This window comes from Canis aureus, chromosome 5, assembly GCF_053574225.1.
Source record: "Canis aureus isolate CA01 chromosome 5, VMU_Caureus_v.1.0, whole genome shotgun sequence".
In the NCBI taxonomy this organism is placed as follows: domain Eukaryota; kingdom Metazoa; phylum Chordata; class Mammalia; order Carnivora; family Canidae; genus Canis; species Canis aureus.
This window is the reverse complement of record NC_135615.1, coordinates 66,037,111-66,154,102: the sequence shown is the minus strand read 5'-3', so window position 1 is coordinate 66,154,102 and position 116,992 is coordinate 66,037,111. Positions and strand designations below refer to the sequence as shown.

Sequence of the window (116,992 nt, the reverse complement as noted above, 5' to 3'; positions counted from 1 at the left end):
ATTGTGTGAGCTGATGGATGTGTCAACTAACCTTACTATGGTAAACATTTATGGTATAACCATAAATGGTAACACAGTATATAAATGTATCAAATCATCATGTTATACACCTTAAACTTACAGTGTTATATATCAATTATATCTCAGTAAAGCTGGGGAAAAAGAAAAGATGATCTACATCATACATCACCAGGGGAATGCAAATTAAAACAATGAGATACCACTACACATTTACAAGAATAAAGGAGAACTATGGTGCAAGGGGAACTCTCGTTCACTGTTGGTGGGAATGCAAAATGGTGTGGCCACTCTGCAAAGCAGTCCGGCAGTTTCTTAGAAAACTAAACACACTCTTTCCATAAAATCCAGTAATCATGCTACTTGGTATCTACCTAAAGGAGTTGAAAACTCTCGTCCACACAGAAACCCACACACAGATGTTCATAGCAACTTTATTCAGAATTATCAAAACTTAGAAGCAACCAAGATGTTCTTTAGAAGGTGAATGGATAAATCAATATCCAGACAGTGGAATATCACTCAACTCCACAAAGAAATGAGCTATCAAGCCATGAAAAGACATGGAGGAAACAATACATATTACCAAGTGAAATAGGCTAATCTGAAAAGCTATACAGAGTATGATCCAACTATATGACGTTCTGGAAAATGGCAAAGTTATGGAGAGAGTAAAAAGATCAGCAGTGGTTAGGCATTGGGGGATTGGATAGGCAGGCAGAGCACAGGTGATATTTAGGGCAGTGAAACTATTCTGCACGATACTATAATGGTGGATACATGCTGTTATATATTTGTCAAAACCCTTAGAATGTACGACATCAAGAGTGAACCCTAAGGTAAGCTATGGACTTCGGGTGTTAGGTGCCAACCTAGGCTCATCAATTATAACAAATGTACCACTCCGGTCCAGGATTGTCCAGGATTTTGACAGTGGGGGAGGCTGAATATGTGTGGGGACAGTGATATGGGAAATGTACCGTACCTTCTGCTCAAATTTGCTATGAACCTAACACTGCTCTAAAAGATAAAGTCTATGAAAAAAAGCAACAGGAAGCATTTGTGTTATCTAGTCCTGCACTCAACTGGGCTTAGGTAGTTATCGCTCAGGGTCGCGTGCATGGTCGGGGTCAGGTGGCAGTGGGCTGGAGTCATCCCCAGGGCCTCCTCACACTTGACACCTTAGGTTAGCTGGCCCTCAGCAGGGGCTGTCGGGTCACACCTCTACATGTGGGCTCTCCACAGGCCCAGGGCTTCCTTGAAGCATGGTAGCCCAGTTTCAAGAGTGAGCAACCTCAGACAGGGAGGGAGGGAGGAAGGGGGATCAGAGGGGAGCTGGCAAAAGCTTCATGACTTACCACCGGAAGGCACGCAGAGTGGCTAGGTCGGATTACGAGAGCACACATGGGATGGGAGACTGTCATGGCTCTTTAGAAATTACAATCTGCCACACTGGGATCCCTGGGTGACTCAGTCGGTTAAGCGTCCGACTCTTGATTTCAGCTCAGTCCTGATCTCAGCATTATGGGATCAAGCCCTCCCCACAGGGCTCTGTGCTCAGCATACAGTCTGCCTATCCCTCCCCCTCTGCCCCTCCCCCACTGACATGCTCTCACTCTTTCTCTCTCAAAGAAATAGATAAAATATTTAAAACCAACAACAAAAACATCTGCCACACTGACCTACCTTCTGGCATGAGGAAGGCCAAGCGCAGCTGGGAGTTGTTCACCGATGTGCTTCCCGCTTGGTCTTGAGAACTGTGCCATGTACAGTCTACCTTCTTCTGCCCAGGAGCTTCAGCTCATCAGCCCTGATCCCATGGTACTCCCTAAAGAGTAGCTTGTCTCTTCCAGATAGGGACATGACGAGCTTCCAGGGCCTCAGAGTTCAGGGCTGCAGGCCGCTTTCATTAGGATCACTGGCCCCTGAGCATGAGGCCCCTCCCTTTAACTGCTGGGCCTCTGCCTCACCTGTTGTGAGCTGGAGCAGGAGCCTCCCTGGGGCCACCTCTCTTGGCCCTTGTGCCCTCTTCAGCCTTGCTTAGGCTCGCCTACATCCCACCCCATGGTGTCCCAGCACAACACCCCCGCCAAGGTGCTTGTTTTCCATCTAGGGTCTGGTAGCCACAGCCCCTGACTCAGAGCCCAGGAGCCAGCACCCTGGCGTATTGCCCAGCACCCCCTCTCCTGCCAAGTGTGATCCCGGCTCTGCTCTACTCACGTGCAGAGGCCCCACCGTCCCGCCCTCCACAAGAGCTGCTGGGTCCTCACCATGTGCTGGCGTCCTCTCCAATGTTCTTCTGCCAATGACTACGTATCAGCCAGGCCCGCAATACATGGTAAGGCAGCGGTAAACCATCTGTGTGCATGCATGTCCTCGGGCAGGACTGTGAGCTTCAGGGGGTCAAGGACATGCTTTGCTACCTGCCACATCTCCTGGCACCTACAGGCACTCGTCTGCTGAATCAATGAGTGACTGGATGAATGAACAACTGAACGGACAAGGTCTTAAGAGTTGAGCCTCGGTCTGCCTGTTCGGGGAACTAAGAGTTACCCCCAACTCCAACCACACCTCCCACAGGTCGCTTCCGACTGGGCCAAAACCTGCTTGCAGCTTCCTTCAAGGTTTAGAACGGTGGACTTGGCAGAGCTGCCTCCCTCCTCTTTCCCCCTTGCCGCCCCCACCCCTGTCTCCACACCCCCCCACTGGCATCCCCACCTGGCCACAGCACAGCCACGTGCTGGTCAAGCATAAGTCATTTTGCAGCTCAGATTTTAAAAGTTAATGTCTGCTTTTTAGGTATGCATATAATGGACACTTTAAAATTTAAAAGGAAGGAAGGAAGGAAGGAAGGAAGGAAGGAAGGAAGGAAGGAAGGAAAAGATTACAGAATGAAATTCACCCATATCGCCCTGACATGATTATAATGAACATTTCTGTATATTTCCTTTCAGCATTTTTCAAAGCATAAATGTTTTGCGAAGTTGAAACCATACTGCATATGTATATTGTAACCTGTTTTTTTCCAAAGCATTCTAGCATAAATATGATCATTAAATTATCTCCATGAATTTAATTCTAACTTATGTTTTAATGGCTGCCTAATATTCCATCTTATGAATAAGCCACAATTTAAGCCATTCTTTTAGAGCTGGTCATTTGTTTGGCGTCTCATGTTTTCACGTTTGGCTGTATGCAAGACATGGGCTTTGCAGTCTGCCTGCCCAACATGCATTCTTTTGGCAAGCAAACACACAGCACCCAGAAAGCAAAAAACAAACAAAAAAACCACCAAAATCCCAGGGAGCCCCTCCCCTCCTAGCGTGGTACAGCTCCAGGAGAGGACTCATGACTGAGGGCTGATCAGCTTCTTCCATCCTCTTGGCCACAGCGACTGGGTTCCTCATGAGCACATGGCCCAGAGCCTGAGCTCAAATCCCGACCACTGTCTGATCTTACGGAGACCTCCTCCTTTACTGCTGTTCATGGTAGGTGAAGGTGAAAGTGAAAGCTGCCCGCGTGCACCTTGCCACCAAAAGACCAAGGAGCAGCACGTGAGCCCCTAGATTCAATGTGCCTAATGTGGTACTTTCTTTTTTTTTTTTTTTTTCATTTAAATCACATGAGCCAGTAAATTCCCATTTGGTTGGTTTGAGTTGGGTTCCTGACCTTAAGTCCTATTGGGGATTTGTCAGACACTTTGTCCACGGTGCCAATCCTTCATTTCCTTAAGAGATGGACCCTAAAGTGGTAACTGTGGATCAAAGCGGCGTGTTTGTGAAGCTCCTAATGTATACTGACAGATTGTTTTCTAGGCCGTCTGACGATTGATCCTCCCTTCCCGAGTAGGGAGAGATGCCGCACTGTGCTCCCAGCGTGCCCTCTGCATGTTTGGAAACAACCACGCTGGAATGCTGTTGCCGCAAGAGGCCTGGGCCAAACAGCCTCGGACTGCCCAGCATGCAGGGCATGCAGTGTGGAGCAGACATGTGGGGCTGGGTGTGGATGACCTGGCAGCCCTGGAGGTGCTTCCAGGTGGACCCTGCTGCAATGGTTGGGTCACAGTATACAGAGGCACGAAGGTTGGCAAGCAGGGTCTGTACTAGGAGGTGACAGCTCCCAGAAACCATTCAGCAAGTCACTCTGGGCTAACAGACACCAAGAGTGGCCCCCACCACCCTAAAGATGGTTATTTCTCTCCCTTTACTAACCCCTCTTGCTTGGTGCAGTGTTTGGAGTGGCCCAGAATCCTTTTCTCCCTACAATTGAGAGCCTAAGACAAATTCTCAATGAGCAAGGACATTTATTTCTAGGGAAATTCTAGAGGCAGTAGTCATTCAGCCAAATGCATCATGAAGGAAAGGATACTGGGAAATGCTGAATGTGATTCAGAAACAGCAGAACTACCTGCATGAATCAGAGGACTGAGCCTGCTTGCTTCGCTGCCTGTTTTGAAAAGAAAAGCCTGGGACGTGGGGTGCCTGTTGCTCCCTCGGTCCTGTGGCAGGCGGCAGGAGGGTTCTTACTGCTCTAGCCCCATTCAGCAGGTGCCTGTCCATTGTAACTACACTCCTCCCTCAAAGGACACACTGCAAGTCCAGCAAAATCCCTGAGCTGGTTATTCTCTGCTTGCCTCCTACACACACCAGCCTTCTCTGTGTCCTGGGAGTGAAGGCAACTGCACCGCCGCCCCAGATGTTCCACTGCCCAGCCGCCATTCCTAGGTGTGCAGGGTAGAACAGACATGTGAGGCTGGGCGGGCTGGCCAGGGGCCATTTCTGGGTTCTGGCAGCAGCTGCCTCTCTCCCAAAGGCCACAGCTCCCAGCCATTTCTCTCCCCCTGCTCCAGCTTTGGCTGAGCTCCATTAACTGCAATGCCTCTCCTGGAACCTCCAGGCCATGCGGCGGTAATGGCTTTGTGTGTAACTAGTCACAGAGCCCACGCTACGCTTTACCAGATCCCCATTCTCAGTAACCAGTCCCCTCATTAGCCGCTTCTCAGTTAAAACTGTTTCAATATGCCATATATGTGTCTCCTGACATCAAAATAAGCTCAAACACCCCAGAATTCCACCATGCAGAGCTGTGAAAACCTTAGCGATATTATCTTTTCTCACTGTTCAAATGAGAAAACTGCAGACCAGAGAAAGGACTGGCCCCTGGAAAGGTAGTAGTCTAATTTATAGGCAAAGCCAAAGAGAGAAGTGACCCCACCCCCTCACAAAGTCTCCCTGCTCATGACATAGGAGTGACACAGTGGGTTTGTAGTTCTATTTAGCTGAGTGACACTGCCCAAGTGACCTAACCTGAGAGGTTCCCACTTCAGAAAGTGTGGGAATTAAGTGAAATGATACCCCTGGGCACTTTTTTTTTTTTTTTTAAGATTTTTTTATTCACTCATGATGAGACACAGAGAGAGGACACTGGCAGAGGAAGAGGGAGAAGCAGGCTCCCTGCAGGGATGCCTGATGTGGGACTCAATCCCGGGTTCCCAGGATCACGCCCTGGGCTGAAGGCAGGTGGTATACCGCTGAGCCACCCGGGCTGCCCACCCTGGGCACTTAAGGCAGTTTATACACCTAACTAGTAGTTGTCATTGGCTCTCAAGAGTTTGGTATTGAGGTCTGACAGTTCCAGGGTGAGAATGACCACATCCAGACACCTCCTCTGGCATTAAAATGGGCCACTTAACAATGAAGATACATAAACTAGCCAGCTTGTTGCTGTGGAGGAACAGAACAGTCTCTGAGAAGGGATCCTTTCCTGGAACTGTCTGTGACTGTGAACTCCATGAGGTTAGGGACCACTATCCCAGAGAAGCCCAGGTGTTCTTGCTGAAGGACTCTCACATAGGATGGAGATGACACAGAGAAGCATGGAGTGTTGGAGCTAGAAGGGGACGTGTATTCATCAGCCCTGTGCATTCCGATACAGTGGGACTGAGGCAAGGCGTTGACCTTGTAAAGCTCGCCTGAGATCCTAGAACATGATTCTGCATTTTAACAATGAGGAAACGGGCCCAGAATGGGCACTGCCTCCCTTCAGTGACCCACAGCTAGTCAGTCAAGCTGTTGCTCTTGAAATGCCATGTCTCACCATGTTGTGCTTCAGTATGGTCTGCATTCAGTGGTGGGCAGGAGGTGGAGGTAACTGGTTAAAATAAAAAGGTAACTTTTTTTTTTTTTTTTAACAGATTGAGTGTGCATGCGGTGGGGAGGGGCAGGAGAGCGAGAAAGAGAATCCTTTTTCTTTTTTTTAAAGATTTTATTTATTTATTCATGACAGACACAGAAAGAGAGAGGCAGAGACACAGAAAGAGAGAGGCAGAGACACAGGCAGAGGGAGAAAGAGGCTCCATGCAGGGAGCCTGACATGGGACTCGATCCTGGGAGTCCAGGATCACACCCCAGGCCGAAGGTGGCGCTAAACCGCTGGGCCACCAGGGCTCCCCCCCACTTTTTTTTTTTAAAGGATTTATTTCTTTTAGAAAGAGAGGGAGAGAAGGAGCAGGAGGGACGGAGGAAGAAGGAGAGGAAGGGACGGAGGAAGAAGGAGAGGGAGAGAGAATAACAAGGAGACATTCCATTGAGCTGAAATCAAGAATCGGATGCTCAACGGACTGAGTCACACAGGCACCCCTATTTCAATTACCCTTTGGAGGACTTTGTTAGAGAGGTTTGGAAGCTGGTCAGAAAATAATTCCCCCCTAAACATTAGAAGCATCCTGTCCAATCCTATTGTCACCTGCTCTTTCACCACTGAAGGGTATGAATGCCAGATACCCTTCAGACAGGTGAAGACAAATGAAAAATTTTAGGCTGTTATGTGAAAAAAAAAAAACCAAAGCACAAAACAGTACTTTAGGATACTCTCATTCTTGCAAAAACAGTAAGGACACATCTATGTTTGCACAGCAGTAGAACATTTCTAGAAGAACACACACACAAAACTGTTAACGTCGGCTGCCTCTGGGAGAAGCCTAGGGTCTGAGGGACAAGAGAGATGTACTTTTCATTCCGAACTGTTTTTCACCAGGTGCAAATTTTTCCATGAATCACATTTCCAGTGAAAACATAGGGAAAATGAGGACAGAAACAAGCAAAAAGCAATAAACAGAACAACTCTGTCTCTGAATTTGACTATAGGAGAGAGGCCAAGGGGGTGACAGTGGCAAGGCTGTTTTTGGAATCCCTGGCTGTTGACATGCATCTTGGCCTCTGACAGGGCAGCTCTTCATAACAGCTGTGCTGGTCTCAGCCCTTCAAGTATAACAACAAAGTCTGTGGTCTCCATTGTTCACCCAATTCTGTTTATGCCCAGGCCACAGAAGTTGTACAGCAAAGCACAACATTCTCTTAGACACGTTTCCAGTCAACGCTCCCTTCACTGCCAGGTGGGCCTGCCGGCTACTCTTTCTGAAGATACAATTTGGAAATATGTACATGCATATCTAAAAGCCTTTAAAAGTGAAGCCTTCATGGTACCTGGGTGGCTCAGTGGTTGAGCATCTGCCTTCGGCTCAGGTCATAATCCCGGAGTCTTGGGATCAAGTCCCACATTGGGCTCCCTACAGGGAGCCTGATTCTCCCTCTGCCTATGTCTCTGCCTCTTTCTCTGTGTCTCTCATGAATAAAGAATAAATTTTTTTTAAATGATAAAAAATAAATAAAAGTGAGCCCCCATCAATCCCAGCTCTGTGAATTTATCACAAGGAGATAACTAGCAGGGCGCTTGGCTGGCTCAGTCAGTGAAGCATGCAATCCTTGGTCCCTGGGCTGTGGGTTCAAGCCCCACATTGGGTATAGAGATTACTCAAAATCTTTAAAAAAACAAACAAAGAAAAAACAAACAAACAAAAAAAGCCGATAACTAGCAAGAATGCAAGACCAGTTAAGCACACAGGCATATTCTTATCATGGAATACTGTATAGCCACCAAAAAGAATAGCAGGATTTATATTCACTGATACACAGAGTGACTTGTTTGGTTAAAAAACTAGATTTAAGTAAAATGGCAACTTTTTAAAAAAAGATTTTATTTATTTACTCATGAGAGACACAGAGAGAGGCAGAGACACAGGCAGAGGGAGAAGCAGGCTCCATGCAGGGAGCCCGACATGGGACTCAGTCCCGGGTCTCCAGAATCACGCTCTGGACTGAAGGCAACACTAAACCACCGAGCAACCCGGGCTGCCCCCAAAATGGCAAATATTTATTTGGCACTTGCTGTGTACCAGGACTACTCTAAGCACTTTACATACAGTACTTCATATTTATTACGACTTTGAGATGGGTACTTTTATTGTCCTCATCTTCTAAATAAAGAAGCCAAGGTAACGAGCTAAAGTGATTTGCCAAGGTCACATAACTGGTAAGTGGGTGGAAGAGGGATCAGGACCTAGGCCATGTGGCCCCAGTTTTTTTTTTTCCCAAAGTTTGTTTTTTATTTTAAAGATTTTATTTATTTGAAAGACAGTGAGGAAGAGAGACTAGGTGTGCACACAAGTGGGGAGGGGAAGGAGGGAGGGAGAGAATCTCAAGCTGACTCTGCACAGAGCCTGACATGGGGCTGAGATCCTGACTTGAGCCGAAACCAAGAGTCAGACACTTAATTGACTTAACCCAGGCACACCCCTACCCAAGTTTGTGTTCTCACCCATGACTTCCCACCTCAAGCAACATACCATCCATAGCAAAGGAGAAAGGAATTTTAAAGAGTCGTCCTGCTAGTGATTGTGCAATTGTGGATTAATAGTTTATTTTCTAAATGAATAATATTTATTAAGTCAATCTATTCTTTTTTTTTTTTTTTTTTTTTAGGATTTTATTTATTTATTCATGAGAGACATAGAGGGAGAGGCAGAGGGAGAAGCAGTCTTCCTAGAAGGGAGCCTGATGCGGAACTTGATCCCAAGACCCCAGGATCACAACCTGGGCTGAAGGCAGTTGCTCAACCACTGAACCACCCAGGTGCCTCTATTCTTTCTTTCTTTTTTTTTTAAAGATTTTACTTTTAAGTAATCTACCCACCCAATGTGGGGCTCAAACCCATGACCCTGAGATCAAGAATTGCACCCTCCAACTGAGCCAGCCAGGCACTCCAAGTCAATCTGTTTTTATTTTAGTGTTAAAAAATGTATATTACCTTTGATTCAAAAATTCTATTTCTCAGAATTTATCCTCATACTGGATAAAAGAAATGCCAGCTAAGACACATGAGTAAAGATGCGTATCACAATATAACTATAATAACAGAAAATTAGAACCAAACCAAATGTCCAACAAGGGACTGGTGAAGTAAAATGTGCTCTCTACATATGGTAAGAGAATAAATATTGACATAGTGAGATGTTTACGCTTAACTGAGTGCAGGAAAAAGTAAGCTATGTTTGTGAGATTCAGCCATAAATGTACTAAAGGAATGTGTGGGAGGAAACGTAGGGCAAAAGTGCCAGCAGCCACCTCAGGGTGTTGAAACTGCTTTTTTATTTGTGGTATTTCTGAATCTTCCAACTTTCCTGCCTTGAGTGTATATTACCCCTATAATAGTAAAAAAATGTTATTTTATTTATAAAAATAAAATGGCTGTCACTATTACCCTGCTCAAGTGTCAGATCTGAGACAACAGAATCCCTAGGGATTAGAGTGCCTTCACGGTGACTCTCGGGAGAGATGACGCAGGGTTCTACTTGTGAAAAAAATAATAATAAATTAAATTAATTTCTCCCTAAACAGCCAGCTTCTGCCGAGATCTTGACTATCAGGAAATAAGATGCAGATGATGCTACAGTGCCTTCCTGAGAACCTTCAACGTCTCCCCCGGCATCAAGCCAGGCAGCGGCTCTTCTCTGGTTCAACAGCTGGAGTGCAAAAGGTCGATCAAATAAGGATGCGCAATTCAAATATTTACTTTTCAAACATCTTCGGAAAGTTTATCATACACAAACAAGCACAAGAGAGAGAAGGGTTCAAGTTCAAGCCAATTCATTTGCCCAGTGGCCCCAGGGAACATGAGCAGCATATAGTGAGTCGACCATGAAAGGCCATAGGGGTAGTTCCTCCTGGCAGCCAAAGAACTTGGCCGGCAGGAAAACTCAGCAGATTTGGTGGTTGGCTATGAAGTATATGGTAGAGTAAGTATAACCAGAGTCATCACCAAAAAGAGTAAGTAAGATGCCAAGTGAGCATGAGAGTCTGTACTGGGAAAATAATTCAACAAAAACTTAAATGTGTCCAGGATAGTCTATAAGCAGCTCATGCAATGTATTTTAACACTCTGATGTATAGCCAAGTGAGGCAGATTTTAAGGAAAACTTCAAAATAAAATGCAAGCAATGCTTCTTTGGAATCTTATTTGACATATCCGCTTTCTTTTTTTCCTTTTGCAAACCATTTGCTCATAGGAGAAGAAAATTAACCTCAATCCATCTTGAACAGAGAAATCACAGAATGTTAATTAAGCATCTACTATATATACATGGCAGGATGCTAGACAACAGCATAACTTCCAGCTCCTTAGGTAGGGCACATGATCCAAGACTAACCTGGGAAGCAAGATGAAAGGATATCTGGTGTGACCACAAGCTCCTGGGCATAGAAAAAAAAATCACGTGACAGAGTATATTATGCACCAGGTTAGGTTCCAGGCATAGAAAGGCAGAGGGTTCAGGGCACTTGGGTGGCTCAGTCGGTAAGCATCTGCCTTTGGTTCAGGTCATGGTCCCAGGGTCCTGGGATCAAGCCCCACGTTGATCCCTCTTCCTCTCCCTCTGCCTCTCCCCTTCCTTGTGCTCTTCCTCTCCCTCTGCCCCTTCTCTTCCCTGTGCGCTCACTCTCTCTGTCAAATAATTTTTTTTTTTTTTAAAGAAAAGCAGAGGGCTCAGGCCTGTCTCCTGGGGGTTCAGTCTGCTGCTGAGACAGACAGACCTTTGATGGCATCAATGAGATAAATGGTGTCGTCAAAGGCATTCCTGGAACAATAGAAACTAGGAAGGTGTCACCTCTGAGATGTCTGAGGAGGCTTCCAAGAGGATGGAACATTGTGTTGAGTCTTAAAGATGGAAAGGAATTGAGTGGGTATACTAAAGACTAAGGGTGGGGTAGTAAGGGTGGAAGTTCTACCACAGGATTCATGGGGCCAGAGACTGGGGAGGTGAATATGAGCCTACACATGGCGGTCTCTATAAGCTGGGTGTAGGAATCTGCCTTTAGCTCATGACCTAGGGCTTCTCAAACCTCACACAAAGACATACACACACAGACACACACAAACACACACATACACACACACTCTGAGGAAAACACTGCATGAACAGTTAAACCCCTATAACTCTGGATGTTCTCTTGGCAACAAAGCCAACCAAACAGAAATGCAGGCACTTAAATCGCACAACAGGATCAGTTATAAAGTAGTGATCCAGATAATCTAGTGTAAGTTTATATTAAAAATGTCTTGAAGATTATCATGAAAACTGAAACACAAAATCAAAATATCCTCATAGAACTCACAGTCATCTTGGTACAATTTTAAAGACCCCCAGGAGTCTGTGCCCCTAATTTGAAAAACACTCCTATGGGCAATGAAAGGTTTTAAGTATATAATTGGGGTGGGGCAACGTACAAGCGGAACTGGATTAGATTTCCACCATTTCTCTAACACTGACTTGGTGTTATAGAACACTGCAGCTGACAGCAGCCTGGAGGGCTGGAGTGAAGGCACTGGTGTGGGGGTGCCTGTAGCCTCAGAGGCAGTGAGAATAGGAAAGGAGAATACAATTTCTAGACATCTTCTATGTTCAAGGTCAGGAGCTACCAAGGATCTAATAAATCATTAAACAAAAAAGTCCATCAACAGACAAATAGACAAAGAAAATGTGGTATATATGGGCAGCCCGGGTGGCTCACCATTTTAGTGCTGCCTTCAGCCCAGGGCCTGATCCTGGAGACCCGGGATCGAGTCCCACGTCAGATTCCTGCATGGAGCCTGTTTCTGTCTCTGCCTCTCTCTCTCTCTCTCTCATAAATAAATAAATAAATAAATAAATAAATAAATAAAATCTTAAAAAAAAAACAACAAAGAAAATGTGGTATATACACATATATATATATATTTTTCCTTAAAAAAGGAAACGCTGGGGCGCCTGGGTTGCTTAGTCCATTGAACATCCGACTCTTGATTTCAGCTCAGGTCATGATCTCAGAGTCGTGAGATCAAGCCCTGTGTCCGGCTCTGGGCTCAATAGGGAGTTTGCTTCTCTGCTTCTCCCCCTCTCCCTCCCAAATAAATAATCTTAACAAAACAAAACAAAACGGAGATCCTGCCATTTGCCACAATAGGGATGAACTTGGATGACATTATACTAAGGGAAATAAGCTAGTGCAGAAGAGCAATTACTACATGATCTTCCTTATATGACAAGTTTAAAGCAGGAGCTGGGGGAGGGGGAGTTGGGGAGATGTTGGTTGAGGACACAAAGTTTCACCTAGGCAAGAAGAATAAATCTTGGAGATTTACTATACAGCATAGAGCCTGTAGTGAAGAACACTGTATTGAATACTTACAAATTTGTTAAGAGGGTTGATCTTATGTTAAATGTTCATTTCCAAAACACTAAAAAAGAGGGAAGGAGTAAACTTCTAGAGGTAATATGTAAGTTCAGGGCATTGTATATGGTGACAATTTCATGGGCCCTTATTTATCTTCAGGCCCATTAAGACATGCACATAAATATGTACAGCTTTTTTTTTTTTTAAGATTTTATTTTTATGTGTTCATAGACACAGAGAGATAGAGGCAGAAACACAGGCAGAGGGAGAAGCAGGCTCCACACAGGGAGCCTGATGTGGGACTTGATCCCGGGTCTCCAGGATCATACCCCAAGCTGTAGACGGCACCAAACCGCTGTGCCACCGGGGCTGCCCTATGCACAGCTTTCTTGTATGTCAATCATACCTCAGTATAAATGCATATATACACATATACATGCAAAAACAAAACCAAAAAGTAAAATGCCCATTAGAAAAAGCGGCGGGATTTGGGGCGCCTAGGTGACTTGGTAAAGTGTCCTGACTCTTCTATCTCAGCTCAGGTCGTTTTTTTTTTTCTTTTTTTTTTTTTTTAAGATTTTATTTATTTATTCATGAGAGGCCCAGAGAGAGAGAGAGGCAGAGACACAGGCAGAGGGAGAAGCAGGCTCCACGCAGGCAGGAAGCCAGATGTGGGACTCGATCCCAGGTCCCCAGGATCACACCCCAGGCTGCAGGCGGTGCTAAACCACTGCGCCACCAGGGCTGCCCTCAGCTCAGGTCTTAATCTCAAGGTCATGAGTTCAAAGCCTGCAACACCCAGCATGAAGCCTACTAAAAATAAACAAAAACTAGAAAAAGTAGGATTCTATGAAGGGCAGACTGTCCTTCAGAAAACAAGTCCACTCTACACAGGAAAGACTTCAAGGTGAGTGAGAACTTAAGACTTTAAAGCCTGGAAAATTGGGACACCCATGGAAACACCATGCATGGAACGTGTTGGCAATCAAAGGAACAGGTCCTGCTTGCAGAGGCCAGCCTCTCTACCTGTCCTCCCAGAGTGCTCACAGAGCTGCACAGTGCATGTTCCCGGGCACCGAGACAGACTCAAGGAAATCTCAGTGCATCTAGGTTTGTTGTCACCCTCCCCCGGGGTCTGGTTTCTAATCCCAGAGAAGTTGCACCTCCTCTGAATGCAGAAATCAGGATGGTTTGGTATCGTGAGACCTGATGATGGTTCTAGCATGCAGACTTTTTCTCCACTCAGAAAAGCAAACTTGGGCAGCCCCGGTGGCCTGGTGGTTTAGCGCCGCCTTCAGTCGAGGGTGTGATCCTGGAGACTCGGGATGGAGTCCGACATCGGGCTCCCTGCAAGGAGCCTGCTTCTCCCTCTGCCTGTGTCTCTGTCTCTCTCTCTGTGTCTCTCATGAATAAATAAATCTTTAAAAAAAAAAAAAAAAAAAAAGAAAAGAAAAGCAAACTCTTCGATTGCTTTTAAAGGTTGATTATTTTCCTCTGACTGGATGCTGAAAATAAATATTTCCCTTATGAAACCACCCTCAACTTTTAGTCTATAGATGTCTGCTTTCTCTCTTGCTAGAGACAGGTGGCTTTTTCCACTTGTACCTTCTTATCTGCAACTGAACATCACCGCCCAGCATCCTTCCCTAAGGGCATCCTAACCACGCTCCATAGCTTCCCTTTGGCAGCCCTGGTTGGATTTGAGCCCCAAGCACAAGTTCAGAGGTTGTTCGTACAGACTGGCAGAAAGGGCTCTCCCCACACCAGCCCCCAGAGCTGGATTCCTTAAGACCTATGAAAGGGGCAGAGTTAAGTTTAAAGAATTCCAGAGGGTATGTGCGGGCATGTGCAGATGGCAGTGAAGGGAAACAAGTATCCAGCATTGTGATTCTTCCTGCTGTATAGACTTTGTATCGAGGACTCCCTCCTGCTGCTGGACATGTCTTGAGAACCATTAGCAGCCCAGATAGTTGACTTGTAAGGAAAGAACATGAGGTTTTAGGGTTGAAGGAGAGAAACAGAGAAGACTCTAACAGGAGAGATCCCTTCTGAAAAGCCAATGCTTTTGAATAAAATGGATGCAATCAAGGTGGAGATGAGAATCGCTCACCTGTCCACTGGGGTTTAGGGACAGTCTCACATAAAAAGGCAAAGCTTAATTATTGCCCAATTACTAATTCTTTGTGTAGAAAAAAAGGTGTAACAATTCTAGCTTACTTTCCCTATGACTGCAGCACTCACAACCATCCCCTGGGGTAGGCAGAAACCTAAGATGACCCCCAAGATTCCTGCCCCGCAGTGTACATGCCTAGCATAATCCCCTCTCTTCGAGTGTAGGCCAGACCAATTAATATTATGGGAGATCACTCTGAGTTCACCAAACAGATTATCTTAGGATCTTAGGTGGGTCAGCCTGACCTAATCAGGCAAGACTTTAAAAGGAAGCCTCCAGGGGCACCTGGGTGGCTCAGTCGGTTAAGCATCTGCCTTCAGCTTGGGTCAGGATCTCTGGGTTCAGAGATGGAGCCCAACGTTGGGGATCCCAGCTCAGTGGGGAATCTGCTTCTCCTTCTGGCCCTCCCCCAACTATAAGCCTGCTCTCTCTCAAATACATAAAATTTCAAAAAAAAAAAAAAAATCAAGAAGTAAAAGGAAGCCTCCATCAGTCACTCAGTTTTTGTGGATGTGCCCCATGTATACAGGAGGCATACATGTTATTAAACTTACCTGCTTTTCTCATCAAAAAAAAAAAAAAAAGGTGAGGCAGGCTTCTCCTTTCTCCTTTGCTGTGCTGCCTGATGCTCCTTTGCAGTTTATTCAGTAAAATTCTATCTCCTCAGTCCTTCCTGGGATAAATTCTTTCACCACCCCCCACTGCGAACCTCCACCCAATTGGCTTGCCCCACATTTGGATCCCACTCAGGGAGACTTTGCCAGCCCTGGGGCTCTCCCTGGATTCTCTGGGTTACCTGGGCTTTCCCTCAGTGGACCAGCTCTAGCACTCCTTGGGGGAAGTGATGACCTCTGGCCAAGATTACCCTTCAGTGAGGATCCCAAGCCCCAGGGGGAACCCATTGGACCACCCTTGCTGGAAAGGGTGAGGGATTTCCACTACTGCCCTTCAGAGGGGCCTTCTCTCCCTTTCCTTTCTCTTTTCAGGCCTTGGGCAGTCTAACCCTAGTACTCCTCAGACAACTGGAGGTCTCTGGCTAGGGCAGCTCCCTGGTGTGGTCTGAAGGTCTGGGGACAAAGAGTTTGGACTGTTCTTTCCTATAAGGGCGAAGGACACCTTCCCTTCCACTCCTACTCCCTCTGCAGCTCCTCGAGGGCAAATCCACACACCTGATGGACTCAGCTAGGACCCTTCCTGATGCTGGCCGACTCTCAACCACCTCACTTCTTTGGGCCTCCTCCCCTGTTACTCCTTTGTTCCTGTGGGTCCAGCTGCCACCTTGATCTACAGGCAAAATACGTTCTTATGCGTCTGAGTGAATCCAACAACTCCACATATGAATGATGATTCAAAAAGGAATCCAACCTGGTCCATCACCCAGCCCAAACTCCATGGACCTGTCCACCAAGGAGTTTCACTCAAATTGCTCTCAGCACATTAATCTACTACCATGCTCTGGTCTCTACCTGCACAGAATCCCTGTTGGACTGACAAGTTTAGGTAGGGAGAGCATGGGCCCCCGACCAGCATGAAGCAATTACTGAAGACTTCACCCAAATTCCAAAGATTTGTCATTGTCTATCTGTCAATGGGGTTGTACAGACTGCTGGCTTGAGCAATGGAAACAGAAGCCTTAATAAGGCAAAAGGGCCCACACTGACCCCTGGGCTGAAAGCAAACAGGCCTATCAGGGTACACACCTCAAAAAACCCATAAGTCCTAGCTGACCAAAGGCCTACGTACAACTGAGCACAAGTACCAAAAGAGTGAAAATTCTAAATATTTCTATATTTCCTTATCTCCCCCGCGTAAGTACAACCCCCCACCAGTGCCTCCTGGCACGGTCTCTCCTTTGCTGTCCTGCCTGCTGTTCCCTTGCATTTTATTCAATAAATTTCTATCTCCATTAAAAAAAATAAAAAAAAGGTGAACTCTCAAAGGCCTCAGAGGCTTTCCTGGTGACCTGAAGAAAGCAAAAAGCCATGTTATCTGAGGAGAGGCCACATGGTAAGGGACTCCTGAGAATCCCCAGGAGCTAAGAAGTGTCTCCAGCTAGCTGCCAACCAGTAAGAAAATGAGGCCCTCAGTCATACAGTCACACGTTAATTAATTGTCCACAACCAGTGAGCTTGAGGGGTGAATGGATGGCTCAGTGGGTTAAGCATCCAACTTTTAATTTCAGCTCAGGTCATGATCTCAGGGTCATGGGATCAAGCCCCACATCAGGTTCCTTGCTCAGTAGGGAGCCTGCTTGAGATTCTCCCTTTTCCTCTGTGTCTACCCCTCCACAATCTCAAATAAGTAAATCTTAAAAAACAAACAAACAACCAGTAAGCTTGGAAGAGGACCCTGGGCCTCAGATGAGACCCACCTTTGCCCATCCATTGCTTTTCAGTCTAGTGAACAGAGGACCCAACTAACCTATACCCAGACTTATCCCTGTGGACACTACAAGACAAGAAAACGTGAATTGTTTCAAGCTGCTAAGTTGGTGATAATTTGTTACACTGCAAGAGGAAACTAATATACCCACATATCAAAAGACCATGAAAAATCTGGTCAAAGCCTTTAGCCAGGTTCTGTTTTGGCTCACACAATAGCTCAGATGGACCTGCTTTGTTTCCAAGGCATTTGAAACAAAAACCATCATCCCCCCCCCGCCCAAAAAAAAAGAAAAGAAAAAGAAAAAGAAACAAAAATCACAGACCAAAGTGGAAAATAAAAATATATTCAACGGGTTGCAGAAAAATTAGTATTACCAGTTTCAATTTCATAAACTTTTAATCCAAAATCCATGTGGGATAAATTAGGGTCTATCATTATACCCAAAATTTCCTACTGTAAGGCCAGAAAGTATACATCATTAGACCTCCTTTCCAAATATTATCTTACCCTACTAATTTATTTATTTATTTTTAAAGATTTTATTTATTTATTCATGACAGGCAGAGACACAGGAAGAGGGAGAAGCAGGTTCCATGCAGAGGCTGATGTGGGACTCGATCCTGGGTCCCCAGGATCAGGCCCTGGGCCAAAGGCAAACGCTCAACCACTGAGCCACCCAGGTGTCCATATCCTACTAATTTAAAGCCTGAAGATAAGCGTAAATGTTTAGCCACAGTGATACACCTTTATTTGTAAAATTCACAACCTTAGTTTTCTTTATACTCCTAATAGCAAAAACCCACTTACATATTTCCTATTGAGTAAGAATTAGGAATATTTGAAACTGGCTCTAAAACTTGTTGCTTAAGCAGCACAGGATTAGAAATGACCTAAACTGTCCATCAGAAAGATCTGATGAAATAAATTAAGGCAAATCTATACTCCAGGATGATGTAATCATTAAAAAGAGGCAGTGATACATCTGGTTTTATAATTATTTTCAAGATACAATGGAAAATCTAAAGAGGTATGATAGTGTTGACAGGATGCTAGCATTTGTGTGTAAGTCTGTATAAGCTTGCTTCCACGTGGATAAATATCTATATAAATATCTGTGAGAAACTGTTACTAAGTTAAGAAACAGAAGTGAGAGAACTATTTCTTACTGTTTCCTTTTCATTTCTCTTGAATTTTGTATTGTGTATGTATCCTCTATTTTTTAAAATACTAATTTTTAAAAAAGAATAAGCCAACTTCAGAAAAATCTGTGCTTTTAAGAAATACACAAACTGTCTTCAAAACCTGAACACAAGTTACTGTTCTAATCTTGTTCTACTAAATTATTTATGTCACTATAAGAAAATAAAGTCTCCTCTGTAGATCCTAGTGATTCATCTAACAACTCTGATCATCTCCAGAAAGTTTATATATATTTATTATGCAAGGGAGGGCTCAGGTGCCCCTAAGGGAGTCTCTTAAAAGTGGGATGAGAACTTGATGATGAACACCAGCAGGCACATGAAAGCAGACTCACAGGACACAACACAAGGGCTCCACATGGATGAATTTCTCAACCTCCTGTCCCTCTACAATTTGGTATGTGGCCACTGGCTAGGGCTCCTACCTTGCCCTGTGTTACCCACTTGGTGGGGCAGGACCCTAATGTCAAAAAGCAAGCCAAAACACTCCCAGACAGATGTAAGCCTTCACACTCTGTAGGAAAAGACATGAATTCATGTCATCTAGGGAGATTGATGCCTTGAGACAAAGGGAAAAAAGGTTTCTTTTCAATGCTGTGGAAGGAAAAACCATGCACTGGGGACAGATAACATGGAGATACATGAGGAATGACCACCACATGACAATAGAGGGAGATATGGGAGCAATTCTTCTACAAACCAAGGAACACCAAAGATTCCTGGCAAATGTCAGGAGCTAGAAGAATCAAGAAAGGATTCTCCCTAACAGGTTTCATGGGGGGAAATGGCTCAGCTTGATTTCAGACTTCTAGCCTCCAGAACTGTGGGACAATTTCTATTATTTTAAGTCACCCAGTTTGTGGCACTTTGTTACTAAGGCAGCCCTCAGAAACAAATACACTGGGGCACCTGGGTGGTTTAGTTGGGTGAAGCATCTGCCTTCGGCTCAGGTCATGAACTTAAGAGTCCTGGGATCAAGCCCCACGTCTGGCTCCCTGTTCAGCGGAGAGTCTGCTTCTCCCTCTCCCTCTACCATTCCCCCTGCCTGTGCTCTCTGGCTCTATCTCTCTGTCAAATAAATAAAATCTTAAAAAAACAAAAAAAAAGAAAGAAAGAAAAGAAAAGAAAAGAAAGAAACAAATATACTCACAAAAAAGCCTCTGTAAGTCTTTAGTAGCCCATCCCTAAACAGATACTGAAAAAGAAAAAGGTGTTTAACATCATTAGTCATCAAAGAACTGCAAACTAAAATAATGACAAACATTTTATGTTCCTCAAAAAAACTGACAACCAGAGTTCTCAGCCACTGCTGGTGGCCACATAAAATGGTAGCAGCACTCTAACAATTCTTACTAAATTAAATATACATCTACACTATGGCCCAGCAATTCCACTCCTAAGTATTTACCCAAGTGAAACAAAAATATATGTCTACCAAAGGACCTGTATAAGCAAGGTCTATTTATAATAGTCAAATATTGAAAACCACCCAAAGTCTATCATCAGGGGGAATGGACAGCTTGTGGCAAATCCATACAATGACCTCCTGCTCAGCAGCAAAAGGGAACAATCTATGGGCTCATGCGATAGTAAGGGTGAACTTCTAGAACATTCTATTAAGCAAAGGAAGCTAGTCTTAATAAAATGCATACTGCTGAATTCTGCTTTTTATTTTTTTTATTTTTATTTTTTTTTGAATTCTGCTTTTTAAATAAAAAACATGTGTTAAAGATTTTACTTAAATCACTATTAAAGAAGAAATCAGTAAGGTGTTGCAAACAGCTGAAAGAATAATCCAAAGTCACATAGTTATTTATCTATTAAAGATTTTATCTCCCAGGACCCCGGGACCATGACCTGAGACCACAATTTGAGCTGAAGGCAGATGCTTAACCAACTGAGCCACCCAGGCACCCCTATTTATTTATTTTTAAAGATTTTGATTAATTAATTAATTTAAAAAAGATTTTATTGATTTATTCATGAGAGACACACAGAGAGAGAGGCAGAGACACAGGCAGAGGGAGAAGCAGGCTCCATGAAGGGAGCCTCATGTGGGACTTGATTCCGGGACTCCAAGATCACATCCTGGGCCAAAGGCAGGCGCTAAACCACTGAGCCACCCAGAAATCCCCAATTAATTCATTTTTTAAAGATTTTATTTATTTATTTGAGAGAGAGAGAGGCTGTGCATGCATGCACACATACGCAAGTGCTGACAGGCACAGAGGCAGAGAGAGGGAGAATGTCAAGCAGACCATATCTGAGCTGAGCACAGAGCCCATGACAGTGAGATCAAGTCCTGAGCTGAAACCAAGAGTCGGACATTTAACTGACTGGGCCATCCTGGTGTCCTTTAAGATTTTATTTTTTAAGTAATCTCTCACCCAATGTGGGGCTCAAACTCACCACACCTGGAGATCAAGAGTCACACACCCACCTACTGAGCCAGCCAGGTGTCCCTACAGTCACATTTTTACATCAGAAGTATTGAAATGAGTGCACAAACCAAAGCAAAACTGGATCCTTCTACACTGGAGAAGGGAAGTCGATAAAACTTCCACTGGAAATAGTTTACTTGAATATCCATAAAAAATATTTCTATTTATTTTTTGTTGTTGAGGTATAATTGATATATTTGTTTCAGTTGTACAATACAATTCAGTATTTGTATACCGATGACTGTGAAATGATCACCACAGTTAACTACATGATTCCACTTACATAAACTAAAAGAACAGACAAAACTAAGATGACAGAAAGTCAGAAAGGGCTGAAGTGATGGGAATGTTTATACTTTGTTTTGGGTGCTGGTTACCTAGGTCTATACAATTTTTAAAACTCAGTAAACATAACATTTAAGATGTTATACTTCATTTAAGAGGGAGGGTCCAATATAATTACTAAATCAGGCAAGAATCATCAAAGGATACTAAAACAATTAGTTAAAGTTTTTGAAGAACGGGATATTTGCTTGATGCCAAAGCATCATGCCGCAAGGGAAAAATGTACCTGCTTCATGGCAGTCACTACCTCCCCTCAAGGAACCAGGATTCACAACATTCCCAGGACAACGGTTATGTGCCTTCTATTACAATGCAATAGGAATTAACACCACATATGAAACATCCTTTCCAAAATGTAGGACTTGAATGTAATCAAGCCTCTAGACCAAACTCCAGGATACAAAAAATACAAGGAACAGAAGAATAGTTAAGTGATACCATGAAGAAAATCAGACTAATCCAGAATGTAGGATATTCTACAAAACAAGTGGCTTAGACTCAAAGTCAGTATCCATGGGGGGTGAAGAGGCAGGGTGTGAGAAGACTGTTATAGATTAAAAGAAACTAGGCACACATAAAAACCAAATGTGGTGCCTGGCTGGCTCAAGAGGTAGAGCATGTGACTGTTGATCTTGGGATCATGAGTTTAAGCCCCACGTTTGGTGTAGAGCTTGCTTAATAAAAAAAAAAAAAAAAAGGAGGGGAAAGGTAAATTATTTAAAAACAAAACAAAAACAAAAAATGTAATGCACAAACTATATATCATAACTATATAGGAAAATGTTCTCATTTTTAGGAGATGCATGCTACAGGCTTAATTAAGTATTTAAAGGTGGGATATCACGAACTCTGCAACTTACTTTCATGATTAAGAACAAGTTTTTATTTACACAGACATATGTACTACTTAAGAAATGGCAGATACGGAATATCAGTTGTTGATACAGAATATATGGATGTTCACTGTCCACATCAAATTTTCTGTATATTTAAAATGTTTCATAATAAAAACACTGGAACATAATAAAGTTAAAGGAGTCTAAATGCAATGCAATATCTTCCTGAAACAGAAAGAAGACATTAACAGAAAAGTTGGTAAAATACGAGTCAAGTCTATAATATAGTTAGTGTTTCTGTACTAATGCAAATTTCCCAGTAAGATGCCATGGCTTTGTAAGACACCAGCATCAGGGGAAGCTGGATCGAGGGAACTACCTAGACTATCTGTGGGAATTTCCTGTAAATCTAAAATCATTCCAAAATAACAACTCCTTGAAAAGTGGCAACCAATATGTAAAAGCTAAAAGTTTTATTGTATTTTAACATGTATATAATCAAACAACTTCAAGATCCAATTTCTACTACAATGACCTTCCATATATCTCTAGTTTGGCACAGAGACTCTGAACAGGAAACAGGTTTCCATGGGACCACATACCAAACAGAAGGGAAGCACATTCGTACCCACTGCCCAGGCACCAGGGCTGCAGGTCCAACTGGGGCCTCGGTCCTTGAAGGAGGGTGAAGCTGCCATCTGGGCAGCAGCCACCTTGTTCTCCTGGCTCCAGGGAGCTTTCCTTAGTTGAGCAGAGACATGGGCTGCACCGCCTGCTTGTGTAGCACCGACAGAAGAACTACAAAGAGGAGGAACAAGCAGCATCAGTGTACGTGCCGTGCCGACTCCACAGAGCCCTCCAGCCGCACCTGCACTGACCTAGCTGCAGCCTCCACAGACGGACATCTGTGCCATGCTTGGGGCATGTTAAAAGCTGTTCGTGCACATTATTTCATTTAATCCTGGTGCCTGGTACCAAGCCTCGTCTGACAAAGGACTATGGGACACCTTCTTCATGGAGTATAAGCATTCACCCAGAGGTCCCTCTCTATCCACAGGAGTCTCAGTGCCTTTTCTCTCCAGACACCTTAACACCTGACTTCCTCCAAGGCTAGCTCTTGGCTTTATGGCAGCCCTGCTAAACTATAACCACTCCTTCCTGCAAAATTTCTGCAGTGCTTACACAGTGAAGGGAATGATATACTTGAAATCCAAGCAAAAATTTGGACTGTGTGTTGGGTAAGAGCACGGAGCATGGAGTCCCATGGTTGGTGTGCAGTCTCTGCCCCACCAGGTACCACTGTGTGGCCCTGGCAGGCTACTCACTGTGAGCCTTAGGTGACTCATGTGGAAAAGGAAGATCATCTCACTACGTAGCTCACAGGGTTGCTTGAAGACTAAGTGAAATTCCCTCAATGTCTGCCACATGATGATAACTCAATGCATAGTAACTATTATGGTTACACTTCACATAGGCATGCTTCATGTTTTCACTTTTTAAAAAAATATTTTCTCTATCAGTCCTGGAATTTGAGGCTTAGAGGCTCCTCAGACGTCATAAATGGCCATCTTAGGGGTAAGGAAAATTCTCAAAATTTCCCTAAAATGTGGTCTGTCAGATGAGGATCTTTCAGAATGATGCAGACTGTCTAGGTTTCCAGGAGGGTCAGAGTCATTGACCTATGTCTGTTCCATGTCTTGCCACCATTTTCTAAACATACATCCTTCATACCACAACCACAGCAATGTGTATCTTACAGAATTATGTTTGCCTAAAACATAGAGGACTGAAACTTCACTCAATTTTTTTTTTTTTTTTAAATTTATGATAGTCACACAGAGAGAGAGAGGCAGAGACACAGGCAGAGGGAGAAGCAGGCTCCATGCACCGGGAGCCCGACGTGGGACTCGATCTCAGGTCACCAGGATCGTGCCCTGGGCCAAAGGCAGGCGCTAAACCGCTGCGCCACCCAGGGATCCCTCACTCACTTTTTTAAAAGTAAATTCTGTCTCTAATGTGGGGCTTGAACCCATGACCCTGAGGTCAACCAACTGAACCAGCCAGGTGTGCTCAGGAGTGAAACTTTAAAATGGCAGTAAGTATCCTAATATCTCTTGCATGAAGAACAGAGAGGGACAAAAGGTCACCTTCCTAAGAGCGGGGGCTTTGGCACCAAATCTCGGAAGAGAACTCATATGTAACAGTGAAGTAAGAGAAACTGGGCAGTGCCTTTACTTAGGTTCAGTAAGCCTGAGTGACTAAAAATGAAGTCAGCAAAAATGCCTGCTTGGCTGCCTTCCACCCAAGCCAGAGTGCATCTCAGCTCTTACCACCACCTTTGTACCTTAGTGGGGTTGAGGGCAGATTGGGGGCCTCTGGCCTCATCTCTCCCAGACATACAGGAGGAAAGGCAGCATCAGAGAAGAGCTGGCCAAGTCTGCACTGGGAAGGTAGAGGAAAAGCCTCTCTTCCTGTGCTGCCTTGGAGCTAGGGCTGTGTTATCAATCAGTCAGTACCTTAAGTATGACAGGTCAGGTCCTGGGGAGGCTGTGCATCTCCCTGAGTCAAAAAGAAACAAAGCGCACACCACCAAATGCCATCAGGGATACACAGGCACACAATTATAAGACATTCAACCTCATAAGATACTCCCTGTGCCAATTTCTTCCAATACTCCTGAAGAGTCACAGTCAAGGAGGGAGTTTCTAGTAGCGCTGGTGTCCTATTACCACCTCCTTGACCCTTAGTAATCTCTTCTCTTAACCAGAGGGAAAGCAAGCCTTAAGCTCAGAGACTGATACAGGCAATAGCTTCTAGCAGGAATATTCTTTCTGTTCTCTTTATTAGGGTTACCTTCTTTTTTACAGCAACTGACAATAATATCCATTCGTGTTAGAGATATGTTTCCCTTTTTAAGTACATCTGCAGCTTTAAAAAAGGGAGAGAAAAAAACTAGGAAAGAATAGATTTCTACATGATAAAAACACACTTACCTGCATATTGCTATAGCCTCTTGTCACCTCCAGTAGCCTAGAACTATGCTGACCATTACAGTAGCCACTAGCCACATGTGACTATGTGATCACTATGTGATCATATTCATTTAAATTAATTAAAATCAAACAATTAAAAATTCAGTTGTTCAGTCTTACCAGCCATGTTCCAATAGCCACATGTAGCCCAATAGCTACCATACTAGACCATATAGCTGTAGAATATTTCCTCCATTGCAGAAAGTTCCATTAGACAGCATGAGTCTAGAATACCATTCCCCACTCACCTGGCTACTCACCTGTTGGTGGTACTAGAAGGCCTGGTTTCTCCCCAAGTAGGGGACGCTTGACACACTTGGGTTGGGGGCACCCCATAGGAGCAGGTCTCTTGGAGATGGCTGCTGGAAGCAGGGGAGCGGCAAACAGACCTTTGGGATTGACCAAGCCTGCAGAGAAAAAAAACCAGAACATAAACAGGAGATATGTGAACCTGGTTCCAGCTGCTCTCCGCAAAGGGACCTTCCCTTAATCTTCAGAAAGGGGCTGAGTGGGGAGCACCTGCCACACACACAAACCCCAGCTCCTCCAAGCTCTACCAAGTCCTCTCTGGGCCCAGACTGGGCCTCAGTGCTTGTCTAGGGGCTGGCAAACTACGGTCTGGGGGCCAAATCCAGCTAACTATCTGTTTTGGTAGGACCTATGAGCAGAGATAGTTTTCTCTCTCTTTTTTTTGCGCGAGTAGGGGTGAGGGTTCTCATTTTTAAATGTTTACTTTTTAAATGGTTATATAAGTATGTACATAATATCCTTAATTTTGCTTCTTGGTCTATAAGCCCTAAAAATAACATATTGACTATCTGTCTTTTAAGAAGTTTGCAAACCCTTTGTCTAGTCAGTGCGGGCATGCATGCATGTCTTGATTATCCCGGTTCTCCACCCTCACTTTTTCATAAGTGAGTTTTGTTCCCAGTGTTGTATTTGACACTTGGAATATATTTTCTCGAACATCCAAATCAGTGAGGTTCCCAGACAGGTCATAAAGGCAGATCCAGAACATACCTGAAGCATTCTGTTCCTGAGAATTTAACATCTGTCTGCCCAGAACCTTGGCCTGGACATAGTCACAGGGGTCTCACACAGCCTAGCACGCTGTCACTCCCTCTTGGGCAGTCAGTCTGCCCTACCCCATTCTTAGGCTGTTGAACAGGGGCTTTTTTTTTTTTTTCACAGCTCATGCCAAGGGCCTGAAGCAAGCACCTAGCCCTTTCCGAGGGTCTGAAAGAATTTTGTTTTTAAACTTTCAGCAAGGATGAGAAGCAATTCAGAGCAAAGAGATCTCCTCCTGGGCCCTTCTCTTTTTAATTCATTTACTTCTCACAGGAACCAGGTGGTAAGAATGTGTAAGGATGGATCAAGGGGCTGGGCTGAGGCACAGGGGAACATGGTGAGTGCAGAAGGAAAGGAAGGAACAAACACAGGGTACAAGAAAACCCCAACTATGTATGACGGGAATCCCTGGGTGGCTCAGCGGTTTAGCGCCTGCCTTTGGCCCAGCGCGCAATCCTGGAGTCCAGGGATCGAGTCCCACATCGGGCTCCCGGCATGGAGCCTGCCTCTCCCTCCTCCTGTGTCTCTGCCTTTCTCTCTCTCGCTCTATCATAAATAAATAAATCTTTTTTAAAAAAATTGAAACTATATTCTCTCTCTCTCTCTCTTTTTTTTTTGAAACTATATTCTCAATCATCCCCAAAGTCACCAGGTCTGAAAGGGACAGGGGCATAGATATGTTTGTCCTGTGGGCTGTGGATCTTCAACACAGACTGACTTTGCCAATAAAAGACATCCACATGTACAGCGACCAAAGCAAAAGAACACATTCCCTTTATTTTGATCCCCAATAATAGTCAAGGTAGAAATACTACTTGTAAGAAAGTAGTGCTTGTAAGAAAGATGATTGTGTAAAATAATCCGTGTTCATATAAAAGACCAAAGTAATATCTGACTCTTATGCACAAATGCATCCCAGGTCCATATGTTCTTTAAGGCCCACGAGAAAAGCCACCTTTCCACAAAGACTTCACTGCCAACTTTGTATTTAACATGGCAGACTGAAAACATGCTTTATCCAGTTTCTTCTCTGCTCCCACTGTTAATACACAAGGAGAACAGGAGAGGAGACAAGCATGTATGAACAATATTGGAAAGATGAGGAACACAGAAAATAGGGACTGAGTAGAAGAAGCTGCATTAGCTGCATTCTAGGTGCCTACAGAGTTCAAAATCTTTACCCTTGGGGCACCTGAGTGGTTCAGTTGGTTAAGCATGTTACTCTTTTTTTTTTTTTTTTTTTTTTTTTTAGCATGTTACTCTTGATTTCAGCTCAGGTATGATCTCAGGGTCATGGGGTCAAGCCCTGTGTCAGGGTCTGCACTCAGCAGGGAGTCTGTTTCTCTCCTCTCTCTACCCCCTCTCCTTGCTCCAATGCATGCACGTGCACTCTCTCTCAAATAAATAAATAACAAATCTTAAAACAAAATAAAACAAATAAATATAAAAACCTCTTTACCCTCAAGAGGCAGGCGAGGCTGTGATATTACACACCCAGGAACCAGAGGCATATGTAGGGTCCAGAACTGGACACTGGGCTTGACTGGAACTCTGTAAGTGGTTAGTCCAAGTTTTGTCCCAGAGGGAAGCTATGGATGTCTGATGAACATCAGAATTGAGCAGGAGGATCCAGTTTGGCTGGAAGTTAGTCAACTCTGGGGATTTTCAGCTATGTAAGCCAGTCAAGTCTCCTTGTTTTAAGCTAACTGAGTTAGGTCGCTGTCACTTACAATGGAAGGGGTCCACAGTAATACAACCTCATTTTAGGCAGATGTCAGACACTATTTAGTGCCAACTACTCAGAAAAGCCTCAAAAACACTATGGAATTCAGAGTGCATATTAAAGGAACTCCATTTAAGCCATTCTAAACGTGGCCACCAACCTTGATAGAAGAGCTCCTCTGTATTTCCCCCTCCCCATATTAAAACTTAAGCCACTCATTCAAGAGGAACAGCACCCACTGAACCCCCAAGTGTCTCTCTTGGTCTCCTAAAATCTTAACATTCAATAAACTGCCCTGCTCTCTCAGAGCAGAGCTTGTAGAGGCAGCAGAGCTACGGCTGTCTCTTATTACTAGAAGGAAGCACTGACCTGGTGGTGGAAGGAGAGCCCCTCCTGGTCTGTCCCCTAACAACGGGGACTTGGCAGGAAGGGGGAGATGAGAGCCCGGGAAGGACTGCTTTCCAGGGGTTGGAAGAAGTGGAGGCAGCTTGCCCACAACAGGGGTGTTCCTGCCTTGAAATGAGGAATGATTGCTAGCCAAAGACTCGGGAGTTTCAAAGCCTGGAAAAATGAAGAAAACGAATGGTCACCAGAAGTCTGCTGCAGAGGTTGGTGAGCTGTACAAAGGACCCAGGGAATTCAAGGAAGACTAGCATTTTTCTGACTTAGAGGTTTCTATGACCAAAGAGACAGGATATTAATTAGATTGTTGCAGTCATCATTAGATATATATACAAATATCAAATCATTACGCTGCAAACCTGAAAGTAATATAATCTGTCCATCATACTTCAATCAATCAATTAATCAGTTAATAAACTACATAAGCACTCAAGAAAAAAAAAAAAACCCTATTGTGTTTTAATTTTAAAACCTTGACAAAGTACAACAAAAAATGTACAAAAAATAAAATATATTCCATATTTAATAAGATGAATGATTTCTTGAAAGCTCTGACATGGCCCTGGAACTTCAGCTATGTTTTCCCACAGGGACAACTGGTTATTATTTTCTTCTCACCTACTTTAACTCAAAACAAGTAAAGTGAAGTCACCATTTTAAGGAGTTTGGCTCGTATCTGGAATGCTCATTACATCCTTCAAGATTAGGAACTTCTTTATGTTTACCCCACACTTAAAAAAAATCTACAGGGATCCCTGGGTGGCGCAGCGGTTTGGCGCCTGCCTTTGGCCCAGGGCGCGATCCTGGAGACTCGGGATCGAGTCCCACATCGGGCTCCCTGCATGGAGCCTGCTTCTCCCTCTGCCTATGTCTCTGCCTCTCTCTCTCTCTGTGTGTGTGACTATCATGAATAAATAAATAAATAAAATCTTAAAGAAAAAAAATTAAAAAAAAAAAAATCTACAAATGTATCAATTAACAAGCTGAAACTGCAAATCACAAAACTAACCTGATAGGGGAATAGAAACTATATAGAGAAGTCATTCCATTTATATATTAAAAATTGGATTGAAAACAAAGTTTAGTTGCGCCTGGGTGGCTCAGTTGGTTAAGCTTCTGCCTTCTGCTGAGGTAATAATCCCAACATCTTGGGATCGAGCCTTGCTCAGCCGAGAGTCTTCTCCCCCCGCAACCTACTCTTGCATGCTCATGGTCTTTTTCTCTCTCTCTCAAGAAAATAAAATCTTTAAAAAAAAAAAAAAAAAAAAAAAAAAGGAAATTTAGCTTCAAAAGAAGCATTTTAGTCTATAAAGGTTATACATTAAAATAGTCTAGTTCCTACGTGGAATATGTTTCTATCAGATACCTTTATATTACAGAAGAATAGTCTCTCAATTAAATAAAAAGTTCTTATTTTTCTTTCACATACAGATTTTCAGGAAAGGATTTCCTGTGGTTTAAAATGGGGAAGGAGAAGGAACAGTGCCAAATACCTTCCAGCTGCCCTTTCCTGGTTGTCAGGTAGTCAATAAGCAGGTTCAACTCATTCCCATACAGATGCTTTCCCTCAGTCAATAGGAAGAGAAGGTGCTGAATGTCTGAAGGGACAGAGTAGCTGGTAAGGCGCTCCCGAGCCAAGAAGTCATCCACCAGATCTCCAGCCCGCAGAGCAACTCTAGTACGTTCCTGCTGCTCCCGTTTAGAGAAAAACCTCCTGTATTCTTTAGCCACCAGCACCAGGGCATCTTCCAGGGGCATATGGCGATGAACTAGGGATGAGAAAGAGCCTGCTTTATATCAAATGGGTGCCCTGATTCCTTTTAAAATCAGAAAATAACATAGTTAATCAACTACATGTTGTTTAAGCTGTGTCAGCTTTTGGTACAGATTTGACCATCTACTGATCCAACTGGACTGGGACCCTCCAAAGCAGGTGCCCTGTCGATTTCAAAATCAAACATAACATTGTTTCAAAATTATAAAATGTGCAGCTTAGTTTATAGTTTTCATACAGACCCACAAATGAGACAGAAAGGCGGTGGGGGGGGAGGGGGAGGGGGAAACAGGTGCCACGTGTACCAATGCGAATTCTTAATGCTAATTATATCTAGCTTAAAAAAAGACAGGATGCAACCTCAACCATCACTGGCTACTAGAAAAGTTTAAGGGGAGAAAAATCCTAAAAGTGAAGGTATTTTAGTTCCAGCAAACTGGGTGGACAACTTGAGATAAGACAGATTCACAGAAGAAAGTGGAAGAACAGAACCTTTAGAGAGGTGAGCAGGTGAAAAATGAGGCTGCTGGTTTTCATTACACACATTGTAGTGTTCATCTCTTCACTCTGTATATGTAATACTTTGATAATAGGCAGACAGACAGAGAGACAGAATGTGGTGCAGACTTCAAGGCTATGTCACTGTAGGCTAAGGAGTAACCCACAATCCTCTACCTGGCTCTGCAGTCTTTAGCTCAGGCATATGGGATCTTAAATCGTGTTAAAAGCCTTTCCAGATAGGGTCAGTAGTGCTCTGGGCCCTAAATATTACATATAAAATAAATTCTAGACTCCAGGAATGACTTTTACGTAACTTAATGGCTATAGTCAATGCACAGGTGTCTTCTAATCTCTCCTAGGTATACCTACTGAGAATAAGACTTCATAAAAGTTTAATTTTAGATGGGAGGCCCCTACCCTGTCTTGCCATTTTTAACTGACTTCTGAACAAATTTAGGACCCAAAGGACACTATGAAGTTTTAGCAGAGATTATGGTATTTGGTTAAATCTTAAACTGTTTATTAAGGTTACATTTAGGAAGAAATATGAATGTATATTTGCCTACAGGTGTTAAGGTTTCATTGTTTGACTGTCTTAAATGTTTGTCTTAGCATAGAAGCAGCTCCATGGGCTTCTTAATAATGGCTGCACGCAAGGTATAAAACAAACTGTCAGCAATAAAACAATGTGAAAGAGAAGCCAGCAAAGACTAATTTTGCTAAAATTATTAGCTTATAAGAGAAAACAGAGTGTCCTTTTTACGTATCATCTGAGTTCAATAATTAAATTCATGGATGAGAAATGAAATATGAACCTATTAATACTATTCTAGACATGAAAAACCCTTCTCTGAATTTGAAACATGGTAAAAATAGATCACATGCTTTTTTGAACTAGTGCTGGTTTTTACAAGTGTTTTAGTATTTAACAAATTATTCAACCTATCTACTTTTGTAGTAATTTCCTAAATGGTGTTGCACGAATGTAAACATATGTGATTAGTCTTCTGCACAACCTGTTAACTTAAATCATTCCCCATCCCCACCCCCACCAGGTTGGGATTTGTAATTTTGAAAGTATGCCTTTTCTTTCACATTTTCAGAACTTACATGTTACATAAATGTGATTTAGTCTTATTATTTGTTGAAAACACATTAGACATTTTCTAGTTTAGAAAAACCATAGTTTCACACTCTTGGGAACAGTACTGAACAAGAGCTGGCTAGGTGGGTATAGGTGGCTACAAAGAAGCAAAACAAATGGAATGGCAGGAAAAGATGTCCTGGCATCCCCCCAATTGTGGGGAGCCAACTGTTTCTCACTATTGTTTTTTCAAACCCAACATTATAGCTGAATTATAGGATATCCATCTGACACTGACTTCTCTGAAGGCTCCAGAAGCCACAGGCAACTACTAGTGCTCCACTAGGTCTCTGCCCAGGGGAATGGTCTCCTGACTTAGCAGTGAGAATCTTACATTGCTATGGAGACTCAAGCTGAGATGGGCCTGTTGGAAAAGCCTGCCTGGCTGCTGCCTACCCAGAGAGGAAGGAAGCAGGGTTGGCTTGCATCTTGTACAGCCTGGCACACATGAGGAACTTAGTAAGTGTGGACTGCACAGAGCAGCATCAAGACCTTCTATAAAGACAAGAGGACTACAGAACTCATGCTCATCTGGGTCTGACTCTAAGGAAGCTACTGAGAGACCCTCCATAAGGCAGACCCTCCTCTCTAAAAGCAACAGATTTGACCAGCAGAGGAAAGATGAGTGTGATCTAGGATGTGTGCATCTGCCTAAGTCTATGTATTTTAGGGAAGAAAAAGGAGTCCATTTTTGTGCATTCTCATGAGCCTAAGAATAATGAAATGTTTGAGAGATCACAGGAAAGGCAAAGTCAGCAAGAAAGATAGTCTAAGAAAATGCACGAACATAACCTCTTTTAGACTTCGATTGAGGGCAGAAAAGATGGTGGTGAGATTTGGTCAAAAGTTCTGCATAAGAGAACTGACTTGTTACATAATATTTTGGACAAAATATTCTAGATTCTTAAATAAGAAGCAATAAAGATGATTTAAGCTTTAATTACACTAATACACAAGAGAGTACTTTGTGATACCTATTCAAGTCACTTTATTCTCAACTAGATCCAGTTTAGTTACTGACAAATGTGAACCTTCAAAGTATACCAGCATACAAAGAAAAACTATTACATTTTTAAAAGCAGAATCCATTTTAAGTGATAGTTCTAGATTGAGCTAAACTTACTTTTGATAGACTCATGAAGCATAATTACGGTGCAAGAGGAAAGTTTTACATTAGACTGTTCAACAAGAATGCAAAACGGGGACCCGTCATCCTTAACTTCCTGGAGCGCTCGCATAAGGCTCGACTCAGAGGAGAGGTGAATCATTTCCACCACAAGGTCATGATCCTGCAACCGATGACCTATGCCTGTCGCATATTCCCTTAAAAACAAAACATACACCACACACAACACACACGTAAAAGGTAGGTTATTTTCAATTAAACAAAAGAAGAAAAAAAAAAAAAGCCAATGTCACCAAGCAGCTGTGGAATAGATATTTTTTTTTTGTTTTGTTTTGTTTTTTTTTGTTTTTTTTTTTGGAATAGATATTTTGATGACAAATTTAAGTGACATGTAAGATACTATATTTTTGCTGTACTTGGATAAGTGAAGTAGAAGATATTGTATTTTTTTTTTTTAATTGTGCATACCCTGCAACTTGTTTTCATTCTTAGACACACTGAAAACATTAACAATAATACATTATCTCGGGCAGCCCAGGTGGCTCAGCGGTTTAACGCCTGCCTTCAGCCCAGGGCATGTTCCTGGAGACCCAGGATCGAGTCCCACGTCGGGCTTCCTGCATGGAGCCTGCTGCTCTCTCTGCCTGCTTCTCCCTCTGCCTGCGTCTCTGCCTCTCTCTCTCTCTCTCTGTGTCTCTCATGAATAAATAAATAAAATCTTTAAAAATAATAATAATAATACATTATCTGTTTGATGGAACAGGTTAAGAGAACTGGAGGCAACTCTAACCAAAGGAAACTTACTTTTTAAAAAAATGTGGTGTTCTCATATGGTTGATTATGTACAGAATTTTACAAAGAAAGCAGAGTACGTCAAAGCCATGTTTTTGTGTGGCATAATACAATGGATAAGCACCACAAACGTGGCCCATGTTTTTCAAGATGGAATCATTCAAGTGTTATTCGATTTATTTCAATTTAAACACCATGAAAGAAATATAAGATTGAAAGAACAGATAAGATTATCTTCAGAATAATAAGAATGCTCATCTACAACTAGTTCCTAGGACAGACCGATGTTGTTGAGATCACTACCACTGTGATAATTCCTTGCTAACAAGTAAATGGATGAGGGGTGCTTGGCTGGCTCAAACAGTAGAGCATGCAACTCTTGATTTGGGGTTGTTGAGTTCAAGCCTCAAGATGAGGGTACATAAATAAATAAACAAATAATTAAGTAAATGTATAGACAATGAATAAATGGATGATACTGGAGTTAACCATCTATCTCTACCATTATCAACCATCCCTTAACCAACCTTGGATCAAACCCCAGAGTCGTCTCACTCCCAATTTCTCAGCCTTGGTCTTCAACTCCCAAAGAATCTATCCCAGACCTCTCCTTTGGGTTAATGCTTCCCTCCTTGCCCAATACTTGCTTAGAAACCTGCACAGAAACTTAGAAGCCTCAAATGACATAATTCCCTGAAACATTGATTCACCTCCTTGGAGCCTACAATGGTAGTCTGTTCTTCCTCTTATGTATCCTCTGCTTAAAGCAGAAACAACTCTTAGCATATCCCTTCTTCCACTTGTTATTTTTGGATGTGTTTTACCTTACTAGGCTGAATGTGGTACAAAAGAGGAACTGTCAATTATCTGCATGTTCCTCACAGTGCTTAGCACAGAGTTTTACATATGACAGGTACACATTAAATGCATGTTCTGTGAATTAAAAATTAAAATCAGGGCCAGAAAAATGCTTTCCAGGCAATTTAGGAGTATGGGTGATTTCAGAAAACAAATTCAAGAGGTAAACAAGAAAAACAATACCATGGTTCATATTTACACAATGACAGCCCAGGAGTCAAAACTATCACAATAGGGCAGCCCAGGTGGCTCAGTGGTTTAGCGCTGCCTTCAGCCCAAGGCCTGATCCTGGAGACCCGGATCGAGTCCTGGGTCAGGCTCCCTGCGTGGAGTCTGCTTCTCCCTCTCCCTGTGTCTCTGCCTCTCTCTCTGTGTCTCTCATGAATAAATAAATAAAAAATATATATATATAAAAAAACTATCACAATAGGGGTGACTGGGTGGCTCAGTTGGCTGAGCATCTGTCTTCTGCTCAGGTCATGATTTCAGGGTCCTAGGATTAAGTCCTATATCTGGCTCTCTGCTCAATGGGGAGCCTGCTTCTTCCACTCTCTTTGCCCCTCCACCTGCTTGTGCTCTATCTCAAATAAATAAATTAAAATCTTAAAAAAAAAAAACCATCAACAGTAATAATTCATGTTGGAGGACACGATTTGAAAATTAATTATTGTTTTGAAGTGTAAAGGAATGAATTAGCCAACCAGTGTATCACAAATCTTTTCAATATCAAAGACAACAGAGCAGGCAGCAATGCCTAGTTCTTTGACTCTCTGGCAAATGCATGTGGCAGAGGAATCCCTAAGCTACACCCACTGAGGGTCCTAATCCATGGCTAAATGCCAGAACTGTGAATGCCAGGCAGAGAAGCAGTTTCTGAATACCACCCCAGATGGAAGGGGAGAAGAAAAGCAATCTTGAGGATTCCTCTCCACCACACAACACTGCACTCCAGTCAACATCAGCCAGCCTGACTCTAGAGTTGGGAGACTGGCAAGGGCATGAGGGTGCAGGAGTCAAACAGCCACTGGAGCCCATCACAATTCTAAAAGAGCTATGAGGTACCACAGGTCTGATGTGATGCTACAAGTTCCAAGAAAGCTGATTTAGTCAAAGATTAAAATGTAGTTTCCCTGGCTGATGCAAACTACTATAGCAAAGTTGCTAAATGTTGAGGGAAAACCAAGCCACTATGCATGCTGAGTCTTTACTGCCTCTGGTTCAAAATTGGTTTATATTACCACATGATGAAATTAATCCAGGGCATGTCTGGTTGTCTTTCAATTATTAAAGGGAAATCCCATAATTTTCTAATGTAAAAGGAATTGGCCTCTCCCACCCTCCCCATGCTGTGACTGACCTCATTTCTTCTAGTATTCTGTCTCCCAAGATCCAACCCAAATACCCTCCAAATGAAATGAAGCTATAATTTTGCTTTCACAAACCTTACTGTAAAGATGCTATCTACACATAAGTTAGATGTCTGTAAAGCAAATATCACAGAATAAGAATTCGGAGTCATTTTAAGATTGCCGATTTTCAAATAAAGTGAGAATACCAATGTTGGCTTCATGCTGAGTTATATTTTGTGAGTGCTTGGTCTCTTGTTCAGGAATGATTAGTTATCATGGCTGAGTCTGCAGTATCATGCACTCAGCACCTAGCCTGGAGTAAGTGTGCATGCCTCCAACCAACCATTTGTCTACACATTCTTTGCCAAGCACTATGAAACCTGACAACCCAGAGACACAATTATCGTCACACATCACCCCTGTCTGCCTTCAAGTGCCAGCCAACAGTGCTCAAGATCAGGGCATTACACAGACCTAAAGGATGAGCTGGAGACAGCCATGAGGGCAGGAGACCAGGTTATAACTGTGCTTTAGTGGCCTGCATGAATTACAGGTATTAAGTGGCCTATACAAGTTACACGTTAGTTGGCCTGCACAAGTTACAGATGGAGAAGAAGGTCTGAGCATCCCCCACTGAAGGAAAAACAGCAAGGACAAAGGATGAAAGGAATTCAACAAGTAGTTAAGAAATGAGAAAAACCCATCTCTGAAATTATCAGTGAGGCCAACTTGTGGTATCCCACACTAGACTGTCAATGCCCCAAGGCAAAGGTTGGTATGTTATTTTCATTAAAGTATCCCCAGATAGTCCCTGGCATATGGAACCAGGGCTATTTTCAGGTTGGGTTTTTTTCCCCTGATTATGAAATTGATAGATATTCATTGTAGAAAACTTGAGCAATTCAGAAAACTGAGTAAGGTAGTAATCATCAGAAACCTCCCCAGCCACCAGTTTGGTAAACCCAACAGCAGAGTCTTGTAATTCTTAGAGCAATGTTCTAACAGCATTTCAAGAGTCTTTCAACCCTGAGTGACTTTTATGTATGTAAGGCTGAATACTTATTATTCCATTTGTACACATTTTCATTTGGCAAGCTAAAAAAAAATAAATGTACCTCTGTTCGTTGTTGATATAAACAATAACGCAATCTGAAGGCCTTTCTCTATCACGTTCTTTCTGAACCACTTGATAAAAGTGCTGGAAAAGCCCCTCTTTCCGAGTGTCCCTAATGCTGGCATCATCTGAAAAATATTGACATGTTCATGCTCTTGCAAGGGCAAAAACAATCACTGAAGGTTTTCAGAATTTTTACAAAAGTGTAAATGAAAGGCAACACCTCTATAAAGAATAGATGAGGAAAACAGAAGGAGAATCGCAGCAAGACTCTTACCTAACTGAGTGGTCTGGGGTCGCTCATGGTTCTCTTCGTTCCTTTTTGAATAATCAGCCACATTCCGCCATAATTCTTTAATGCTATTGGATGCATGAAAATATAATAGTTTGTGCAAATGCAGTTTCCCTCTAAATGTGTCCCCAAAAGCCAAAAATAAATACCAGGTCACCTGGCACAATATGTATGCACCAAAAGAAAGGCTGTATTTACACAGACGTAGAAAGACGCTCAATAATCCGTTCTCATTTTAGAAATATTATGAGTTTCTGGGATGTTTCTGCCCTCTCCTACTCACTTCGTCTTGCCTGTTATGACGAAACGTACTACATGGAGCCACTGATCTTTGTCAAGTCAGACTAAGAAACTCATACTTGAAGGTGTGTAATTTAAAGAAAAGGAGATAATTTTATCAGACATGTATATCTTTTGAAGAAGAGGTGCTTATCTGTGAGGGTCTTCATTGGATATGGGTAAAAAATGAGTCAACGAGGTCTGTTCACTTACTCCTAAACACTCTACAGCTCCTGTGAGCCAGCTATTTTCCCTTGCTAAAGGCATGCAAAATAGTGCACAGATGCTGGGTAATCTATTAGCCATCTAAAGTAGTCCCCTTTGCTGTGATTTAACAGAAGAAAGGGGGAATTCGCTGCACTCTGTACCCTAAATCAGGCATTTTTACTGCACCTCTCCAGCATCCAGACACCAATGTGTCTGTCCATAAAGAGTGTCCTGCCAGGGAGAGAACCACCTCGGCAGGCAGCAATTAGTTCCTTTCTCACCAGAGGCATCACGCTGCATGGCAAAGCAGCCACGGAACACGCTCAAACCATGACTATTCAGCAAGCTGCCAGCAAATGTCGATCCCGTTGCTCTTCCCCTGTATAATTTTCATTTGGGTTCTTGTCCACATCCAATTCCCTGACACAGCAGAGACACAGTTCCAGACTTTTAGAGGCAAAGCTTTTGCCTGAATCTATGCCTCCGCTACTGCCTGACAATCCTGAGCTACACGAGATGTTTCCTTCCCCCATGCAAACTTTATCTTTGTCTACTGTCTCTGACAAACATTAGCCATTGCCTCCAGAGGCCATTCCTCAAGCTGCCTTTCTCTACCTCTTGCTAGGCTGTGTTCTTGCTGGCTTTCCCTCAAACTTTAAATGTTTTCTTTTAATGAAGTAGTATGTAAACTGTTGACCACCACCCTAAGTAATTAGATGGGGATGGAGGGGTGCACCCGAGCCTGGTATGTGGTCATTCAGGAAAGGCAGTATGATGCTGAAATTCTTACTTCCTGGGTATGAATCTCAGTGCTATCACTTAGTAATTGAGTAAGCTCAAACAAGTTACTTAACATTGCTATGCCTCAGTTTTCCCACGCACAAAATGGGGTTATTAGAATCTACACGGAAGTGCTGCTATGAGGATTAAATGAGTTAATGCAGGTAAAGTCCTTAGAATAATGTCTAATGCACAACAAGCCTTCAATAGATGTAAGCCATTATCATCCATCTCTGCCTTTAGGCTTCTTTCACACCAGAGTTAAGAAAATCCCTCCTTCAGAAGATCGCCTACTGGTGCAAGTATTCTGAGTCTCACTGTCAGGAAATGTTACCTGAGACAGACTAATCCCCATTAACAGTCACTCCTGAATTCTATACTTCCAAGTGCTTCCGCAGTCGAGGAAGGCATTTTTCAATTTTGAATTATTAATCTAATCTGACACAAATCTCATCTTTAATGCAGGCAAGAGAGAGGCCCTGTCAAGGTTCATACATATAAAAATCAATTCAAATACAGTTCAAGGAAAACTGCTTTTACCAAAACTAGAGGTAGATCCAAAGCAAGAATCCTGAAGTACCATGTTACTTAGTTACTCAGAACTCCACCTTTGAATGTGAAAGAGTAAACAGAGTAAGACCACCTTCAAAACTGGTCTATAAACTGTGGAATCCTACATGGTGGTCAACAATCCTCCATGACTTACTGTTACATGAAAGAAGCAAGTTCTAGAACAATATACCAGTGTGAGCTACTTCAGTTAGAAACAAGGAAGGGGGGCAGCCCTGGTGGCACAGAGGTTTAGTGCCACCTGCAGCCCGGGGTGTGATCCTGGAGACCTGGGATCGAGCCCCACATCGGGTTCCCTGCATGGAGCCTGCTTCTCCCTCTGCAGGTGTCTCTGCCTCTCTCTCTCTCTATGAATAAATAAATAAATCTTAAAAAAAAAAAAAAAAAAAAAAAAAAAACAAGGAAGGGGTGGGTGCCTGGGTGGCTCAGTCAGTTAAAGGTCTGCCTTCAGCTTTAGGTCATGACTCCTAGGGTCTTGGGATGAGCCCAGAGTCTGGCTTCCTGCTCAGCAGGGAGCCTGCTTCTCCCTCTCCCTCTGCCACTTCCCCTGCTTGTGCTCTCTCTCTGTCAAATAAATAAATTATTTTAAAAGGGGGGGTGAGTGGAACTGGGGAGGGCTCTGAAAGGGATTTTAACTTTTTATTATCAAACACTTTTACATCTGTTTGTCCATTCCTGGGGGTTAGGGTAGGGGGCACGTGTGAAAGAGTGGGCGGGAGAACAGGCAGAGAGAGAGTTTCAAATACTCCTAGCTAAGTGCAAGCCCAACACGGGGCTTGAGTTCATGGCCTTGATATCATGACCTGAGCTGAGATCAACAGTTGGATGCTTAACCAACTGAGCCACCCAGGCGCCTCAAATCATTTTTATTTTTGACTTTATTTATACTGGAATACTAATTCACCTCACAACTAAAATAAATTTGCATTTTTAGAGCATATACCCATGGGCAGATGGTAGCACAAAAAAGGTGGGGAGGTGGGGAAGAAGGGAGTTGAGGGCCTGCTGCAGCAGGTCACTCACTCGGAGCTCACAGAGGGGCTCCAGTAGTCGAGTCCCTTCAGTCTGGGTCTGTTTTAGTTAACTACAGTCCAAATGACTATGGAAAGGGACAAGTTAAAGCAGAATGGCTTAATACAATTGAGTTGACCTGAGGGACTTCCCCAAAAGCAAATATTAATAGCATCAATTTTAACAAACACATAAGTCTGCACAGTAAGAATACATCTAAATTACTACTAAAGCTTTTAGCAAATTGAGCCACAACAATAAAACTTTACCTTAGCATGTCTTCACCCTCCTTTAAGTAGCCCTCTTGGGGAGAATAAGAAGTCGGCAGAAAAGGTTTATATGGCTTGCTGCTAAAAAACCAACAAAGACAAAATTACACTTAAGAAGAAATTATTTCCCATAGCCCACACGTTAGCTTCCAACGTTCTGGTATACTCAAAGGTGATTAAATCTTCAGTTAAACTGGATTTTTAAAACTCGAACAGTGCTTTTCTCCAGACTTTTTTTTTTCCAGAATTTCTATTCTATTTTGTAATGCCTATTTCTATTTTTGTCTAGTTTGTTTGTTCAACTGCTTTTCCAGAGTTGACAACTGAAGGCACAGCTCACAAGAAAAGACCACTATAAATTCACCAGCAGAAAAGGGCTTCAACATAATGAACCAGATTTACCCAAATGAACTGAATTAAACGTAAAAGAAAAGTAAGAATGCAATGCTGACAGTGTTTGGTAATTTTAAAAAGTCTATTTTTTTTTTAAAGCTTCTCTTTGATAGATGCTCTACCAACATCACCATAAATTTTCATTAATTATCTGCCACCTATAATGTATCTGACACTAACTCCACAATGGCGCTTATGAAAGAACGTTCCTGAATGATCTGTGTGCATCGATTCTAAGCACTCAAGGTCCTCGATTAAGACCACTGTTATGTTATATGCCAAACGCATCTGACACATGTCAACACCGTCTTCCTCGTTTAAAAGTTGTGTGGCTAATAAATAACACAGATTGAAATCTAAGACAAAAATCAGGGGCAAAATCTAAGAAGAAAACGTCTCCTCCAAATTGTTTGCTGAGAAACAAGAGGTTGAACAAGATTAATTATTATGAATTTGAAACGAGAGGGTTAAAGAGTTATTAGAAAGCTTTCCTTTTCCAAAAAGGATCAGGAGCACAGATGCTCCACTCGACCCTCTTCTCAATGATCCTAGCCAAGTTTGAAGGCCATGAGAAGGAATAAGCAGATGGTTCAATGTGAGTAAGTCAAAAGGAAGTTGCATTTGCCTTATTCGGCTTCCTAGCAACTAGACTGAATGATGCCAAGAAAGCCAGCCGGCTCTAAGGAGAAACGCTGCAGGACACTTGGAACCCAGCGGTCGGGCAGGGGAGAGAAGGCCCCCAGACACCCTCACCTGGCAAAACAAATCCAGTGCCTACTGACACCCACACTTCCCACCTTATCAGGACCTTCCCCTTCCCTTGTAGTTCTCACTCCCGCCTACCCTGGCCACACTAATGACAGCCACTTGACTACCAGGACAACCTTTCAAACTCCAGTAACATCAGATGAGCAGTCTGGCCCAGCCATCAAAGAATAACTTCCCACTTCTCCATGGGAGAGAAGGCCCAACGCACTCAACACACCTCAGCCAGCTGGACAAAGGATTCTGCAGGCCAAAAGACCCGCGTTCAAACACTGCAGCCCAAGCACTGAGAAAGGCAGACGTGTACGCTGGCTGGAATCCCAGAGACCTGAGAAACATCCCTCCAGAGCCACAGTGTTCCTTTTCTCCTCCCTAAAAACATCCCCTAAGTACCAGGACGCTGGGGGGTTCCCAAATGGGCTGCTTAGAGGAATCACATTCAGGCAGGAATTGTCTTTGTGTAAGTACATAAATTGAAACATGAAATATACCCACAATATGACACAAATGGCCAAAGGAAGGCTTAGAAATTATTGATCATTGTAAGGTTACCCTAAGCCCTGGCAATACCACTGTATTTTACCATATACTCTGGGCCCATAACTGGTGGCACCCAATAAAACTTTAGTTCTGGGATCCCTGGGTGGCTCAGCAGTTTAGCGACTGCCTTCAGCCCAGGGCGTGATCCTGGAGTGCTGGGATCGAGTCCTGCGTTAGGCTCCCTGCATGGAGTCTGCTTCTCCCTCTGCCTGTGTGTGTGTCTCTCATGAATGAATAAAAAAAATCTTAAAAAAAAAAAAAAAAAAACTTTAGTTCCTCTCCTACTCAGTGGGTAGTAGGTCAGTCTCTGTCAAACAGAAAATGGGACTTAGAAATGTATCTTGGGAAATGATTACGGTTCCCAAGATGTTCAATGAAGATGTTTTCAATGTATTATATTTAAGCCTTATAACAACCAAAGCTGGGTATTATCAACCTCCCCATGCTTTTTAGAAACAGATGAGGAAACCAAGGGTCATGGCCCCCCGACTTTCTACACAGCTAAGCTATAAAGCACAAATTCAAATCCAGATGTGTCTGACTTTAAAACCCAGGCTCCCTCTAATAACTCCTACACCAAAAACTCTGGGCTTAATGCAGGAGGTCTCCAAGTAAAAGAAACATAGGAAAAGAAATGAAAGGAGGACAAATATAAGGGATAAAGGTGTTAAGTCATTCTATCTCTTTATGGAAAGTAAATTCATGTGGGCATAAAAAACTCGCATTTGAGAACATAGAGAGTATGGCAGAGGGCTCCACGGTGAAATGGCTGTCTGCCCATGCCTCTCCTGGCCATGCTCCAGCAGGCCTTCGCCTCCTGCACACATCTGGGTGGACCACCTAAGGAAGAGCAATTCAAAATTCAAGCCTCAAGACTGATGTGGAGGAACCAGAATTCTTATACACCACTACTATGAAAGTAAAATTGTACAATCACTTCAGAGAATCATCTGGCAGTTTCCTAAAAGGTGAGACACATAATCCAGCCAGTCCATTCCTAGATATTTACCCAATAAAAATGAAAGCACAAATCTACACAAGAACTTGTACATGAACCTTCACAGCAGCTTTATTTGCAACAGTCAAAAACTAGAAATGTCTAACCCACAGGAAGATGGGAAAACAAACTGTGGTATACCCACAGGTCGTAAGCCCGCCCAAGTCACCATAACAAAACACCATTGTCTGGTTGGCTAAAACAATAGAAACTTATTCTATCATTCTTCTGCAGGCAGAAGTCCAGGATCAGGATGTCAGCATGGTCCAGACCTAGTGACGGCTCTCTTCCTGGCTTGCAAAGGCCACCTCCTTGCCGGGCCCTCACACAGCCGTTCAACACTGCATGCGCATGGAGAGGACTCTTCTTCTTACTTTTAAGGCCACCAATCTTACAGGATTAGGGTCCCACACTTGTGACCTTATTTAACCTTACCCAGCTCCTAAAAGCCCTATCTCCAAATAAAGTCACATTGGGGATTAGGGCTCCAACATGTGATTATAGGGAACACAATTCAGTCCATGGCACCATAAAATGGAGTACTACTCAGTAACAAAGAAATGGAAGTACTGATTCGCCCAAACAATACGGATAAATCAAAATAATTGTACTGAAGGAAACCAGAAACTTCTTTATAAAAATATAACTATATGATTCCATTTAAATAATTCAAATCTTATACACAATATATAAAAATTTATAGAAAATGCAAGCTAATCTTTCGTGCTAAAAGTGACAGACCAGTTGTTGCCAAGAGAAGGGGGAATGATAATGACGAATAAGTAAACTTTGGGGACAGCTGTGTTCATTACCTTGACTGTAGTGCCTGTCATACACATGTCAAAACTCAAGTTGTACATTTTAAATATGTGTAGTGTATTTACTATATCAATGTTACACATCAATAATCATATATTGATAAGGCTAAAAAAATCCAAGCCTTTCTCCCCCAGCTTTGTTTTCTCACTCTTTATTAACATGTATTCTCTTTCTTTCCTTTTTTTTTTTTTTAAGTTTACTTATTTACTTTTAAATAATCTCTACATCCAATGTGGGGCTCAAACTCACAACTCCAAGATCATGAGTCACATGGTTTTGACTAAGGCAGCCACACACCCTAACGACAACATGTTTTCAGTGTGTTTCAAGTTTTAGTGTTGGTCAGAAATCATGCAGATTCTGAGGTCTTTACATGGAGAGAACCTTACACAGAACTTTACACATCTATGGAAACAGCCCACCGAAACACTTTCTCGTTATTTCATTAAATGTACATGTCAGTCCCAAAGCCTCCAGGAATGCTAGTACGATTATTTTTAACTTGTTACTATTGTATCTCAATTACTTTAACTTATTAGACAGCTGATCTATTAAGTTCTCAGGGTAGGACCCACTGGGGATAAATTTTAAAATTAAAAAGATTTTTAAGAATCTACTCTTAGAAGTTCCATCATAATTTCAAATTTCACTGAAAACAATTTGAATTTTAACACTCCTCTGGAGAAATTTCAATGGAGCCTCCAGAAATAGGAAAAGAGTAGTATCATGGCATTGTCAAAGGACACAAACCAAAAAAATGTCAGATTTCCTCTATGATATTCTAAAAGAAACAAAAAACAAAAAAACCCCACAACTCAGGGTAAATACACAGCTAAACACAGTGTCACCATGCAATTCAGCAATCACACCCAACTGATTTGAAAACGTACATCCACACAAAAACCTCCACATGAATGTTTATATCAGCTTTATTCATAATGGCCAAAGCCTGGAAGCAACCAAGATGCCCTTCAATAGGTGACATAGATAAACAAGCTGGCACATCCAGACAATGAATATTATTAAGTGATAAAAAGAAAAGAGTATCAAGCCACAAAAAGACTTGGCTAAATCTTAAATGCATATTGCTAAGTGAAAGAAGCCAGTCTAAATAGGCTACATACTATATAGTTCCAATTATATGACATTCTGGAAAAGGCAAAACTATAGAGATGGGTGAAAAGATCAGTGGTTGCCAGAGGTTTGACAGGATGGAATTGAAAAGGTGAAGCACAGGGGTTTTTTCCAGGCGGTGAAATTATCCTGCATGATACAGTGATGGTGGATACATGACACTATGCATTTGTCAAAACCCACTGAACTTCACAGCATAAAGAGTGAGCCTTAATGTATGCAGATTTTAACAAATCATTTAGGAAGTCAAGAGAATCCCAGGATGGAATACAGAATGTGACAAAACAATTACAAATGGTCTATGAATGTATGAAACCACCTCACGGAAGGGAGGGAGGGAAAAGGTAGGAGCTCACCTTTGTACAGCTTTGCAGAGAACCCAGTGGGATAGGATTTGGCCCAGGGCTGTAGTTTCCAACCCTTGCTCTAAAGCCTAATGAGGCCCTCAAGTGGTAACTTTCAGAAGCCTGTGAAAGGAGGACCATGTGATGTGGGATCTGTGCCACAGGGAAGAAGGCCAGACCCATGGCTTTGCCCGCATCTGGTCCAGAGTCGATGCCAAAGTCCTGATCCGGACTTAAAAGATACCTAACACCCAGCCCCCACCCTCCCCCAGCCCCCATCCCCGTCTGACCTAATTCTCTACCTGTACTCCTGGGGAGCTCTCCTCATGGCAACTGGCATGCCTTCTAGCTGCTTCCTCCAGTGCCTTGCCCCTTGCAGGTCCCTGTCTTCAACACCCCCTCCCCAAATACCCACATGGCTGGCTCCCCGGCTTCCAGCCAGGGCTCTGCCCAAATGTCACCTTCTCTGTCAGGCTCTCCCTCACCTTCCCCACCACCTGTGCTCCCTGCCCCTCTGATCCAGCTTCACTTTTGTCAGCATCATTCACACACACACACACACACACACACACATTTTAAAAATAAACTTTACTTTTTACAACAGTTCTAGATTTTCCGAAAAATTGTAAAGATGATACCATATAAGAAAGTTCCCATATAACCTACACTTAGTTTCCCCCATTATTAACAGCTTACATTTGGGGTACATTTGTTACAACTAGTGAACCAACACCGATACACTATTATTAAAAGAAGTCCATAATTTATTCTGATTTCCTCAGTTTTTACCTACTGCCTTTTTTTCTGGTCCAGGATACCACATTTCATTTTTTGGTCCTATCTCCCTAGGCTCCTCTTGTCTGAAGCAGTTTCTCAGACTTTCCTGGTTTTTGATGGCCTCGACAGTGTTGAGGAGCACTGGCCACATACTACATATTTTTACTTCTTTGTGTATTATCTCACTCCAAGCAGGAAGGTTAAGTTTCTAGAAGACAGGGCTTTTGTCTGTCTGTTTATGGTTTCTCCGGCAACTGGAACGGGGCTTGCCACAATATAAGTGTTCAACAAATAACTGCAGAATTTATGAATTTGCTCAAAGGAATTATTTTTTTCAACTCTAAAACTCTCTAGACTTTCAGGTTTCATAGAATCCAGTCCTTCTCATTTAACACACGAAAACAATTAGGTCTCAAGGGGTTAGGTAACATTCTTTTGTTTTTTAAGATTTATTTGAGAGAGAAAGAGTGAGAGAGTTCATGCAAGCAGTGGGGAGGGGCAGAGGGAGAGAATCCTCAAGCAGATTCCTTGCTAAGTGTGAGCCCAACATAGGGCTCAATCCCATGACCCTGAGATGTCCACCAACTGAGCCACCCAGATACCCCAGGTTAGGTAACTTTCTAGTTACAGGAACCAGAACTAGAACTTCCTCAACCTTTTGTGACTGTCACACCCAGAAAATCCATACTTCATTGTACACAGGACCCTACAATCAGTGTCAGTCCAACGCTTCAAGTTGCCCACAGGGAACTTGGGAGCTGATACTCATTCTCAGCAACCTCAAAAGATTTTTCTGCAGAATGGTATTTATTTGGGTCAATGACTCGAATATTTTATTGCATTTTGCCCTTATTATTTTATAAACATTAAGTAAAAAAAATGCCAACACCAATACTTAAAGAAGTCATCTAGCAAGTGACAAACAGGACTGAAATCTTTCAGGTCAAATCAGATTCTTCTGATTAGGTCTTGGCTGATCACCTGAAACCACACCAAGTGCTAGAAAACCTCATGAATGGCAGTGTGTAAATGGAGAGACATGAATAGCCTGTCACATGAGATAGACAGTTCTATTTTTTACTCATTCCTTCCTCTTGAGTATCTTTTCAGGAAAAGATATCAAGGAATCCCCCCATTCACTATACTTGTTTGGCAACTTTTAAACATGTGCTTTAGCAATAACCAAACAGGAATCCAGTAATTGCTAAATAAAATGTAATAAGCATGAACTTCAAATGTGTCCTTTCTCAACTCACCCAGTGCCCAGTATATACTATGCTCTAAATAAATACTTACAGAACACATGAAGATGAAGTGATTCAAAACCTTATTAGAAATGAACAATATGGGGGATGCCTGGGTGGTTCAGTTAGTTAAGCATCCAACTTTTGATTTTGGCAAAGGTCATAATCCCAGGGTCAAGAGATCATGTAGTGTGCTGGGCTCCACAATGGGCATGGAGGCTGCTTAAGATTCTCTCCCTCTCCCATCTGAAAGAAGCGAAGCAAGAGAAGAGAAGAGAAGAGAAGAGAAGAGAAGAGAAGAGAAGAGAAGAGAAGAGAAGAGAAGAGAAGAGAAGAGAAGAGAAAGAAAAGAGAGAAAGAGCTACATAAACATGGAAAATTTATTTCTAGTGCTTCTACTCTTCTATATATCCCATGCAACTACAAGATATTAAAACAAATACTCTTTAGGAAGTATTCCTTACCAAATCTATATTCTGGGAAAATTTATGAATTTTAAGTGTATCAAACAGATAGCCTTGGGAAAATTTTACTTTGTGTTTTTTATTCTGTCTTCTTCCAAAAACCTTACAGGTGCTACCTAACAAAGTCGACTGACATATGTTAACCTCTCATTAAGCAGTATCATTGGGGGATCCCTGGGTGGCGCAGCGGTTTAGCGCCTGCCTTTGGCCCAGGGCGTGATCCTGGAGGCCCGGGATCGAATCCCACGACAGGCTTCCCATGCATGGAGCCTGCTTCTCCCTCTGCCTATGTCTCTGTCTCTGCCTCTCTCTCTCTCTCTCTCTCTCTCTCTGTGTGTGACTATCATAAATAAATAAAAATTTTAAAAAAAGCAGTATCATTGGGATATTAAGACAGTTCATACACACACACACAGACACACACATACGCACGTAATGTCAAAGCATTTCACTTTACACTTTTTCTAATGGGCCTTTCTAAAATGTACTAAACTCCCCTTGTCCTTCTTCAACAGCTGAAAGTCTTTCATCCTTTGTCTGTTTGTTGGCTATTCAAGGTCAATTATGACCAACATGACCATATTTTCTCAAATGTAAGACCTGTACTTTTTGTTTTCCATATATGAAATTAGGGATCCTTCTTATAATAATACATACATTTGATGTTGTGTATTTTCCTTTTAAAAGTTACTATTAAGGGGTGCCTCGGTGTCTCACTCAGTTAAGTGGCTGCCTTTGGCTCAGGTCATAATCCTGGAGTCCTGGGATCAAGCCCTGCATCAGGCTTCCCTGCTTAGTAGGGAGTCTGCTTCTCCCTCTCCCTATGACCCTCCCCCCTTACTGATGCTCTCGCTCACTCTCTCAAATGAATAAATAAAAAATCTTAAAAAAAAAAAAAAAGAAGCTACTATTAAGATGAATGATTTTTCTTTCCAATTGGAACTATATCTCAGAATAACCAAACTGTTTACAAGGGGATATTATAGAAGTAGTCCAACTAATAAATAATGAGAAAATAATGGAATAAAAAATTATCAAACATCCTGCAACAACCAGTAAATAAATGGACCTAGACAAAAATCAATGGTTGCTAACAACATATACAGAAAGACAACTAGGCATTAAGAGTCTTTTTTTTTTTTTTTTTTTTAAGATTTTATTTATTTATGCATGAGAGACACACAGAGAGAAAGAGGCAGAGACACAGGTGAGGGAAAAGCAGGCTCCATGCCGGGAGCTGGACGTGGGACTTGACCCCAGGTCTCCAGGATCACGCCCTGGGCTGAAGGCAGTGCTAAACCGCTGAGCTACGGAGGCTGCCCAGCATTAAGATCCTTTTCAATAGAAGTGCAGATCACTTTTGGAATGAATTATGTTGCCAAAAAAAGAGCATGAATCCTGTCACAACTCTAGACCTGTCTCTAATTTGCTGGAAATACAAGAGGGAGAAAGACAAGTTAAATGACTCCACAAGGTGTGCCTTCATGGCTCAGTTGGTTAAGCATCTGAGCCTACAGCTCAGGTCATGATCCTGGTGTCCTGGGATCAAGCCCCATGTCAGGCTCCCTGCTCAGAGGGGAGTCTGCTTCTCCCTCTCCCTCTGCTCCTACCCCCTGCTGTGCCTTCTCATTTGCTCTCTTTCACAAATAAATAAGTAAAATATTAAAAAAAAAATGACACCACAAGATGCAACTGGCCTAGATTGTGGGAAACTCTATCTAGAAGACAAAGGACTTGCTTCTTTAATAACAACAAAATACAAAAAAAAAAAAAAAAAGAGGGAACCTATAGGTTTTAGACGTAAGAGACATCAACCACTACAGAACATTGCCAAGGACAAACCATGTTAGGTCACAAAACAAGTCTTAATAATTTTAGAAACATTGAGATCATAAAAAGTATCTTTTACTGGTCATAATAGAATGAAATTAGACATTAATAACTGAAGAAAAACTGAAAAATCCTAAAAAACAGAGAAATTCATACCCTTTTAAACAACAACAGGTCAAAGAAACCACAGTGAAAATCAGAAAATAGGGATGCCTGAGTGGCTCAGTGGTTGAGCGTCTGCCTTTGGCTCAGGTCGTGATCCTGGGTTTGGTATCAAGTCCAGATCCAGCATCCAGCTCCCTGAGAGGGGCCTGTTTCTCCCTCTTCCTCTCTCTGTGTATCTCTCATAAATAAATAAATAAAATCTTTAAAAAAAAAAAAAGAAGAAGAAAATCAGAAAATACCTTGAGACGATGAAAATGAAAACACAACATAGCAATACTTCTGAGATGTAGAGAAAGTAATGCTAAGAGAAAAATGTATAGCTGTAAACATTTACATTAAAAAAAAAAAAACTCAAATCAACAACCTAACTTTACCACTTAAGGAACTAGAAAAAGAACAAATAACCCAAAGCTAGCAGAAGGAAGGAAATAAGGTTAGATCAGAGATAAATAAAGACTAGAAAAACAATAGAAGAAAATTGATGAAATGAAGAGTTGGGTCTCTGAAAACAATCAACAAAATTGATAAGCCTTTAGCTGGATTAAAAAAAATAAAAAACACACAAATAATTAAAAGAATATAAAAAAGAGTTTTACCAGTTTTACACAAATAAGAAGGATTATGAGTGTACTATGGGGGCACATTGGTGGCACAATCAGTTGAACTTCCAACTCCTGTTGTCAGCCTAGGTTGTGATCTCAAGGATGTGATCTTGGGATTGTGGAATCAAGAGCCACGTGGAGCTCAGCGCAGGAGTCTGCTTGGTATTCTCTCTCCCTCTCCCGCTTGTGAGCACATTCGAGTTCTCTCTCTCTCTCTAAAATAACTATTAAAAAAAAAGATTACTATGAGCAATTATACAAAATAAATTGGATAGCCTAGAAATACACAACCTACAAAGATTGAATTATGAACAAATAAAAAACTGAATAGATCTGTAACTAGTAAGAAGCCTGAATCATTAATTAAAAGACTCCATAGAGGACCTCATTCAGGGATCATTTCGATAGTTTGTTACTAGAAAGGTTTCTCTGAATGTATAGAGTACCCAAAACCATGAGGAGGGGGCATAGGCATAGCATTTTCTCCCTAGCGTGAAGCCAACATTGGGTGGTGCTTCTGCAGCTTTCTTTTGCCACTGAGGACTGTTCTCTCACTTGAGACAGCAAGAGAAAAAACAAACAAAAAATCTCCTTAAGGAACAGTTCAAAACCAGATGGCTTCACTGGTAAATTCCACCAAACATTTAAAGAATTAACACAGATCTTTCTCAAACTTCCAAAAAAATGAAGAGAAGGGAACAGTTTCTCCCTCATTGTATAAAGCCAGCATTACCCTAATACCAAAGCAGGACAAAGACACAAGAAAACTATACACCCCTGTCATTTATAAACATTGCTGTAAAAATCTTAAAAAAAAACACAAGCAGGATTTAACAGTATAAAGAAAATGATTAAACACCATAACCAAGCACAATTTATCCCTTCAATGCAAGGATGATTCAACATATATATATATATATAAAATCAATCAATGTGAAACTCTGCTGCACTAACAGGATGAAGGAAAAACTCACATGAACATTTCAATTGGTGCAGGAAGCATTTGACAAAATACAACATACTTCCATGATTTAAAAAAAAATTACTATACAAGCACTCTACAAACTAAAAATACAAGTAAACTACTTCAACATAATAAAAGCTACATATGAAAAGCGCAACGCTAACATCATGCTCAATGGTGAGACTGCAAGCTCTTCCTCTAAGATCTGGACCAAGACAAACATGCCCACTTTCACTACTTCTTTACAACATAATGCTGGTCCTAGCCATAGCAAGTAAGCAAAAGAAAGAAATAAAAGGTATCCAAATTGGAAAAAAAGTAAAAGTATCTCTGTTGATAGCATGATGTTATACATGTAGGGAAAACCCTATAGAGATTGCACCAAAAACAACTAAAAAAAAAAAAAAAAACAACCCTGTTAGAACGAATAAACAAATTAAGCTAAATTGTAGGGCACAAATTCAACTTGCAAAAACCAGTTGCAGTTCTATACACTAACAATGAACAATATCAAAGGAAATTAAGAAAACAATTCCATTTACAAGAGCAAGATAAAGAATAAAATACTTAGGAATAAAACAAGGAGGTCAAAGACTATGTATACTGAAAACTATTAAGTGCTGTTGAAAGAAATGAAGGAAGACACCAATAAATGAAAAGATATCCCATCTTCATATATTGGAATATTTAGTACTACTAAGATGTATAGTACTACTGAAAACAATCTATAGATTCAATGCAATTTCTATGAAACTCCCAATGACTTGGGTCCCTGGGTAGTTCAGCGGTTCAGCGGTTTAGCGCCTGCCTTTGGCCCAGGGTGTGATCCTGGAGTCCCGGAATCGAGTCCCGTGTCAGGTTCCCGGCATGGAGCCTGCTTCTTCCTCTGCCTGTGTCTCTGCCTCTTTCTCTCTCTAGGTCTATCATGAATGAATAATAAATAAAATCTTTAAAAAAAAAAAAAAATCCCAATGACTTTTCTGCAGGAGTCGAAAACTCCATCCTAAAATTCATATAGAATTCCAAGGGACCCAAAATAATCAAAATAATCTTGAAAAAAAGAACAAGGTTGGAAGTTTCATACTGCCTAATTTCAAAACTTATAAAAAGTACAGTAATGAAAACAGTGTGGTACTGTCATAAAAACATATATAGACCAAAAGAACAGAAAAGAAAGCCCAAAATATACTCTCACATATAAGGGTTAAATAATTTTTTAAGTGCCAAGACCATTCAATGAGAAAAGGACAGTCTTTTCAACAAATTGTGCTGGGAAAACTAGCATCCACATGCAAAAGAATGAAGTTGGAGGGCAGCCTGGGTGGCTCAGCGGTTTGGCGCCTGCCTTTGGCCCAGGGCGCGATCCTGGAGACCTGGGATCGAATCCCACGTCGGGCTCCCGGTGCATGGAGCCTGCTTCTCCCTCTGCCTGTGTCTCTGCCTCTCTCTCTCTCTGTGTGTGACTATCATAAATAAATAAAAATTAAAAAAAAAAAAATTAAAAAAATTAAAAAAAAAAAAAAAAAAAAGACCTGAAGCTATTAAAGCCCTAAAAGATGATCCTGGAGACCTGGGATCAAGCCCCACATCAGGCTCCCTGCATGGAGCCTGCTTCTCCCTCTACCTCTGTCTCTGCCCCTCTCTCTCTCTGTGTCTCTCATGAATAAATAAATAAAATCTTTTTTTTTAATAAAAAAAATCTTAAAAAAATAAAGCTTTAGGAGAAAATGGGGGAAAGCTTTCTGACACTAGATCTGGCAATGATTTCTTGGATGCTACAGTAAAAAGCAAAGACAAAAGAAAAAAATAGATAAATTGGACTATATGAAAATTTAAAAATTTTGCACATTAAAGGTCACAATTACAGGCAACCCACAAATGGGAGAAAATATCTATAAATTATATATTTGATAAGAGTCTTTTTAAAAAAGATTTTATCTATTTATTCACAAGAAACACAGAGAGAAGGCAGAACATAGGCAGAGGAAGAAGCGGGCTCCTCACAGGGAGCCCAATGTAGGACTTGATCCTGGAACTCCAGGATCATGCCCTGAGCCAAAGGCAGACGCTCAACCACTGAGCCACCCAGACATTCCTGATAAGACTCTTATATGCCAAATATATAAAGAATTCCTACAACTCAACAACAACAAAAAAAACAAACCCAACCCAAAAATGTGCAAAGGACTTGAACAGACACTTCTCCAAGGTATACAAATAGGCAGTCAGCAGCTAAAAAGATGCTCAACTTCACTAATCATCAGAGAAACGCAAATCAAAACCACAATAAGGTGCACCTGGCTGGCTCAGTCTGTAGAGCATGCAACCCTTGATTTTTGGATTGTAAATTTAAGTCCCACATTGGGCATAGAGTTTACGTAAAGAAAAAAACCAAAAACCAAACCAACCAACAAACAAAAAACACTACCACTTCACACCCATTAGGATGGCTACTACCAAAAAAACCGAAACAAGTATCGGTGGGGTTGTGAAGCAGTTGGAACCTCTGCATTGTTGGCGAGATTATAAAATGGTGCAATAGCTATGGAAAATAATCTGGCAGCTCCTCAAAAAATTAAAATTAGAACACTCATATGATCCACCAATCCCACTTCTTGGTATATATCCAAAAGAACTGCAACATGTAAGAGATATTTGCACATCCATGTCCATAGCAAAATTATTCATAATCGTCAAGAAGTGGAAGCAATCAAAATGTCCATCGATGGAAGAATGGAAATACCAAATGTGGTTTATACATACTGTATTTGTTAGTTCTCCAGAGAAACAGAACCAACATGATGTATGCACACATATTTATTATAAGTAACTGGTTCATTTGACAACAGAGGCTGAAATGTTTAAAATCTGCAGGGTAACATGACAGGCTGGCAACCCAAGAGAGGCAGTGTTCCATACTGAGTCTGAAGGTAGTCTGCTGAAGAACTAGCAAGAGCCTGATGTGGCAGATGAAGTCCAATCGAAGTCTACTGGAGAATTCTCAATTGCTAAAAGAGGTGGATCTTTTTTGTTCTATTCAGGCTTTTAACTGATTGGATAAAGGCCATTCACATTTTGGAGGGCAATCTCCTTTACTCAAAGCCCACCAATTTAAATGTTAATCTCATCCTAAAATACCATCACAGAAACAGCCAGAACCACGTCTGATCGAATACCTGGGCACCCCATGATCCAGCCAAGTTAATACATAAAATTAACTGTTGTATATACAATGGAATATCCTGCCTTAAAAGGAAGGAAATCCTATAACATGCTACAACATGTATGAACCTTGAGGATATTATACTAAGTGAAATAAATCAGTCACAAAAGTACAAATATTATACGATTTCACTTACATGAGGTAACTAAATGTAGGGTAAGTTCCTGACATTAAGCTTCTGATTGTCAAGATATGCATTTCAAAAGATATCCCTCTTGAATAAACATATTGCCAAATGTATGACACAATCACTAGGTAAAACAACCAGATTAGGAACTAGGTCACCCACACCCGTTAAGTTCCTCTTACAGAAAATCCTGGGTGATTTGGATGACTGACCACTTGAGTGACCCTGCTTCCACTCTCCCATGCCCTCATTTCTGCTTTCTTGATTTTATAGTCTGGTGAGACCTAGGTTGCACTTCTGACCTACAGAACTGTAAGGTAACAAATGTGTTCTTTTAAACTGCTAAATGTAGGATAATCTGACACAGCAGAAATGGAAAACTAATACGTGGTCCAGAATATCTATGACTTTTAATATTTCTGTCTGCCTTTTACATTTTTCCCCTACTTTCCTTTCGTTTGAGGCTATAGTCTATGATTGCTGCTTATTCCCCATTTCAAATGTGCTATGGGAGTGGAAAGCAAATATATGTTTGTTCATTTGTTCAACACCAATTAGCAGATATCCAAGGAGTGCCTGCTCTGTATAAGGCAGGCAGTAAGCTGGACACCAGGGCTGTAACAGGGACCATCCTAAGAGATTAGTGCGTGTACCCAGACCTCCAGTAGCACCCACACTAGTCAGGCACCCTGACTCCAACCAAGCACAACTAGTGATTGGTGGTGGGTGTAGCTAGGCTCAGCAGGCTGCCAAGTTTCTCAGATAACTGATACCAGCAATTTGATGATACAAGATTCTTGAAGTGGTTCCAATACCAACAGCTGAGTAATATATAAACGTGCATCTCCCTGGGCCCGAGGTTTCAAAATCTTGCAGGCCCAGGGCCTGGGAATCTGCATTTCAACAAGCTCTTAAACTCACTCTTAGGCAGCCCTAAGTTTGAGAAGCAAGGCCACAGTGGGTCTTGGGGGCCCAACCCCGGCTCTCTGGAAGTAACAAGGCTCTGAGTAAGGGCCATAAAGCCTCTAAGGAATGTCTAAACATAACATTGCAAGAAAAAAAAAGTGCAAAGATTTGACGGTAACTGTTTTGGTGATTGCAGAGGTAAAACACTGAGTATACAATTAAATTTGCAAACTACCATCAAACATGTAAAAATCAATAAGTTAGTTTGTTCACAGATTTCTCTAAGCAATATAACAAAAAGCATAAAGAGCACATACCAAGCTGTTAACAGTGGCAAATGCTCAGGAGTGGGCTTATAGAAGATTTGCACTTTTCTGTGTTATGCATGTTGTTTGAATATTTAAAAACAAATACTTACTGCACTTCCTATGAGTATATATTTCAAAATAAGAAGTTTAAAAAAAAAGCATTATTTTTGCTCTTAGAAGATTGAAAAGAATGTCATTTTGTAAATTATATAAACTAAAAGCAAAATCAGCAACAAGTGCTAAAATTAAATCTTGATATCTGCATTTACATCTTCATCTAATTTTACTATTTTACCCTAGGGACACCTAAAAACCAAAGAACATTTCACTTTACCTTTTAGCTACTGAAGATCTTCCATATTGTCTTCTGTGAAGCCTAGCTGATGAAGACATCTTAAGTCCTAGGAAAATAAATTGCCTTTTTTTTTTAGGATTAAATTAGAAAACCATTTCACAATATCAATAGCACTGTGAAACATTAATGAGCAGCAATGTTAAGGTCCTCCACCCTGCATCCCATCATACCAATTTTCAAGCAAACACAACAAGAAGCTAATCACAACCCTGAGATACACTCCCCAGCTCTATTTCTCTGCTACAGAAAAAGTCTAAGTCAACACAACACCTAGGGAAGATGCAGGGAGGACTGGGAAAAAGGCTCACAGATTGGAGAAAAGGAAAAGAAGTAAGTAAGAACTAAAACTCACAGTGGAAATGTGAGTTTTAGTTCATACAAACTTTATTCAACTTGGGTGTCCTGTCTTCCTTTAGAACCATGTGATGCTTGTTAAAGAGACATGGCAAAGCCAAACCAACACAAAACATACTGTCCAGCATACTGGCCAGATCTGGGGCCAGCAAGGATGGCTTTCCATTATTTTTTTTTTAAAGATTTATTCATTAGAGAGAAAGCATGCAAGCTCACATGTGTGCGTGCATATGGTAGTGGGGAGGGATGGAGGAAGAATCTCCAGCAGACTGTACGTTGAGCACAGAGACCAATGTGGGGCTCTACCTCACAACCTTGAGATCATAACCAAAGCAGAAATTAAGACTCAGCTGCTCAACGGACTGTGCCACCCAGGTACCCCTCCATTATTTTAAATGACATAATACACACCATAAAATTTACCTTTAAAAGGGTAAATTTTATCATATGTGTTTTTCAGTACATTCACATAGTTATGCAACCATCACCAGTTACATAATTCCAGAACTATCTCATCAACGCCCACCTCCCCCTCACCCCTGACAAAAAATTCAGCAGTAGTCACTCACTCTCTATGCTCTGGCAACCAGTAATGTACTTCCAGTCTCTCTGGAATTATGTATTTCAGACATCTTATATAAATGCTGGGTGACACGGTAATTATGTTTAACTCTTTGAGGAACTGCCAGTTTGCCACATATGCTATACTATTTTATTTTCACCAATAACCCATGAAGATTTCAATTTCTCCCCAACCTTGCCAACACTTGACATGAATCTTAAGCAGCAGTCTTCAAATTGGGTACATGGAGCTAGGGAAAGGAAGACATTCTGTGGAGAGCATGAGCATAATGGATACTCTGAATACAATTTCAGGCCCTCTGCTTCCATAATGCCCTTTCCCACATGGATTTGATCTAACATGCCGAGAAAAGACCTGTGACCTCCTTCTCCTCTCCTGTTGCTCAATCACCCTATCCCACTGCACAAAAGAAAGATCCAACTGCTCACCACCCAGAATCTTACTTGGATTGCCCCAGCGTAAAAAATTCAGAATGAGATTAAAGTAAGTGGAGAAGGCAGAGTAATGCAAACAATTTCAATAAGAGATACTGAAAGGAACAGAGCCTTATTTCATCTAATTCCTAAATGGCTCTAAGCACTGTCCATCCTAGAAGAGTGGAATGTTCAACATAAGGATGGATAAGTTTGATTACACCAAACCAATAATCAACTAAAAATGAAATGGACTAAAAAAAAAAAAAAAGAAATGGACTGCAGACCTAAATGAAAAAGTCAAAAGTATTAAACTCTTGGGAAAAAAAAACACAGGAGTAAATATTCACAACCTTGAGTCAGAGAAAGATTTCTTGGATATAGCACCAAAAGCACAAGCATTAAAGAGTTGACAAGTTGGGGGGAACGTAGGTGGCTTAGTCAGTTAAGTGTTCAATTCTTGATTTCAGCTCAGGTCCTGATTTCAGGGTCATGAGATCAAGCCCCACGTCGGGCTCTGCGTTGAGCGTGGAGCATGCTTAAGATTCTCTCTCTCCCTTGATCTCTATCCCTTCAACTCTACCTCATGCTCTCTTAAAAGAAGGAAAAAAAAAAAAAAAACCTTAAAAAATTGAAAAGCAGGGATCCCTGGGTGGCGCAGTGGTTTGGCGCCTGCCTTTGGCCCAGGGCGCGATCCTGGAGACCCGGGATCGAATCCCACGTCAGGCTCCCGGTGCATGGAGCCTGCTTCTCCCTCTGCCTGTGTCTCTGCCTCTCTCTCTTTCTCTCTGTATGACTATCATAAATAAAAAATAAAAAAAAAAAGAAAAAATTGAAAAGTTTATTTTTTTCAAAATTTTAAAATTTGGGGCTTGAAAAGATATCATTTAAAAAGATTTATAGAGCAGCCCGGGTGGTTCAGCAGTTTAGCACCACTTTCAGCCCAGGGCCTGATCCTGGAGACCCGGGATCGAGTCCCACGTCAGGCTCCCTGCATTGGAGCCTGCTTTTCCCTCTGCTTGTGTCTCTGCCTCTCTGTCTCTGTGTCTCTCATGAGTAAATAAAAAAAAAATCTTTATAAATAAATAGATTTGTAAATCTTATAATGATAAACAACTTGTGTTCAGTACATATAAGGAACTCTTACAATTCATTAATAAAAAGAAAAATAACCGAATTTTAAAATGAGCAAAAGATTTGTTTTTTTAAAGATTTTATTTAATGAGATGCTTGGGTGGCTCAGCAGTTGAGCGCCTGCCTTTGGCCCAGGTGTGATCCCCGAGACCTGAGATCGAGTCCTACATCTCCCCGCATGGAGCCTGCTTCTCTCTCTGCCTATGGCTCTGCCACTCTGTGTATCTCTCATAAATAAATAAGATCTTAAAAAAAAAAAAGATTTTATTTATTTATTCATTTATTTGAGAAAGAGAGAGAACAAGAGGAAGGAAGAGTAGAGGAAGAGGGACAAGCACACTCTGTTCTGAGCATGGAGTCCAGCTTAGGGGCTCAATCCCAGGACGCTGAGATCATGACCTGAGTCAAAACCAAGAGTCAGACACTCAACCGAGCTACCCAGGCATCCCTAAAATGGGCAAGGGATTGGAGTAGACATTTTTTCAAAGAAAATGTACACATGGCATAAAACACATGAAAAGGTGCTCAACATCAGTCATAAGGCAAGTGCAAATCAAAACTATAATGTTGTCACACCCACAAGAATGGCTATCATTCTTCAAAAAACTATCAAAAAACAAAATAATAATCATTGGTTAAGGTGTGTAGGAACTGGAATGTTTGCACACTGTTGGTGCATGTGAAATGGTGTAGCTACTATAGAAAACAGAATGGCAGTTCCTCAAACAATTAAAAATAGAATTACCATATCATTCAATAATTCCACTTCTGGGTATATACCCAAAAGAACTGAAGGCAAGGTCTCAAGAGATGTTTGTACACTCATGTTCATAGCAACATTGTTCACACATAATAGCCAAAAGGTACAAGCAACCCATAAAGTCCACCAGTGAAGGAATGAATACACAAAATGTGGTATATACACACCATGGAATATTACTGAGCCTTAAAAAAGGAAGGAAATTCTGACATATGCTACACCATGTATGAATCTTGAGGACATTATGCTAGATGAAATAAGCCAGTCACAAAAGGGCAAATACTGTATCAATCCATTTATATGGGATATGTAGAATAGTCAAATATAAAGAAACAGAAAGTAGAATGGTGGATTAGGAGGAAGAATAGGGAGTTGTTTAATGTGCAAGGAGTTCCATTTTTACAAAATGAAAAAGTCCTGGAGATTTGACTGCACAATTAGGGGAACATACTTAACACCATTAACTAAACACAAAAAAGTGGTTAAGATGGGGGCACCTGGGTGGCTCACTCAGTTGAGCTTCTGACTCTTGATTTTGGCTGTGATTGGCAAGTAATCTGCTTAAAATTCTCTCTCCCTCTCCCTCTGTTCCTCCTTCCTCATGTGTGGTCTCAACACATGCACTCTGTTTCTCTCTCTAAAAATAAATGAACATCTTTAAAAAAAAAAAAAAACAGTTAAGATGGCAATTTTGTCATGTGCGTTTTACCACTATTCTTTTTTTTTTTTTAACATGATTCTTTAAATTGAAGTGTAGGTGATACACATTACATTAGTTTCCGGTGCACTACCCCGTGACTAAGTGACTCAGAAAGTCTATATGCTGTGCTCACCACAAGTATAGCTACCACCTGTCACCATACAACACTATTACAACACTATAGACTATGTTCTCAGTTTTTGCTTTGTTTAAATCACAATGAGAACGCAATTCACACTTACTAGGATGGGTATATTCAAAAGGACAAGTGTTAGGGAGGATGTGAAGAAACTGGAACTCTCACACATTGTTGGTGGGAATGTAAAAGCCACTTTGAAAGCAGTCTGGCAGATTCTTAAAAAGTTAAATAAACATAAATAGCAATTTAACCTACCTAGCCAAGAAAAATGAAACACAAGTCCACACACAGACTTGTGTGTGAATGTCCATGGGAGCATCATTCACAATAGCCAAAAGATGAAAACAATTCAAATGTCCATCAACTGGTGAACAGGTAAAAAGAAAATAATGTGGGATATTCATACCATGAAATACTTTCACCAATAAAAAGGAATTAAATACTGAGATGTTACAACATGGATGAATCTCAAAACCAGTATGCTAAAGTGATAGCCAATCAAAAAAGACTACATATTATTGGTGTCGGAGGTCATTGAGAGGACTTGACCACAGGCTGAGGCTCCTTACCCACTTCCCTATCCTTAGGCTGTGCAACCAGCTTCTCGTTCCCACTTCTAGAGGCTGCCCTAACAAAGCTTTAAGATAGTGATGTGGTATTGAGACCATCTGAACAGTACACAGAACTGAATGCAGGTAAGATCTTTATAGATACTGTAGGGGGCAGCCCGGCTGGCTCAGCGGTTTAGCGCCACCTTCAGTCCGGGGCCTGATACTGGAGACCTGGATGGAGTCCCCACGTTGGGCTTCCTGCATGGAGCCTGCTTCTCCCTCTGCCTGTGTCTCTCATGAATGAATAAACAAAATCTTATAAAAAAAATAGAAAGAAAAGAAAGAAAAGAAAGAAAAGAAAGAAAAGAAAGAAAGAAAGAAAGGAGAAACAGGAAGAAAGAAGGAGGGAGGGAGGGAGAGATTTGGCAGCTGGGTGAGAGATCTACTTATCTTGTAGCTGCCCAAGACACACCTTTTATCTTAAGTTCTTTTGCTTACTATACCTGTCACTTACCAATCTGGAGTGGCTCACCTTTCTTTAGTCTCTCTCTACCCTCAACCGGTTTCAGATTATACCGAGAAGCTCCAAAGAAGCTTACAAACCAACATTTATATAATTATGTTCCATTTATATGAAATATACAGAAAGTGTGAATTCATGAAAAAAAGAAAAAAACAGAAAGATCACTGGTTGCCTACGGTGGACTGGGAAGGGAATGAAAATGGGCATGGGGCATCTTTCTGGTGTCACAGAAATCCTCTAAAATAACTGTGGTAATGGTATTATGTAAATTTACTAAAAATCATTAAATTTTAGGCAGCCCTGGTGGCTCAGCGGTTTAGCACTGCCTTCAGCCCAGGGCCGGATCCTGGAGACCCGGGATCGAGTCCCACATTGGGCTCCCTGCATGGAGCCTGCTTCTCCCCTCTGCCTGTCTCTGCCTCTCTCTCTCTCTCTCTCTCTCTCTGTATCTCTCATGAATAAATAAATAAAATCTTAAAAAAAAATCATTAAAATGAGCAAATTATGTGATATGTAAATTCTATATCTCAATAAGCTGTTTTTAAAAAGCGAACTCAGACTTCTGGGTTGGACAGTGAGGGACAATTTGGTCAGATAGGTGTTCTGCCATAAATACAATTTCCATAAACTAAACGAGTGAAATCTACAATTTCTAGATTTTACTCCAATAGGATTAAAACACCGCACATGAAAACCACAGAACAGGATGGTCGTGATAGCCTTTGCAACTCCTTAGAAGTATAACAAAAAAATTCTGTAGTTGTCAATTGACAAATATGTAAGGAGGAAACAAATTTTCCCACCAGGAGCTCCTGAACAGGGTCATACCACAGGTCAGCCTTGCCACGGGAACTAGCAAAATAAAACCTCACCCTAGAAACTACCCACACTAGTGGGTAGTGAGAACGCAATGGCGTTGTCAACACTTAACTAAGAGCAGAATTAGAAAACCAGCACTGAATTGCAGGCAGCCTCTTGTCTGCTCTCATTCCTCCATTATGGCCGATCCAAGGCAGCAGGCATTTGCCTTGCAAAATAGGTAGCTTCTTGGACCCTACTGCCCCCTAGGACTGGGACAAAGTTGAAATACAGAGATGACCCCAAAAAACGAACGAACCAACCAAAAAACCCAGAAATCTCAGTCTGGAGCTTTCAAGATTCAATTCCTTCATGAGTCGCATTTTTTTAATTCAAGTTTATTTAAGTATTGTCTACACCCAAAGCAGGGGCTCAAACTCAGGATCCCTGAGGTCGAGTCACATGCTCCTCCTCCTGACCCAGCCAGGCACCTTTCCTTCAAGAGTAACATTAACCTTAACTGATTTTTTTCCCCAGACACTGAGCTCCCCAAATAAGACCCAACCATGCCAGACCCGCTCCAATGCGCCTTTCGGACTGAAGGCGCAACCCTGATCACCCCTGTATGTACTCCCAGCCCGGGCAACCCTGGCTTCAGACTCCCCGACTCAGGCAACCAGCTTGGTGCAGGGAACATAGGGCGAGCAAGTGAGCGCGCGGCCCTGCCCTCAACGGGAATAATTTATTAACCACGAACATTATGGGATCCCTGGGTGGCTCAGCGGTTTGGCGCCCGCCTTCAGCCCAGGGCGTCATCCTGGGGTCCCGGGATCGAGTCCCACACGGGGCTCCCTGCATGGAGCCTGCTTCTCCCTCTGCCTGTGTTTCTCATGAATAAGTAAATAAAGTCTTTAAAAAAAAAATTAACCAAACATTAAACAGCCAAAAACGGTTATTAAATAATCCCTGAAGCAAACTTACAACTACATATGGTAACGGGCAGGGGAAGTGGAGGCGCTTTGGAAATGGTGCGACAGGAGACTGTGTCTGCTCTAAATCTTTATCCATATTAACTCATTTAATCATCAAAAGACCCTATACGGTAAGTTCTAGGATTATCCCACTTGGGGGATGAGAAAAAGTGGGCACAGAGAGGTCAGGGGACGCGCCCGGGGTCACCCCGCCGGGCGGTGGCCCGCCCAGGCGCACGCGCGGCCCGACTCGAGACGCCTGAGGTAATCCCCTAATCTGCCCGTCGGTAAATCCCGGAAGGAAGAGTGAAGCCGGGGCAGGGCCGGCCCGGCTCGTCCCACAGCAGCGCGGCGGGCCCACCTGCCGCTTCTCAACTGGGCAAACTGAGGCCCCTGAGGAGCCGGAACGCGGGTTCTGAGCACCGGACTCCTCAGCCCCCCTCAGCTCTCCTTGCCGGAGGTGGTCAGCGGCACAGGGAAGCACCGAGGCGGGGCCCAGCCGCTGCCCTCGGCGCGAGGCACTCACCTGGCCTGACCAAGGCGGACAGCCGCGGCCCCTCAGGCGGCCTCTCAGACGGCCTCTCGCGCCTCCTCTCCAGCCTCTCCGCTCCCACCTTGCCCTGCGCGCCTGCGGCCCCGCCCCCCGCAGGCCCCGCCCCCGCCCGCTCGGGCGGCCCGTAGCGCCCACAGCGCCCCTGCCGGCTGGGAGGCTTCGAAGGCTGCAAGGCGCAGGCTCGCTAACTGTCTTCTAGGCCCTTCTTGCGGCTTTTCCCCTTTCCTCCCTCCCTCCCTGGCTTTCCTTGGTCTTTCAAGTTTTCAGTCACACAGTCATTCTAGTGCTCATTCTTACACTTAATAATTATCTGTGTGCCAAAAACAACAGCAACAACCCCCCAAAAAACAATTAAGTGTGTGCCAGAAACTGTTCGCAGGATAAAGCAGAGAAGACAAAATGCCTGTGCCCATCAGCTTACATTCTAGGAGAGGACAGCAGAGGAGTGGCTTTCCAGCCTTGTTACTCCCAGCTGCCGTTGCGACTCCTTTTACCCCGTCCCTTCCCAGGACACTTACACACACACACACACACCTAAAACTCAAGCTCAGGCTTCATGGAGCAATACTTACCCAGGAGATTGGCAGCTCCTCAAAAGACAACCAGAAAAACTTGCGACCAAGCACAATTAACTCTGTAAGGCTTTTGCTGCAGTAATGGAAAACGCTAACCTTGACAATCCCGGTAGGATCTCGGAATGGAGGGACAAGGAAAGGAAATTGTGAGGTTCAGGGGGAACCCTGGGTGGCCCAGTGGTTCAGCGCCTGCCTTTGGCCCGGGGCGCGATCCTGGAGTCCCGGGATCGAGTCCCGCGTCGGGCTCCTGGTGTGGAGCCTGCTTCTCTCTCTGCCTGTGTCTCCGCTTCTCTCTATCAAGAATAAATAAATAAATAATCTTAAGAAAGAAATTGTTAGGTTTTACATGGTCGGCCTGAAGAATTAGGGACTGCAGAGCCAGGCAGCGCCAGGTTCGAGAGTGCTTTAACATGAAGCACTCTGGGTGCTTAGGGACATAAGGTTTTTTGTGATAGGGTGAAGCAGGGTGCATGCTCTTGTTTTTGGCTGATTCTGGTGTTCTTCCTCTTTTAGGCGGGTCTCGGTAGGTCGTGAGTTGTTTGTGGCTTGAGGAGTTCCAGGACCTTATCCGTAGTGACATCTAGTGGAAGGGTGACCCCACCTAGTAGCCTTAGGTCACCCATTTTGAAGAGGCCCTACCTCAGTCTGCCCAACAGAAATGTATATAGGGTCGGGGTCTGGGCTTGGGTAGTTCAAGCAGGTCTTTCAAGATAAGGAGTGACTGGGAGTCTGTGAGACCTAACAAGCAAGAAAGATGTTATCAAGAAAGCGGAAAAATTGAATTTTAAAAGGACATTTTTAGTTCCTTAAGTGTATTGGCTATCAATGAGTTTAAAAGGCTATAGAACTTCCTCTTTAGTAGTATAGCTTCTTCTTGTTCTTGTCCTTCCTCTTCTTGTTCTTGTCCTTCTTCTTATTTTTTTTAAAGCAGGCTCCAGGGCTTTTTAGGTGGCTCAGTGGTTGAGCAACTGCTTTTGGCTCAGGGCATGATCCTGGGGTCCCAGGATCAAGTCCTACATCGGGCCCCCATGGGAGCCTACTTCTCCCTCTGCCTATGTCTCTGCCTCTCTCTGTGTGTCTCTTGTGAAAAGAAATAAATAAAATCTTTAAAATACATAAATAAAGTAGGCTCCACACTCAGCACAGAGCCCCCAACATGTAGCTCAAACTCATAACCCCAAGATCAAGACCTGGGCAAAGATGGAGAGTCAGACTCCCAACCAACTGAGCCACCGAGGCACCCTATAGTAAGTAGCTTTAGTAAATAACATCCTTCTAATTTTAAAGAAATGTTAAATGTAATTTCCTTGATATTTATGTACTAAATAAATTATAAATTTTGAAATACTTTTTAAATATTTTATTTATTTATTTATTTATTTATTTATTTATTTATTTGAGAGACAGAGACAGAGAGAGAGCAAGTACATAAGCAGGGGGGAGGGGTGGAGTGAGAAGTAGGCTCCCTGCTGAGCAGGGAGCCCATGTGGGGCTCCATCCCAGGACCCTGAGCAGGATGCAGACACAACCGAATGAGCTACCCAGGCACCCCTACATTTTGAATTATTTTTAAAAACAGGGATTGTTTGGGATTGGGCAAACGTCTTGGAGTAAATTTTAGGATTAGTGAATACAAGGCAAGGATCTTAAAGCAAGTCTCAGTCAGTAAAATTGCTATTTGACAGGAATGTGTTTTCCCAGACGAGTAATCTCAATGAGATTCCTAGTTCAAGAGCCCATCCTGCAAACTCCAGAAAAATAGGTCTGAACAAATTCCTAAACCAAACAATTATTTATTGATTTATAGCCTTATCTTACTGAGCACAGCATCATTTTTGCTGTATTCTACAGGTCTAAGCAATAGCAAAGAGCTCCCAGACTCAAGGAAAGGGCAACAGACCACATCTCTTGATGTAAGGAATATCAAAGAGCGTAACCATCTTAAATCCTCCACATTTGAGGGCATCTGGCTGGCTCAGTAGGTAGAACACGTGACCCTTGATCTTGAGGTTGTGAGTTCAAGCCCCATACTGGGTGTAGAGATTACATAAAAAATAAAATCTTAAAAAAAAAAAAATCCTCCACATTTGGATGATGTAGAAAATAAGGAGTCCCTTCTTCTGAGCTAAAGAAAGAAGAGGAATACAGGAGAGGCAGGCCAGGTGGATTGGCTGATCATTGCCAATTAAACTTTCCTCCTGGCAGGGAAACCTAAATATAACTTTTCTTGTACTCTCTAGTGCCAACCTGGGGTCTCAAAGTTGGGCCCAATTTCCCCAAACGCATTTTCCTTTTATGCAAACCACATCATAACATGAATTAAGCTGGTGTTCCTTAGGTCTTTGACTGTATCAACTTCCAAAAAAGTCATTTTCCCCCATGTTTTTGTCTCTGAAAAGGTGTTTTACCTGTTTTGGCTAGGAAATGGGAAATATTAGAAAGTAACCAGCATATACAGCAGAATAGAAACATGCATAGTGATCGATTTTCTCTGAAGATTGGGTATTGAGTGAGCCATTTGTAACCAGCTATAATGTCGTACTCAGAAAAAAAAATAAATAAACCTTAAAAAAAGGTTAACATAAAAGCAATTTTCCATTTACATATTATAGTAAATGGGCAGAGAATGAAGAGCAACATGACTAGAATAAACCAAAGATTTGAAGAGCAAAAACAGAAAGATAAGGTGGAAAGTACTCTTCATTTCATCTACTTGGTCTGATGGCTTGGAGTAGCAATTTTTCTTTTCATACTGTTTGCTTTTAGAGGAACCGAGAATCTTCTAATTATAGCCCAATTGTCAAAGGGTAATGAATTGATAACAAAATGTGGTAGATACATACAGTGGAATATTTTTTTAAAGATTTTATTTATTCATTTGAGAGAGACAGAGATCACAGGCAGGGGGAGGGATAGGAGAGGGAGAAGCAGACTCCTCACTGAGCTGGGAGACTGACGGAGGTTTCAAACTCTAGACCTGGACATCATGACCTGAGCCAAAAGCAGACGGTCAACCATCTGAGCTACTCAGGCACCCCCATATAGTGGAATATTATTCAGCCTTCAAAGGGAAGGAAATTCTGACATATTCTGCACAATCATGACAATGTGGATGAATCTTGAGCACCAAATGTTAAGTGAAATCAGTCATTCACAAAAGGGCAAATACTATTTTATTCCACTGACATGAGGTACTTAAAGTCAAAATCATGGAGACTGAAAGTAGAACAGTGATCACCAGGAGCTGGGGAGGGCAGGGAGTTAGTGTTAATGGATAGAGTTTTAGTTTCTCAAGATGAAAAGTATTCTGGAGATGGATAGTGATGATGGTTACACAACTATGTGAATGTACTTAATGCACCAGAATTGTACACTTTAAAAAATAGTTATAAAGTGTTAAAGAGTCTCTCCCTTATATCTTCAATGAATTCACCTTTCTTGCTTTTGTGTCAAGGTAAGATCCTAATCTATATTCACAGGAAATTGTCTGCAGAACACCAAACATCTAGCAGCAATGTCCACAATAGCCAAACTGTGGAAGGAGCCTCGGTGTCCATCGAAAGATGAGTGGATAAAGAAGATGTGGTCTATGTATACAATGGAATATTCCTCAGCCATTAGAAACGACAAATACCCACCGTTTGCTTCGACGTGGATGGAACTGGAGGGTATTATGCTGAGTGAAATAAGTCAATCGGAGAAGGACAAACATTATATGGTCTCATTCATTTGGGGAATATAAATAATAGTGAAAGGGAATAGAGGGGAAGGGAGAAGAAATGGGTAGGAAATATCAGAAAGGGAGACAGAACATGAAAGACTCCTAACTCTGGGAAACGAACTAGGGTCGGTGGAAGGGGAGGCGGGTGGGGGGTGGGGGGACTGGGTGGCGGGTACTTAGGGGGGCATTTGACGGGATGAACACTGGGTGTTATTCTGTATGTTGGCAAATTGAACACCAATAAAAAATAAATTTATTATTAAAAAGAAAAAAAAAGAACACCAAACATCTGCAGCTTCACTAACCCCCTTTGGCTCCCTATGCAATTTGAGATGTTTTAGGTCATCTTCAAGGGTGTGAAAATTAATAAAAGGAAATCTCACTAAAATAAAGTCAGGAGGCCAGAAGGGGGAGCTCTTATGCCATACCACTTGATGTCAATCACAGGAAGAATGATCAATTACAGACCCCAACAGAATAGTCACAAGGATCATCAATTAATAGGCTCCAAAAAGAAAAGACGTTCACTGCATCACCTACAAGAAATCAACAGCTCCAGCAACTCAGCCAATGAGAAACATCATCACCCTGAAATCTTGCTCTTCATCAGTGTATTTTTGTTCAAAATAACTCCTCCTAGTTTCCTCCTCCTCCATAAAATAACATTTCTCATTCCTTTATTTGTTGTACTAGCTAGCCTATGGTTTTTACTGTAGCCTGCCTGTCCAGAATGGCAATTTTTTGTGATTCCCAAGTAAAACCATATTTGTTGGTAAAATAACTGTTTAATGAAATTACATGGTGTCATAAGTGGGATCTGGAGAGGACACCACCCCACCCCCAACTCCAAGGATGGTGAGCAAACAGGTGCTGGTACCTATAGAGCCCATTGAGCCCACTGCTTTCCTGCCCATCCTGGAGTCTGAGTGAGTAAGTCTCTCCTGAATTGCTAAGTCTACTCTGCGTTTTGAGCTCCCTGGCCTTTATTTGGGATCTATTTGAAGGCTCTGTCTTTTCTGAGAGTACTCATTTGGCCTTTAGTCTGACTCCATTTTGGAATTGTACTGTTCCTATCAGAACTGTGCTGGCCTTTGGCCTGATTCCTTTTGGAAATGGGCCATTCCTATTAAAGTAGCAGTTTAGGAATTTTTCTTTTCACTCTAGAGAAAAACCTCTAAGGGGCACCTGACTGATTCAATCAGTAGAACATGTAATTCTTGATCTCAGGGTTGTGAGTTCGAAACCCCATGGGGGATGTAGAGAATACTTAAAAAAAACCCAACTCAACTGTAAGAAATGGGGTTCCAGTCAGCAAAACGTTTTGAGGCATCCCCCTTCTGGATTCCAGACAGTTTTATGTTTAAAAACTGTGATCCCGGGGTGCCTGGGTGGCTCAGTCAGTTAAGCACCTGCCTTCCACTCAGGTCATGATCTCAGGTCCTGGAATTGAGTCCTGTGTTGGGCTCCCTGCTCAGTGGGGAGCCTGCTTCTCTCTCTCTCTCTCTGCCATTCCTCCTGCTTGTGCTCTCTGGCTCTCTCTCCCTTTCTGTCAAATAGATAAAACCTTTAAAAAGGAAAATAGACCAATCAACTTTATAAAAAAAAAAAACAAACAAACAAAAAAAACAACCTGTGGTTCCTCGTACACATTTCTAAGCAAATGGACCGACTTAACCAAAAATAATTTCAAACACCGATGCCCATTATAGGGAACTTTCAATCTGGACGAACTTATTTTTCTCCAAACCAAATTGGACAGCCACAGGTTTAAAGTTGTCAAAGCTGAATGGGATGCCTATTTTGATTGGTATTTTGAAGCTTCCAAACGTCATCAGGAATCTAAAATTGCCTCTCTGCTGAATACAATTTCTAGACTAAGTGAGGCAAACAATTAGGAAAAGAGAAAAAGGCTTCTGGGGGACAAACAAATCCCAAATTTCTTATGTTCCCTGGACTAAAGCTGTATTGTGAGCCATAGTTAAAGAGTTTCCTAAAGTGACTGAGGACCCCCATAGGTTTGCTGAAGAATTTAACACAGTTATTCAAACTTACCAACCCGGTTTCTCAGATTTCTATCACTTAGCCCACATGCTTGCCAGTGACAGCCAAGCCAAACATTGGATGAAATTTGCCCATGGGAGCATGCTAAATGGGATTTAGAAAAACAAACCCCTAACTTTTTGGCAAAGTACTAAAAACACATGCTGAAAACCTCCACCGAAAAATTGCAGTAGCTTTCTTCAAACCAGTCAAATTTTGACTGGAACAAAATTCAAACTTGCACACAAAATCTGACTATTTTACATCAGATTTTCAAAGAAAATTCTGGTCTTCCTTTAGATGTTGAATCCACTTGGGTAAGCCTTTAACCCCATATTTATTAATGGGCTGAGCCAGGAAATTTCTTTTTGTTGAAGGACAGGGGGAAATGGGAAACTGTGTCCACTCCAGATTGAGTTAATTTGGCAAACCGGCTCACCTGCATGCTAGATGAGTCACCTAAAAAGAGAGACCACTAAAATTCTGAATTTTTAACTCCGGCAAATAGAAGTCCCTAAACAAAACTGCAAAACCTCATGATCTCTGCTGTTATTGCAAAAAGCCAGAACATTGGAAAAAAGACTGTTACCAACTTATAGCGCCATCAGCCCTCCAGCTAGCCTTTCCAGCGGCCTCCTAATTCCCAATGATGGGGCTCCGGGGAACTATAGAGGATTTTCCCAATCCTCCCTCTTACTCAGGTTGAAGAAAAAAGTCTTCAGATTAGGAATGAATCTCTCTGTGTTCTTATTGATACCAGAGCTACACACGCAGTGCTTAACCCCACTGCTACACAGCAAGCCCTGCCTCAGAATATTAAAATATTTCAAATAGTAGGGGTCTCTAATAAACTTCAACAGGTTCCTAATTTTGAATCTATTCCCCCTCTTTTTTTAAAGATTGTATTTATTTATTCATGAGAAACAGAGAGAGAGAGAGAGAGAGAGAGACATAGAGGAAGAAGCAGGCTTCCTGTGGGGAGCATGTTGTGGGACTCAATCCCAGGACCCCAGGATCACAACCTGAGCCGAAGGCAGACATTCAACCATTGAGGGAACCCAGGCACCCTGAACCTATTCCCTTTTGATTAGGCTGCTTAAATTACCCATCCTTTTCTCCTTAGTTTCTTTTCCCCTATTTTTATTGGACAGAGATTTCTTAGAAAAATATCATGGTAGGGGATGCCTGGGTGGCTCAGCAATTGAGCATCTGTCGGCCTTCGGGTCAGGGTGTGATCCAGGAGTCCCAGGATCAAGTCCCACATCGGGCTCCCTGCTTGGAGCCTGCTTCTCCTTCTGCCTAGGTCTTTGCCTTCCTCTCTGTGTGTCTGTCATGTTTAAATAAATAAAATCTTAAAAAAAAAGAAAAGAAAAATATCATGGCAGAATTTATTTCTCCCAAAAGGGGGAAATAATTCTAGAAACTGACAGAAATAATTCTAGAGAGATGCCTAGGTGTCTCAGCGGTTGAGCATCTGCCTTTGGCACAGGAGTCCCAAGATCGAGTCTCACATTGGGCTCCCTGCATGGAGCCTGCTTCTCCCTCTGCCTGTGTCTCTGCCTCTCTCTCTCTCTCTCCCTCTGTTACTATCATAAATAAATAAAAATTAAAAAAAAAAGGAATAAGAGAAAAGATACAGTAGCAATCAAAATGTCTATCAGTAGTAATAAGAATAAAAAAATAATGGATCTTACCTTGGATTACTAAATAGCAACAGAAATGACTGTCTCATAGCCATATACATCGACACAAATGAATCTTAGAATTAGGACTAGGAAATAAGCAAACCAATTTGCGAAGGAGTACTCACAAGTTGATCCTATATTTGTTGTTGGGGCCAGGCGGGAAGGGAAACTCCTCAAGATGGCGGATACGCCAAAATGGCTGAGGTTCCTGTCACCACCTCCACTTGGGACGCCAATGGACCAATGACCTGCTCACAGCTTGAGCAGACCCTTACACCTCAACTTTGGACTTCCCCAACCGAACCCAATGCCCTTCAAACCCCAGAGGAGGAAGTCACCTTTGACTGGTCGAATTGCAATCCTTCCTTTGCATATGAGCCAACCAATAGGAAACCGTTCTGCCTTACAACGTTATGTAAACCCCCGACCACCTTGTCTTGGCGCGACTTCCTCGACTCACTCTCTTTCCCCCGTGAGTCGTGGAACCTCGCCCGAGGGTGCCTGCAATAAAATCTGTTCTTGGACCCTCGCCGGCCTTGGCGGTCTCATTTCCATCTAGTTACTAAAAAACTTAACATTTGGTGCCGAAACCCGGGAGGAGATCGAGCCCCTGCAACAGCACGGAGGCTCTCTCCTCCTCCGTCGGACTGGGACTCCGCTCTCTTTCTCTGCTGGGGTCACCGGACTCCTTGCGGTGAGTGTTCCCTGGTTTCCGACCCTCTCCCGGGGCGCCCTGTCCTAATCGCGGCCCTGTCAGGGCAAACCCTCCTCCGCCACCTGGTGGCTCCGCGGTTCCGGGGAGTAAAGGAGACCAAATTCGTTTCCAAAACGCCTTTAGGATGCCTACTGGCTAATCTCCGAACTCTGGAGTTAGACCAGGACTTACAAAGGCAATGCATTATCCATTACTGTACCGTCGCTTGGCCTCAATATCGGCTGAATAACCAATCACAATGGCCACCTGAAGGCACTTTTGATTATCAGATACTTACGGACCTTGATAATCTCTGTAGACGCCAAGGCAAATGGTCTGAGGTGCCCTGTGTCCAGGCTTTCTGGACCCTGCGCTCCAGACCAGAACTCTGCTCTAGCTGCTCAACCTCTCAGGTACTCCTCGCCCGCTCTCCCCCGCGGACTCTTCCCCACTCCACCTCTAGAGACTCCAACTTGGCCCCTCCATCCCCCCTCGCCGAGCCTCCTGAAGATCTCTCCAGGCCCCCTGTAAGGGCCCCAGGCCCAGGCCCAGCCTCGAGCGTACCCTCTCCAACCGTTCCTCTCCTCCCAGCCCCAGAACCTCAACCACCTTCCAGCCCCCTCCCTTCCCCTCCTATCTCTGCCCGTACCAGATCCAAAAACTCTTCCCCAGACCTGGTCTGCCCCTTGAGGGAGGTTGCAGGGGCTGAAGGGGTTGTCCGAGTCCATGCGCCCTTTTCTCTACAAGACCTATCCCAAATAGAAAAACGCTTAGGTTCCTTTTCGGCCAATCCCGACAACTACATCAAGGAATTCCAATACTTGGCGCAGGCCTATGACCTAACCTGGCATGACTTAACATGTCATCCAGACCACCACCCTCACCATTGAGGAGAGGGAACGTATCCAGGCTGCTGCCCGGGGACACGCTGATCAGGTCCACCTTACCGACGCCACAATGGCGGTCGGTGCTCAGGCGGTCCCCGCCGTAGAGCCAGGCTGGGGTTACCAAGACGGTCAAGATGGCCGCCGGCGCCGCGACCACGTGGTCCGATGTCCCATCGCTGGCGTGCGGGCGGCCTCTAATAAGGCCGTAAATTATGACAAGATCAGGGAAATCATACAGGCCCCTGACGAAAACCCGGCTATATTCCTTAACCGGCTGACTGAGGCATTAATTCAGTACACTCGCTTGGACCCGGCCTGTCCCGCGGGGGCCACGGTTCTAGCCACACATTTTATCTCTCAGTCAGCCCCAGATATCCGCAAAAAATTAAAGAAAGTCGAGGAAGGCCCTCAGACCCCCATTTCTGACCTAGTGAGAATGGCATTTAAGGTCTTTAACTCCCGTGAGGAAGCCGCAGAGCTGAAGCGACAGGCCAGACTCCAGCAGAAGGTTCAGCTACAAACCCAGGCCTTGGTAGCAGCCCTGCGGCCGCGGCTCCAGGAGCCAGCAGAGAGGGGGACCCACCCGCACCCCTCGGGGGCCTGCTTCAAAGGCGGGGCTGAAGGCTATTGGGCCCGTCAGGGCACCAACCCGACCATGCCCTCTCTGCCATTTGATGGGCCACTGGAAATCCGACTGCCCTAGCCTCAGGGAATCCTCGGCGCCTCAACGCGGGGAAGACCCAAGACGGTGAGTCCAGCCTTCCAACTGCTCGGGCTGGAGGACGACTGACGGAGCCCAGCCTCGGCCGCCCCTCTCACCCAGGCCGAGCCCAGGGTCATGCTCCAGGTAGCGGGCAAGTCCATCTCCTTTCTGCTGGATACGGGGGCTGCCTATTCTGTTCTGCCTTCCTACGCGGGACCTACTCAACCCTCACCAGTCGCTGTTATGGGGATCCACGGGAACCCCTCCACTCCTAGGGCCACACCTCCCCTTACTTGTAGCCTGGATGGGTTCCCCTTCTCTCACTCATTCCTGGTGATTCCCTCATGCCCAGTGCCCCTGCCGGGTAGGGATATCCTCCAAAAGCTAGGGGCAACTATTCATTTGTCCCCCTCTCCTCCCTCCTCACCCTCACCTCGTCTCATCCTATATCTCTCCACTCCATCTTCTCCTACCCTTCGTGAACCCCCAAGTATGGGATACCTCGGAACCTGTAGTGGCCTCCCACCACCCTCCCGTCAAAATAAAACTCAAGGACGGTTCCAAGTTCCCCTCTAGACCCCAGTTCCCTATCTCCCTCCTCCATCACCTTGGCCTCAAACTGATCATAGAACGACTAAAGCGTCAGGGACTTCTGATTCCCATAAGCTCTCCCTGTAACTCCCCCATCCTGCCGGTCTGTAAACCCTCCGGAGCTTATCGATTGGTTCAGGACCTCCGACTCATTAATGAGGCAATAGTCCCTCTCCATCCAGTGGTTCCTAACCCTTATACCCTGCTATCCCATATCCCTCCAAGCACCACTCACTGTACGGTGTTGGACCTGAAGGATGCCTTTTTTACTATTGCCCTACACCCCGATTCCTACTTTCTTTTCGCCTTCACCTGGGAAGACCCAGACACACATACCTCTGAACAATTAACCTGGACTGTCCTACCCCAGGGGTTCTGGGACAGCCCCCATATTTTTGGTCAGGCCTTGGCTGCGGATTTACAGCAATGCCTCCTTAAGGCTAGTACCTTACTACAATATGTAGACGACCTCCTCCTCTGCAGCCCTGCCCTCACCATCTCCCAGGATGACACCACCTCCCTACTTAACTTCCTAGGGAGCAAAGGGTATCGGGTCACACCCTCTAAGGCACAACTCTGCACCCCTTCGGTCACTTATCTGGGAATCCACCTGACCCCCACCTCTAAATCTCTTACCGGAGACCGTATCCGCCTCCTACGAGAGCTCCAACCCCCTCAGACGGCAGATGAAATACTTTCCTTCCTCGGGTTGGCGGGCTTCTTTAGACACTGGATTCCAAACTTTTCTATTTTGGCCCACCCCTTATACCAAGTGGCAAAGGACACTCCCCAGGGTCCTCTCATTGATCCCTCTTCCGTCCGCCACCTGTTTTCCAAGTTAAGAGACTGTCTCACCGCTGGGCCGATACTAACTTTGCCTGACCCTTCAAAACCATTCCACCTTTACACTGAGGAGCGGTCGGTTTCAGCTACTGGCCTTTTGGCCCAACCGGTTGGACCTACTTACCGGATTATAGCCTATCTATCTAAGCAGCTAGACAGCACCGCCCGCGGATGGCAGCCCTGCCTTAGGGCGCTCGCAGCTGCTGCCTCCTTAACTAAGGAGGCTCTCAAATTGACTTTGGGACAACCCCTCATGGTTTACTCCCCCCCATCGACTTGGGGATCTTCTTAGCCACCGATCCCTGGCCCACCTAACCCCCTCTCGTCTCCAATTCTTCTATCTGCTATTCATCGAAAACCCTCAAATCTCCCTCTCTACCTCTCCCCGCTTAAATCCTGCAACTCTGTTGCCTACACCTTCGCCCACCTCTGAACCCACTCACTCCTGCACGCAGCTCATAGAGGATCTCACCCCTCCCCACCCTGGACTCTCTGATCAGCCATTATCCAACCCTGACCGTATACTCTTTGTAGATGGCAGCTCCTTCCTGGCTGCGGATGGTCGGAGACACACCGCCTATGCTGTAGTCACCCCAGAGACGGTAGTGGAGACAGTCCCCCCTCCCAATTGGGACTACTTCCCAAAAGGCTGAACTTATAGCTCTCACCAGGGCTCTACATCTATCTAAGGGACAACGAGTCACCATCTACACCGACTCAAAGGCCGACTCAGTGGCCAGGGAAACGGCCTTAAGTAACACAACATCTCCCATCCTCTTCCCTAATACCCCTCATCGACCTTCCTACTCTATAAAGGAAACTCAAGCCCTCCAGGCCCTGGGAGGAAAGGCAGAAGGTAAAGGATGGATTTACATCCGAGGGAAGATTGCCCTCTCAGAAAACCTGGTCCATACCCTAATTACTGATATCCACCAATCTCTCCATATTGGCCCAAGGGCACTGAACCAGTTTCTCCAGCCCCTGTTTTACTATCCATCCCTACCTAAGGTGATTGAGGCTGTCCATAGGGCTTCTAAAACCTGCTCGTCTGTAAATGCACAGGGAGGAATCCACAGGCCGGGGCCTAACCATCAGCTCTGAGGCCATCAGCCCGGTGAAGACTGGCAGCTGGACTTCACTCACATGCCCTGCCATAAAGCCTTTCATTATCTACTGACTTTGGTTGATACTTTTACAGGATGGATTGAGGCATACCCCACAGCCAGAGAGACTGCAGATGTGGTGGCCACAATCCTCATCGAGCACATCATCCCGAGGTTGGGCTACCCGGACCCTACAGTCAGACAACGGGCCGGCATTTATCTCCAGTGTGACCCAACAGGTGGCCGAGAGCCTCAACATTACCTGGAAGCTGCACATCCCCTACCACCCTCAGTCTTCGGGTAAGGTGGAAAGGGCCAACGGGCTACTTAAGGCTCAACTCACTAAACTTACCCTGGAGACTCGCCTGTCGTGGCCCACACTGTTACCTATAGCTCTCACCAGACTCCGGGCGTCCCCCCGAGGACCATCAGGTTTGAGTCCTTTGAGTTACTGTTACTGTACGGTCGGCCCTTCCTTATCAACCACAACCTCCAGGCCATTCCTCCACCTCTTTTATCCTATCTGCCTTACCTTACCCTCCTCCGGGCTCTCTTGAGAGCCCATGCCGATGCTGTCATTCCGGCCCCGACCGACAATGCCTCCGAGGAAGCCTCTCCAGGAGACTTATCCCCAGGGGACCAGGTCCTTATCAGAAATCTGCAGCCAGGCTCCCTGCAGACCCGATGGACGGGACCTCACACGGTCATCCTCACCACCCCAACCGCGGCAAAATTGCTGGGACATACGGCATGGGTGCACATCAACAACCTTAAACGGGCACCCACAGGTATCGAATGGACCTCCCAGATGGTGGGACCCACCAAACTCCGCCTGGCTAGGGCTCCTTCTCATACTTCTCCTGACCCCCCCGATACAAGGTGTAGAATGTGATTGCATGAAAGGCATCGGTACCTCGCGCTACTTTTCATCTTATACCCACATGCCCAGAACTTGTTACTCAGGGAAGACACCCATCACCTGTACTTCAAGATATGCCGAAGGAACCTTTTGGATGTCTGAACTTTCTCAAACTAGCCGATCCCCTAGCAGCCGGTAACCCAAGACTGGAACGCCAGCAAGAACTCACCCGGGTATCTGTCAACCAACTTTTACTTCACCCATACTCTCGTCTGCCCACATCCGACTACCCCTACAACGACGCCCCACCGTCAGCAGGAAGTAGCCAGAGCAGAGTTGACGCCCCCCACACCATTATATAAAACAAAAGGTCGGAATGTTGGGGCCAGGCGGGAAGGGAAACTCCTCAAGATGGCGGATACGCCAAAATGGCTGAGGTTCCTGTCACCACCTCCACTTGGGACGCCAATGGACCAATGAACTGCTCACAGCTTGAGCAGACCCTTACACCTCTCCTTTGGACTTCCCCAACCTAACCCAATGCCCTTCAAACCCCAGAGGACGAAGACACCTTTGACTGGTCGAATTGCAATCCTTCCTTTGCATAGCGAGGGTCACTCTGACTGGTCGAATTGCAATCCTTCCTTTGCATATGAGCCAACCAATAGGAAACCGTTCTGCCTTACAAGGTTATGTAAACCCCCGACCACCTTGTCTTGGCGCGACTTCCTCGACTCACTCTCTTTCCCCCGTGAGTCGTGGAACCTCGCCCGAGGGTGCCTGCAATAAAATCTGTTCTTGGACCCTCGCTTGCCTTGGCGGTCTCATTTCCATCTAGTTACTAAAAAAACTTAACATTTGTAAAATTTACAAACAAAAGCAAGTAATAAATCGCTCAAGAATACACACACATATATATGGTAAAACTATAAAAGAAACAAGGATGGGGTGCCTGGCTGGGTCAGTCGGAAGAGCACGCCCCTCTTGATCTCAGTTCAAGAGCCCAAGTTTGGGTAGAGATTACATAGATAGATAGATAGATAGATAGATAGATAGATAGATAGATAGATACTTAGATAGATAGATAAAAGAAAGCAAGGGAATAGTTTCAAGCCAACAATTTTTTTTAAAAGGCCAAATTCCCAGTAGTGTTGAGGACACTCAGGACACCAAAGCATTTGGGACTGTTCCCTTTCCTAGGTAGGGAGGTAGGCCCACAGAGATTGTTTTGTTGCCACGCTTCTTAACCTCCACATGCAGTTCTTTTAAATGTCTGTACATATCAAACATTTTGTCGTTTTAAGAGAGAAAAGTGGTCTCTTGGAGTGCACTAAGTGACGTGGGAAACAAAAGCAGAGGAAAAATTACTGAATTTCCTTGCGCCTACAGCCCGTTGGCAAGCCCTTGGAAGAGGCAGAGTGGTCTTCCTCTGGGGGCTCAACTACCTCCGCCCCGATACCGTGGGGCGGCGGGATCAAGGGGGACGGACCCAGAGGCACCGACAAAATGGCGGCCGGCCCGCCATCTTGTCACCCTCGCCTCGGGACTTTCCCGCCACTAGCGGACCCGCAAGGACACGTCATCATGGGAAAACAGGACCCTCGCAGGAAACAGAAACCGAGCCTTGCCCAACCCCGTACCACATATAGACAGCAGCAGCTATCCCCCGCTCCCCGCGCCACCCTGCCCTTCCCTGTAAAAGCCTGCCTGTGTTCCCCACGGCCACTCCCCCGTCTCACTCCCTTGTGGGCCCAGAAGCTCACCTCGTCCACCTTTGCCTGGCCTCTCTATCTCACTTCGCCAACCGGATCAAACCTGACATTGATACTTTGCTAGGGGCAAAAGGAAATCTTAGCCCACCCCCTAGGACCCTGTAAATGTACTTTAACATAAAATTCCTTTCAAAACTTCCTTTATCTCTACCCTCCCCAAGATATATGTTGCAATCATCCCCCAAGCATATGACTCATCGATTTACATCTCGTGACTCAGATTTTATTGGACAGTAATAAATGACCAACAATAGCTAGTCCCCTCAAGGCCCTGGAAACTTTGCTCCCAAAATTCCTTAGAGACTCACACTATCCCTAACCCCTCCCAACTTGAACGTATATAATGGGCCACTTCTCGTGACCCCGGTGCAGCTCTTTCTGCCCACGGGTCCTGTCCCGATGCTTTAATAAAACCACCTTTTTTCACCAAAGAACTCTCAAGAATTGTTACATGGCCGTCAGCTTAGAACACTAACATCTTTCCTATATTGCTAAGGAGAATGGCCAGAGGTAGGAGAGTTCCAGAGAGAAAGAGGTGGGTAGGCAGTAGATTGGAGCCATTCCAATCGTCTCTCTGAGAAATGACAGCAGTGTGGCAATGCAAGGAGAAGACAGATTTGAAAGCTATTTTGGAGGTAGAATGGACTTGCTGTTGGGGTATCCATAAGGAACGAGGAAAAGGGAAAATCAGTAATGACCAGCCAATGGAACAGACTCCAAACAACAGGCCCTTGCAGAGGTAGAAACTTGATATCGGATGGCACTGCCCAGGTAGATCACAGGGAAAGAGGATGGGCCACGAGTAAATGGCGCTGGAACAACTGGTAGACCACGTAAAAACGAAGAGACTTTGGATAGGTTTCTGAACAGGTCAGAGATTAGTAGGATAGGCAAAACTTGAGAATATTTAGAAGAAAAAGAAAACGGTTCTAAGATCCATTCTGAAGAATGGAAATAGGGGAAAGAAAGAGCATGAACAACTCCTAGATTTCCGGCTTAAGTAACTGGATGGATAATAAAAATATTAATAGCTAACATTTTCTTATTGTTGTTCACATTTTTTTTTTAAGATTTTAGTTATCTATTCATGAGAGACACAGAGAGAGGCAGAAACACAGGCAGAGGGAGAAGCAGGCTCCTTGAGGGGAGGCTGATGCAGGACTCCATCCCCAGGCCCCGGGACCTTGACCTGAGCCAAAGGCAGAGGCTCAACCACTGAACGACCCAGGTGTCCCTGTTATTAACATTTAAAGAGGAAAAACAGAGGCACAGGAAGCTTAGGTAACTTACCTGACTCACGCGGTGGGTTAGTGGCACAGTACTGGTTGGCTGCAAAAACTCTGTCCATGGAAGAGTGACAAAACCCGTGTGTAAAGCTTAGCCTGCAGAGGTTTCCCTAAAAGTACTACTTGAAAGAAGCTGAACTCTTCTCAGGGCATTCAACCTCGGAGGCAGGGTTCCCAGGATTTCCTGTACCCACCTCCACTCACCTTCCCAGGAGGGCATGCATGCTAATGGGTGCAATGAATAGAAGGAGTGTTATGTTAAAAAAAAAAAAAAAATCCCTGAAAATCGCAATCACAGACTACTCCCTCTCTGAGTGGCTAACCATTCCTAGAATGCTCTGACTTGGCATCATTTAACTTTCTTTTTTCGTAGCTAACAAAGCTATCAAATATAATGTGGCAATAGTGTTTATTTTCTAACTGTGGTAAAATACACCATTTAAGCCATATTTGAGTATACAAATGAGTGGCATTAGGTCCACTCACATTGTGAGCAGACATCAAGCTTCATTCACACTTAATGCGTCTTGAGCTTTTGATATGTGCCAGGCAACTATCCTAGGCACTGAAGGACAAACCAGATCTTCACCTGGATGCAGCTCATATTCTAGTTAAAGACAAACAATAAACATGAAATTAATAAATATGCAAATGTGATTGTACCAAGTATTGACAGGTACAAGGAAGAGAACAAGATGGGGCAATAATCACAGTTGCTATGAACATTTACTACGTTTCAGCAGTGAGATGAGGCATGAGCAAGGGGTATCCCATTGTATCCCCCACTCCAGCCCTTTGGAAATAACCTCTGCTCCATTTTGTGGGGGAAAAACTAAAGCACAGAGAGCTTCACATTCCACAGTGAATAAATAAGAAGAGGTGGGGAGCGAGACAATTATGGTAAAACCTGGAGGGATCCAAGGCTTCTTTAAGGAGGGAACATTGAGCAGAAGCCAATGTGCAAGAGCAACCCAAGGGCAAAATGGTTCCAAAGAGAGGAAATAGCAAGTGCAAAGGTCCTGAGACACGCATGCCTCTCAAGGAACAACAAAGAGCCTACGTGATTGGAGCCAAATAAACCAGAGAGAAGTGAAGGAATGGGGGAGGGGACGGAGGTGGCCAGAGAGTCTTGTGAGGAGTCACAGAGGCTGTCAGAGTCAGAGCCCCGGAGCCTTGAGAGTGATCAATTGTTCTGGGTTTGGCCCAAGACCAGTTGGTCTCCTTAGTAAGTAAATATTATTCAGATTTATGCTAAGTGCAAAGGAAAGCAATGTAACATTTTACATAAGGGAGGGACAGGACTTCTCTGGCTACTGGCAGAAGGAAGATTAGCAGGACACAAGGCAGGAGAAAGGAAGACAGTTGAGAGGATCTTGCAATCTTCCAGGCGAGGGTGGCCTGGACTTGAGCCTCAGAGGTAGAGGTGAGAGGTGAGAAAATTTGGGATACAGTTTGGAAAAAAAGTGATGGGACTTGATGGATGGGTTTAAGGAGTGTTGGGGGAGGGGAAAGGAGAGCCATCAAAGGCGACCCACAGATTCTTGGCTCAATACCCGGTGAATGCTGGGCCATTTACTAAAAGGGTGGAGATGGATAAACAGCAGGTTTGGGAAAGATTCAAGATTAGTGCATGTCCTCCGAGAGGCCTCTCTAGTCCCCAGATTGAGACAGCGAGGAAGGGAGGCTCCAAAGAACCTGGATGCCCATTCCCTTGCTCTGGGACTGTGGTTCTCCTCTCTAGCAATCTCCCGAAAGCTCACTTTACAAAAGAAAGGTCTATCTCCAGCCACTCTGAATTACAATGGGGCAAGGCCCTAGGCAGGGAAAGATGGGGCTGGGGTGGGGGGGAGGGCAATCAGGGAACATTATTATTTTTTTATTAAAGATTTTATTTTATTTTATTATGATAGTCACATACAGAGAGAGAGAGAGGCAGAGACACAGGCAGAGGGAGAAGCAGGCTCCATGCACCGGGAGCCCGACATGGTATTCGATCCCGGGTCTCCAGGATCGCGCCCTGGGCCAAAGGCAGGCGCCAAACCGCTGCGCCACCCAGGGATCCCTAAAGATTTTATTTTTAAATGATTCCTATAACCCTAAGATCAAAAGTCGCAAACTCTACTGACTGAGCCAGCCCGGTGCCCTGAAGGCACCTTATTTGAAATGGGGCACCTCGGAAGCCTCCAAAAAACAAGGTTCATTAAATCCATCCTACATTCCTGGCTTTCTTGTCTTGTGCAGATTTCTGTTAAGAATGAAGGACTGTTTTGGATAAAAGCAGTTTTGGCTCGTGTTGATTTTCTCGGGGATTTGCATTGAAAAAGGAAGTAAGTAAGATTTCTGGCACAAACGAAGTGTGAGCTCGCTGATTGGTTTTACCATAAAGACCGGTTTTGGCAATCGGAGTGAACAGTGAAGAATGTTTATAAATTAAATAAGCTCAATCAGTTCCTTCTGATGAAAATATATTTAAGGTATGCCCTAAGATAAAAGCTTTTGTACTTTTTAAAAACTATTAGCAAAAACAATAGCCAAGATGTATGTAAATGTAAATTTACTGACCTCGCAATGTGTCCCAATTGTTTTTTAGTGTATTGGGTTAAATAAGTTGTCTCTAAGTGAAAGAGGGCCACAGAAAATTAGTTCTTGGTTGATAACTCTTTACCAAAGCCTTTTTGATACATTTTCCAGAAACTGAGGAGGTAAGAGGGTCTAAGGACAGAGTAAGAAATCCTTTTGTGAAAGAGGAAGTTGCTACAGTCCGAGGAAAGATCTAATCTAGTGAGAGAGCAATAAAATATTTTTTGATGATAGTTTGTTATGTTTTTTAGTTTTAATTTAAATTTTATTTAAGTAATCTCTACACCTAAAGTAGGGCTCAAACTCATGACTCCGAGATTAAGAGTCGCATGCTCCTCCAACTGAGCCAGCCAAGCACCTGTTTTCTATTTTTTAAGTCTTGGTAAAATACACATACAATTACCATCTTGACCATTTGAAAGTATACGGTTCAGTGGCATTAAGAACATTGACACTGTTGTGCAACTACTGCCTCTATGCATCTCTAGATATTTTCTGCCTCTATAAATTGAACTACTCTAGGTACCTTGTGTAAGTGGAATCATATAGTATTTGTCTTTGTGTAACTGGCTTATTTCAGTTAGTGTGAAGTCATCAAGTTTCACCCATCAGAATTTCCTTCCCTTTTAATGTTGATTGATATTCCAAGTATATGCAGTATTTTGCTCACCCTTTCATTTGTCCATGGACACCTGGATCGTTTCTACCTTCTGGCTATCTTGCATCATTTTTAAAAATGATTTTATTTATTTATTTGAAAGAGAGAGAGAGAGTGCACGCAAGAGAGGATCAGAAGGAGAGGGACAAGGAGACTCGGTGTTGAACACAGAGCCCTAGATGAGCTCGGTTCCACAACCTTGAGGTCACCACCTGATCCAAAATCATGAGTTGAATGCTTAACTGACTGAGCTACCCAGGCACCTCAATTGTGAATCCTTTTTTTTTTTTTTTTGAGGAATTGCCATACTGTTCTCCATAGCAACTGCACCATTTCCTCTTCTTTATAAAAATATTTATTTATTTATTTATTTATTTATTTACTTACTTATTTGACAGAGAAAGAGAGAGAGCACAAGCAGGGGGAGCTGCAGGCAGAGGGAGAGGGAGAAGCAGGCTCTCTGCTGAGTAGGGAGCCTGGTGCAAAGTTCCATCCCAGGTTCATGACCTGAGACGAAGTCAGAAGCTTAACCTACTGAACGACCCAGGTGCCCCACAACTGCACCATTTCTATTCCCACCAACAAGGGTTCCAATTTCTCTACGTCCTCAGCCACAGTTATTTGTTTAAATAATTGCAGGCGCTGGAGGGGGGAATGGAGCGGGGAATGGAGCGGGGAATGGAGCGGGGTTGATAATAGGATACAAATGTCTGGTTATAGGATGTATGAGTCCTGGGGACCTGATGTACACAGCGTGGCAATCATTTTTTTTAAGAGTTTATTGTTTTGTTTTGTTTTAGATTTTATTTATTTATTCATGAGACACACACAGACAGAGAGAGAGAGAGAGAGAGAGAGAGAGAGAAAGGCATAGGCAGAGGGAGAAGCAGGCTCCATGCACGGAGCCTGATGTGGGACTTGATCCCGGGACTCTAGGATCACGCCCTGGGCTGAAGGCAGGCACCAAACTGCTGAGCCACCCAGGGATCCCCAACAGTTTATTTATTTGACAGAGAGAGCATAAACAGGGAAGCAGCAGAGGGAGAGGGAGAAGCAGGCTCCCCACTGAGCAGGGAGCCCCATGCAGGGCTTCATCCCAGGACCCCAGGATTATGACCTGAGCCAAAGCAGCTGCTTAACTGACTAAGCCATTCAAGGGCCCCCAGCATGGTAATTATAAACAATAATGTTGTATTGGGGACTCCTGTCTGAGTCAGTTAGTGGGAGTATGGGACTCTTGATCTCGGGGTCTGCATTTGAGCCCTATGTTGGGTATAGAGATTACTTTTAAAAATAATAACAGGGGGGGATCCCTGGTGGCGCAGCGGTTTAGCGCCTGCCTTTGGCCCAGGGTGCTGATCCTGGAGACCCGGGATCGAATCCCACATTGGGCTCCCGGTGCATGGAGCCTGCTTCTCCCTCTGCCTGTGTCTCTGCCTCTCTCTCTGTGTGACTATCATAAATAAATAAAAATTAAAAAAATAATAATAATAATAACAGGGGCGCCTGGGTGGCTCAGCGGTTTGGTGCCTACCTTTGGCCCAGAGCATGATCCTGGAGTCCCAGGATCAAGTCCCACGTCAGGCTTCCTGCATGGAGCCTGCTTCTCCCTCTGCCTGTGTCTCTGCCTCTCTCTCTCTCTCTTTCTCTCATGAATAAATAAAAGAAATCTTTAAAAAAAAAAAAAAAGAAAAAAGAAAGAATTCTAGAAATTTTATTACTAGAAATTCTAGGAATCAAAATAGCCAAGTAGGTGAATTAAAGGATGCTTCGACATCTTTTATTTGCTCTATCTCTGACAGCACTATACGTGAGTGGGAGACATTGATCATGTGTCATTACCGGATAAGCTTCCATTCTCTTTATGGGAAAAATATCAACTGCTCTTGGTAGAATCCACAGTGCATCTCCCATAGATCATTCAAAACCTCTTCTAGAACTAGTCAATACTCCATATTAAATAAAGAAGCCCTTCACAGTACCAAGCCCATAGTAAAGGATTACAAGATTCAGCGTCCCATTATCCTCTGCATTCATCCCTGTAACATCCCTATTTTACCCGTGAGAAACCCCAATGACTGGGGATGAAGTTTTGTCCAGGACTTCCAAGTAATAAATGACATAGTTATCCTGTGGCATCTCCCTGTTCCTAACCCCCACCTGCTACTGTTATCTTTCCCACTGAAAACAATTTTTTTTTTACTGTAATTGATCTACACAGGGCATTTTTTAGTATTCCAGTTGGTTAAGTAGAGTCAGTCTCTTTTTGCTTTCACCTGGGAAGAACAGCAATACATCTGCACAGTGATATCTCAAGGTTTCAGAGTCTTTACTTTTCCCAAATCTTTTTTTTTTTTTTTAAGATTTTTAAAATGTATTTCTTTGACAGAGAGAAAGAGAGAGCACAAGCAGGGGGAGCAGCAGAGAAGGAGAAGCAGGCTCCCCACCAAGCAGGGAGCCTGATCCCAGGATCCTGGGATCTTGACCTGAGTGGAAGGCAGATACTAACTGACTGAGTCACTGCAGGCATCCCTTTTCACAAATCTTACAAGCTAATCTGCATGATATAAAATTTTCTGCAGCCTCTATTTTGTGCAATGCATAAACTGCTTCTCTGCTCCACTTTTCGAACCTCTGCACCAGAAGACAGCATCCACCTGTTAAACTTTTGGCCTTGGGGCCCCTGGGTGGCTCAGTTGGTTAAGCATCTGACTCTTGATTTCAGCTGGTCAGGATCTTGGAGTCATGAGATCAAGCCCTGTGTTGGGCTCCATGCTCAGCAGGGAGTCTAAGTCTTTCCTCTCCTCCTCCCCCTGCTCATGCTCGAGCTCTCTCTCTAAAATAAATAAATAAATAAATGAAAATGGGATGCCTGGGTTGAGTGGTTGAGTGTCTGCCTTCTGCTCAGGGCATGATCCTGGGGTCCTGAATTGAGTCCTTCATCTGGGTCCCCACGGGGAGCCTGCTTCTTCCTCTGCCTATGTGTCTGCCTCTCTCTCTCTGTGTCTCTCATGAATAAATAAATAATATCTTATAAGTAAATAAGTGCTTGGCTTTAAAAATCACATAAAATCTCCAAGGAAAAATTGAAGTTTGCTCAAGCTCATTTTCTTTTTCTTTTCTTTTTTTTTTTTTCAAGCTCATTTTCAACAATTAGGGCACCTGATTTCAAAACAAAGGTTACATTTGGAGCCAGGTAGATCTCATGGTATCCTGAACTTCCTTACACCTAAAACTAAGCACTAATTATGAGGTTCTCTGGGACTAGCTGGCTACTGTAGAAACTAGATTCCAAACTTTTCTTATGGCTCAAGTTTTCTACACTTTACTGAGAAACAGCAAACCCGACCCCGTTATTTAGAAAGACCGGGATGACATAGCTTTGAGGGACTTTTTTTTTTTAATACTTTATTTATTTATTCATGACAGAGAGAGACATAGGCAGAGGAAGAAGCAGACTCCACACAAAGAGTCTGATATGGGACTCAATCCCAGGACTCGGGGATCACGCACTGAGCCAAAGGCGGACACTCAACCATGAGCCACCCAGATGTCCCAGCTTTTGGGGACTTTAAAGAAAAGTCTAATTAAAGCCCCCTGCCCTTGGACATCCTCTCAGCTCCTATTTCCTTTTCTTTTTTAAAAGATTATATTTATTTATTCATGAGAGACACACAAAGAGAGGCAGAGACATAGGCAGAGAGAGAAGCAGGCTCCCCAGGGAGCCCAATGTGGGACTCGATCCCAGGACCTGTGGATCACACCGTGAGCCAAAGGCAGACGCTCAACCATTGAGCTACCCAGGCATCCCTTCTATTTCCTTTTCATATGTGAAAGGGAAGGACATGTCCTTGGGGTACTCATGCAAAAAACCGTGAGACCATCATCAATCCATAGGGCATTATAGCCAAGAACTGGATCCTGGGGCTCAGGGACATGCCCCTTGCCTCAGAACCATTCCTGCCACTGTCCTCTTAGTTAAGGTGACTGAAGAAATTGCCATGGAACCCCTTTTAACTATCTTTGCACCCCCTGTAGGAGAAGCCCTCCTACATTCTCATCACTCAACACTTCGCAGCCAGTCACCTCACTCCTAAGACATCTTCCTACTAACTCCTCCTCCTATAACTCTTCTTGCAGCAATGACCTCCACCCTACTATTCTACTCCCCTCCTCCACAGATAAGACCCTTCATGACTGCTTAATGCTGACAGTTCACAATTTGCCTCCCCATGACAATATATAGAAAATCCCTCTAGCCACTGCAGATTTTTCATGGTTTACTGATGGATCTCTTTTGTTTAAGATTTTATTTTTAAGTAATCGCACCACCCAACGTGGGGCTTGAACTCACAGCCCCGCGATCAAGACTTGAGCCAGCCAGGCGCCCCATGATGAGTCTTATTTAAAGGAAGAAAATGCTAAATATTGTGCTGGGCCTGCTATTCCAACTTTTTTTGATGTCGTTGAAGCAGTATATTTGCCTTTGGCTGCATCAGCCAATGGATTGTGATATGCCTTCAAACTTGTACCTCAGACAAAAATAAAACCACAGATGATTATACTGATAGTTGATATCTCTTTGGGTTTTCTCATCACCTGGGAATGGTATGGAAATTGAGGTTTCCTTACTTCCAATGGGAATAAAATTTAAAATGGCTCCTATATCCAAAATTTATAAGATGCCATCATTTTGCAGATACCATAATTTTGCAGGCTGCTCTGGCTATTATTAACTCTCCTTGGTGTTGTACATGTAACTCCCTGGAGGCCAAGCGAAACCACCCCACTGATATATCCAGCCATAATTCTGCTCTCAAGGAAACCAATAGTCAAACCTCTGTCAGGGTCCAGAGGGATGTTCTCTCAAGTGACAATTTGAAAAAATTGGCAAAGGCACTCAACAATTGGCCCCAGAAAAGGAAAAACAATATTGGAAATCCAATAAATGCTGGTTTAATAAAAAGAGTGAACTCTGGTTTGGAGTTCTTTTAGGTCACCAGATGGTCTGCAGGTGTGCTCTGGCTTTGGTGCTTTCTTTAAATGTGCCATGCAAATCCAAGAGTCTAGTCCCAGGAATTTACCATTCCAGCCCTTCCAGAAATTCTAAAACTCCCACTACTGACTACTGTACGTGCATTAAACCACTGGTCCACTGACAAAATGATAGCATTCCTAAGCCAGTAATGATGAAGAAATATTAATAAGGCTGCAAAAAGTGCCCACTTCTCTTGTCCAAAGTCTAATCCAAGGAAATCTGTTCAATCTGCACCCAAACACTTTGAACTGCCAGTGGCCCATTCGAGATTTAGCAAATCAGTTTCATACAGCTATTCCCACCTTGTGGAAATAAATATGTTTCAGTCATGGTTTGTATGTTTTCTCATTGGTCCAAAGTTTCACCTGTAAATGGGCCATGGCTGCTTCTGTGGATAAAATTGTGTTAGGGCAGCCCTGGTGCCTCAGCGTTTAGCGCCGCCTTCAGCCCAGGGTGTGATCCTGGAGACCTGGGATCAACTCCCAAGTCGGGCTCCCTGCATGGAGCCTGCTTCTCCCTCTGCCTGTGTCTCTGCCTCTCTCTTTCTATGTCTCTCATAAATAAATAAAATCTTAAAAAAAAAATAAAATAAAATAAAATAAAATTCTATTAGAAAAGACTATATTTAACAGTGAAACCCCTCTTGCACTTCATAGTGATCAGGGAATTCATTTCCCTGGTCAGGTGCTTTAATAAATCTGTGTCATTCAGCCACTTTTACAATACTTTCACTGTACATACCACCCTTAATCCTCAAGTTCAGTTGAATGTGCTACTGGCACCACTAACACTCAATTAGCAAAATTTGTAGAAATTCTCCAAATACTTTGGCCAAAAGCATTGCTGTTGGTCCTTCTAAATCTCAGATCCACCTTTTTTGGAACTCACAGAGTCTCATCCTTTGAGACAGTCACAGGACGCCCAATGCATTTGGTCCCTGCCTCCTTTGAGCCATAGCTGATAAAAAAATACACTTCAGGGCAGCCCTGGTGGCGCAGCGGTTTGGCGCCTGCCTTTGGCACAGGGCGCGATCCTGGAGACCCTGGATCGAGTCCCGCGTCGGGCTCTCTGCATGGAGCCTGCTTCTCCCTCTGCCTGTGTCTCTGCCTCTCTCTCTCTCTGTGTCTCTATGAATAAATAAAATCTAAAAAAGAAAACCAAAAAAAAAAAAAAAAATACACTTCAATAGTGTCAAGGCCTAATTGCTTTTTATAAAATAACCATGCTGGGGTGCCTGACTGGCTCAGTTGGTAGCACATGCAATTTTTTTTTTTTTTTAGTAGCTTCCACACCCAGCATGGAGCCCAATGCGGGGCTTGAACTCATAACCCTGAGATCAAGACCTAAGAGTCAAACACTTAACTGACTGAGCCACCCAGGCACTCCTAGAGCATGCAACATTTGATCTCAGGATTAGGGAGCCCATTTTTAAAAAAATGCTTTGACAGAACAGTCTTTTTACAGCACGTACTCAGTAGATGGAGATCTTAAAGCATCATATCTTGCAACCTGAAGATTTTATCCATTAAAAAGACACCTCCAAAAGACTGTCTTCCACTTCAGTGGCAAGGCCCCATCAGGTACTGCTAACCAATCCTTGTGTCAACAAATTCCAGGGACTAGACTCTTGGATTTGCATGGCACATTTAAAGAAAGCACCAAAGCCTGAGCAGACCTGCAGACCATCTGGTGACCTAAAACTAGTTTTCCCAGAATTGAAGATATCTGATGATGGGGGCACCTGTCTGGCTCAGTTGGTGGAGTATACCACTCTTAATCTTGGGGTCTGGAGTTTGAGCTCCACGTTGGGGATAGAGGTAACTTGAAAAAATAAAATCTTCAAAAAAGAAGACATCTGAGAAGATGACATATGACAAGATAATTTTCCCAAAACGTCCAGACCAGAGTAGTTACAAGGTTTAGGATTGAAAGAAATGTCTTTTTCATCTGGACTATTAAGTGATTCTGGGTTTTGTTTGTTTGTTTGTTGCTTTGTTTTAAGATTTCATTTATTTATTTGAGAGACAGAAAGAGCACGAGTTGGGGGCAGAGAGGGGCAGAGGGAGAGGGAGAAGCGGCGGACTTGCTGCTGAGCATGGAGCCTGATGATCCCAGGACCTTGAGATCATGACCTGAGCCAAAGGCACCCTCTGATTCTGGGATCTTATCTAAATTCATAATTTCTAAATTTACAACTTTGTAGGCTATATTTTTGATGACACATTTGATTCTAAACAGTTATTTTGAGATAACAGGGACTTCTAGGAGATCTGCCTGGAGTCAGAGGGAGAACTTTTCCCCTCTAAGTCAGAAAAAATGTCAATAAATATTTTCAATTGGCTACTTTCAGACCCTGGGTCTTGGCTTAGAACCATCATAAAATTAGGAATTCAAATTACTTTGTGTGTGTGTGTGGGGGGGGGGGGGTTGTGGGTTTTTTTTGTGTAATTACTTTTAATTCTGTACATATTGCCTGTCAAACTTCTATAAAAACTAATGTACCCAAGAAGATTATCTCCAATGCTTACGATCTTGATAAATATGGACAATATATAAATAAGTGCCTGAGTTCTCCCTCCTACCCTTCCTTGTTGCACAAATATGACAGTAGGTTTCTTTTTCATTTATGTATTTTTGTTTGCTAAAGTTTATAACAGTATACTAAAACTAAATTTTAGAGACACTAGGTATCATTAGTTTGGATACCATTAGCTTATTATAAAAGAGAGACATGAAAATTATTTACATGGGGGATCCCTGGGTGGCTCAGCGGTTTAGCACCTGACTTTGGCCCAGAGCGCAATCCTGGGGTCCCGGGATCGAGTCCCACATCGGGCTCCTGGCATGGAGCCTGCTTCTCACTCCTCCTGTGTCTCTGCCTCTCTCTCTCTGTCTCTCTCTCTATGTCTATCATGAATAAATAAATAAAATCTTAAAAAAAAAGAAAATTATTTACACGATGAAAGATTTCATAACTTCACTGAAATAGGCAGCTTCATTTCATGCTATTTTAATAATGATTTCAGTCCACATACTTCCCGAGAATGTTACCATCTCTAAGATGGTAGAAATAATCCTTGTCATCTAGAACTACTTCGGTGCCTCCATATTCTGGGGGAAGAACTTTATCCCCTACTTTGACACTAACTGGTTCAACCTCTCCACCCTTTCCTTTAGAACCTAATCCAACAGCTACTACTGTTGCTTGCAACACTTTTCCTTGAGATTTTTCTGGAAGCATAATACCTCCTTTGGTTACAGTTTCAGATGCACTCCTTTCAACTAAAGCTCAAAGAGGGGAAGAAACTTCCTAAACGCCTGCCCTGCCATGACTCTGGCCACCGCAGTTTGACCCTGCTCTGGAGCAAAGAGTGACAGGTTTCTAATCTGTACAATTTCCCTCCAGAACGGACATGACACCCAAGAAAGGCCCTTCTTGGCACCACAGGACAAAAGGCCAATTAAGAAAACATGACTCTTGGGGCAGCCCGGGTGGCTCAGTGGTTTAGCGCTGCCTTCAGCCTAGGGCGTGATCCTGGTGACCCGGGATCGAGTCCCACATGGAGCCTGCTTCTCCCTCCTCCTGTGTCTCTGCCTCTCTCTCTCTCTGTGTGTCTATCATAAATAAATAAATAAAATCTTTAAAAGAAAAGAAAACATGACTCTTGATCAGTGAAAAATCTTGATCAAAAAGGGGAAACGTGAAAATTAATAAAGGGACCCCTCACTAAAATAAATTCAGGAGGCCAGAAGGGGGAGCCATACCACGCAGTGTCAACTACAGAAAGCATCATTAAGCCCCCAAAAGAAAGACACACATTGCTTCTCCATCAAGAAATTACCCCAGCAACTCAGCCAATGAGAAACTATCATTACCTTTAACTTGTGCTTTTCTCCAACGGATTTTCACTCAAAACAACAAATTTCAACTTTCTCCTTCTCCATGAAATAATATTTCTCTCCTTTGTTTATTGGGCTAGCTGATGGTTTTTGCTGTAGTTAGTTTGCCCTGAAATGCAATTATCTGCTATTCCCAAATAAATCCATTTTTGCTAGCTAAATCATTGGCCATTTCAATTTTTAAGACAACAGGGCTTTCCTACTGTCACTTTTAAAAAAAATATGTTTTATTTATTTATTCATGAGAAACACACACACACAGAGGCAGAGACAGGCAGATGGAGAAGCAGGCTCCACGCAGGGAACCCGACGTGGGACTCGATCCCCATTCTCCAGGATCACGCCCTGGGCCACTGAGCCACCCGGGCTGCTCACCTACTATCACTTTTTAAATGTTCAAATGTTTGCAGTCAAGCACCTAACCAACATATGAACCAACTGGTATAGATCTAAGGGTGCCCGGCTGGCTCAGTCAGTGAAGCATGTGACTCTTGATCTAAGGCTTGTATGTCTGAGCCCCACATTGGATGTACAGATCACTTAAAAATAAAATTTTAGGACAGCCCGCGTGGCTCAGCGGTTTTGGCACCGCCTTCGGCCCAGGATGTGATCCTGGAGACCCGGGATCGAGTCCCGGGTCGGGTTTCCTGAGTGGAGCCTGTTTCTCCCTCTGCCTGTGTCTCTGCCTCTCTCTCTCTGTGTCTCTCGTGAATAAATAAATAAAATCTTAAAAATAAATAAATTAAATAAATAAAATTTTAAAGGGGCACCTGGGTGGCACAGTTAGGCATCTGACTCCTGGTTTTGGCTCTGGTTGTAATATTGAACCCCAAGTTGGGCTACGTGCTCAGTGCAGAGGACTCTCTCTCCCTTCACCCCTCCCCCGACTAAAATAAATAAATAAATCTTAATAATAAATAAAAAATGAAATCTTACGTTTTCTTTTTCTTTTTGTAACTTTAACCTTCTATTCCTCCCACACTTTGAATACAAGGGTATCCTTTAGTGTGAGTTTTTTAATTATTATTTTTAATTGTAGTAAAATACACATGATATAAAATGTACCACAGTTTTTAAGTGTATAGTTCTGGCCCATTAAGTGTGTAACCACCACCATTATCCAGAATACTTTCCTTCTTATAAAGCTAAAACTTTATACCCACTAAGACCCCATTTGCCCCCATCCCTGCCGCCTCTGGCAATCACTGTTCTACCTTCTGATTATACGGATTTGATACTCTTAAGTATTTCATATAAGTGCAATCATACAGTATTTGTCTTTTTGTGACTGGCTAATTTTATTTAGAATAATATATTCAAGATTTTTTTTTTTTATATTCAAGATTCATCCATATTATAGCATGTGTAAGAATTTTCTTCTTTTTTTTTTTAGATTTTATTTATTTATTCATGAGAGACAGAGAGAGAGAGAGAGAGAGGCAGAGACACAGGCAGAGGGAGAAGCAGGCTCCATGCAGGAAGCCCGATGTGGGACTCAATCCCGGGACTCCAGGATCACGCCCTGGGCCGAAGGTAGGTGCTAAACCACTGAGCCACAGGGATCCCCGAATTTTCTTTTTAAGGCTGAGTAATACTTCACTGTGTGTAATGGACTGAATGTTTGTGTTTCCCTTGCCCTGGCCAATTCATGTGTGAGGCCCTAACCACCACTGTAGTGGTTATTTGGAGATGGGGCATTTAAGAAGGTAATTAAGTTAAATGAGGTCATAGGGTGAGGCCCTGATCCTATAGGATTAATGTCCTTATAAGACATATCAGAGAGCTCACTTTCTCTTTCCTAGCTCCTACCCACCCACCTTTTTCCTAGTGCTATGCGCACATGAACACCAAAGAAAGGCCACATGAAGACATAGTGATAAGGCTGTCTGGAAGAGAGTTTTTGTTTGTTTGTTTGTTTGTTTATTCATGAGAAACACAGAGAGGAGAGAGAGAGAGAGAGACAGAGACACAGGCAGAGGGAGAAGCAGGCTCCACACAGGGAGCCCGACGTGGGACTTGATCCTGGATCTCCAGGATCATGCCCTGGGCCAAAGGTGGCATTAAACCACTGAGCCACCCGGGCTGCCCTGGAAGAGAGTTATCAGGAACAAAATTGTCTGGAGCATGAGAGCAGACTAATCAGACCCATGTCCATCCTCTTCACTATGAACTTTCTTTTATAGACTCTCACAATAAAAAGTGATATAAGAGATAGTAATCCGGGCACCTGACTGGCTCAGTGGGAAGAGCATGTGACTCTTGAACTCAGGGTTGTGAGCTGGAGCCCCATGTTGGGTTGAAAAATTACTTAAAAAAAATAAAACTTTAAAAAGAGAGAGAGATAGTAATCACACGGTAGTGTTGTAATAAGGAAGCTTTCCGCCAAAGAGAAAAAGTTTCAAATCAGATCACATCATCAGAGATTCCTAAAATGGCTCCCATAAGGAAATAGAATGATCCAATGGGAAAAAAAAAAAAAAAGACAAGCTCAACATTTAGGAACTCAAAAAGAGAAATCAGGTCCATTGTCCATTGTGAGACATACCTGACCATCAATGTGGCAGAGATCTTATAGGAGTACACTGTTTCCTGGTTGCGAACCTAAAATTGCCATTGAGGAGGTCTCAGTAGATTTTGGTAGAACCTCCAGAATTATTGAAAGTCAGCTCCTGAAAAGATCAGCAGAAAATCTGTTGATCAAGCACAGCTAAATGTATTGTGAGAGATGATACCAGCTTGATAGTCTTAGCAGTGTCTCAGTATGGGGTGGACAAGAGAAAATATGTATGTGCCTTGGGGTTATGAGCTCCAGTGATTCAAGGCAAGACTTTCAAAGGAGGAACTGATTGCGACATGGCAAAATTCAGAAATGAAAGTTTAGGATTGCTAACCACACGAGGTGGAGATTTGGGAGGGAGTCGTGTAAGTATTGATGGATGAGTGAGCTATTGGCCCACGTGAACAAACTATCTGACCACACAAATGGACTTCTAGGGATTTCTTGAAGCAAACGGTGGGGTTCTTTATTAGTTTACAACCTTATCTTCTTGATCAAGCTTCTCCAGCAACAATAAACCATGTGGCCTCAATTCTCAGTCTTGATACTCAAGCCATACAGATGTAGGGGATTTTAGCTTTCACCTTGATTATATGTGATAGATATATTCTATTAGATATATTCTATTTTATTTTGTCATTTGTTTTTTAAATTTCTACTCAAAAAAAATTTTTTTTCTAAAGGTTTTATTTATTTAACAGAGAGAGAACAAGCACAAGCAGACAGAGAGGCAGGCAGAGGGAGAGGGAGAAGCAGACTCCCTTCTGAGCAAGGAGTCCCATGCGAGACCATGACCTGAGCTGAAGGCAGACGCTCAACCAACTGAGCCACCCAGGTGCCCCTCTACTCAAAATTTTTTATTGCTGGGCCAAACCCACTACATTCCATAACTCATAGTGGGTTATAACCAGTTACAAAGCATCAATAAGCTAGATAGAACATTTCATTCTATAAGCACTCTGGAAAAAAAGAGGATATTATGATAGTGTGTAATGGGTTAATGGCGCACCCCCAAATTTATGCCTACCTAGAAACTCTGAATGTGACTGTATTTGAAAAAGTGTCAGGGTGCCCGGGTGGCTCAGTCAGTTAAGCATCTGCCTTTGGCTCAGGTCATGATCCCGGGGTCCTGATAACAGCCATAGCCAATGAATGCCAAGGATAGCCAGCAGCCCCCAGAAGCAAGCAAAGACGTGGGAGAGATTCTCCCTCAGAGTCTCCAGAAGGAAGCAATCCTGCCAATACCTTGATTTTGGACTTCTAGCTCCAGAACCATGAAAAAATAAATTGCTGTGGTTTGAACTTATACAAGTTTGTGATAATTTGTTATAGGAGCCCTAGGAAATGAAGAGAGATATTATAGATGGACAGGAAGACTTTTCTGAGGAAGTAACTCTTCAGCAGAGTTTTGGAAGAAAAGTTGTCAGCCTTTTGAAGAATGACGGAAGAGATACAGATAAAGAGAACACGAAATGCAATAGGTCTGAGACTGGACAGGGTTAACATGTGCCGGGAGCTAACAGAAGGCCCAGTGCACAGCAGAATGTGAGGAAAGAGCATTTAACAGAAGTTGGCCTAATCCGGGTCAGGGGTAGAGGTAAAGGTGTGTAGAGGAACAGCTAAGAAAGAGCATTGTGGGGAAGAAGTGAATTCCAGCATGTGTAAGGGCTCTGAAGCAGAAAAAGCAGAGATTTGGAGGAACACATACTCAGCATGATTTTCCCTAGACCAGACTCAAACATGCCCAAACTCACCCTCAAATACTACTGAAGAGGGCCTGCGTCTCTGTTAGGTTTGCCAGTGATGCGGGTGACAAAGAATTACGCCAAGAGCAGAGCAACAAGTGAAACAGAGTTTATTCACTCTTCAAGGAAGGAGAGGGGCCAGCCATCTTAGAAACTGTCAGGCTGGGCCTTTTAAGGGTGTGAGAAGGTTACAACTGCACCCACAGTGGGGTGTAGGAGGTGTGGGGAGGGGGATCGATTCCTGGCAGGGGAGAGCCGGAGATGGCAGTTTTTAAAGAGGCTCTGTCCAGGATGTGGGTTGTGGTCAGGCTAGAGAAGAATACGTTTTGTAGTTGGGGCCTATTTCCCAAGAATGTAGGGCACCCTAACCTAGAAAAATAAAGAGGACCAAGTGCAGACACCTGTTGAGTCTTGCCTGTAAGTATGGCAGAGCGGGCTTTGAATAGATTCCTTTCAATCTCTTAGTCTGTAACTTTTTAGGAGCTCAACATGGCAGTATTTACCTGGCAACATTTAAATGGTTCATATTCCTTGAAACAGCAATTACGTTGCTAGGAATCTAGTTCATATAAAAGTTTATATGAGGGGTGCCTGTCTGGCTCAATCAGTAGAGCATGCAACTCTTGATCTCAGGGTTGTGAGTTCCAGCCCTATGTTGGATGTAAGGATAACACACCTGGGTGGCTCCGTTGGTTAAGCATCTACCTTGGGCTTGAGTCATAATTCCAGGGTCGAGACCTGTGTTGGCTGGAAGTGGGGGTAGGTGTTCCTGCTCAGCAGGGAGTCTGCTTCTCCCTCTCCCTCTGCTCCTGCTCTCTCTCTCATTCACTCTCTCTCTAATAAATAAAAGAAAATATTTAACAACAACAGAAAAAGGAGGTGCCTGTGTGCTCAGTTGGTTAAGCATTTGTTCACTTCAGCTCAGGGTCATGATTTCAGGATTGTGAGATCAAGCCCCATGTTGGGCTCACACACTGGGCATGGAACCTGCTGTGGGTTGTGGTCAGGCTAGAGAAGAATATGTTTTGTAGTTGGGGCCTACTTCCCAAGAATGTAGGGCACCCAAACCTAGAAAAATAAAGAGTTAGGACCAAGTGCAGACACCTGTGAGTCTTGCATGTAAATATGGCAGTATTTCTCTTTCTCTCCCTCTACTCCCCACCACATGGCAATTTAAGAAAAAAGTTAATGTGAAATATATAAAGATATATACATGTGTATATATGTATTTAGATAATTAACCAAATTAATCATCACATTCATGAACATATATCTCATTTATGTTTATATATATGTTTATATGTATGTGTGTATATAAGATATATGTTCATGAATGCAATGGTTAATTTTCTGTATCAACTTGGCTGGACCAAGGTGCCCAAATTCTTGATCAAACATGATAAAATTAACATTTAAATTTGTGGGCTTGGGTCACCTGGGTGGCTCAGTCAGTTGAGCATCTGCCTTTGGCTCTGGTTATGATCCCAGAGTTCTGGGATCAAATCTTGCATCTAGCTACCTGCTCAGTAGGGAGTCTGCTTCTCCCTCTGCCTCTCCCCCTGCTTGTGCTCTCTCTCTCACTCTGTCTCTCAAAGAATAAATAAAATATTTTTCTTTTTTCATTCATGAGAGACACAGAGGGAGAGAGAAAGAGAGAGAGATATAGAGACAGAGAGGGAGAAGCAGGCTCCCCACAAGGAGCCCCATGTGGGACTTGATCCTGACCCCCTGGATCACGTCCCAAGCCGAAGGCAGATGCCCAATCACTGAGTCACCCAGGCATCCCCATAAATAAAATCTTAAAAAAAAAAAATTTTGGAGACGCCTGGGTGGCTCAGCAGTTAAGCATCTACCTTTGGCTCAGGACATGATCCTGTAGTCCTGGGATCAAATCCTGAATCGGGCTCCCTGCATGGAGCCTGCTTCTCCCTCTACCTATGTCTCTACCTCTCTCTCTGTCTCTCATGATTAAATAAATAAAACCTTTAAAAAATTGAATAAATAAATAAATAAATTCATGGGCTTTTAGTAAGGCAGATTGCTTTCCATAATGTGAGTGGCCTTCACCATACCTACAGTTGAAGCCCAGAATAAAACAAAAAAGCTGGCCTCCTCTAAGCAGGAAGGAGTTACACTAGCAGATGACCTTTAGACTTACTGCAACATCAGCTCTACTACCCAACCTGATGGCCTGCCCTGCAGATTTGGGTCTTGCCAGCCTCCATAATCACATGAGCCAATTCCTTAAAATAAACCTCTCTATATACACATATTCTGTTGGTTCTGTTTTTCTGGAGAACTCTGACTAATACAATGCACATTCACTTGAGCCTTGTTTATAATAAAGAACAATTTCAACAGACTAAATATCCACCAATTGGGAGCTAGATAGTATCTATCTGAACTGAAATGGAAAGATTTCCATGTAATATTTTTATTTCTTTTTTATTTTTTTAAAGATTTTATTTATGTATTCATGAGAGACAAACAGAGAGAGGCAGAGACATATGCAGAAGGAGAAACAGGCCCTCCCCCCCACCAGCAGGAAGCCCGATGTGGGACTTGATCAGGATCACACCCTGAGCTGAAGACAGAGGCTCAACCACTAAGCCATCCAGGGGTCCCTCCAGGTCATATTTTTAAATCAAGAAAGCTTTTTACACAACAACTAATAAAGTATGATTCTATCCATTATTGTAAAAAAGAAAAATAAATCTGTGTATGTATAAATGGATCTGGTATACATGCAAAACTGTATAAGTAGATAGAAAAGATCATAAAGGCAGGAGCACCTGGGTGGCTCACCTGGTTAAGTGTCTGCCTTCGGCGCAGGCCATGATCCCAGAGTCCCAGGATCGAGCCCCAAATCAGGCTCCCTGCTCAACATGGAGCCTGCTTTTCCCTCTCTCTCTCTGCTGCTCGCCCTGCTTGCATCCTTTCTCTCTGTCAGATAAATACATAAAATCTAAAAAAAAAAAAAAAAAAAAAAAAGAATCTATAATGATAGTTACCAAACTAGCAATAAATAGTGGTTACCTTGGAGATGAGGCATGGGTTTGAAGAAGGGGTGGTAAAAAGAAGCTTAAATATGTATTTCTCTTATTTCTGTATCATTTGAAGCTTTGACAACTATAATGTATTCCATACTACATTAGTGATGTGATTTTTAGAACCTATAACCATCAAAGTCTATACTCTACTACTTTTATTTTTAAAGTAAACTATAAGCCCAGCATGGAGCTTGAACCCAGGACCCCAAGATCAAGAGTTGCACGGTCTACCTGACTGAAGCAGCCAGCTGCCCCCTCTACTACTTTAGTAAAACCCAGCCCATTTTTACCAGTTGCGTCCTTTATTTGGCTTTCTTTCTGCTTTCCAAGCTATAAAAGACCCTCTCTCCTTTCCTCTCTTCTTTCTTTTGGTTCTTAGACAAACATTTATTGAGTATGTATTATGTGCTCAACAGTGCACTAGTGCACTAGTGAACCAAAGATCCAATGTCTTTTTAGTGATCTTGCAGGCTGTTAAAGAAACCAGACATCAGACAGACAGACAGATAGACAAACTGAACCAAGCAACTGCCAAAGACAATAGATTTAGAAGAGAAAACATGGCACTCTCTCTGTTTCAGTTATGAAAGGGCATAACTGAATGATTTTGAGCAGGATGTTCACAAAAGGTCGCTATAGATATTTGAGCTGGATGTTAGCCAGGCAGTGGGTGTGGAGAGTGGGGCAATAGGAAGCCTTCCCAGGAGAAGGTAAACAGTGACTGCCTATTGCAACTTCCCCAAAGTAAGTAAGAACTGACCAGAAGATCATGACACTGGCCAGTTTGGGTGAGGGTGCCAGTTTTATTTTATTTTTTATTATTATTATTTTTTTATGATAGGCACACAGTGAGAGAGAGAGAGGCAGAGACACAGGCAGAGGGAGAAGCAGGATCCATGCACCGGGAGCCCGATGTGGGATTCGATCCCGGGTCTCCAGGATCGCGCCCTGGGCCAAAGGCAGGCGCCAAACCGCTGCGCCACCCAGGGATCCCCGAGGGTGCCAGTTTTAAAAGATAAAATTGAAGAGACAGACAGGTCCAGGTTGTGTATATTCAGGTAAATAATTTGGGCTTTCTTTCAAGGGCAATAGAAAGCCATTATCAAGTTATAACCGGAGAAAGGAGAAGATCTGATTTACATTTTAAAAAACCCTCTCTTGGGATCCCTGGGTGGCGCAGCGGTTTGGCACCTGCCTTTGGCCCAGGGCGCGATCCTGGAGACCCGGGATCGAGTCCCACATCGGGCTCCCGATGCATGGAGCCTGCTTCTCCCTCTGCCTGTCTCTGCCTCTCTCTCTCTCTCTGTGACTATCATAAATAAATAAAAAAATTAAAAAAAATAAAATAAATAAATAAATAAAATAAAAAATAAAAAATAAAAAAACCCTCTCTTGGGGCAGTCCTGATGGCTCAGCGTTTGGCGCCTGCCTTCGGCCCAGGGCGTGATCCTGGAGACCCGGGATCGGGTCCCGCGTCGGGCTCCCTGCACGGAGCCTGCTTGTGTCTCTGCCTCTCTCTCTCTCTGTCATGAATAAATAAATAAAATCTTGAAAAAAAAAAAAAACCCTCTCTTAAATCTACGCTATGGAGAAAAGACAAATCGTTATTGAAGGATACTAAAGAAGATCTAAATAAGTGGAGAGCTAGCAGAATAGAACCCAGAAATAAACCCATGCATATATGGCCAATTAATTTACAAAAGAACCAAAAATGTACAATGGAGAAAGAATAGTCTCTTCATGAAATGGTGTTGGGAAATCTGGACAGCCACATGCAAAAGAAAGAAACTGGATCACTATTTACACCATGCAAAAATCAACTCAAAATGGATTAAAGGTTGGAATGCAAGACTTGAAACCTTAAGACTCCTAGGAGAAAACATAAGGAGTTAAGTCCTTGACATCAGTCTTGGCAATGATTTTTTGGGAGTTAATGCCAAAAGCTAAGGCAACAAAAGCCAAAAAAACAAGTGTGGCTACATCAAACTAAAATCTTCTGTACAAAATAAAAAAAATAAAAAATAAAAAAAAATAAAATAAAATCTTCTGTACAGCAAAGAAAAACATCAACAAAATGGAAAGGCAACCTATGGAGTGGGAGAAAATATTTGCAAATCATATATCTGATAAGAGTTAATATCCAAAATACGTAAAGAACTCGCACAACTCAATGGAAAATAATCTGTTTAAAAAGTGGTTAGAGGGGCATGTGGGTGGCTCAGTCAGATAAGCATCTGACTCTTGATCTCAGCTCAGGTCTTGATCTCAAGGTCGTGAATTTGAACTCTGTGTTGGGCTCCACACTGGGCATGGAACCTACTTAATTAAGAAAAAAAAAGTAAGTAGAGCTGGGCACCTGGCTGGCTCAGTCAAAAGGGCATGCGACTGCGACTCTTGATCTCAGGGTCATGAATTAGAGCCTCACATTGAGTGTAAAAATTACCTAGATAAATAGGTAGAGGATCTGAATAGACATTTTTCCAAAGAGACATACAGATGGCCAACACGTACATGGAAAGATGCTTAACATCACTAATCTGGGAAATGCAAATGAAAACTGCAATGAAATATCACCTCATATCCATGAGAATGGCTGGTATCAACTGAATATTGAGTAAAGATATGGGGAAAAGGAAACTCTTATGCACTACTGGTAGGAATATAAATTGGTGAAGCCCCTATGGAGGATGGTATGGAGGTTCCTCAAAAAATTAAAAATAGGAGAGATGCCTGGGTTTCTCAAACAGTTGGGCTTCTAAATCTTGGTTTCAGCTCAGGTCATGATCTCATGGTCGTGGGATGCAGCCCCATGCCCATGTTAGGTTCCACATTCAGCAGGGAGTCTGTTTGGGATTCTGTCCCTTTGCCTCTTCCTCTGCCTCTCTCCTTGCTCATGCTCTGTCTCTATAAAATAAGTAAATAAAATCCTTTTTAAAAAAAATTTAAAATAGGTGTACATGGCTGGATCAGTTCGTAGAGCATGAAACTCCTGCAGTAGTGAGTTCAAGCCTCACATTGGATATAGAGCTTACTTAAAAAAATTTTTTTTTAAGATTTTATGTATTTATCCATGACAGACAGAGAAAGGCAGAGACATAGGTAGAGGGAGAAGCAGGCTCCTTGCAGGGAGCCCGATGTGGCACTCGATCCCAGAACTCCAAGATCACTCTCTGAGCTAAAGGCAGATGCTCAACCCCTGAGCCACCCAGGCATCTCTAAAAATTTTTTTTTAAAAATAGAACTATCAGAGGTGCCTGGATGGCTCAGTTCGTTGAGTGTCCAACTATTGGTTTTAGCTCTAGTTATGATCTCAGGGTCTGGGATTAAGCCCCACATTGGGCTCCATGCTCAGCACAGAGTCAACTTGAATTTCTCTCTCCCTCTGCCCCATCTTCCTGCTCACTCTCTATCTCCCTCCAGAACAAATTTTAAAATCTTTTTTAAAAGTAGAATTACCATTTGATGTAGCAATTCCACTTCTGGATATTTATCTGAAGGAAATGAAATCTTTATCTTGAAGATATCTGCATCTCATGTTCATTGCAGCATTATTTACAATAGGCAAGACAACAGTGTAAGTGTCCATTGTTGGATGAAGGGATAAAGAAAATGTATATGGTTGACTCTTGAATAACATGGGTGTTAAAGACACTCATCCTTCACACAGTCAAAAATCCACCGACGTTATGTGGGGGACTGGGTGACTCTTGATCTTGGGATCCTGAGTTCAAACCCCACATTGTGTGTAGATTACTTCAATAAATAAATAAATAAGCTTAAAAAAAGTTTGAGCTCCATGTTGGGTATAGAGATTACTTAAATAAGTAAACTTAAAAAAAGGGGGGGGCACTTGGGTGGCTCAGTGGTTGAGCATCTGCCTTTGGCTCAGGTTGAGATCCCGGGGTCCTGGGATCGAGTCCCATATCAGGCTCCTCACAGGGAGCCTTCTTCTCCCTCTGCCAGTGTCTCTCCATGTCTCTCATGAATAAATAAATAAACTCTTAAAAACAAATGAGCAAACAAAACAAATTGTCACAAATCTCCAAAAAACTTTCCCATATTTATTGAAAAAAATATTCATATAAGTAGACCCACACAATTGAAATCCAGGTTGTTCAAAGGGTCAACTGTGTACACACACACACACACACACACAATGGAATATTATCCAGCCACAACAAAAGAAGTAAATTTTACTCCTTGTGATAAACTCATACAAAGAATAGATTTAGTGGTTGCCAGAGATAGGGAGCAGGAAAAGTGCAAAATGGGTCAAGGTAGGGGAATGGAATCTACAGTATAGTGACTATAGTTAACAATATTGTATTGTGTACTTGAAAGTTGAGAGAATTAATCTTAAAATTCTTGTCACAAGAAAAACAGAACTTGAAACTCTACATGGTGATATATATTAACTGAATTTAATGTAGCAATCATTTCACAACATGTACATATATCAAATCATTATACTGTACTCCTAAAACTAATGTTATTATATTTCAATCAAAAACTGCAGAGCTTGGGGTTCCGGGGTGGCTTGGTTGGTTAAGTGCCTGCCTTAGGATCAGGTCATGATCCCAGAGTCCTGGGATGGAGCCCCATGTTGGGCTCCCTGCTCAGTGGGGAGCCTGCTTCTCCTTCTGCCTGCTGTTCCCCTGCTTGTGCTCTCTCTCTCTCTGTCATATAAATAAATAAAATATTATTTTAAAAATAAATAATTTTTTAAGCATTCAGAAGGAAATGCTCTCCATCCTCTTGCTTTACTGATTATTGATTGATTTTTTAAAAAATATTTTATTTACTTATTCATGAGAGACATACACAGAGGGAGGGGCAGTTGCAGAGACACAGGCAGAGGGAGAAGCAGGCTCCATGCAGGGAGCCTAACATGGGATTCAATCACAGGTCTCCAGGATCAGGCTCTGGGCTGAAGGCAGCACTAAACCACTGAGCCACCCAGGCTGCCCTGATTGATTCATTTAAAGTAAACTATGTCCAACATAAGACTCAAGCTCATGACCCAACTAAGGACCTGGAGATTAAGAATCATACGTTCTGCTGACTGACTCAGCCAGGCACCCTGGATTAATTTCTTTTTAAAATATGAAATAGATGGGGATTCCTGGGTGGCTTAACGGTATAGAGCCTGCCCTTGGCCCAGGGCGTGATCCTGCAGACCCGGGATGGAGTCCCGCGTTGGGCTTCCTGCATGGAGCCTGCTTCTCCCTCTGCCTGTATCTCTGCCTCTCTCTCTCTCTCTCTCTCTCTCTCTCTCGGAATGAATGAATAAATAAATAAATCTTTAAAATAAAATAAAATAAAATGAATATTTAAAAAAAATATATAGGGCAGCCCAGGTGGCTCAATGGTTTAGCACCGCCTTCAGCCCAGGGTGTGATCCTGGAGACCTGGGATGGAGTCCCACAATGGGTCCATGCATGGAGCCTGCTTCTCCCTCTGCCTGTGTCTCTGCGTCCGCCGCCCCCCCATGAATAAATAAAGAAAATATTAAAATATATATATATGAAATAGAGGGGAGCCTGGGTGGTTCAGTCAGTTAAACATCTGACTTCGGTTAAATGTCCGAGTTTGGTTAAGTATCCGACTTTTGATTTAGGCTCAGGTCAGGATCCCAGGGTCCTGAGATGGAGTCCCGCATAGGGTACCCTACTCAGCGGGGAGCCTGCTTCTCCATCTCCCTCTGCTGCTCCCCCTGCTTGCATGCCCTCTCTCTGTCAAATAAACAAATCTTAAAAACTTAATTAACTAATTAAAGTGAAATAGAGTAGTATAGAAAATGCCAAGGTGCCTCCCCAAAAGTCAGGATAAATATATGTGTGCGTAATGGGTCAGGACATAAACACAGAAAGGAATATAAGGGCAAAAATGAAGGCCACTACTCACAAGAAACCCTTATAGGAGTGCACCAAGAGACATGTAGAAGTACTGTTCAAAATAGGAATAAGAGGGATCCCTGGGTGGCACAGCGGTTTGGCGCCTGCCTTTGGCCCAGGGTGCGATCCTGGAGACGCGGGATCTAATCCCACGTCGGGCTCTCGGTGCATGGAGCCTGCTTCTCCCTCTGCCTGTGTCTCTGCCTCTTTCTCTCTCCCGCTGTTACTATCATAAATAAATAAAAATTAAAAAAGAAAGGAATAAGAGAAAAGATACAGTAGCAATCAAAATGTCTATCAGTAGTAATAAGAATAAAAAAATAATGGATCTTACCTTGGATTACTAAATAGCAACAGAAATGACTGTCTCATAGCCATATACATCGACACAAATGAATCTTAGAATTAGGACTAGGAAATAAGCAAACCAATTTGCGAAGGAGTACTCACAAGTTGATCCTATATTTGTAAAATTTACAAACAAAAGCAAGTAATAAATCGCTCAAGAATACACACACATATATATGGTAAAACTATAAAAGAAACAAGGATGGGGTGCCTGGCTGGGTCAGTCGGAAGAGCACGCCCCTCTTGATCTCAGTTCAAGAGCCCAAGTTTGGGTAGAGATTACATAGATAGATAGATACTTAGATAGATAGATAAAAGAATGCAAGGGAATAGTTTCAAGCCAACAATTTTTTTTAAAAGGCCAAATTCCCAGTAGTGTTTTGGACACTCAGGACACCAAAGCATTTGGGACTGTTCCCTTTCCTAGGTAGGGAGGTAGGCCCACAGAGATTGTTTTGTTGCCACGCTTCTTAACCTCCACATGCAGTTCTTTTAAATGTCTGTACATATCAAACATTTTGTCGTTTTAAGAGAGAAAAGTGGTCTCTTGGAGTGCACTAAGTGACGTGGGAAACAAAAGCAGAGGAAAAATTACTGAATTTCCTTGCGCCTACAGCCCGTTGGCAAGCCCTTGGAAGAGGCAGAGTGGTCTTCCTCTGGGGGCTCAACTACCTCCGCCCCGATACCGTGGGGCGGCGGGATCAAGGGGGACGGACCCAGAGGCACCGACAAAATGGCGGCCGGCCCGCCATCTTGTCACCCTCGCCTCGGGACTTTCCCGCCACTAGCGGACCCGCAAGGACACGTCATCATGGGAAAACAGGACCCTCGCAGGAAACAGAAACCGAGCCTTGCCCAACCCCGTACCACATATAGACAGCAGCAGCTATCCCCCGCTCCCCGCGCCACCCTGCCCTTCCCTGTAGAAGCCTGCCTGTGTTCCCCACGGCCACTCCCCCGTCTCACTCCCTTGTGGGCCCAGAAGCTCGCCTCGTCCACCTTTGCCTGGCCTCTCTATCTCACTTCGCCAACCGGATCAAACCTGACATTGGTACTTTGCTAGGGGCAAAAGGAAATCTTAGCCCACCCCCTAGGACCCTGTAAATGTACTTTAACATAAAATTCCTTTCAAAACTTCCTTTATCTCTACCCTCCCCAAGATATATGTTGCAATCATCCCCCAAGCATATGACTCATCGATTTACATCTCGTGACTCAGATTTTATTGGACAGTAATAAATGACCAACAATAGCTAGTCCCCTCAAGGCCCTGGAAACTTTGCTCCCAAAATTCCTTAGAGACTCACACTATCCCTAACCCCTCCCAACTTGAACGTATATAATGGGCCACTTCTCGTGACCCCGGTGCAGCTCTTTCTGCCCACGGGTCCTGTCCCGATGCTTTAACAAAACCACCTTTTTTCACCAAAGAACTCTCAAGAATTGTTACATGGCCGTCAGCTTAAAACACTAACATCTTTCCTATATTGCTAAGGAGAATGGCCAGAGGTAGGAGAGTTCCAGAGAGAAAGAGGTGGGTAGGCAGTAGATTGGAGCCATTCCAATCGTCTCCCTGGGAAATGACAGCAGTGTGGCAATGCAAGGAGAAGACAGATTTGAAAGCTATTTTGGAGGTAGAATGGACTTGCTGTTGGGGTATCCATAAGGAACGAGGAAAAGGGAAAATCAGTAATGACCAGCCAATGGAACAGACTCCAAACAACAGGCCCTTGCAGAGGTAGAAACTTGATATCGGATGGCACTGCCCAGGTAGATCACAGGGAAAGAGGATGGGCCACGAGTAAATGGCGCTGGAACAACTGGTAGACCACGTAAAAACGAAGAGACTTTGGATAGGTTTCTGAACAGGTCAGAGATTAGTAGGATAGGCAAAACTTGAGAATATTTAGAAGAAAAAGAAAACGGTTCTAAGATCCATTCTGAAGAATGGAAATAGGGGAAAGAAAGAGCATGAACAACTCCTAGATTTCCGGCTTAAGTAACTGGATGGATAATAAAAATATTAATAGCTAACATTTTCTTATTGTTGTTCACATTTTTTTTTTAAGATTTTAGTTATCTATTCATGAGAGACACAGAGAGAGGCAGAAACACAGGCAGAGGGAGAAGCAGGCTCCTTGAGGGGAGGCTGATGCAGGACTCCATCCCCAGGCCCCGGGACCTTGACCTGAGCCAAAGGCAGAGGCTCAACCACTGAACGACCCAGGTGTCCCTGTTATTAACATTTAAAGAGGAAAAACAGAGGCACAGGAAGCTTAGGTAACTTACCTGACTCACGCGGTGGGTTAGTGGCACAGTACTGGTTGGCTGCAAAAACTCTGTCCATGGAAGAGTGACAAAACCCGTGTGTAAAGCTTAGCCTGCAGAGGTTTCCCTAAAAGTACTACTTGAAAGAAGCTGAACTCTTCTCAGGGCATTCAACCTCGGAGGCAGGGTTCCCAGGATTTCCTGTACCCACCTCCACTCACCTTCCCAGGAGGGCGTGCATGCTAATGGGTGCAATGAATAGGAGGAGTGTTATGTTAAAAAAAAAAAAAAAAAAAAAATCCCTGAAAATCGCAATCACAGACTACTCCCTCTCTGAGTGGCTAACCGTTCCTAGAATGCTCTGACTTGACATCATTTAACTTTCTTTTTTCGTAGCTAACAAAGCTATCAAATATAATGTGGCAATAGTGTTTATTTTCTAACTGTGGTAAAATACACCATTTAAGCCATATTTGAGTATACAAATGAGTGGCATTAGGTCCACTCACATTGTGAGCAGACATCAAGCTTCATTCACACTTAATGCGTCTTGAGCTTTTGATATGTGCCAGGCAACTATCCTAGGCACTGAAGGACAAACCAGATCTTCACCTGGATGCAGCTCATATTCTAGTTAAAGACAAACAATAAACATGAAATTAATAAATATGCAAATGTGATTGTACCAAGTATTGACAGGTGCAAGGAAGAGAACAAGATGGGGCAATAATCACAGTTGCTATGAACATTTACTACGTTTCAGCAGTGAGATGAGGCATGAGCAAGGGGTATCCCATTGTATCCCCCACTCCAGCCCTTTGGAAATAACCTCTGCTCCATTTTGTGGGGAAAAAAGTAAAGCACAGAGAGCTTCACATTCCACAGTGAATAAATAAGAAGAGGTGGGGAGCGAGACAATTATGGTAAAACCTGGAGGGATCCAAGGCTTCTTTAAGGAGGGAACATTGAGCAGAAGCCAATGTGCAAGAGCAACCCAAGGGCAAAATGGTTCCAAAGAGAGGAAATAGCAAGTGCAAAGGTCCTGAGACACGCATGCCTCTCAAGGAACAACAAAGAGCCTACGTGATTGGAGCCAAATAAACCAGAGAGAAGTGAAGGAATGGGAGAGGGGACGGAGGTAGCCAGAGAGTCTTGTGAGGAGTCACAGAGGCTGTCAGAGTCAGAGCCCCGGAGCCTTGAGAGTGATCAATTGTTCTGGGTTTGGCCCAAGACCAGTTGGTCTCCTTAGTAAGTAAATATTATTCAGATTTATGCTAAGTGCAAAGGAAAGCAATGGAACATTTTACATAAGGGAGGGACAGGACTTCTCTGGCTACTGGCAGAAGGAAGATTAGCAGGACGCAAGGCAGGAGAAAGGAAGACAGTTGAGAGGATCTTGCAATCTTCCAGGCGAGGGTGGCCTGGACTTGGGCCTCAGAGGTAGAGGTGAGAGGTGAGAAAATCTGGGATACAGTTTGGAAAAAAAGTGATGGGACTTGATGGATGGGTTTAAGGAGTGTTGGGGGAGGGGAAAGGAGAGCCATCAAAGGCGACCCACAGATTCTTGGCTCAATACCCGGTGAATGCTGGGCCATTTACTAAAAGGGTGGAGATGGATAAACAGCAGGTTTGGGAAAGATTCAAGATTAGTGCATGTCCTCCGAGAGGCCTCTCTAGCCCCCGATTGAGACAGCGAGGAAGGGAGGCTCCAAAGAACCTGGATGCCCATTCCCTTGCTCTGGGACTGTGGTTCTCCTCTCTAGCAATCTCCCGAAAGCTCACTTTACAAAAGAAAGGTCTATCTCCAGCCACTCTGAATTACAATGGGGCAAGGCCCTAGGCAGGGAAAGATGGGGCTGGGGTGGGGGGGCGGGCAATCAGGGAACCTGATTATTTTTTTATTAAAGATTTTATTTTTAAATGATTCCTATAACCCTAAGATCAGAAGTCGCAAACTCTACTGACTGAGCCAGCCCGGTGCCCTGAAGGCACCTTATTTGAAATGGGGCACCTCGGAAGCCTCCTAAAAAACAAGGTTCATTAAATCCATCCTACATTCCTGGCTTTCTTGTCTTGTGCAGATTTCTGTTAAGAATGAAGGACTGTTTTGGATAAAAGCAGTTTTGGCTTGTGTTGATTTTCTCGGGGATTTGCATTGAAAAAGGAAGTAAGTAAGATTTCTGGCACAAACGAAGTGTGAGCTCGCTGATTGGTTTTACCATAAAGACCGGTTTTGGCAATCGGAGTGAACAGTGAAGAATGTTTATAAATTAAATAAGCTCAATCAGTTCCTTCTGATGAAAATATATTTAAGGTATGCCCTAAGATAAAAGCTTTTGTACTTTTTAAAAACTATTAGCAAAAACAATAGCCAAGATGTATGTAAATGTAAATTTACTGACCTCGCAATGTGTCCCAATTGTTTTTTAGTGTATTGGGTTAAATAAGTTGTCTCTAAGTGAAAGAGGGCCACAGAAAATTAGTTCTCGGTTGATAACTCTTTACCAAAGCCTTTTTGATACATTTTCCAGAAACTGAGGAGGTAAGAGGGTCTAAGGACAGAGTAAGAAATCCTTTTGTGAAAGAGGAAGTTGCTACAGTCCGAGGAAAGATCTAATCTAGTGAGAGAGCAATAAAATATTTTTTGATGATAGTTTGTTATGTTTTTTAGTTTTAATTTAAATTTTATTTAAGTAATCTCTACATCTAAAGTAGGGCTCAAACTCATGACTCCGAGATTAAGAGTCGCATGCTCCTCCAACTGAGCCAGCCAAGCACCTGTTTTCTATTTTTTAAGTCTTGGTAAAATACACATACAATTACCATCTTGACCATTTGAAAGTATACGGTTCAGTGGCATTAAGAACATTGACACTGTTGTGCAACTACTGCCTCTATGCATCTCTAGATATTTTCTGCCTCTATAAATTGGACTACTCTAGGTACCTTGTGTAAGTGGAATCATATAGTATTTGTCTTTGTGTAACTGGCTTATTTCAGTTAGTGTGAAGTCATCAAGTTTCACCCATCAGAATTTCTTTCCTTTTTAATGTTGATTGATATTCCGAGTATATGCAGTATTTTGCTCACCCTTTCATTTGTCCATGGACACCTGGATCGTTTCTACCTTCTGGCTATCTTGCATCATTTTTAAAAATGATTTTATTTATTTATTTGAGAGAGAGAGAGAGAGTGCACGCAAGAGAGGATCAGAAGGAGAGGGACAAGGAGACTCGGTGCTGAACACAGAGCCCTAGACAAGCTCAGTTCCACAACCTTGAGGTCACCACCTGATCCAAAATCATGAGTTGAATGCTTAACTGACTGAGCCACCCAGGCACCTCAATTGTGAATCTTTTTTTTTTGTTTTTGAGGAATTGCCATACTGTTCTCCATAGCAACTGCACCATTTCCTCTTCTTTATAAAAATATTTTATTTATTTATTTATTTATTTATTTATTTATTTATTTATTTGACCGAGAAAGAGAGAGAGCACAAGCAGGGGGAGCTGCAGGCAGAGGGAGAGGGAGAAGCAGGCTCTCTGCTGAGTAGGGAGCCTGGTGCAAAGTTCCATCCCAGGTTCATGACCTGAGACGAAGTCAGAAGCTTAACCTACTGAACGACCCAGTTGCCCCACAACTGCACCATTTCTATTCCCACCAACAAGGGTTCCAATTTCTCTACGTCCTCAGCCACAGTTATTTGTTTAAATAATTGCAGGCGCTGGAGGGGGGAATGGAGCGGGGAATGGAGCGGGGTTGATAATAGGATACAAATGTCTGGTTATAGGATGTATGAGTCCTGGGGACCTGATGTACACAGCGTGGCAATCATTTTTTTTAAGAGTTTATTGTTTTGTTTTGTTTTAGATTTTATTTATTTTTTCATGAGAGACACACAGAGAGAGAGAGAGACAGAGACATAGGCAGAGGGAGAAGCAGGCTCCATGCACGGAGCCTGATGTATGACTTGATCCCGGGACTCTAGGATCACGCCCTGGGCTGAAGGCAGGCACCAAACTGCTGAGCCACCCAGGGATCCCCAACAGTTTATTTATTTGACAGAGAGAGCATAAACAGGGAAGCAGCAGAGGGAGAGGGAGAAGCAGGCTCCCCACTGAGCAGGGAGCCCCATGCAGGGCTTCATCCCAGGACCCCAGGATTATGACCTGAGCCAAAGCAGCTGCTTAACTGACTAAGCCATTCAAGGTTCCCCAGCATGGTAATTATAAACAATAATGTTGTATTGGGGACTCCTGTCTGAGTCAGTTAGTGGGAGTATGGGACTCTTGATCTCGGGGTCTGCATTTGAGCCCTATGTTGGGTATAGAGATTACTTTTAAAAATAATAACAGGGGGGGATCCCTGGTGGCGCAGCGGTTTAGCGCCTGCCTTTGACCCAGGGTGCTGATCCTGGAGACCCGGGATCGAATCCCACATTGGGCTCCCGGTGCATGGAGCCTGCTTCTCCCTCTGCCTGTGTCTCTGCCTCTCTCTCTGTGTGACTATCATAAATAAATAAAAATTAAAAAAATAATAATAATAATAATAAACGGGGCGCCTGGGTGGCTCAGCGGTTTGGTGCCTACCTTTGGCCCAGAGCATGATCCTGGAGTCCTAGGATCAAGTCCCACATCAGGCTTCCTGCATGGAGCCTGCTTCTCCCTCTGCCTGTGTCTCTGCCTCTCTCTCTTTCTCCCTCTCTCTCTCTCTCTGTCTCTCATGAATAAATAAATAAAATCTTTAAAAAAATTTTCTTTAAAAAAAAAGGAATGAACTTTTGATGTATGCTGCAGTGAGGAGGAGCCATGAAAACATGCTGTGTGAAGGAAATCATTCATGAAGAACTCATATTGTATGATTCATTGTTTTTTAAGTTTATTTACTTAAGTAATTTCTATGCCCAATGTGGCACTCGAACTCATGACCGAAAAATGAAGAATTGCATACTCCTCTAACTGAGCCAGCTAGGCACCCCTGTATGATTCCATTCATTGAAATGTCAAAGTAGGCAAATATTTAGACATGGCAAGTACATTATTGGTTGCCAGAGCTGAGGGAGGTTGAAGAAAATCAAGGAGTGAGTGCTAATGGGTAAGAGGTTTCTTTTCTTTTTTTTTTTTTTTTAAGAATTATTATTATTTTTTTTTAAAGATTTTATTTATTTATTTATTCATGAAAGACTGAGAGATAGAGAGAGCCAGAAACAAAGGCAGAGGGAGAAGCAGGCTCCATGCACCGGGAGCCCGATGTGGGACTCGATCCCGGGTCTCCAGGATCGCGCCCTGGGCCAAAGGCAGGCGCCAAACCGCTGCGCCACCCAGGGATCCCAGGTAAGAGGTTTCTTTTAGGGGTGATGAAAATGTTATAAAATTTATTGTGGTGATGACTGTACGATTCTCTAAATATCCTAAAAACTACTAACTGTACACTATAAATGTATGCTATGTGAATTATATCTCAACAAGGCAATTTATTTTTTTTAAAGATTTATATATTTATTTATTCATTCAGAGAGAGAGGGAGAGAGAGAAGCGGGCTCCATGCAGGGAGCCCGACTTGGGACTCGATCCCGGGTCTCCAGGATCACGCCCTGGGCTACAGGCGGTGCTAAACCGCTGTGCCACTGGGGCTGCCCAACAAGGCTACTTAAAAATAAACAAGTATACTCTTTCTTAAAGTGAAACATTTTACGTTGTTCCTTTCTTCTCGAGACTAATTCTTTTCCCTTTTTCCATGGAATTATTTTCTAACATTTCTATACTAAAAAGTTTTTTTGTTGTTGTTGTTTTGAAATTTTTTTTGTAAATTTTTATTTAAATTCTAGTTAGTTAACATATAGTGTAATATTAGTTTCACGAGTAGAATTTAGTGATTCATCACTTCCATACAACACTCAGTACTCATCACAAGTTCCCAAGTGCCGTCCTTAATCTCCATCACCTGCTTAACCCATGCCTTGTCCATTGTCCCTCCATCAACCCTCAGTTTATTTTCCATCATTAAGAACATCTTACGGGGAGCAGCCCCTGTGGCCCAGCGGTTTAGTGCCGCCTTCAGCCCAGGGTGTGATCCTGGAGACCTGGGATCGAGTCCCACGGGGTCTCCCTCCATGGAGCACGCCTCTGCCCCCCTCTCTCTCTCTCTCTCTCTGTCATAATAACTAAATAAAATCTTAAAAAAATAAAAAAAAGAATATCTTATGGTTCACTTCTCTCTTTTCCCCCCTTTCACTCTGTTTATCTGTTTTGTTTCTTAAATTCCACATATGAGGGAAATCATATGTTATTTGTTTTTCTCTGATATATCTTTTTTATTTTTTTTATTTTTTAAAAATTTTTTTTTATTTATTTATGATAGAGAGAGAGAGAGAGAGAAAGAGAGGCAGAGACATAGGCAGAGGGAGAAGCAGGCTCCATGCACCGGGAGCCCGACGTGGGATTCGATCCCGGGTCACCAGGATCGCGCCCTGGGCCAAAGGCAGGCGCCAAACCACTGCACCACCCAGGGATCCCTGATATATCTTTTTTAAAAAATTTATTTATTTATTCATGAAAGACACAGAGAGGCAGAAACATAGGCAGAGGGAGAAGCAGGCTCCCTCTGCGGCTCCTTACAGGATCACACCCTGAGCCAAAGGCAGACACTTAACTGCTGAGCCACCCTGGCATTCCAAAGACTGACTTATTTCACTTAGTGTAATACTCTCTAGATCCATCCAGGTTGTTGCAAATGGCAGGATTTCATTCTTTTTGATGGCCGAGTAATATTCCATTGTGTATATATACCACATCTTTATCCGTTCATCGTTGGTACTTGAAAGGTTTTATAATTGATTACCTTCTTATCCTCCTTTGTAATAAAATTATGTATTTATATTAAACTTTTTTAAATTGAAATTTCTTGTGACTAAGGGAATGTATTTTTAAAAAGTAGTCTGGGTGCTCCTGGCTGGCACAGTGGGTAGAGCATACAATTCTTGATCTTGGGGTCATGAGTTTAAGACCTAGATTAAAAAAAAAAAAAAAAAAAGACCTAGATTACGTGTAGACCTTAATTTTTAAAAAAGTATTCTCAGGGTGTCTCGGTGGCTCATTCGGTTAAGGGTAAGACTCTTGGTTTTGGGTCAGGTCATTATCTTATCAGTCGTGAGACTGAACCCTTAATGGTGCTCCACACCCAGCAAGGAGTCTGCTTGAAGATTCTCTCCCTTTGCTTCTCCTCATCCTTGAGAACTCTCTTTCTCTCTCAGATAAATAAATAAATCTTTTAAAAAATGTATTCTGGATTCAGTAAAGTTAGAAATTATCATTAGTAAACAGTTGACCAAGGCAATGTATTATAGATAACAATAAATAATAACAAATAGAATAACATTTGATCAGAAATGTATTTTTCATTACATTAATTAATGAGAGAGCAAGCATGAACAGCAGTGGGAAAGGGAGAATCTTAAGCAGACTCCATGTTCAGCAGATCTCATGATATCATAACATTGAGATTATGACCCAAGCCAAAGTCAAGAGTCTAATGCTTAAACAACTGAGCCTCCCAAACTATATTTTTAAGTAAGTATAATTTTATAAAAATTAGATCATGAACATTACATGGTGCTAGGATTACAATGTCCTATAGCAATTCTATTCTTTTTTTCCCCAGCTTTATTGAGGTACAGTTGACAAATAAATACTGTTTATATTTAAAGAATGCACTGTGGGTATCAGAAAGGGAGACAGAACATAAAGACTCCTAACTCTGGGAAATGAACTAGGGGTGGTGGAAGGGGAGGAGGGCGAGGGGTGGGGGTGAATGGGTGATGGGCACTGAGGAGGGCACTTGACAGGATGAGCACTGGGTGTTATTCTGTATGTTGGCAAATTGAACACCAATAAAAAATAAATTTATTTAAAAAAAAAGAGTGCAGTGTGGGGACACCTGGGTGGCTCAGTGGTTGAGCATCTGCCTTTGGCTTGGGTCATGGTCCCGGAGTCCTGGGGACCAATAAGTAAAATATTAAAAAAACAAAGTAGAGTGCAGTGTGATGATTTGATGTTCTTGTACATTATGGTACATTGTGAAATGATTGATTCAATCAAGCTAATTAACTTGTTTAAAATCTCCCATAGTTACCTTGTGTGTGTGTGTGTGTGTGTGATAACACGTAAGATTTATTCCCTCAGGGTGCCTGGGTGGCTCAGTTGGTTGGATTGTGTATCTGAGTCTTAATTTCAGCTCAGGTCATGATCTCAGGGTCATGAAGCCTACTTAAGATTCTCTCTCTCCCTTTCCCTCTACTGCCCCCCTTTGTCTCCTGCCTCCTCACCCCATGATTGAACTCTCTCTTTTTAAAAAGATTTTATTTATTTATTCATGAGAGATACAGAGAGAGACAGAGACACAGGCAGAGGGAGAAGCAGGCTCCATGCAGGAAGCCCAATGTGGGACTTGATCTTGGGACTCCAGGATCACACCCTGGGCTGCAGGCAGCGCTAAACTGCTGCGCCACCAGGGCTGCCCCAAAAGTTC

At 43.1% G+C, this 116,992-nt stretch overlaps 2 protein-coding genes, 1 long non-coding RNA gene, 1 other non-coding gene and 1 pseudogene across 4 annotated transcripts; 3 read left to right on the top strand and 2 right to left on the bottom strand.

The window, feature by feature from the left end:
- Nucleotides 1–22,545: 22,545 nt before the first annotated feature.
- Nucleotides 22,546–74,135, bottom strand: LOC144313572 (uncharacterized). Its single transcript, XM_077896503.1, has 10 exons — nucleotides 74,091–74,135; nucleotides 73,244–73,536; nucleotides 40,234–40,314; nucleotides 37,103–37,185; nucleotides 36,827–36,953; nucleotides 32,710–32,909; nucleotides 29,661–29,954; nucleotides 28,135–28,326; nucleotides 25,235–25,381; nucleotides 22,546–22,740 (listed from the first exon to the last, which is right to left on the bottom strand). The coding sequence occupies exons 1-10, from the start codon at nucleotides 74,133–74,135 to the stop codon at nucleotides 22,685–22,687; spliced, it is 1,518 nt and encodes a 505-aa protein (XP_077752629.1). The 3' UTR covers nucleotides 22,546–22,684.
- Nucleotides 45,181–47,774, top strand: LOC144314427 (uncharacterized). Its single transcript, XR_013380306.1, has 3 exons — nucleotides 45,181–45,225; nucleotides 46,075–46,201; nucleotides 47,406–47,774. It is a non-coding gene; the product is annotated as an uncharacterized LOC144314427 (long non-coding RNA).
- LOC144315037 (small nucleolar RNA U3) lies at nucleotides 50,687–50,892 on the top strand. The gene has a single exon (XR_013380851.1). It is a non-coding gene; the product is annotated as a small nucleolar RNA U3 (small nucleolar RNA).
- On the top strand, nucleotides 73,327–78,178 carry LOC144314426 (uncharacterized). Its single transcript, XM_077898495.1, has 2 exons — nucleotides 73,327–74,019; nucleotides 75,943–78,178. Exon 1 carries the CDS (start codon nucleotides 73,342–73,344, stop codon nucleotides 73,972–73,974), a length of 633 nt encoding a protein of 210 aa, XP_077754621.1. The 5' UTR covers nucleotides 73,327–73,341; the 3' UTR covers nucleotides 73,975–74,019; nucleotides 75,943–78,178.
- A 13,548-nt stretch (nucleotides 78,179–91,726) lies between these two features.
- LOC144313497 (10 kDa heat shock protein, mitochondrial pseudogene) lies at nucleotides 91,727–92,034 on the bottom strand (annotated as a pseudogene).
- Nucleotides 92,035–116,992: the final 24,958 nt, after the last annotated feature.

Excerpts from the sequence above, each read along its gene's own strand:
- LOC144314426 (XM_077898495.1), top strand. The coding sequence starts at position 73,342 with ATGGCGGTCGGTGCTCAGGCGGTCCCCGCCGTAGAGCCAGGCTGGGGT.
- LOC144313572 (XM_077896503.1), bottom strand. The coding sequence starts at position 74,135 with ATGGACTTGCCCGCTACCTGGAGCATGACCCTGGGCTCGGCCTGG. Across the intron at positions 29,955-32,709 it reads GCTTCATGAGTCTATCAAAA|GCTCTTTCTCATCCCTAGTT; the intron begins GTAAGTTTAGCT and ends GATATAAAGCAG. Across the intron at positions 22,741-25,234 it reads CCTTCTAGTACCACCAACAG|TTCTTCTGTCGGTGCTACAC; the intron begins GTGAGTAGCCAG and ends TCCTCTTTGTAG.